Source organism: Elgaria multicarinata, chromosome 2 (assembly GCF_023053635.1).
Source record: "Elgaria multicarinata webbii isolate HBS135686 ecotype San Diego chromosome 2, rElgMul1.1.pri, whole genome shotgun sequence".
In the NCBI taxonomy this organism is placed as follows: domain Eukaryota; kingdom Metazoa; phylum Chordata; class Lepidosauria; order Squamata; family Anguidae; genus Elgaria; species Elgaria multicarinata.
In genome coordinates this window covers 93,103,221-93,247,399 of record NC_086172.1, presented here as the reverse complement: position 1 = coordinate 93,247,399, position 144,179 = coordinate 93,103,221, and the positions used below count along the sequence as shown (strand labels likewise).

General features: G+C 40.5%; 3 protein-coding genes across 4 annotated transcripts; 1 reads left to right on the top strand and 2 right to left on the bottom strand.

Moving 5' to 3' along the window:
* The first annotated feature begins 8,047 nt into the window (after window positions 1-8,047).
* On the top strand, window positions 8,048-31,809 carry NCR3LG1 (natural killer cell cytotoxicity receptor 3 ligand 1). Of its 2 annotated transcripts, XM_063117212.1 has the most exons (12): window positions 8,048-8,161; window positions 8,693-9,037; window positions 11,811-12,137; window positions 14,588-14,689; window positions 19,200-19,586; window positions 22,681-22,992; window positions 23,190-23,504; window positions 25,936-26,247; window positions 27,735-28,042; window positions 30,354-30,382; window positions 30,782-30,832; window positions 31,529-31,809. In XM_063117212.1, the coding sequence occupies exons 1-12, from the start codon at window positions 8,071-8,073 to the stop codon at window positions 31,533-31,535; spliced, it is 2,586 nt and encodes an 861-aa protein (XP_062973282.1). In that variant the 5' UTR covers window positions 8,048-8,070; the 3' UTR covers window positions 31,536-31,809. The 2 variants fall into 2 exon arrangements, with proteins under 2 accessions (XP_062973282.1, XP_062973283.1); XM_063117213.1 differs by lacking the exon at window positions 30,354-30,382.
* A 9,486-nt stretch (window positions 31,810-41,295) lies between these two features.
* Window positions 41,296-42,736, bottom strand: KCNJ11 (potassium inwardly rectifying channel subfamily J member 11). The gene has a single exon (XM_063117209.1). It carries the CDS (start codon window positions 42,624-42,626, stop codon window positions 41,427-41,429), a length of 1,200 nt encoding a protein of 399 aa, XP_062973279.1. The 5' UTR covers window positions 42,627-42,736; the 3' UTR covers window positions 41,296-41,426.
* A 6,587-nt stretch (window positions 42,737-49,323) lies between these two features.
* On the bottom strand, window positions 49,324-143,946 carry ABCC8 (ATP binding cassette subfamily C member 8). The gene is made up of 39 exons (XM_063117211.1): window positions 143,759-143,946; window positions 138,894-139,035; window positions 135,177-135,298; window positions 125,277-125,443; window positions 123,447-123,689; window positions 120,065-120,253; window positions 116,476-116,640; window positions 113,271-113,426; window positions 112,167-112,301; window positions 110,706-110,868; window positions 103,731-103,771; window positions 101,212-101,357; window positions 98,225-98,330; window positions 97,191-97,301; window positions 94,477-94,552; window positions 93,865-93,970; window positions 91,108-91,143; window positions 89,431-89,466; window positions 87,767-87,865; window positions 84,170-84,254; window positions 82,490-82,570; window positions 79,875-80,012; window positions 78,409-78,534; window positions 77,597-77,696; window positions 74,605-74,843; window positions 72,545-72,711; window positions 69,707-69,776; window positions 67,500-67,657; window positions 67,107-67,199; window positions 58,635-58,737; window positions 57,500-57,613; window positions 56,799-56,919; window positions 56,537-56,667; window positions 55,269-55,347; window positions 53,745-53,853; window positions 52,681-52,784; window positions 51,265-51,398; window positions 51,060-51,122; window positions 49,324-49,558 (listed from the first exon to the last, which is right to left on the bottom strand). The coding sequence occupies exons 1-39, from the start codon at window positions 143,904-143,906 to the stop codon at window positions 49,421-49,423; spliced, it is 4,740 nt and encodes a 1,579-aa protein (XP_062973281.1). The 5' UTR covers window positions 143,907-143,946; the 3' UTR covers window positions 49,324-49,420.
* Between the last annotated feature and the right edge of the window lie 233 nt (window positions 143,947-144,179).

Genomic DNA, 144,179 nt, shown 5'->3' with positions numbered 1-144,179 from the left:
TGCTGGACACCACACTTTAGCAGCCAGTCTTCCCTTCAAGGGGAGAGAAGTGCTTATTGCAGGACACCACACTTTACTAGCCAGACTTCCCTTCAAGGGAAGAGAACTGCTTATTGCAGGACACCACACTTTACTAGCCAGACTTCCCTTCAAGGGAAGAGAAATGCTTATTGCAGGACACCACACTTTACTAGCCACTCTTCCCTTCAAGGGGAGAGAAGTGCTTATTGCAAGACACCACACTTTACTAGCCAGTCTTCCCTTCAAGGGGAGAAAAATGCTTATTGCAGGACTCCACACTTTATCAGCCAGTCTTCCCTACAAGGGGAGAGAAATGCTTACTGCAAGACACCACACTTTACTAGCCAGTCTTCCCTTCAAGGGGAGAGAAGTGCTTATTGCAGGACACCACACTTTACTAGCCAGTCTTCCCTTCAAGGGAAGAGAAATGCTTATTCGAGGACACCACACTTTACTAGCCAGTCTTCCCTTCAAGGGGAGAGAAATGCTTGTTGCAGGACACCACACTTTACTAGCCAGTCTTCCCTTCAAGGGGAGAGAAATGATTATTGCAGGACACCACACTTTACTAGCCAGTCTTCCCTTCAAGGGGAGAGAAATGCTTATTGCAGGACACCACAGTTTACTAGCCAGTCTTCCCTTCAAGGGGAGAGAAATGCTTATTGCAGGACACCACACTTTACTAGCCAGTCTTCCCTTCAAGGGGAGAGAAATGCTTATTGCAGGACACCACACTTTACTAGCCAGTCTTCCCTTCAAGGGGAGAGAAATGCTTATTGCAGGACACCACACTTTACTAGCCAGTCTTCCCTTTATGGGAAGAGAAATGCTTATTGCAGGACACCACACTTTTCTGGACAGACTTACCTTCAAGGGGAGAGAAGTGCTTATTGCAGGACTCTACAGTTTACTGGACAGTCTTCCCTTCAAGGGAAGAGAAGTGCTTATTGCAGGACACCACACTTTACTAGCCAGACTTCCCTTCAAGGGAAGAGAAGTACTTATTGCAGGACACCACACTTTTCTGGACAGACTTACCTTCAAGGGGAGAGAAGTGCTTATTGCAGGACTCTACAGTTTACTGGACAGTCTTCCCTTCAAGGGAAGAGAAGTGCTTATTGCAGGACACCACACTTTACTAGCCACTCTTCCCTTCAAGGGGAGAGAAGTGCTTATTGCAAGACACCACACTTTACTAGCCAGTCTTCCCTTCAAGGGGAGAAAAATGCTTATTGCAGGACTCCACACTTTATCAGCCAGTCTTCCCTACAAGGGGAGAGAAATGCTTACTGCAAGACACCACACTTTACTAGCCAGTCTTCCCTTCAAGGGGAGAGAAGTGCTTATTGCAGGACACCACACTTTACTAGCCAGTCTTCCCTTCAAGGGAAGAGAAATGCTTATTCGAGGACACCACACTTTACTAGCCAGTCTTCCCTTCAAGGGGAGAGAAATGCTTGTTGCAGGACACCACACTTTACTAGCCAGTCTTCCCTTCAAGGGGAGAGAAATGATTATTGCAGGACACCACACTTTACTAGCCAGTCTTCCCTTCAAGGGGAGAGAAATGCTTATTGCAGGACACCACACTTTACTAGCCAGTCTTCCCTTCAAGGGGAGAGAAATGCTTATTGCAGGACACCACACTTTACTAGCCAGTCTTCCCTTCAAGGGGAGAGAAATGCTTATTGCAGGACACCACACTTTACTAGCCAGTCTTCCCTTCAAGGGGAGAGAAATGCTTATTGCAGGACACCACACTTTACTAGCCAGTCTTCCCTTTATGGGAAGAGAAATGCTTATTGCAGGACACCACACTTTTCTGGACAGACTTACCTTCAAGGGGAGAGAAGTGCTTATTGCAGGACTCTACAGTTTACTGGACAGTCTTCCCTTCAAGGGAAGAGAAGTGCTTATTGCAGGACACCACACTTTACTAGCCAGACTTCCCTTCAAGGGAAGAGAAGTACTTATTGCAGGACTCCACACTTTTCTGGACAGACTTCCCTTCAAGGGAAGAGAAGTACTTATTGCAGGACACCACACTTTACTAGCCAGACTTCCCTTCAAGGGAAGAGAAGTACTTATTGCAGGACTCCACACTTTTCTGAACAGACTTCCCTTCAAGGGAAGAGAAGTACTTATTGCAGGACACCACACTTTACTGGCCAGACTTCCCTTCAAGGGGAGAGAAGTGCTTATTGCAGGACACCACACTTTACTAGCCAGTCTTCCCTTCAAGGGAAGAGAAGTGCTTATTGCAGGACACCACACTTTAGTAGCCAGACTTCCCTTCAAGGGGAGAGAAATGCTTATTGCAGGACACCACACTTTACTAGCCAGTCTTCCCTTCAAGGGGAGAGAAGTGCTTATTGCAGGACACCACACTTTTCTGGACAGACTTCCCTTCAAGGGGAGAGAGGTGCTTATTGCAGGACACCACACTTTACTAGCCAGTCTTCCCTTCAAGGGAAGAGAAGTACTTATTGCAGGACTCCACACTTTTCTGGACAGACTTCCCTTCAAGGGAAGAGAAGTGCTTATTGCAGGACACCACACTTTTCTGGCCTGTCTTCACTTCATGGGAAGAGAAGTGCTTAATTCAGGCTACCACACTTTACTAGCCAGACTTCCCTTCAAGGGGAGAGAAGTGCTTATTGCAGGACACCACACTTTACTAGCCTGTCTTATCTTCAAGGGGAGAGAAATGCTTATTGCAGGACACCACACTTTACTAGCCAGTCTTCCCTTCAAGGGGAGAGAAGTGCTTATTGCAGGACACCACACTTTACTAGCCAGTCTTCCCTTCAAGGGGAGAGAAGTGCTTATTGTAGGACAACGCCCTTTACCAGCCAGTCTTCCCTTCAAGGGGAGAGAAGTGCTTATTGTAGGACAACGCACTTTACCAGCCAGTCTTCTATTCAAGGGGAGAAAAGTGCTTATTTCAGGCCACCACTCTTTACTGGCCAGTGTCCCCCCCTAACTCCCCTTCATGGGGTGGGCTTTGCTTTTTAACTCTTCCAAGGAATGCGAGGCATCTTACATCGTCGTCTTCGTATCCATCTTATCCTCAAAAAAAATCCTTCGAGGTAAGTCAGTCCAACTCTCTAAGCAATATATTACACTGGCTTTGATTGCACTTGTTTTTGTACTTTTCCCCCTTTCATTTGTGGATTTACAATTTTTACTGGCCAGTCTTCCCTTCAAGGGGAGAGAATTGCTTAGATCAGGCCACCAAACTTTACCAGCCAGTCTTCCCTTCAAGGGGAGAGAATTCAGGCCACCAAACTTTACTGTCTAGTCTTCCCTTCAAGGGAAGAGAAGTACTTATTGCAGGACTCCACACTTTACTGGCCAGTCTTCCCTTCATGGGAAGAGAAGTGGTTATTGCAGGACTCCACACTTTACTAGTAAGTCTTCCATTCATAGGAGGAGAAGTGCTTATTGCAGGACACCACACTTTAATAGCCAGTCTTCCCTTCAACGGGGGAAAAGTGCTTATTGCAGGACACCACACTTTACCAGCCAGTCTTCCCTTCAAGGGGAGAGAAGTGCTTATTGCAGGACACCACACTTTACTGGCCAGTCTTCCCTTCAAGGGGAGAGAAGTGCTTATTGCAGGACACCACACTTTACTGGCCAGTCTTCCCTTCAAGGGGAGAGAAGTGCTTATTGCAGGACACCACACTTTACTGGCCAGTCTTCCCTTCAAGGGGAGAGAAGTGCTTATTGCAGGACACCACACTTTACTGGCCAGTCTTCCCTTCAAGGGGAGAGAAGTGCTTATTGCAGGACACCACACTTTACTAGCCAATTCTCCCTTCATGGGAAGAGAAGTGCTTATTTCAGGACCCCACACTTTAAGAGCCAGTCTTCCCTTCAAGGGGAGAGAGGTGATTTATTTCAGAACACAACACTTTACTAGCCAGTCTTCCCTTCAAGGGGAGAGAAGTGCTTCTTGCAGGACTCCACATTTTACTAGCCAGTCTTCCCTTCAAGGGGAGAGAAATGCTTACTGCAGGACTCCACATTTTACTAGCCAGTCTTCCCTTCAATGGTTAGGGTTAGGGTTCCCAGAGAGGTCCGCCTGGCTCCTACACTGTACTCCTTTCGTCGCCAGCTGAAGACCTTTTTATTCCCTCAGTATTTTAACACTTAAGTTTAACTTAAATTTAAATTATACTGTTTTAACTTTGTATTTTAACCTTATATCAATTTTTCTGCGTGGTTTTATCCTGGTTGTGCTTTTTATATTGTATTTTGTATTTGTGTTTTTAACTTGTTGGTTGTTTTATGATGGTTTTAATTTTTGTGAACCGCCCAGAGAGCTTTGGCTATTGGGTGGTATAAAAATGTAATAAATAAATAAATAAATAAATAAAGGGAGAGAGGTGATTTATTTCAGGACTCCACACTTTACTAGCTAGTCTTCCCTTCACTGGGAGAGAAGTGCTTATTGCAGGACTCCACACTTTACTAGCCAGTCTTCGCTTCACGGGGAGAGAAGTGCTTATTGCAGGACACCACACTTTACCAGCCAGTCTTCCCTTCAAGGGGAGAGAAGTGCTTTTTGCAGGACTCCACACTTTACTGCCCAGTCTTCCCTTCATGGGGAGATAAGTGTTTATTGCAGGACTCCACACTTTACTGGCCAGTCTTCCCTTCAAGGGAAGAGAAATGCTTATTGCAGGACACCACACTTTACTGGCCAGTCTTCCCTTCAAGGGGAGAGTAATGCTTATTGCAGGACACCACACTTTAGTAGCCAGTCTTCCCTTCAAGGGGAGAGAAATGCTTACTGCAGGACACCACACTTTACTAGCCAGTCTTCCCTTCAAGGGGAGAGAAATGCTTATTGCAGGACACCACACTTTACTAGCCAGTCTTCCCTTCAAGGGGAGAGAAGTGCTTATTGCAGGACACCACACTTTACTAGCCGTTTTTGCCTTCAAGGGGAGAGAAGTGCTTATTGACAGCCTTCACACTTTACTGGCCAGATTCCTCTTTATATAGAGATCACTGTTTTATTGCCCATCTGCACACTTCAGTGGCCAGAGACCCCTTCAAAGGGAGAGCACTGTTTCTTGCCGGCCTTCACTCTTTAGGGGCCATTCTCCCCTCCTCTGTCTCCCCTTCATGTTGTGGGCTTTGATTTTTAACACTTCCACGGAATCTGAGGCATCTTATATCGTCATCTTCCTCTCCATCTCATCCTCGAAACAACCCTACAAGGTAGGTCAGTCCAACCCTCTAAACATATTACACTGGCTTTGATTGCACTTGTTTTTGTGTTTTCTTTCCTTCTCGTTTGTTGATTGTAAATTTTCACTCCTCTATGCCAGGTTGATTGTCTGCTACACTTTTGAAATCAAGGCCCTAACTTCAACTTCCCAAAGAGGTGAGTCAACCAAACTCACCAGACACACATTACTAGGTGAGCCTGATGTAATAACCTCTAAAAATTGGCCCCAAACCACATTTAGATACCCATTTGGGCAAAAACGCGTATTGCTCAAAATGGGCCGTAATGGCAGCTTCCCAATGACATAAGTGAACCAAACTCACCAGACGCACATGACAAGGTGGGACAAATATAGAAAGCTCCAAAAGTTGCCCCAAAACCACGTTTAGAAACCCGTTCCGGGCAAAAGTCTGTGTTGCGCAAAATGGGCTGTAAAAGCAGCTTCCCAATGAGGAAAGTCAACCAAACTCACCAGATGCACATAACTAGGTGGGACAAATATAGAAAGCTCCAAAAGTTGCCCTGAAACCACGTTCAGGTACCCGTTTCGGGCAAAAACACATATTGCACATCAGGCTCACCTAGTAATGTGTGTCTGGTGAGTTTGGTTGACTCACCTCATTGGGAAGTTGCCGTTACGGCCCTTTCGCGCAATACGTGTTTTTTCCCGGTACGGGTAGCTGAACGTGGTTTTGGGGCAACTTTTGGAGCTTTCTATATTTGTCCCACCGTGACATGTGCATCTGGTGAGTTTGGTTGACTTTCCTCATTGGGAAGCTGCCGTTACGGCCGGTTTTGCGCAATAAGCGTTTTGCCCGGAACAGGTACCTGAACGTGGTTTCGGGGCAACTTTTGGAGCTTTCTATATTTGTCCCACCTAGTTATGTGCATCTGATGAGTTTGGTTGACTTTCCTCATTGGGAAGCTGCCGTTATGGCCCATTTTGTGCAATACGCGTTTTTGCCCGGAACGGGTATCTGAACGTGGTTTGGGGCCAATTTTTGGAGCTTATTACATCAGGCTCACCAAGTAATGTTTGTCTGGTGAGTTTGGTTGACTCACCTCTTTGGGAAGTTGCCGTTACGGCCCTTTTGCGCAATATGTGTTTTTGCCCAGAACGGGTACCTGAACGTGGTTTCGGGGCAACTTTTGGAGCTTTCTATATTTGTCCCACCTTGTCATGTGCATCTGGTGAGTTTGGTTGACTTTCCTCATTGGGAAGCTGCCGTTACGGCCCATTTTGGGCAATACACGTTTTTGCCCGGAACGGGTATCTGAACATGGTTTGGGGGCAATTTTTGGAGCTTATTACATCAGGCTCACCTAGTAATGTGTGTCTGGTGAGTTTGATTAACATACTTCACTTGGAAGCTGCTGTCCCTGTCCGTTCTGCGCAATATGCGCTTTGCACGGAACGGTTATCGCAACGCAGTTTCTTTGCACCTTTTGTGGCTTATTGCATCCCTGCCATGGAGTTATGCATGACTGGTGAGTTTGGTTGATATCGCTTGTTCAGTAGTGGCCGTTCTGGCCATCCCATTCTGTTCCGGACGTTGTTTTGGGAGTTCTGGGGTTAATAGTGATATAATATTGGCATAGTTTTAGTCCTAAAATATTGTTCCCAAGTGTTGCTAACACATGCCACTGTTTTTAGTATGGTTTTTTAATATAATGGGGTCGTTCCGGCCTGTTCCGTTCCGTTCCGGCTTTTACACCGTCCCGTTTTAAAATAGTGTGTGCAACATATTCAGCAATCCGTTCTCTAAATCTCTATAATTCTATTTTGTGTAAGATGTAAATGAGGTTGCCCCCTCGTTGAACAAAAACCCTGAGGCTTGTGAGTATCCAATGCCCTGCCAAACTGTTACTGGCAGGGTGGGGTGAGTGGCAGAGGTGATTTTCACCTCTCTAGTTGTTTCTTTTTCCTCTAGACAGGCCTCTGAGCCTACTAGAGGAAGTACGCTGGCAGGCCAGCTGAGGCCCTATGATTCTTCTAATCTGGCCTCGCCCTTCCCCTCCGTCCAGAAAATACCCTTTCAGACTTCTCTGAGTCTGGTTTTGCAACCTCAGAAAAGGCTGGTTTTGCAACCTCAGAAAGCAGACACCACAGTTCTTCCCATGGCTGCTGCGAACAGGAGTCAGGGATCAGATTTCGGAGTCCCCCTCCTAAAGTCAGCAGTGTCCACAGCTTTGGGAGGGGTCTCTGAAAAACTCTATGGTCCTGAGGATGCTCTCCAGGGCATAGGATTGCTCTCTTCCTGGATTAAATTAAAACACTAGTCTGTGAATTACATTAAAAACCAGGCCTATTCTGGAGCTGTTTGGCCAATTTTGACCATATTTTTTCCCCAGATTTCAAAAAACCTTGGAAAGGCTGTTAAAAGATTTCAAGGAGCACCCAACCCTTTTTTGTAGAAAGCGGAATTTAGTGTAGATTTTTGTTCCAATTAAATTAAAAGCACGATCTTTCCCCAACATTAGTCATTGCTTTTGTTAGCACTTAACTTCGTGCGGGAGAAATATAAGGATTTCTCTGTCAAGGTTTTTCAAAAGCCCGATGTCGTTGCGCCAGTATGTTCAAGGGCCAAAGCAGACATCACTTTAAACTGACGTCGGGCAGCTCCGTCCCCCCCTCCCCGCCTCCTGGCTTCATTTTCACTGTACAACATGCCCAAGGAAGCCGACCCAGGTCGCTGAGGCGAAATAAGCCAGAAGCGAAAGCGAAAGCCTTCGTCGACGCGGAACCTCAGCAGTCTCTCCCGCCCCTTCTCTGGGCGAGCGGAGCCCGCGCCCCACGATCAGCAAGCATGAAGCGGAGAGGGGTCTGGGGAGGCTGCCGCTGCCTCCTGCTTGGCCTCCTCGCGGTGTGTCTCGGCGGCAGCGTCTTCCAGCCGGCAGGTAACGCAGCCAAGGCAGCGGGAGAAGGAGCAGCGCCAGCTCCACAGCCTCGGCGCCGGGGCGACAGCGCCGCTTCCCCTCGCATTCGACAAGGGAGCAAAGAGCGAAGCGAGCGGCGAGCTCCGTCGCAAGTCCGCTGCTCTCTTCTGCTGGCGACAAGGGAGAGGAAGGCGAAGGCGAAGGCGCGTCGCGGGGGGAACGAAGCAAGACTTCTCGAACCGTGGGAAGTTTTGCGGGTGGGCTGCGTGGGGCGCCAGAGTCCCTCTTTCCGCTCTCAGAGGTGCAGCTCTTTTCTGCCTAGGGCAACTTCACAATGTTGACGCAAACGCGGAAATTGACATTCTAAGTCAGTGCTGAGCCTTATTACCCTCCACCCGACCCTGTTGGCCCACTGCTGTTTCTCAGCATAGTTCCTGAACAATTGTGGGAAGTTCCATTCAGGAGTGGGAGATACAAATATTAATAGTCTTCTACAGTTTAGAGTTTTTCAAACCTGCTTACCAATAATAACATATATATTTTTAAATGAAGGGACCCTGGAAGTGAAGACGGAAAGTCAGAAGAGAGCACATTTGCATACAGATGTGAATCTTGCATGTCATATCCCTGGGATCCCTGCTCCTGACCTGAATACCAATAAAACAGCAGTCACCTGGTATCTGGAGACTTCTGGAGTGAAAACAGTAGTATACTCGGTTATTTCCGGCATTCATACTTCACATAGAAATGGATCAAGATTGGATGAAAGCAAACTAAAAGAAGGCAATGCTGAACTCTTCCTTCCACAAATACAGGTTAATGAAGGGGGAGCATATACATGCTCTGTGACAGTTACTCCAGATAAAGATAAAGGAACCACCTTTTTAGAGCTAGTTGGTAAGTGGTTTTGCTGTACAGCACTGTAGAGAAAAAGCTTGCTATTTCAGAATTCTCGAATTGTCTAAAGGCCTAACTAAATACATATGTATGTCATGAGATCACAGGAAAATCCCCAAGGAAACCATCCAGATCCATCAGTCGCTGGGGGCTAACAATTAAAATTGGTCTACCACCCTACAAAAACTAAGAGTGGCCAGTGGGTCAGACATAGGCAGATAATAATCTATCCATCACAATGGAGCCATTTCAAATTACCTCATATATCATGTTGCCCAACAACCAGTACAGAAAACCAACTCCAATGTATGTCCTGCCACATGCACTGGGTTAAATTGTCATAGCCACCATGAAATCCTAAGCAGCCTCAGACAAATTGGCCTTGGTGTGTATGTTGAGGTCTCCCAAGACCACAAGATATGGAGTCCACAACACCATCTCTGAGACCACTATATGTATTTACTAGAAACCTGAAGCTGGAGAATAGTCTGACTAGTTCAAATCAATATTTGACATTTAGGTCCATATCCACTTTTTTTTTTTTTTTTTAATGTTCATTGATCTCTCGGGTTTGACAGATCAGAATGCTGCAACTGTCACAATCCTCTCAGATTCTATACTTTATGTATGTATATATACAATTTGTTTCTGGAGTTTCAGTAGAAAAATACTCTGAAGTTGGCATTACAACTTTAAAACAAATCAGCAATATGACAAAATTAAAAAGCAGAGGCAGAATAAAACACAGCAACATCCATGGTAGTTTAAGATAATCCCTCTGGTATTTAAAAAGGCCTGAGAACATAACAGTATTCTCTCTGGCTCCTACTTTTGCCTTTCCACTTCCTGCAAGTTGTGTAAAGACACTCCTGTCTCTGAACATACGAAGAGCCATGCTGGATCAGACCAAGGATCCATCTACTCCAGCACTGTGTTCACACAGTGGCCAGCCAGCAGTTGACCAGGATCCACAAGCAGGACACAGGTGTAACAGCACCCTCCTGCCCATGTTCCCAAGCAACAGAGGTACATAGCCATCAGCCATCTGGGCCTGGTGTGTAGTTTACCCATACTCTGTTCTCCTCAGCACCTCCTCCTTAACTGTGGCCATTTTTACACCAGCCCGATAGTCCGGGCTGGTCATGGCTGAGTTCCTGCGGGGGATGGGCGCAGGTTTTCCCAGGGATAAATAAACCCTGAGAAAACCCGATTCTTTCTGTGGTCTTGGGATCATCCCAAGACTGTGAGAGATGTGGGCACCTGATCCTCCTGGTGCCGCGCTTACTTGCATGTAAGCGCAGCACCAGAAATTGGCACAGAGCCACGCAGCGTGGCTCCATGCCTATCGGGAGGGGGGTGGCAGCAATTTCACCACTCCTGGGATGGCAGGGAGGGGATTGTGGGCATTTTCTCTCTCTTAAACTTACAGTTTCAGTGGAGCAGGGCCTCGCTTTTCCGCAACTGGCCCCGCTGCTTAAAAAAAAGAGGCACTCGCTACATCCCTGCTTCCTCCCAGGACGTCACATACCTCGTGTGCACTCTGGGGGAGGCTCTTGTGATCAGGATATCGTGAGAGCCTCCCCCTCCCTTCCAGTATGCTGGGAGGTGTAGAAAGACACTGTGTCACCAACAGCATCCCCCCCCCGTCAAGTACCTGCTTCTCAGCTTACTTTGTCCATTTCTCTTGGTCTTTGTGTGTTTTGACCACACTTCCCAGCAGTCCTCTCCTTTGTCCACCCATATTGACCCATATTGATTTTATTTTTGGTTTATTAAATTTATATTCAGCCTTTTCACCAAAAACTGTGCTGAAGGCAATCTGATTGCGATATCTGTCACCCCATTAATCGCCAGAGTTGATTCAGCTGATCTGGCTGGCTAGGCAGGTGCCCTTTCCTCCCTCACCGCAGTTAACAATAAAAGGCAGATAGCATGGAATTATAATTAAAACATAAAACACATCAGTTAAAACATTGATTAAAAAGTGCGCAGCCATAGTAGGCAGTGTTGGATCCTGGAATGGATCAGTTTTTCTTTATTCCTCAGCTTTAGTATGCCCTCTGACTGAAGACATAATGGAAAATGTCAAGGTCACCATCTGGACACTGTAATAATTAGTTACTAGTGGAGTGGGTCGAATTGGCTGGGTCGAACTGCCAACTATTGGCTGGACTGATTGTACAGTTTTGTCATGTATATATAGCTCATAATTATGTGTGTCTATTATTCATCATCATCCTATCTCTCTCCTGTGACCAATGTGAGTATGTGTATGTGCTGTATAATATCTGATGCTACGTGTGTGCTGTAAATATATATTTAATTAAACCAACCTATATTTCAGTAAAGCTCTGTTTGAAACTTAAACAGTTTGTGAGCTTTCTTGGTCTCTACTGTTTCTACTAGGAAGCTTCTAAAAACTCTGCCTGCTCTTGAGGAGTACTTCCAACAGTCAGCCCCTCCTGACCTAAAATGGTGCCAGGTTTCTTCATAGCTCCCTCTTACCTCAGTGTTCCCCCTTCTCTGCCCCCTTACTTCAAGCCTCCTCTTTCAACAACCCTTCTCCAAAGTTCTTCTTCTTCTTTTAGACTATGGCTCTCTGTGTACCTGTAGTGTTATCTTCATTTTCTGTTTTGACCGGTATTTGCATTCAATTCTAAGTGCCACTGTTGCTTTTAAGGGCAGATTTTAAATGAAAAGCAGGGTAAAAATATAACAAATAAAGAGAGAAAATCCAATTGCTAATAGAATTTTGTTTCTAATCTCTTTACAGCTCAGCCTGTTGTCAACCTGTTTCCCAAGGAGGTTACAATAGAAAGGGACAAGGAGAAGACAGTGACATGTGCAGTGGAGAAATTCTACCCTAGTTTGATTGTAATTCACTGGCAAAAAAATTCCAAGAACGCTTCAGATAAAACTGTATCTGCAGACTATATTTGCACAGGGGCCTCTGTGAAAAACGGAGATGGCTCTTTCAATGTCACCAGTAAGCTGAGGCTGCAACCAACTTCACAAGATGATGGAAACATCTATAGTTGTATTGTGGAACACAAATCCTTTGCCACACATCCAACTTTAAATGTCACCTTGAAAGTGACAGGTAATCATTCTGTATGTTTCTCTCTCTCTCCTTCTCTACATATCATTATGTTCTGAATTATTGTCACTAGTTCTTCTTCCAAGATTTTATATCATGGTTACAGATAAAATAGTTTGAGGGTACACCTACTTGTAAGTTAGATAGAGGTTCTTTGCTGCTGAGTAAGGGAGACACTCCACACTCCTTGTGCCATGAGCTTACTCCAGAATGAATCCTAGAATGGGAATCTTGATATTTTTAATTAGGAGATATTGACCCCAGAATGAGTTGCAATGAAAGATAGTTGCTCTGCAATGAAAGATAAGTACTCCAGGGGTATTGCCAATCTGTTTAACATTCAAGTGCCTGATTATTATGAAGATCTGGGAAAATTATTCCTGCTGCTAAACATCATCGTCATCATCACCATCATACCAGCACCACTTGGTTCATCTCAGTCAGCGATTAGCAGCTTGTGGCTCTCCGGATGTTTTAGTCTACAACTCCCATCATCCATCATCTTTGGCTACGCTGGCTAGGTACAAAACTGAGGGAAAAGAGCACCACTGAACCAAAGGGGAAAAAAGAGAGCCAAGCTCTGGTGCTAGGGCCACAAGTTGCCCACCCCTCATCCAGGTGATAATTTAGTTGGTTAGTTAGTTATTACATTTCTATACCATCCAGTAGCTGAAGCTCTCTGGGCGCTTCACAACAATTAAAACCACAAAATACATCAATAAAATACAATTTAAATGAAACAGTGTAAAACTACAGTATGAAAGTAAAACCAAAATTAACGTAGCAGCAATGCAGAGATTTAAAATACAACAGTAGATTTAAAGCAACAGAACTAAAAGGCTAAAATGCCTGGGAAAATAAAAAGGCGCAGGAAAGCGCACAATGTAGGTGTTCCTCTCTGGGAAGCTCATTGCACAGCAGACAGGGGGCCCTTCTTGTTAGCCACCCAGCTTGCTTCCATTGGCAGGGGCTCCTGGAGAAGGACAGCTGAAGATGAACTTAGGGTCTGGGCAGTGACATACTGTATGGGAGGAGGCGTTCCTTCAGGTAATCTGGCCCAAGCCGTTTAGGGCTTTGAATCGGGCCCAGCCAGTGCAGATGAAAAAGTACTGGCATAATAGGATCCTATTGGCCAGTCCCCGTTAACAGTTCCACTGCCCTGTTTTGGACCAGATTAAATTTCTGGACTGTTTTCAAAGGCAGCCCCATGTATAACACATTCGAGTATGCCTGGAGTTGTCCAGTAGCCACAGGAACAAGCACCCCACCCAGGAAGGGAATATTGGCTACAAGCCTGTAGTTGTTAACATAATCCAGATTTCAGGAGTAGCCCAATTACCACCTCTTTTAAAGAAACTGACATCGCTCTGTCACTTGAGGAATTTACTACCTCCTTGACCTAGCTGGATATGGTGTGGAGTGGTGGTCAGTGTCAGACTGGCAGTTGGGAGACCCAGAGTCTAGTCCCCACTCGGCCATGGAAACCCACTGAATGACTTTGGGCCAATCACAGACTCTCAGCCCACACTACCTCACAGGATTGTTGTTGTGAGGATAAAGTGGAGAGGAGGAGGATTATGTACGCCGCCTTGGGTTCCGTGGAGGAAAAAAGGTGGGATATAAATGCAACAATAAATAAATAAATAAATATCCCTTCCTTATTAGATGCAATAAGCTTTACATTTTCTTGACATGCTATTAAAGCACAGTACCTTAGGACACATGAGCGTTGGGGGAGAGGGAAAAGAGTCTAGTCGGTGGCCACCAACTCCGATCCCATCAGTACACATATTGGAAGTTCGGATGTTGTGCCCCAATATGCATCACTCCACACTAACTTACACTGAACTGCATTTCCCATTTTGTTGCCCATTCACGGAGTTGGGAAAGACCATTTTGTAGCTCTTTGCAGACCATTTTTGTTTTTACCACCCTAAATAATTTGGTGGCACTTGCAAGCTTGGCCATGTAAAATCACCAGATTGGAGATAACAGCAGGGATTCAGGTGGTGGACTAGGCTGGTGCTGGGAGGAGTGGCTGCTCTTCTCAGCACCAGCTGAGTCCCTTTTTCCATGCTCAGAGAGGCATGATGGGATTGGAGTTGGTGGTCTCTGGCTAGACTCTGTTCCCTTTCCCCCAACTCTCATCTTTGTGATGTGCCTTAAGGTATTGCTCTTTAACAGCATGTCAGCACAACATAAAACTGAAATACTGTATGCCCTGTGCTCGCCTATGATGCGATGTTTCCTTCCCATGACATAATGTTCATCCTCCTATAATACGTTATAGAATTACCCGTGTTCATGCTACTTCCTTATGGTTTGTTGGGTAGTCACATATGAAATGTAGCTTGTTACCAAAAGATTGCAACAAAAGGCTGATAATGGTTTGCAGTTTTTTACTGTGTGAATATTTTGTAATGTGTGAGACCAGAATTTTTCTGTTTTTACAGATCCTGAAACAGATTCAACCTTGATAATTGCTTTGTGCCTTGGCTTAATTGTAGTCACTGTGGTAGTTTCTGGAATAGTGTTCAATGAATATTTTAGGACACGTAAGTAGTTTTAAATATTTATTTATTTATCAAACTTATGTCTCACCTTGCTACTCCAATCAGTGCTTGAAGTGTCTAACAACTATAAAATACAAGATAAATACAAAATTATAATTAACAATAAAAGCAAATGAATTAAAATCCATTAAAATATCCATAAAAAAGAAATAAACCCACCAGTTAAAATTACATTAGCAAACACTCTCCTTAAAAAGGAAAAGAACCTCTGAATACAAACATATTTGGCTGCCAGAGGAAGAATGACAATGATGGAGCTAGCCTTGCCTCCATTGGCAGAGAATTTCAGAACCAGGGTGCAGCCACTGAAAAGGCCCTGTCTCATGGTTCCTGCCAAATGTATATCTCATGGTGGTTGGTCAGAGAGAAAGGCCTCTCCTGAGGATCTTCAAGATCCTCTCCTGAGGATCTTCATTCAGGAGAGTGTGGTCTTATAGCCTGGTCCAAAGTTGCATAGTGCTTTATAAATCGTATTCAGCACTCTGAATTGTGCCTAGAAACAGACCGGTAGCCAATGAAGCTGTTGCAACAAGGGAGCTCCCTACAATCGGCCCCAGTCAGTCATCTGACTGCAGCATTCTGGATCACCTAAGTTTCTGAACAAAGGCAACCCCATGTCAAGCATGTAACAGGAGTCCAAATGGGATGTAACTTACTCTTAACCGATGCTGAAATCCTGGCATTCAGGTTCAGGACTGTATCCATAAGTAGACCCAAACTGCAAACCTCAGTCTTCAAAGGGGAATTTAACCTATTCAAAACAGTTTGAATCCTTATTCTCTAATCTGCTAACCAAGGAGCACCTCTGGATTAAGCTTTAATTTCTTTTCCCTTATCCAGCCCATTATTGACATCAGACCATGATTTAGAACTTGAACAGCTTCCTTGGATTTAGGTGGAAAGGAAAGATAAGAGTTGGGTGTCCGGAGAGCCAAAACTCTGGACAATCTCTCCCAGCTGTTTCATGTATATGTTAAATGCCAACGGGGATAAAATGGAATTCTGAGGTACACCACAGGTCCATGGCCACAGTGTCAAACAGAAGTCCCCCATAACCACCTTTGAAATTGCCTCTCAGAGAAGCATAAAACAGTGCTTCCAAGGCCCATCCCAGCTAAGCGGTCCAGAACAATACCATGGTGATGATATGGATTTATATACCACTCCATAGCTGAAGCTCTCTGGGCGGTTTACAGAAGTTAAAAACAGTAAACAGTAAAAAAGTATACAAAATTTAAAACCATCAAAAACATAAAAACAACAGTATAAAAACAACTATGGGCAATTTCAAATGGGAGGAGGTGGTCTTTCAAATATCCTGACCCCATTTTTTCCCCTCACAACCAGACTTTATTTTCACCTTCACTTAACAAAAAGAAAAAGAAAAAGTTTATTTTCTTGCCTGTCATTTTTCATGACCTCTCCGGCAAAGAAAACAATTTCAAAGCCTGAAAAGAAAAAGAAAACAATGACTCTGGCTGCCTGCTGAGTCTTCCTGCCATGGAGGATCAAAAACATCACCCATCACTTAGCTACAGCCCCTTGCTGAGTCTTTTAAAGGTTCATCAGACTAATATTTAACTGCAGACTTGCCATTGCCTACTTATGGATGTGCACGCATCCGTTAGATGATGTCGTCTGCCTCTCGTGTGCCTCCCGCTCCTTTTACTTGTTTTTCCATAGCAAAGTAGACCCCTTTTAATACGACTTTTTTTAAAAACGGAACTTGCTGCTATCTCCTGCTGTGTGCAGGAGAAGCAGTGCAATCGAAACAGTCCACTGAATGGACCTCGTCGTGCATGTTGTTTACTTCCTCTTTCCAAAGAAAAATGAGGGACAGAAGCGCAGGTGGAGAAGCGATGGTAAGGAAATGTGAATATACTCTTAGACACCAGGAATAGTGTGATCCCTGCCTCAAAAGAAATGGCCACCTTCTTCATTCAGAACAGAAGGAGGAAGCAATGGAGCAGATAAATGCTCCAACAACCTCAAGGGTGAGATCAAATCCTTTTTTTCTCCCCCACGTGGAGGCTTCCCACCAAACAAAGTGGGCGGCCATTTTAAGTTGCAGTTTCGATTCAAACTTGCGAAGGGAAGCCTGTCCTCCCTCCACCTCCTCCATCGCTCAAACAGAGAACAATGAGATAGCCCCACCACCTATCTCAAGTACAGCTTCTCACAGATCGTTAAGGCTGTACTGGACAATCTGGCTGACCATTTAATTAGAGAAAGAAACCTTGAGATCAAGTCATTCTGCAAAATGCACCAGAAGCTTGCACACTTCTGAGACTTCCACCTCCACATTTAGAAAACAAAACTAAAACTAAAATAAAAATAAGGCTTCCAAATCAAAACAGCACAGTTTTTCCCATAGTCTTCACTCATCAGTGGCCTATGGTGATGACTCTCCAGACCCGCACTCCAAAGCCACAGGTTGTGCTAACAAACCCAAGACCACCTTGGCTGAGCCCCACCCTGACAGTGCTTCCTCCAGAATTTCACTGCAGGAGCTCTTTTCAGAAGGGGAAGAGGGTGGCTGGACTTTTTACCTTTATTGTCCAAAGCAATTGCCTCCCTAGCTAGCGAGCCAGTACAACTGAGAAATAGCAATCATTACCTTGGGGGGTGGGGGCAGCCATGTTTCCAGAGCCCAAGCCAGCCACCAGAGAGGTATCTTTTCCTAATTCCTTTAATAAATTAATGAAGGATGAGTGGAAACTCCCTTCCAGGGGAAAAAGGAGTTAGTAAAACATGTGATGTGATGGAAGAACTAAAAATTCCCTTAATAGATGCCCCTGTGGCAGCTTTGCTGTCAGGCACTGTAATGCCAAAAGATGGTGACATTTCCCTAAAAGACCACACAGTAAAAAGATTGGATACAACTTTTAAAAGGGTACATAAATCTTCAGATTCTCTTTAACAGCCTCAGCAGTATCATGTTATTTTGCTAGAGCTTTCATCTAATGGATGGGCTATAATAAACAATAAGGAATTAGATCAGACCACTTTTTATAGAGGACTGATCAAACTCTCTAAATCTTTTGCCTTCTTGGCAGATGCTACACAAGATGTGCTCCATAAGATGTGCTCCATAGCAGCTACTAATCTGGCCAGATGTTCCATTTGGCTCAAGCACTGGAATGTTGATCTTCCCTCAAGGGGAACTCTTGTGACTGTACCCTTGGCCCAGTCTGCACTCTCACCCTCTTCAGTAGTTCCTATTACCCTTCCAAGCTCAAATAGCAAAGAGGAATCACCTCCCTACATGTCTTCCTCAAAACATCAGAGACTCCCTCAGGTAGTGGCAAGACCTCCAAAATCTTTAGGTGGGCAGCACCTTCCAGGAGCCAGAGAGGATCACATTGACAACAGATGTCAGCCTTGAAGGGTAGGGAGACCACTGCAGCTCTTGGCCCAAGGAAAATGGAACCCAGAGGGAAAACGCCACAGTATCAGCTGGCTGGAGCTCAGGGCAGTCCACCTGGCTCTGAAAGCATTCTCACTGCAGCTGTATTTTTTTGGCCTATGAGGCTAGAAGTCACGACTCACTTCACTAGAGCAACAGCCACATCGGCCTCCTTAAGTACTAATGCCCCTCTGGCAGAAATTGGCAAGGCAGCCACCTGGACACATCCTAATTCCTTCATAAGACATTACAAAATAGACACATGTGCCTCAGAAGATGCCTCCTTTGGCAGGAGAGTCCTCCAGCAAGTAGTAACAGTGCAACAGTCTCGGCCTCAGATTTTCCCCACCCAAATAAAGGTGTTTAGCTTTAGCATGTCTGATAGTAGGATGCCTTCCTCACACCAACCTGTAGAACGGAACATTGGTACTTACTGAGAAGGTTCTTTCTGAGTTGGTGTGCGGAAGGCATCCCAACCACACCCTACAACACCACCGAGTCTATTTGTATAGGTAATCAGGCCACTTGTCTCTGCCCTTGGCTGACCAGACCTTCTAACGATCCTCAAAGCTTGTATTCTCAGATTGATTTCTAAGTACTTACTAACAAAATATCTGTTCCTCTGTGGTTCTTCCTTCCCTATGACGCAAAGAGATGTTCCTCAATTTCTGCGCTTTAGCCACTGGCTAGGAGGAGCTTCAGACCAACAGAGGGCTTAAAACTCAGTCACATAGGTCCTGCTTTTCCTGGGATATAGGGGGAGCTAACCCATTGTTGGATTTTATTTATTTATTTATTACATTTATATACTGCCCCATAGCCAAAGCTTTCTGGGCGGTTTCACACACCAACTCAGAAAAGAACCTTCTCGATAAGTACCAATATTCCAATTTGGTACAGCAGTTTGGACATTGCACCATTAGGTCGCAGTCACGATAGCATTTGTAATGACAGTTTACAAAAATGAGAAATAATGCATAGTTGTAATATGTGGAAATAATGTTTGTGTTACAGAAGAGTTGCTGTAACATTGCTGTAGAATTCTTTGTAGACAAGAAGAATGCAGTTTTCCACTGTTCCTTACAGGTCCACCAACAATCACCCCAATCGTTGGCAATTCGGACTTGACGCATTCGGAAGAAACTGAGTTGCTGTGCTTGTTTTCTGGTTTCCGTCCAAAGCCTTTAGGCATCACTTTTTTCTTAAAAACTGGATCTGAAAAAAAGAAAATATTCTCTTGGCATACTACTACAGCAGGCGATTCCGAGCAAGGCATTCCTCTTATTGAGCACTCAGATATCTTTAGGTTTTCTCCAAAACTAGAAACAAAAAAGAAACGCACTTTTGACATTTCCTGCACAATCTACATAACTTCAGATGTAAAGATGGAGAAATTTGAGCTTTTGCTTGAAGTTACACATGACGCTCTACCACATGGTTTGCATTCAGAAACAAAATTCTTTAAAGTCAGAGGTAAGTAGGAAAGGTATTCTTTAAAGATTTTTGATTACGTATAACCCTCATCTTAATTTCATTGGCAGGATTTTATTAAGCTACTGGTGAAAGAGGTGATAATGAGACTTTCAAATGGTGGTGGTGGGAAATGCCTTGCTTGCAGCTCCCTTGCAATGGAGTAAATGCTTTATCTCTGGTTTCTGTGTAAACATGCATAGAACTGAGCTGCTGAGTTCTCTGAATGTTAAATTGGTTGGGAGAATGAGATTAAAATCTGTAAACAGTTTGGTAGAATGATTTGTTTTGAATTCTTCAGTGGGCTCTTCCCCCTTTGGCTGCAACCCCTTTGGCTGTAGCCACACCCCCTTCACCTCAGGCCGTGCCCACCTGTGGAATATGGCCCCCGAGACCCTTCTGTGATTGGAACTTGTCTCTTGGGCCCAAAGTCTTCTGCGGCTCTGGTTTAATGTATCAGGGACAAAAAGGGATGCAAAATCCGATGCTCAAAAGAAGACAATTTATTGTGCCTTTTCCATCTTCTTCTCATAATATATTGGAGTTCAGACCCCACCTCTGTCTTGTACGCATCCTTTAGATATGTTACTAGTCCTTTGTGACTAGCCATGCCTCTCATGGTAGTCATTTTTTTTGGCGGGGGGTCAGAACAATTTCTCAAATTGTCAAATGTGCCCATGAGCTTAAAAAGGTTGCCTACCTTTGCTGGGAAAGCATGAGTTCACTGGAGCTCACTCCCAGGAAAGTATGCACAGGATTGCAGTCCTACCTAAGGATATTGGAGAAATCCTCAACAGATTCAAATGAGATTGGATTTCCATGTATCTGACCTGCAGATCCTGCAGTGGACTGGCTGTTTCCAAGTTGCACAGACTTGCAGGCCATTTTGTTTTAACTTTTTGGGGGAGATTCATGCAAATGTGCATTTGCAACAAAATTTATAACTTTTTTTTGTATAAAAAAATCCAATTCCATCTTTGATCAGATAACAGCATAAAAGACATCTGACAAACTGCCAAACACTGGATTTAACAAAATCCATACATCCCTAGTCATACTACGTAAGAGTTTAGTCTTTAAGAACTCCTGCTTGAAAATGTAGCCACTTTTTGACTTGTATAGTAAAATTTATTAGAAAAATTAACAAGGTCCACATTTTCATGCATGGAAACAAAATGCAAATGTTATTTTATATTTGATCTCATATTAAACATACATATTGTGTGGGTGGGGAGAATAGTCCTAAAAAATTGAGAGGAAAATATGTCAAAAGCTGTGAGATGAAACTCATTTTAAAAGGAAAAAAAGAAATTTCTTGTAGTCATCAGCCTGTATCAACATATTTGTAAGCTTCCCATGGGGGCTTCTGTTGGCCACTGAGGGAACAGAATGGTGGACTAAATGGACCTTTGGTCTGATCCAACATAGCTCTTCCCATGTTATTATAGCCTATAAAAAGTCTTGTGCAATCCTACACTTACCTACTAAACAGAGAGCCCCGCTGATTTAAGTGGGATTTTCTTCCACCTACCTATGTGTTGGATTACAGCTTGAGTCATATGATTCCATCCATTTCATCAAGCAGTATCTGTGTGGATAAATGTATATAATGTTGCACTGTCATGATTTGAGTGGGGCTGGACTTCACAGCTGTCTAGCTGAAAATAGTGGTTGGCTACCAAGTCCAGCCATAATTTGTAAACCCTGCTCGTAGGCTATTATAAGAACCCTGCCAGCACATGGAGGATGGGCTCTGCATGAATGTAGGGGGCTACTTTCACCTTCCTTTTCCAGTAAGGTGAACAAGGATTGCAGCTTCAGACCTTTTCTACATGAGGCTGTTAATTCTCTATCTGCTTTTGGTTTTATTGCGGAATTGAGATCCAAGGACTATACAAGGAGTTCTTCTTGTTTTTTCCGCTGGGTGGTGCTCTGGTATAGCAGAATAATGCTATTACGCAAGTGAGGAAATGCATTTTATTTCATTTTTACAAATAATACTGCATTTCCCTTGTTCTGAAAACCCCCTGCAAAAATGCTCTTAAAATACAGAAAGGAAACTGAAAGGTCACAATGTTGTCTTCAGAAGCATGAACAACTGTGAATAAGCAATAATGAGCACACAATAAATGCCTTGTGTAGAAAATCTCACTGGCTTGGATCAGTCTATGAGAGTGAAAATAAGTTAGAAAAAGCAGCATATAAAGATGAAACGCAAAAAGTAACGTAGAAAAGCAGCATATGCCTTCTTAAATAATGATAGAATCCAGACAGCATGTCTGTCTGTCAATAGGGGAAAATCATATAAATACACCTCCCATCTGGCCTCCAATGGCTCTCAGCATCTCTAAAACACCAGGGAGTAGAGCTCTTTGGACTGAATATTAATGCAAATAACGGGGAAAAGGGTTATGGCAGGCTTTGCTAAGGCTGGCAGGATGCTGGAGTTGCCTATCCGAGATGGATTTACAGTTTCCCAATGGGTAAATTATAGAGCTTCAGGACCCTGCATTGATTCTGGATGCCCAAATAGCAGTAGTGGCCAAAGTTACCTGTCTCCAACATAGCCTAGTGATTTGGCCACAACTGTTTCTATCAGACATGGATTTGGTCTCAGACAATGAAGCTTTGGTAGACTATTGGCTCTGACAGCACAGCAGACGCAGAAGGGGATGGACAAGAGGTGCTGCCAGCATGATGTGTTAGTGGTTCAGACTAGGACCAGGGAGACCTGAGTTCGAATCCTCATTGAGCTCTGAAGTTCATTGGATGACCTTGGGACTCTGTCTCTCCCAGCCTAACTACCTCACAATATTGTTCCAAGGATGAAGTTGTGGGGGAGCGAGAGCTGGATAGAAATGTAACAAAATAAAAAGCAACAGACTATCAAAGGTGTGTTGGCTTCAGTGAATATTCAAGTTGTTCCCTAGCTACCCTGGATTTTAATCCAGGCCTTTTTACTCCAGGTCCAACACTTTGTCTGCTCCACCACCCCTATCAGGTGCTCAGTGTCTTGCAACACTTGGTTATATTTTTGTCCTCAAGGTAAAATACTGCTTCTCTTCCAGTATTAAAGCCTTCTTGTTTTCCTTCATAGCATTACCATTGCTGGATAACATTTGCTGCTCAACAGATGTGCCAAGACCAGATGAGCATCTCACTCTTAGCTGCAGAATTTATGCTTTTTTCCCTGAAACAATTAAAGTTCAGTGGTACAAAGGTGATGAGCCATTTCCAGACAGTTCTTCTGAAGGAAGACCCAAAAGAGGTCGTGACAGTCTTTTCTTCTGCTACAGCAGTATAACATTTCTTCCACAAGCAGCAGATAGTGGAAAGAGATTCATCTGTAAAGCTAACCTTCAAGGCTCACAGCAGTTCAAAGAATCTTCTTGGGAGATGAAAACTTTGGGTAAGCTGCACAAATAAAATGTAATTTGCATTCTAATATAGTGAATGATGTGTATTCTGAATTGTGATTTTGGCACTTCATTGCTATCTATAGCTATAAATTAATGTGTGAACAGACAGGAGTCTATGCTTTTTGCTTGACAGTTTCCATTCTGGATACTCACAATTTTACTTATGCTTCTTCTGTTTTAATTACAGTATTTAGTCCAACGGTCTCCGAAATAAAATGTGTCCCTACAGAGCCAGTGCATGGAGAACCCATTACATTGTCTTGTTTCGTGAAAGATTTTTACCCAGCCGAGTGTGACATTTATTGGAAAAAAGACTTTAAAGAACTCACTCATGCTACAGTGATGACCGAGGAGCCACAGCAGGACACAACATCAAAGTTGTACAACAGGAAAAGCCAAGTATCCTTTACACCTGAACCAGAAGACCATGCAGTAGACTTCATTGTTGAAATCTACCATTACAAGAAAACTATAAGAAGGAAATATCAACTCATGTTAAAAGGTGATTACTCAAAAAGCTCTTGTGCAATGCATAACCATTTGGGTTTCTTGTGAAAAGCGTTTATACAATCAAAGCTCCACCTGGGTTTGTCCCAGGATAGGGAACCCTCGAGATACTTTATTTATTAAAACATTTGTATCCTGCCCTATATCACTAGGATCTCAGGGTGGCGTACAGATAAAAGTATACAAACAGTATAAAACAATAAATATACACAGCTAAAACCAAATTAAACCATTAATCAAGCTAACTCCAGAAACCATTAAAACTAAGTGCAGCCTTGGTGAATTTAGCCATCAGAGACTTTGTTAAAAAGCCATGTTTTGCCTTGGTGCCGAAAAGAAGCCAGTGTCAGCATCAGATGGGCCCCCAGAGGGAGGGCATTCTACAGCTGAGGTGCCACAACAGAGAAGGCCCTCTCCCATGTCCCACCATAGTGTATGTCTTGTGTTGGTAGGATGCAGAGGAGGGCTCCTTCAATAGATCTCAAGCCTTGGGCACGCATATGTAGGGAGAGTCGCTCTCTCAAGTATCAACGTCCCAAGCTGTTTAGGGCTTTAAATGTCATTACCAACGCCTTGAATTCCGACCGGAAGCATATAGGCAACCAGTACAATTCCTTTGTGTGACGTGGTTTTTGTGGGATGTACTGGTCAGCAGTCTGGCTGCTGCATTTTGCACTAGCTGCAACTTCTGAGTTGTCTTCAAGGGCAGCCACACATAGAGTGCATTGCATTAGTCTAATTGGGAAGTTACTGGCCCATGCACTACTGTGGCTAGGTTGTCCCTGTCCAGGAGAGGCTGTAGCTGGCAGATAAGCTGAAGCTAGCTCCAAATAATCCGGGAGTACAACTAACCACTGGCCATGGTGGCTGGGGCTGATGAAAGTGTTATCCAAACACTTGGAGGGCAACCGTAAAATACCCACAACTGAGTTACTGATCATTTGTGCTGGGCACTGCTTAGCGGAAAATGCTTTGAATCCACAAGTTCCAATCATGTAGTTACCTTTGTAGTTCCTGGTTTATATAAAGTGAGTCTAGTCCAACTTGAGAGGTTTCTTGCTCCCCTCCCTGTTTCAAACAAGGGCCTCATCTTTACTTGTCACTAGGTGGTGTTATCATGGAGCCTGGAAGTAGTTTAAATTTGCTTCAGGTGTTCCCCAAGAAAACGGACTGTACTTCTGCCAAGGACCTACATGTTGAGGGATAACTTCTGCAGTGGGGACCTTTTCCTCTCTGTGTAGGTTCACCATGCAGGCTAGAACCCCATTTTTCCAGAGTTGTAAGCCATGGCAGAGACAAAAGGCTTCATCCCAAGTACCTGTTTCCCTAGAATTATCCCCTACAGCGTCTAGCTATTGTTGTTGTAGTTGTTGCTAGCTAAATCACACCCTGGGCAGCAGCGCTCCTAAGATCCTTTGCATACCAGGAAAAAGGTTTAAGGGGGGAAATGTAAAAAATCATAAAAAAACAATGGATGACCCAATCCAATTCAAATTTGGTATGCTTAAAGCTCTCCTTGATATCTATTACTGTACCAATTTTGATGTTTTTATCTTTAAAACTTACGCAGATGTAAGCATTTGTTTAATTTTTTCTTTAAACATATCAAATCCTACTCCTGTGCCCCAAGTGGCCACTTGGAAAACAACAAATGATTTGCTCTAAAAGTAGTACCAAAATAGGTCATGTCTTTTGGCTTTATAGCACAATTAAAGCAGGATGCATGGGAGTGCTTCACAGTCAAAGCAGATTATAAACTGGAAAACTTCGGAGTCCTTTGCACTCAATTCGCAGTGATTGCACTGTATAACCCTCGTGTGATGAAGCTATATATGGATAGAAAAGGCTGCAATGATGGAGGAGGCAGAGCTAGCGTTGTTGTCTCCAATCTTTTCCCCCTTGCATTCCAGAGCTCTCTTAAGAGAACTGTCATGAAACTACAATTTAGACATTTTCCTGGTTGAAACCTTTCCTATGCCAACCGAGTTGCATGCACCTGTATCTGGATCTAGCCCCCCTCCCCCAGTCTTCAGAACAGCAGTAACTGGTACATATTGCATTTTGTGGTGTTTTAGCCCAATGTTTCAATTTCTCTCTCTCTCAGTGTGTATGTGTGAATAAGCCATCTCAAATGACACTTTCTTGATAGAAAGGTGTGGTCCAAATCCAAATAAGTAGCATATAAACCAATGAATACACAAATAAACCAACTGAGGATACATTTCATGCAGCAAATAAATAAATCTGATGGGTTTTTTTTAACTCTAGACTTGTTCTTGTTTTTGCTACTATAAGATCAACGCTGCTGCCTATCTGGAATTTGTCACGTCTCATTTAGTGCTTTTACACTGACTGTACTGCCGCTCTTTCAATTTAACTATGGTTTTTAATCTCTTGTTTGTTTCTCTGTTTTTGCATTTTTTAAGGTTCCCCTAAAGTAACTGGTATTTTTCTTGAACCAAGTGATCCATGCTATGGATATACTTTGTCTTTAACCAGTGAAGTCCGGGATTTCTATCCTAAAAACATTACGATCGAATGGCTGGATGGAGATAGATGTCTAACTGATGGTCTGGTCACAGAGGGACCAGTGGAGGATTCCAATGGCTGTTTCAAGTTATCTTCTAAGTTGCAGCTGAAACCTACAGCTTTGGATTATGAGAAGTGCATTAGCTTCAGGGTCACCCACAGTTCACTCAAGGAGCCGATTACAAAAAGTACCTATCTAAAGCTCCCAGGTATGTATTGAAAATCATTTGGGTTGGTTCATCTTTTGGCAAAGTGTAGTAGGAATTGAGGAACAAAGTAGTGGGGTGGAAGATAATCCATTCCCTTTGCAACAAGTTTTTTTATTTTTTATTAGGTATTTCTGTATTGTCTTCAAGGCTAAAACAGGTTTGTGTTACTCTACTAGGCATAACTTTGTCTTTTCTAGCAAGAATGATTACTACTGTCTGATATTATTGAAGGGCAAGTACCCTCAATATTTTTATTTATTTATTTATTTACAATATATACCGCTCCCCATTCAAAATTTCAGAGCGGTGTACAAGATAAAATAAAATAAAAACAGAATAAACACTTTAAAATAGATTTTAAAATAAGCAAAATGTACAGTTTCCTGGAAAGTCACAGGCTTCTTCTGACATTCAGGAAATCCCTAGTCAGGTGAATATTCTTTTTTTAAAAAGTCCACACTTTGGCAGTTCAAACCCCACATTGTTAGAAAATCCAAAATTTTCTTTCAAGTCACTGAAGTTGCACATCCTTGCTGATCTGAAGTTAGATTTGAAACACACATTGATGTCCATCATAGTGAAATTCCAGATTTTCCAACTGAAGAACAGCTATTAACATGCCATCTTTAATCTTCCTGTCTAATATGGGAGACAGTTATAAAATCAGTTTATCTTATGTAAAAGTAGGATGTAATGCCAAGACTGCATTTCAACCAGGTGAATGGAAGCTTAGAAACAGGCATTGTCATGGTGGATATCACTCAAAGACACAGTAGACCACTTCACACAATGGCTTGCCATGTGGAGCTGCTGGGAGTTGCGTTGCAAACCGCTGCCCTTGTAGAAAGTTGCAGGTCTGAATCCCATCCGTTTGCGCTGGTGAAGAATGGTGCTCAGAAAGAAATACTAGTTGGAAACCATGCCGTTGGTCTCACACAGTGTGATCTCAGGCAACAACTTTCATACACACCATCATCTCTTAGTTGCCTTTTTCTTAAAAAAGAAAAAAAAAGACCCAAGGTGACTTACAACAGAATTATTAAAACATCCAAAATATAACATAGCTAAAAACAATTTCCATTAAAAAGACCAAACATAATAAAACAACTAAAACATCAGTACTGACCATAATCGAGAACATGTGATGCATGAAACCCCGTCATATGCCTCCGTGTGCCTGGGAGTAGGGCCATGTTTTGGCCAGGCAGTGAAAAGCTCATGATGGTGGCACCAGGCAGCCCTCAGTGGGGAGAGCGCTCCACAGTTGGGCAGGGGGCAGCACCAGAAAGCAGGAGGCTCTCTGAGGAGGCCCCCAGAGGTTGGTAGCACTATATGGTGAGCTTCATACCACTACTTCACAGTATCAAGCCCAACTTGTTCTGTCATATTAACAATGCTTCGATTCTTTCATTAATCGCACTGACAAAGGGGCTGGAGGCGTTTCTTTGCATGATCACCTTAAACTGAATGTTCTCCTTTCCACTTAGCAAAAGCCCCCATTACATCTGCCATAAAGGAAGTGCCAGGAAAAAATGGGAAAGGCATCTGTCTTGAAACTTTCATATCAGATTTTGCACCTCGTGAAATACGAGTGGTGTGGTATGAAGACTGGAAAAAAATACATGAAGACAACAATCCCAGGGACATTCAGACTGGAGAGAATCAGTTATGTTGTTTTACAAGCAGCACAGAGATTACTTCAAAAGCAAGCGACGTTGCAAAGATTATCAGTTGTGAAATTTTTCACCCAGCAACGAAATCATTTAAAGTACAAACTTTTTGTTGTTACACAAAGGTAAGAAGAATGCATTTGAGTGTGTAGGGTTTTTTCCAGATGATCAAATATTTAAGTTGTGGAATGCGCAATTGTTTCCTAATTTTTGTGGGGGATCCTCAAAGAACATTTCTGAGGCTGTTTGGGAAAATGTGACTTTTCCAATGCTGACCCTTCCGTTGCCCCAGTGAGTGAGTTCTGTGTGGGTTGTGGGTCATTGAGTTCGATGGTGGCCCTGGTACTATGAGTAACACACCTCCCCCCCTCCATACACACCATGCCAGTTTGGAGATTTTGGGCTTCTCTACACCAGGCTTTTATCCTGCATCTTTACCGGGGCTTCTGCTTCCGGATTCTTTGTGGGATTAAGATTGGCTTCATACATGTATTTCCTCTTTTTTTTTATTGAGCTTTCCTTTGTCTGCAAGTTCCATATGTTTCATTATAGAGCCAGTAGATGGCACTCTGATATAGCGGAATTTCAGAAATTCACCAGCCATTGGAGATTTAAATTTATTCCTGCAATTTTCTAAATTTTAAAAAAGCTGGGATAAAGGTTATAAAGCACAGGAGGGACCCTGGAGTTTGACGACATCATATGAAGGACCTGCAAATGAGTGTGAGTGACCAATCATGAGAGCATGATAAAAGCCTTGTGTAGAGTAGCCCTTAATTTTTAGCACCTGAGCTCTTCTCCTGGTGTCATGCAAAAGAACAAGAGTGGTGTATAGTTGTTTTTAACTGTTGCTGAGCCTCTCCCCGTTGCATTGTACCACCATACCTGGGGTCCTGTCCCACTCAAACCTTTGGTTTGAAAAAAATGGGTTTTTTTCTCCATTTCTCAAGCCTGTGCACTAACAGACACCCTTTAGGTTTAGGAAGGGGACCACTTGTATTTCCATAAGAAATGGGGTATTTCTTATACCCCATGGAAATGGGGTTATTTCCATAAGAAATAACAAAGGATACAAGCCACAGAATTTCTCCACTGAGCAAGAACAAACCTCCTCTTGTTTTTCCTGCTAGTACAGGCAGCTGAAGCATGAGAAATACAGACAAACCCAGGCCTATTTGGGCACTGAATACTGTGCAGCCCACAGTCTCTACAGCAGGGATACCGAGACTCAGACCCAGGGCCCTGGACCCACCTTTTTCCTTCCAACTACCAATCATTTGTTTTTTTTACCCTGGTGTTTCTGCAGGTTTCCCCCATTCTACGAATTTGAAATGCCTCTTCCAAGGATGAGTTACTGGCCGTGAGATAAAATATGCTGATATTTTGGCCCCACCCACTTTCCTTTGGCCCGTCCCCCTTTTGCCTTTGCCCCTGCCCATCACTGGAGTGCTGCCCCCGAGAGTTTCTCTGAAAAGGCCCGCCCATGCCCTTGTATACCTGCTCTACATCTACTGCTCCTTTATTCCTGGCCGAGCCCAGAGGGTGTGTGACTGGCCAGGTCAGCACTTGCTTTTGGTGCAAGGCCTGTGGGGTGCATGGCTTCCAGCTCCCATACATGCCTGGAAGTGGCAGTGGCTCAGCTGCGTGCACTTGCGTGCATTGGGGGCATGGAATGGAGCAGTCATGGGAATGCGCCTTAGTGGGCAAGTTTGGCCCTTACTATAGGAGCGGCTCAGCGAAGAATCCTCAGCTACACATCTTTGTTTCCAGTGCCAGAAGTGTTGTGGTGAACATCAACCATATTTTTTATTTATGGTAGGAACGTAGAAAAATGAACCATGAATTGCTTGTTTGTTTAGTTTCAGTAAGCGAGTAAATATTTTTGTTTCAAATTCCAGAGGAGTCGCCATGTATGTCTGTTGCAACTAGGGTGACCATATGAAAAGGAGGACAGGGCCTTTGTAGTGAAAGGGGAATTTTAGCAGGTGTCATTTGTATGCATGCAGCACCTGGTGAAATTCCCTCTTCATTACAACAGTTAAAGCTGCAGGAGCTAGACTAGAGTGACCAGCTACAAAAGAGGGCAGGGCTCCTACAGCTGTAACTGTTGTGATGAAGGAATTTCACCAGGTGCTGCATGCATACAAATAACATCTGCTGAAATTTCCCTTTCGATACAGCTGTTAGAGATACAGGAGTCCTGTCCTCCTTTTCATATGGTCACCCTGGTTGCAACAAGAACAACACAAGTCTTGGAGCACTTTAAAGACCATCAGGTTTACTGTGTATTAAACTTTAGTGGACTACTCTGGTGAAGTGGGCTTGAGTGCAAAAAAGCCTGTGCTACAATAAATCTGTTAGTTTTTAAGACTAACAAGACGCTTGGTTGTGAGCGTTGTTTCACTTAGACGTACTTTCCTGTTGTCTTTACTGTAGTTAGAACTCTTGCAAGTGAGTGCAAACAGGTATGCTATTCAGGAAGATCTATATGATCCTTCCATATTTCATATCTTGTGTGATTGATCATTCCTCAGTAAGCATATATCTCTGGTTATTATGAAATCACCATGGCACACTTAAACACACACTTTTTGTACTTTAATCTTGAATTTGTCAAAGGATGATTTTTCCATAAATATTGCTGCCATGAAACTCTTTGTTCCTTATCCCCACAGAAACCGGAAATGCTATCCTTGGAAGACAAATAAGAATGATTTATTGGCTAATTGCAGTTGAGGGCAACTTCATACAGATTCAGTGGTTTAGCACAAGTATTCATTGTAGGTTCTTCTGTTGGATGTCTGTTCTGCAGTTTAAAAATATGTTTGTCATTAATAATTGAAGTGTTATTTCTACTTTTTCAGAGCAAATGCCTGGATAACCTGTGAGCCACAATCACATATGACCAATAAAAAGTGAGTATTCTATCACTAGGAAAGCTCAATGTAACCTAACTTGGACAAGGAATCTGACTGGTGGTGGAGTGGGGTGGGTCAGTGTCTGCCCTGGCCGCCTGCTTCTGCCCTGGCCCCCTGCTTCATGGGAAGCAGCGTTACCCCTGCCACCCACACATCTGTTTGCTGCCTCCCTGTAGGAGCAGACATATTGTTTCAACAACAATACTCAGTGCAAAATCACAAATGAAAACACATACCTTTAAGGCCCTTGATGTTCTGAAGTCAGGTAGAATGGTCGGTCCTTAGGGGACATGCTGTGGAATGTGATGATGTAGGCCTTGGGTAGACAACCGGCACCCTCTAGATGTTTTGGAGCACAACTCCCAGCATGGCCAGTAATCAGGGATTATGGGGGTTGTAGTTCAAGCCATCTGTAGGGCACCAGGTTGCCTATCCATGCATTGGCTTTACTTTGTATCCTCTACATTGTCAAGCAGATTCAGCAATGGATCTGACTTTCAGAATATTTCCAAGAACTACAGCTTACTCAGGAAATACATTTCCTTTAATCCTTCTTTTCTGCTCCTTGTAGACCTTAGAAATTACACTTAATAACAGCCAAAAATGTTCCACAGGTAAAGTTAATGAGATACCCTTTCTTGTGAGAGGCATTGATTTCCATAGTGGTTTTATATCCAGTGTGTCTTTCTCTAGGTTCTGAGCCCACCGGAGAAAAAGTAACTAATCCATTAAAGACAGAATGAGTTGCCTGCAGCCCAATGGCCAATGAGAAGGCAAACCTTCACTATTGCATTTGGGATGGTGGAGGAAAACAGAACAGCTGAGCCTGAGAGTGCACTGGTGCACACAAGCTTATTGCCTCGAATACTGGAGATAGCACACAACCATAATTCCATAATTTAACTATGCACTGTGTGAAGAAGTACTTCCTTTTATTTGTCCTGGATCTCCCACCAATCAATTTCATGGGATGACCCCGGGTTCTAGTATTTTGAGAGTGATTTATTTGCTTTCAATTTAGACTGGTGATTACAAGGGAGCTTGTTGCTGCTGCTGCCGCCCTTCCGAAATCAGCTTCCATCATGGTGGGGTTTGTCAGGCTTCTTCTTTTCAGGAAAGAAGATCTGGGAGTATTCACCTGTTTTTGCTGACCTCACTGGGAGTTCTTGGCATGCTAGCTTTATTGGTAACATCTGTTTTATTTGTAACATTTTTATTCAATGGTTATAAACATTGTGTCCGTTTTGTCTGGTTTTTATCTTCTATGTTACCTTGAGTGGGGTTGTGATACTCACCCATGGATTCTTTATCAGTTGAGGCAGAGCCATTTTAATGAGTATTCTGGTTCAGCCAGCTGTGTGGATCCACTTAACAGTAATACAATCTAGCTCATATTTTACCACCTCACCTACAAAGGTATCATGGGGGACTTTGTCACATGTTTTGCCAAAATCAAGATATACTGACTGGGTTCACATGACATGCTAAACCCTCAAACAGTTCACCCTCAGAACCCACGGTCAGCAGTAGGGGTTGTTTTACCTACCGTGAGTTAGCGTGTTGTTTGTTGCACTAGTGTGGGTGATAGAGATTGCCCACAGGGACGTTCTGCAAGAGAGCCCCAAAATGCTGCTGCTGCTTCTCCTTTATTTTATTTTAAAGAAAGAACACTGACACACAACACATTTACAGCAGAATCCTATGCATGTTTACCCATTGTGTTCAATGATGTTTCAGGTGAGTGAGCACAGGATTGCAGCCTTAGCCAAGCTGCTTATCCTGAGTCCAAGCAAAACTCATTGGGGAGAAAGCTGCTCCTCTTTAAAGAGCTGACATCTGTGCGCCATTAATCACTTCAGAGTCTATACTTGGTGCAGAATGTGGAGCATGTTACATTAGTATCCTCTATCTACCTTCTCTGGGCCTTCAAAGCACTTTTTAGGTTGCTGGCCTATAAAGTCAACTACCATCTGGGAAGAAATCCAGGAGAGAGGGGGAGAAAAGCAGGTGAAGAAGCAATTGATGAATTGAAACAGTATTATTTAGTTGCTATTCTACAAATAATCTACAAGAAATCTAAAATCATACCCCTCAAATTATCTACAGCTAGAACAGCTACATATTGCAAAAGAAATTCTAATTTGAAAGAGTAATCTAAAATGTTCCTTTCTTGGGCAAGGTCCTTGAGTGGGTCATTGCAAACCAGCTTCGGACACTCTTGGATGAGACTGGTTAATTGGATCCATTTCAGTCAGGGTTCAGACCAGGTTTGGGCACGGAAACAACCTTGTACCTGTGTTAAGAGAAAGACAAGGGGAACGTGACCTTGTTTATTCTTCTTGATCTCTTGGCAGCTTTTGATACCATCAACCATGGTAATCATGAACCACCCAGATATCTATCTATCTATCTATCTATCTATCTATCTATCTATCTATCTATCTAATGGCAGATGCGCAGGGAGAATATATGGCAGGTTACCAATGTTGTTATGGACACACTAACCCATAGATGCCAGGGACTCCTGCCCAGATTACACATTGCAATTGCAAGAGAAATGAATGCTCTTGTTTGGCTAATTTGCTTGAGACATCTGAAAGTATGTTGCTCTCCATGCACATTGTCTTGAAGGCTTGCTGGTGAGACACATTGGTATGTCTTGTGTAGCTTGATTCAATGGGAGTGCTAGTGAATAGCTCTATGCCATGTCAGTGGGTCGATGGTGTCTTTGACGGTCACATTAGGGCTCACCCAAACATTATTGAAACAAAATTTGATGCTGTAAGCATTAAGGTTATGCATATTGATTCAAAATATTAGAATCAATTATTTGTGAGAATAATCAATTATTTGTGAGAATAATTATTTGTTTATGAATGGCATGATCCAGCCCCTCACCAGTGCTTCATGGTAGGATCAGCCTGGGTGAACTTTTCTATTCTTAACATAGTCACTATTAAATAGAATAATTATTTTAAAACAGCAAATAGAAAGCAGAGGCTGTTGGGAAATGTCTCCATCTGTCACCACATATGAAATCCACACTTGATCAGCGTCCTTAAAGGCTGATCTTGCCTCATTCTGACAATGCTGGTTTTTACTCATGTAAACGGAAGAATAAGAAAGCCCAGTTTTCCTAAATATGTGTCTGGTGTCTTCTCATCTTTTAATAGCCTAGGTCTTGGACAGGACATGTCATTTTGTATCACGTATTCCTTCTTGCTACTGAATCAAAAATAGTACATATGACCATTTGCTGCAGAGTCAGTGAAATGCTTCCCAAACATTTTGAATTTGGAAACTCTTCTTCAGAGTGCAAGGATGGCTTGAGAGCCGTGATTATAGTTTACTCTCTTGTCACCCAGAGTTATGGTTGCAGCAGCAAGGCACATTTCAGGGAGTCATATTCCATCTAGGACAAGATCTCTACCTTTAAGAGCAGCAAAGAAGGCAGATTTTTCACTGCCACAACTTGCATTTTATTGTAAACAACACATTCTGCAAAAGCAACCAGTGAGCATAATTCCTGGTAGCTTTTTGCAGTTAACTACTTGAAATTTTTTTATTTCAGATAAAAATCAACAACCCTACACTGGATGTTGACAGTCTGGGAATCCTGATCATATAAAATTTCTGAAACCTGTGATTTACTATGAGCAGATTTAAAAAATATATACTTAAAACACACTCCAATATACTATGTGAGCAATAGAGGTCCGTCTGGTGCCTACAGTGTACTCTTTTCGTCGCCATCTGAAGACCTTTTTATTCTCTCAGTATTTTAACACTTAATTTTAACTTAAATTTAAATTTTACTGTTCTAACTCTGTATTTTAATCTTACATCAATTTTGCTGTGTGGTTTTATCCTGGTTGTGCTTTTTATACTGTATTTTGTATTTGTGTTTTTAACCAGTTGGTTATTATGGTTTTAATTTTTGTGAACCGCCCAGAGAGCTTCGGCTATTGGGCGGTATGAAAATGTAATAAATAAATGAATAAATAAAAACAAAATGACACATGGTTTGTTTATTACATATTAATAGCATTACCCAATAGCTTATCAAGAGTCAGCTGCTGGAATTCCTCCTGACTTGGAATTTCTCTGACATGGGGAACTTCTTCAGGACATACCAACGTGTTTACTCACTAGCTTGAGCAACTGTGATCCTATTACACTGAACCTGGATTCTTTGCATTGGTAACCCATGAAGCGGCAAGTAATTGTGAATATGCAGTGCTGCCCTTCAAAGAAATGCTACCTTTACTGAAACAAATAGAGAAATTCCTATTAAGTTCAGTGGAGCCAAAATTCTTGTCTACTTTTATTTGTGTTAACACTGTAATCAGCTCATCCTCTGTTGGCAGACTTTCAGCACTTTCCAGCAGTGCCACTTCTTGATATGTTGTTGTGATGGTACGGCACAGCGAAGGACACAGACTTTTATTGGATCAGCTTGTTAATTTATCTCCCAAATGTTCTGCCTTTTAAAGGACATCCCAATCTGACTCTTATTATCAAAGCTGTCCTGCACTGCCCTGGCTGCTCCTTCTGCAGTACTAGATTTGCTTTTATTGGATTGGCTCCTGTTTCAAGTTAAGTTTTCAGAGATTAAATGCCCAGTAGAGTTCTGTGCCACTTAGTCGGGAAAGAAACTCGCAAGAAACTCAATAAGTTGTTTGCCAGCTCTGGTGAGAAGGCAGCGCTGGAGCTATTGTGCCCACCCTGGAAACCTATTCCAGTCTCTCTCCTGCCTGTCCTCGCATGGCTGTGTCATGCAAGGTCAGCCATGTAGATCTTTCAGAGGCAGGAAGCCCTCTGGGTCCCTGCATTGCACCCTATGGGATGCACAGACCAGAGCAGTAGGCTCCGCCTTGCTTTGCCAAGGATAGGATAAAGCAGGGGTGGGCAACTTGTGGCCCTCCAGTTGTTGTTGGCTGCAACCTTCATCAGCTCTAGCCAGCATAGCCAATGGTGAGAGGTGATGGTAGTTGTAGTCCAACAGTATCTGGAGAGATGCCCACCTCTGGGATAAGGCTACAACCTCAACTGAGCAGTTTTTGCCCTACTGTTGATCTGAATGATCAGATATAGGTATGTCTCTAGGTTAAAGAGCATAGCCTACTGTCTGTGAGGATGTTTGCCCCAGAAAAACGAAATAGCTGGTTACTGCTGCTGTCAGCAAGGAGGAAAGATAGGCCTGGATTTAGTTCCCCACACTCCAAATAGATCAGTGCTGACATAGCTGATCTTCTCTTTGGCACTGCCCATGACTACAGCTTTAAGTGCTGGATGTGGGTGTTTTCAGGTAGCCCACACAGTACTTTTTGCATTGTAAGGCACAATCTCTAAATGAGATCTGTATACAGAAGCCGGCTTCCTTGTGTTTCACCCTTCCTGGATCATGGCAATCATTCTTTTTGTTAGGATTCAAAAGCCCACATTTTTCTTTTCCAACAGAAGATGTGCCAAAAACATAATTTTGCCTATATTTGGTTTCCCTTTCTTTTCCCTTGGCATTCTTTTTAATCTCTTTCTTAGTGTCCTCAGTCCTTTCTTGGTTGGATTGTTCCTCCAGCACCACCTAGAAGTGCTCCTTTGCATTTATCAACTACATCATATGCAGAAATTCAACGAGTGCAGACATTTGAGACGCGTGAAGATGCAATGAGAAAGGTTTCACCTGCTGAATTTCAGCTTGCCAGAAAAAGGTGGCAACTCTAATTCTGTAAAATTAATTTTCAATAGATTGTAATATGTGCTTGTACTATTTCATATCACAACCATCTTTAAAAGACCACTGGTTAGGTTTTTAAAGACACATTTTCTGGCAGTGGTACTTTTATTGCTTTCCAAGCTTAAATATGATACATATCACTAAATATCATTCAAAGAATATTTACACCTTGAATATAAAGAACCATTATTTTAAAAAGGACAATACTTTATCCATGTGAAACAGTTCTTCTTTTAGCATCAAATCCAAAACTTTGATTCTGCTAGTTGTTCTGTTAATGATTGTGCAACCACTAGCAGAATGGCAACTTTTGTAATTTTTCTGCTAGTGTAACATTGGATAGAACCCAATGAATCTACGGTTTTCTTTCTCAACTAAAAACAAATCCACACAGATATTTAATGGGCCATTGAGAATTTCCTGCTCTGTTTTGTATCTGGTCAATAGGGCAGGGCTCCTGCAGTTTTAACTGTTGTGATGAAGAGGGAATTTCACCAGGTGCTGCAAGCATACAAATGACACCTGTTGAGATTCCCTTTTCTATACAACTGTTAGATACAGCAGCCCTGTCCTCCTTTTCATATGGTTGTTTATTATGTGCCTTATTTATGTAAGTCAGGAATGTTGCACTCAAATGGATATGAAGGCCAAACACTTCACTTCATCTAGCAGTTACCATGGCGCCACACCCAAACTTTTCACCGAGAAACCGCTGGGTCTGATGTGGGAGGGGCTCGGTGGTTGTTTCTTTAAAAAAAAAAAAAAAGGAAAGAAAGGGAGATAGAATGAATTCAGAGATTAAGCAAATGCTATTCTTGTCAGTTATTATATTTTTTAGGGATGTGCTAGAACCGGAGAAGCAGGAGCGGAGCAGGGGGCTTCGCCTACCCTTAAGGCAGAGGCGAAGAGGATTGGGGAGACTTCGCCTCGATCCGGAGCTCCGCCAAAAAGGTAAGTGGGGTTTACTTGGCCCTGCCACGACAGCGGCAGGGCCAGGTAAACCCCCCTCCCTCCTCTCCCTTACCTGCGGCCGTCCGCGGTCCCGCAGCTGCTTCAACTGAGCCCGAGGACTCAACCAGGAAGACTAGGCCGCAACTGTGGCCTAGTTTTCCTGGTTGAGTCTTCGGGCTCAGTTGAAGCAGCCGCGGGACCGTGGACGGCCGCAGGTAAGGGAGAGGAGGGAGGGGGGGTTTACCTGGCCCTGCTGCCACCACCGCCCATACGGCGACGGCAACTGCGGCCCAGTCTTCCTGGTTAAGGCCTCGGGCTCAGTTGAAGCAGCCGCGGGACCGCAGACAGCAGCAGTTAAGGGAGAGGAGGGAGGGGGGTTTACCTGGCCCTGCCGCCAACACCGCCCGTGCGGCGACGGCGGCAGAGCCAGGTAAGGGACCAAGGGGGAGGGGGGTCTTACCTGCGTCCATCGCGGCCCATCCCAGCTTCATTAGAGCCCGCGGCTCAACCAGGAAGTGTAAGCCGCAATCGGGGCCTACAATTCCTGGTTGAGCCGCGGGCTCTAGTGAAGCTGGGATGGGCCGCGACGGACACAGGTAAGGGGGAGGAGGGAGGGGGGCCTTACCTGACGCCACTCCCCGCCACTGAGGAGTTCCGATTTGGAGCTGGAGCTCCGCAGCGCAGCGGAGTGGCCCCCAGGCGGATCGAGGCGGGGCGGAGCAGGCCTGATCCGCAATTTGCGGATCGGCCGCGAAGAGGATCAGGGGGTCCGTGCACACCCCTAATATTTTTGACTATCATTTTCATTGGCATCTTTCGTTCTGTAGATATGCAATACCAGGTTTCTTACAATGACGCTATCAGTTGCACTGGGTCCTTATGTCAATAAAAATCCTACCTCCATTTCCCCCACAGAACAAAGGAAATCTATGAAAATATAGATTTCCTCACAGAATTGAAAGCATAAATATGTACTTGACATAGGTTTTCCTATGTCACGCATAAGCCTTCCATATAGAGTGTTTTTTGAATGCACACTCCTCATTGAGGCCCATGATGTTATTGTACTAGAAATTTGCTTAAATTGCTTTTTAGAGCCCCTGTATTTCAATAAAGAACATAGCAACCTCTTACATTTAAAGGCCCGTTTCCCTGATCAAACAGGCCAACTCAACAACAGCTCATGGATTATTTGAAGTTAGTTAGGGTGACCATATTAAAAGGAGGACAGGGTTCCTGTATCTTTAACAGTTGCATAGAAAAGGGAATTTCAGGAGGTGTTGTTTGTATATCTGAAGAACCTGGTGAAATTCCCTCTTCATCACAACAGTTAAAGCTGCAGGAGGCCTGCCCTCTTTTGTATCGGGTCATGCTAGTATAGCTCCTGCAGCTTTAACTGTTGTGATGAAGAGGGAATTTCACCAGATGCTGCAGGCATACAAATGACGCCTGCTGAAATTCCCTTTTCTATGCAACTGTTAAAGGTACAGGAGCCCTGTCCTCCTTTCCATATGGTCACCCTAAGTTAGTTTCCCCCTCAGCTAAGTCACACCACCCATGTTCAGATGGCAAGACAAGCTGTGCCTGGGTGGTTATTAGGTTAATGGCACCTGGAATGCACTGACATGTGCTGCCAATTTAAACCACGCTGGCTTGTTTTGATCGTGCAAATCGGGTCAGAGAATACTATTGAAGGCAACCTCTGGCTGCTCTCATAACATACAGATCAATCCATACACAAACTAAGCAGGAGCAATTAGTTTTAAGCCTGTTGACCCCAATCAACAAACAGTTTTAAAATAAATTTAAACTCACATGCTCTGGTTTGATTGGTTTGTAAAGGCTAAAAGCTAAAGCCACATTTCAGTACACCATTCAGATGTTATTTTGATGCTGAATAACACACCTGACTGGGAGAGTGAAAACAATTCATTTTCATTTGAAATTAACAAATCAAAGTGACATTTTAGCAATTAAACAATGATAAATTGAGGCAGGCTGTAAAGTTTGACAGGGTCGTATAGGAGATAAAGAGCATTTACATCCCTGAAAGAAAATTGCACGGATACAGAAAATCATAAGGGTGAGAAATCAAAATCATCCTTAATCATACTAAAACATGGTATTAATAGCATACATTTTTGCATTCTTGATTTTTAATAAATGCAGTATTTTATTTCTGTTACTATATATAAAATTATTAATTTTATTATGCCACTTTATTCCTCGCCATAGACAGTTTCTGTTTCATGTATGATATTGTGCAGAGGGGGGAGAAAATATTGCCTTACTAGTACAGTGATGCCATTCTTGTCTATGTAACAATTTAAAAAGCATGCAAGAGTATCAAAACATGTACATGCTAATTTAACATGCATTAAGACTTTATCTTTGGAATCAGAAATCATATTTTTTATTATTGCTTGGTTTGGTAACATTCCATTTTTGACTAATACATGCCTGACCCACAATTCTATAGTGGTGATAAATTATGAAATTAAGTTGATCTAATTCTTTCCATCTACTGGATTAAATTAGTTTAAATCTAAATATGGTTCTGTGAATCCGTTCAATTATAATTTATGGTGTGGTAAGTTCCACGATGAGGTTCAGTAAGATTTCTCTGTTATTAATTATCACTGAATTGCAAGTAATTATCACAAAGTGTGCAATCAAGTCTGAATAAAATCATGGGAGTATGTATTTATTATTTATGGTATTTAGATTTCCTCCAAGAAACTCAAGACAGCATGAATGTCTCTTCCCATCCTTTTATCCTTTCAACAGCCCTGTAAGGTAGGTAAGGCTGAGAGGGTATGACTGGCCAAGGGTCACCCAGTGAGCTTCATAGCTGAGTGGGATTTGAACTTGAGTTTCCCCAGTCCTAGTCCAGTTCTGATGTCGATACTCATTGGCAAACAGCATTTGAGTTAAAGGCTATGGAAAGTGTAAATATGCTGGTTACACGCCGTTATGTCTTTATCTGATATGTTTGGAATAGGTTTTGGAAAATCTTTCTGTACAAAATGTTTATAATTTTCAAGCAGCATTTCCATTTTTCAAAAGGTGCTATAAAAATATTTTAATTAATTAATTAATTAATTAAATAAATAAAACAAATTTTATCCATGAAACTTGAATCAAGATGAAGGCTCCAAACTAAACTATCTACAAATTTATTAGCAAGTGGCACTAAAAAAAAAATACTATAAAGTTTATGTGTGTGTGTGTGTGTGTGTGTGTGTGTATGTAGCGCAGTATAAATCCATTTAAGGAGTTCCATTTAAGGATACTGCAACTGCTGTATTTTGTAATTCTTTAATATTACCCACCATTAGCTATAACAAACAAATTGGGGCAACAAATGCACTTAATTTAATTACAAATTCTTGAGTGCCATTACACTATACATCTCTTAATTCACTTGCAATGAAAGAAACCATGCAATATTATTTATGGATTTAATAATCTGTACATTTTAAGACATAAAGCACTGCAGTGTAAACAGGCACCCTTGTGTCTATTAGTCTCTCTTTTATCATAAATATTAACTGTGTATTATTATTACTGAACCCTTTATGACTGGAACTGAGATGTTTGTATACAACTGTTAAAAACATCAGATCAGGTCTTTGTAATGTCTGGGGATAAATAATACAACCCAATACATAGAAAACAAATTCTCAAAAGAAGGCATCTTTCAGTGTGGGTTGTTTATCCACCACAAAGTGATTGTGCAAATAAATAAGAAAGTCAAAGAGAGATGATGCACGCTCACATGTCCTACATTTGCCTTGCACCAGATAATAACTTACCTACCTTGCAGAAACAACCTGAATAACAGAAATAGAGGACATCTCAGGTTTGTGGTGTCAGATATAAGAGCTTGATCTACAGGGTGTGTCAGGAAGGCTCATCTGCTATACTAAACTTGGGCTTTAACCTAACAGATCTTTTCCTAAAGGTGCCCCTAGGTGATAAGGAGATGGTGTCCATGATACTCCGGTCTTCCTCCAGCTGCCTGGCAGTGCAGTTAGGAGTAGGCACCTTCACTGTGTTGCCAAACTTGGAGTAATCTACTGAGTACTGCCCATCCTCTTCTGTCACAATCGGTACAAACCTTTGGCCCCAGAGGATCTCATCCGCCAGGTAGGACGTCCTGGCTTGGGTGGTGATGCCAGTGGTTTCCACCACCCCTTCAAGGATGACTATAATTTCCAAGTCCTCGTGGTGGTGAAGTTGGGCTGGAGCCACGTCGTACAGGGGGCTATTCTTGTCTATGACGTGGTAGATGATGAGCGGGGAGACCAGGAAGATGCTGTTGCCCCCCACCGGGTTCTCCATTTGGATCTCAATTTGATTGAGGGGCACCACCTCTCCCTCCAAGCTGGTGGTCTTCTTCACCACTTGCATGCGGATGGTGGCGCTGATGATCATGCTCTTGCGCAGGTCACCCACGCGCAGCATGAAGCACAGCTTGCTCCCGCGCAGGGCGATCACAGCATGCTTGCTGAAGATGAGTGTCTCGGCACGCCGGTGTGCCTGGGCCGTCTTCATGAAGATGCAGCCCAACATGATGGCATTGATCACCAACCCCACAATATTCTGCACGATGAGGATGAGGATGGCGGCTGGGCATTCCTCTGTCATCATGCGCCCCCCAAAGCCAATGGTCACCTGCACCTCGATAGAGAAGAGGAAGGCTGAGGTGAAGGAGTGGACCTCGGTCACACAGGGTACAAAGCCCACTGCTGCATCGGCTGGCAGGTGCAGCCGCTGCGTGTTGTGGTCCAAATCGCCATGGGCGAAGGCGATGAGCCACCAGATCATGGCAAAGAGCAGCCAGCTGCACAGGAAGGACATGGTGAAGATGAGCAGCGTGTCACGCCACTTGAGGTCCACCAGCGTGGTGAAGACGTCCTGCAGGAAGCGGCCCTGCTCGCGGATGTTCTTGTGCGCCACATTGCACGCGCCGTTCTTGCCCACGAAGCGGGCCCTCCTCTCTCGGGCGCGGAAGCGGGTTTGCTCCGGCACATCCTCGGCCAGCCGGGTCAGCACATATTCCTCCGGAATGATCCCCTTCCTGGACAGCATGGCTGGCATGGCCCGCAGCCGCCCTCCTCTGACCTTACTGCTGCTGCTGCTTCGCCCCCATGCCCGCCGTCGCCACCGCCGCGGGGACGAGATAGGACGGAGCCATCACGCCGCCAGCTCCTCCGCCTTCTTCACCGGCGCTCAGGCCGAGTCCCCTTGCCCGCCCCCGACACCCCCCTCCCGCCAGCGTCTGCAAGCCCGATCTGCTTCCCCCCTCCCCTCCCCAGCTGCGCACGTCAATCACAGCCGTCTCCGACTTTTGCAAGGAGGAGGCGGGGGCTTTTCGTGACACCCTCTTGCAGCCAACCAGCCCGCGACAGGCGATTATCCAATTGGGCACCGTCCCCCAAACCCAGGATCGCCCGTGCCGCCGGCTCTGGAAAAGCCGCAGGCGGAGTCGCGTGCAGATGCCTGTGCCAGCCAGAGCACCGCGAGGGGAGGAGCAGCAGGGGGCGCTGTCGCGTAAGGGAATCCCAGCACAGGTGACACCCGCGGCTTGGGGGAGGCGCGCGGTCACAAGGCCCCGCAGGCGAGGAGAGCACGGGAGCCCCCTGCCGCTGGCCAAGCCTCTGCCGAAGGAGCGCGCCGCAAGAAGGCGCCCACCGCCCAGAGGCCGGCATGCGGAGTTATAGGCTCCACCTCACTGCGCCTGCTCACATAGCCCGCCTATGTTTGTTTATGGCACAACTAACCGCTCGCTCCTATGCAAAATTAGGCGCGCCGAACTCGGCACTGGGGCAGAGGTTAGGGGCAGGGGCGGCACCGTAGGGCAGCACCTTAGGAGGGCTCGTCTGTGCTGACTCTAGACCAGCTGCCCCTGAGGAACACCAGCCACAACTGACGGCAGGAGGGGCCCTGGGCGTTTTGATTCCCACTCGGAAGGGTCCCCCCCCACTTGCGTCTTCGTATGACACATGGGCTCTGTGCCATTTCTTGCCAGAGCGGGCCATGGCACTGCTGGCTCACCTACCAGTGCGGGCGAGCGAATGGCAGTTGTGAGGAGCAGCCACCTGTGATGGTTCACCTGCCCCCTTCCTCTCTGGCCTGCAGTGGAAAAGGGCCGCTTATTTGTGTGTGTGTGTGTGTGTGTGTGTGTGTGCGTGTTTAAATCTATACCACCTAATGGCTTCCATCATGGCTTTTACAAAATCAATATAAATCACATAATAAAAACGAATAGTTCATTAAAATACATTTAAACACTTGGGAAATGAAAATAGGGACTGGCTATAATACAAGGATCCATTAAATCAACAAGGGATCCTCATGATTTTATATGATTTTTAAAGGGGACCCCCCACCAGTCACTGAGCACATCTGCCTCTATGGACTGAAGCAGAAAAATCACAGATCCAGCACTGGGCAACAGTACACCACCACTGTGAATTCACCGTCTCTGGTCAACACCCAACTTACCTCAGATTGCCAGGTGAAGTGGTGGTGGTTACCTAGTGGAGAGCCTCTGAAGATTACTTCCATACACAAGCAGGTTTGTATGGGGAGCAAACTGAAGCTGGTTGTTGCATTAGGTAGAGTGAGGTGTCGAATGCTGGGGTGGGGTGGGGAGCAGTGGCGGTCCCCCAAGCCATTCCTCCTGAACCCCCTAGGACTTCCCCTTCTCTTGGGACATTAGAGCTGCCCTGCCTAAATTAGCCTGCTGCTCTCAGGTGTGGTGGATGATGCAATACCATTGCCAGTGTTACAGTAAAATTCATCTGCCAGCTTATGTGTGTGAAATGGAGGTAGGCACCATCTTGTTCTTTGCCTCAGGTGGCAAAATACTTTGGGCTGGCCCCAGAGCAGGTATTCAGGTGCCTGGGATCAAAGCTGTATCGGAATTTAAAGGTAAGTATGAGCACTTTGCGGTTGCATCAATACCAAGAGAGTAGAAACACAGACCAAAGGTCAAGGGAAGATAGTGGCACCATGGCTCACTCACTGCTAGCACTCTCTTGACTTGGCTCAGAGATGACTGATCGTTACTCCCCTCACTTTTGAGAGCTCTCTTTGGACAGCACTTTGTTGCACACAGAGAAAAATTGGGCCTGTTTGCACGTAATGAGAATGCATGGGTAAAAAACCCAGTGGGCTGTTGGGAACAAGCAGGAGAGAGCAGGCACATTGCCAGTAGTGTGCCAGCCACTTCTACTTTTAGCCAACAACCTACAATCAGCTCCTTCATAGGATGCTGAAGATGACATCCATCTGAAATAGTTAACAACAAACCATGGGTTAAACACTGAATTGTTTAGACTGTAAACAATACCATCAGTCTGGGTATAGACATCACATTCAACAACTTGTGATTGAGCCAATCCTAGGTTGAGTAAAAGCAGAAGTGCTGGGCAGGCAGGAGAAAGTGCTCTCTCTCTCTCTCTCTCTCTCTCTCTCTCTCTCTCTCTCTCTCTCTCTCTCTCTCTCTCTCATGAACAACAATTCATGGGTTGTTTAAGCCATGGATTGTTGTTAGATGCAAACTAGCCTGTCAGTGAGCAACGGAGCAGCTGGTCTAGCCCACTTCTCAACTGATTGTAAACAGTGTAACCAGTGAAGTACAAGTAGTCTCTCAAGTGAAGCTGAAATGTATACAAGGTAACCAAAGTAACCATTCATAACTGGTGATTATACAGTCTTCCTAGTGTTGCTGTGTTAGGTGATGGGAGAGAACTTTGCCTGCTCAAATACTACTTTTCTAGTTTAGCAAATGTTACAATTCTAGTCTCGTAATTTAATATGCTATCCATGCCTTTCTGCATGCAAGACCTAGGTCAAGAGCTGTTTTGCATGTCATTATTTGTATTAATCTTTGGTGTACTTGAGCTGCTGACAGTACAGGCCTACATAGGTCTACTCAGAAGTAGGTCCTATTAAATTAAGTGGGACATACTCACAGGTAAATAGACATAGGACTGTAGGCCAAGACTTATGGATTGAGGCTCTTAAACAATCTTGCCCCCACTTACCAAAGTAAGAAAGTAGAAATCAGTTGTCATTGTTAATATGGACATAGCTTTATGCATAAACCTTCTGTTTTATTTTTGTGCAGTGCTTAGTTAACCTGAAGTGATTTATGGTCATCAAATTATGATTACTACTATATATAAGTAAGAAGGTAACTCAACCTATCCTACTTTACAACATAATATGTATACATATTTTTGAAAGCACTCACTTTCAACAAGTTATATTCCAAAGGGGACATTAGATTATTTATTTTAAATGCTCTAAAATAGTAAACTTAATGATTCAGGAGTAAAGCCATTCCTGGAACAATTCATTGCCATCTCCTGGAAGGATTTGTATTATTTCAAGTTGTTTTGCCCTGTAGAAATTGTAGAGCTTGTTGGTTTTTGTGCACTAGTCACATCAATATTCTACTGTATAATGGTAGCAGAGTTTGCTGAAGCTCTGAACCAAGCAATCATTACTGCCCCATCAACTTACATCAGTTTATTCATTTATACGTACTTAAATCTTGACAGAAGTAATTGCTAGTATGGTTTTCCTGGACTGCATATTTAATAATATTAAATACATTGTTCAGCATGAGCTAATCAGATGGTGAGGTGAAGAGGAATGTAACTTTTTATATCTGCTTCTTTCAAGAACCTGTAATGTTTTGTAGTATTTCATTGTTTTGCTTTCAAACAGGTTTTTTTTTTAACTCTGATCAGCACAAAGACTTACATCTTAGCTCTGCAGATGTTCAGCATGGTTGCTTCAGATATTATACAAGGAGTGGGGTGTCATTGTGTTTTGTTTATTGCTTCTCTGCGCATCTGGTTTTAAATGTGTTCACTGAATATCAATTTGTTTGTATTGACATATTTTATTAATGTTTTATTTCCATTGCTACAGTTCTTATTGCTGTTGATGCTAGTTGCAAACTCAACTTGTATAACATTTTAAAGGAAAGCCTTATTATGAAAAACTTACAAACTATCATAAGCATACCAAACTGAAAATTGTACTTTTCCACCTAAAAACACACTTTAATTCTTGGTTTATTTTGAGAGTAGATTGGAAATAGGTGGTGAATGCAAAATATTCAATGTTGTTTCTTGTGGCTGGCTACAGAACAGCAAAAATGTTTGAAAATGGCAGTCTGTGGCAATGCTGCAATTGGATTATCCAACCTTGCTTTCATATCTTGCTATGAACATCTCATTAAGGGAAGAAAAACGTGGGTGAGGTTTGTCATGCAAGAAAGAAAATCTCAGAGTAAAACATACTTGGGACATAATTCTATGGGTCTGTAAATAAGTTATAATAACGCTGGAGTGCAAAATACACAGTAACCTGTGGCAATATGTTAGTGTTGCAAGCAGTTCTGGGATATTATGTTGGTGCAGCAGTGGTACTATTTCAATGGTGGTGGTGGTGGTGAGAAACTCAATGTAATGTTATGTCATGGAGCAAAAGTGTTATACAGTCTGAAAATGAGGGAACATGGGATGTGATTGAGGACGCAACTGAGACAGCATGCCTAGAGTACACAATCCCAGAGGTCTTTTACCCATCACAAAGGCTGCTATCTTAGGGCAAGCTAATCTGTCCAGTTCTTGCTTCTGATTGGGTAGATTCTAGACCACAAAAGCTTATGCCGTAATCGTCTTTAAGGTATCACAATACCCTTTGTTGCTTTTTCTGCAAAAGGGTAAGATAGCTACCAACCTGGAAATTGTCTAATATTTGGTTCTAATCTGGTATTGTAATGGTCAGAAATCATAAGGAGATATGAGATAGGATACCACTTGTGCTATGTTGGCACAACATTTTGTCTACAACTCTGCCAACCATTAAGTCTGGCTTTCCAGATTGTAAACTATTTACCATGTAAACCATAGTAGACAGAATTAACTGCAGAAAGTTTGCTGGGAATATACAGATATACTTTAAATTGCTCTGGTTTAAGAGGATTATGCATCGGGCCATTGTAATTCTCCATTTGCTCATTTTAGAATAGCTTGATATAGTTTATTTGAGTTTGCCAGAAAAGTGAAAAAGAAAGCAACAGAGAACTATTTGTAATGTGAATTAAAATTCTGGCCAATATAGGTTTTACATTTGTGTTACAAACTGGATTGAAGCAAGAACTGCTTTAAGCCTCAACTATAAAAGACATCCATGATCTTCCAATGGCAGGAAACAAAGAAAGAGAGAACAAATGTATCCAATCATGTTAGGATTGCTTAGTTGAATGTAGAATACTGTATAACACTTCTTTAGTTCACAAATTTCCTGGAGTAGTTAACCCCAATATTTTTAGGTATACTGTACACAGCTAAATACAGCATAGGATCGACTCAGTTACAGAATTATAGATCAGATAACATTACATCATCAGTCTGCAGCTGTATTTAATAAGTAAAAAATGAAGGGAGAAATATTAGGTTACACCAGCAGATTCAAAATATTCTTCCACAGTCTGAACAGTTTCAAGTGCTGCACTTTGTCTCTTTTATTGATCTTAGACTTAGCACTTATAAACTAGTCAGTGTACAATATATTAAAACAAATAAGAAAACAAATCACAATATTTTTTTCTGCTATGTATCTACTTATTGATACTATTCAGATTTGAAAAGGAAACTTTTTTAATTATTTATTTAAAATGCTGTTTAGGCTGCCTTTAAGGGTAAAACCTTCTCAAGTGTATGTAATGCTGTGTATTACTGAAGTGGGGAAAAGAGGCAAAGCATTAGTAGTTTATCTGATTTAGGGTGGGGAGCAGATCTCTGACTTCCCTTTCCAAGGTCAGAGTACTGTCTCTGACCTCTTAGGGGGGAATCCAAACTATTCTATGGTCCCAGGGCTGCTCTCCCAGGGAGCATAGGATTGCTCTCATAAGTTGAAATCCTGTACCCACTTCCCAAGAGTAAGCTCTATTTAATTCATCTTATACTAAATAGACTAGGATTGTATAGGATTGTGCTGTTAGTTAAGCAACATGGCTCTGTTCCCTGACCCACTACACTCTACATTGCCCATTTAAGATTAACTAACTTAGTCCAGATCTAATCCAAAGAACCACAAAATAAGGGAGCAGTGACTCTGATGTCACCCATCTATTGTTTTTGTTCAAATTATAGTAATTATTTCAAAATTTGCATCTATTAATTATATGCAAATTTCATTGAAATTACTGTCCTTTTTTGTGGGGGCATGTAGTTCCTCTTTTTTGGCAATGCATAGGTGGCTACCTTAGTTGCGGAATTACTTGTAATAGATTGTCCAAAAACCTCATTAGGAATTGGATTGCATCCCCCATGCTTATAATCAGAGCCTGCATCATTAATGGTAAGGACTATAGTTAGTGGCTCATATTTGTTGTGTATCATGGCTGCCCCTCAATAGTTTGTTTCTTTTTATATTTCATAGTTCAAGGTATGATTATCCATTCAACTTATGCTACATATCTGTATTGACTGATGGCTAAGGTGGGTCTGGCTAACTGCAGTTTTAAGTCTGAAATCTGAGGGTGGCTTTATGTCTCATAATTTAAACTTTATCATTTTGCTATTTTAAGTTGTTTGATCAATATGAGACTATGGGATAAATCATGTAGGGATGCAGATTAAAATGAACAATAATTACTATCTAGGAAGTCTACTTCTTGAAAAATTAATAGACCAAAATGAGGTATTAGTACTTCAGAGATAAAACAATTCTTTTTTATTACTTGAGAATGGAGAGACTGAGCCCTTTATTATTAAATAATCACTATTTTTATTTACAGGTAATTTACAGAATTAGAAAATGGATAATAAAATTGCACTTTTAAAAGTTTAAATTATTTATAACTACTTGTCTGCTTGGACAAAAGAAGCAAACACACTGTCTTCTTGTTCCAGCAGAACTTCTGGTTTATCGTATTCCAGAATAACTCCTCTCTTCATTACAATAACCATATCTGCATTGAGAATAGTGTGCACCCGGTGCTGCAAAACAATTAGACATGATGAGAATTTCAAATTACGAAAGACATTCATCTAAGAAAGAAGAACTTTTAGATCATTCATGTTACTATCAAAATACAAATCTTAGAAAACTTATTTCATTCTCCTGAAGCTTCTTCACTCACTGATCATTACTTCATTCTGAGCCAACGAGCCACATCACAACCCCCTAGTGGAGCCTGATAACACAAGACAGGGTCTTTTCTACAATGACACCCAGGTTATAGAACTCCCTCCCTACAGAGGTTCAGTTAGCTCCTTTCCTTTTAAGATTTAGGCAAACTGTTTAGATCTTTTTTTTAAAATTTTTTTGATGAGTTCCTAGTTTGGTTTGATTGTTTTATACTGCTCCTGATTTTATTATATTTTAACTTCTGCTTTGAGCTACTTTGAGGAACGCTTTATGACTGAAATATGGATATAAATGATTTTTAGTTGGATCCAAAGAGGAAGGGACTTTTCATGAGAATTAAGGATCTGCTTGCAGAAAGTCTCTCTGCTGAAATGGAGACCGTGTAGCTCCATGCAGTCTTATAAATGCTCTGTAGCATTTTCAGGGGGCTGGAGGGGCTGCTGTGAGAAGGAAGGGGAGGGGAATTCCATTTCTGTCAGTGCATTTGATCCAGAATGGATCTGAATCCAACCCATTATAAATAAAATAAATTGAACTGTCTCCTACCCTGCCCTGCCCTCCCGAATACACTAAATACGTTTTAAAAGCTTCTGTTACTTTAAAAGCTTCTGTTAAGTACCTGAACTGCTTCCAAGCCCTGTTTGTGTTCAAAATTTTTGTCCCCTTTCTGTGTTGGTGGAAGTTGCTGGGCATTTCATAAGTACCAAGAATTCAACAGTAAGATTATGGTTGTGGCCAATCAGTTTCAGGATTTTTTTTTCCCCAGTGGAAAAGCAGATTTTATCCTGATCTACAAAAATATTGCTCTTCAAGCCTACAACTGATGAAATACTTCAGAGGTAATGGGATTCAGAATCAGCATAAAAATGGTTGAAGTAAACACTTGGGTTCTATGCAGTTTTCCAGTTGGAGATCCCAGTTCATGTTAGTTGAGAAACAAAAAAATAACCAGCAAGACATCTGGGAAATGCTGCCAGGAAAGGCTTCGTAGAAATTCCCAAGCGAGGATCTCTTCTGGGCACTGCTCAGGATCATTGCTGACTTGTTCTTTTTTGTTTGCAATATGCAACTTGCCTGAATTAAGTGAAACATCTTATGTCCAAACACATGAGTCTATTGAAATGTTTTTAAAAATCTGTTAGAGTTACAGTCTATTTTTCTACAGAAAGAATCCTCTCTTGTCACTCTATCGGAAATATTTTATATCTATTGAAAATGAAAGAAAACTTTTCACTTTAATTAGATTTTATTTTAGAAGCAAGGGTGAAAAGGCTATGTTAATGGAAAAGTTACAGTTAGGTTACAAATACATAGTATCTCAGTAGCAAAATACAATGAATTTATACTTACTGCAATTGTCACCACAGTACGATCAGCAAATGCAGTCATTACAACTTTCTGAAGAATGTTTTCCTACACAAGCAGGCAAAAAAAAAAATTCTGTTAATTAATTCAGTCACTCCAATAAATTTAAACACAAGTTATAATCTAGCTAATTTTGTTTTGTTTTTAGGAATTTTATATTTCTGAAGGATGCTTGACACACTAAACTCACAGTTGCCATGTCAATAGATGCTGTGGCTTCATCCATGATGAAAATACTTGTCTTTCGTACAAATGCCCTGGCTAAGCAGAACAGCTGTCTTTGCCCTTGGCTGAAATTTTCTCCACCTTCTGTGACTATAGCATCTGGTTAAAATAAAATTAATATTTAGAGATGTGGAGACCTGTGAAAATTCATGGACATATTCTTTGACATACCTATCCCACCTAACACCCCCCCCCCCTCTCTGTCATACACACACTCACAACTCGGACAGTACTTACAATAGGCAATCCTTCCATGCAATCCTTATGCAAACACACATGCACAAATCCCATTCACACAGCTACACATCACTTGGATCCCCATTCAAAACCCCAACCACCTCTACCAAGAGAGGCCACCAGTGAGGGAGGAAGCAGCAGCCAGGCACCTCTCCACCGTGCCTGGGTCTAGCTCCAGCTCAGAGCCCCCTCCCTCCTGCTACCAACTGTCTCTGGAGAGGCCACCAGTGAGGGAGGAAGCAGCAGCCAGGCACCTCTCCACCGTGCCTGGGTCCAGCTCCAGCTGAGAGCCCCCTCCCTCCTGCTACCGTCTCTGCAGAGGCCACCAGTGAGGGAGGAAGCAGCAGCCAGGCACCTCTCCACCGTGCCTGGGTCCAGCTCCAGCTGAGAGCCCCCTCCCTCCTGCTACCAACTGTAACTGCTGAACTTTGCATCTAAGATTGTAGTGCCTGAATTTCCTTTCCTTTCCCCCCTCCTCCTCCTCCCTCCCAATCCCCTTTCCTTTTGTGTCATGTCTTTTAGATTGTAAGCCTGTGGGCAGGGACTGTCAAGAAATACTTTTGTAAGCTGCCGTGAGAGCCTTTTTTGGCTGAATGGCGGCATAAAAATCCTTATAAATAAATAAATAAATAAAATACCAAGTTCAGACACTCCAGGGACTGGGATTATGGGTTTCTGCTGTCCCTGGGGTGTTTTCCCAGAATATAATCCCTTCTCTTCTTTCAGTATAATGTAATTATCTTAATTATTCTTAGTGCTTGCTTCCTAAAATTTGTTCCCTCCCATTTTTTTTAAAGAGAGGAAGCATAATTTGGGCAAAATCCAACAAAAGTCATGACTTGTCTCATTGAAATGACTATGGGCCAAGCCTGACTCTAGTGTAAGTACAGGGGGCCTAATCTGGATTGGGTTCTTGAATGTATGCAATAGGCTTTAATCCTTCCCCCCTTCTCACTTCAGTCCCAATCTTGATTAGGGGGCATATATGTAATTTATAGTACCAGATAGTGGTCCATTAAAGCAAATGGAGATAATAGCAGGGATTCCTCTCCCCACAAGGGCTTGGAAAGCAGGAAGCTTCCACTGGATCCCAGTTCCCTCCATGATACCCCCCCCACACATATACACATAAAAGAGTTATTACCTAACCCCCCAGGTAAAGCTTTCACCACGTGCTTCAGTTGTGCTATTTCCAAAGCTTCCCACAGCATGCTGTCTGTGCATTTCTTTTCTGGATCCAAATTAAATCTGGAAAAGAGAAACAACCAAATAGTATCTAATCTTTTAGCATTTTGTTACATGTAGTGAGCAGCGTCATTTAATAATTATCTGTGTATTTTATTTTGCAGTTTAAAATACAGGATCCCAAAGACTGCCAGTCCAACAAGAGACCGTGGTTTGTTTGTTTGTTTGTTTATTTTTTAATGTGACTACATGTCTAGCACTGATCTAAATATAAAATTGCTTGGAAGAAATAAATATAGACAGCCATTTCATTTATTATAAATAACTCATGCCATGTTCAGGTAAACACTGAAAATAATCAGCCACATATCGTAAAATCCAAATGCATATCATAAAAGAAAATCCCATTAGGATGGAATGGAGGAGCATATCCAGAAACCCTGAAATTTCTGCTGTGTATCTTCTTTTCAGACAATTATGTCTTTGGGACCCAGGGAGGCTTGTAGAACAAGCCCAAAGCAACGCATCAAAGCATTAGTATGTTCTTTTATTGACGGCAGTTCTCTTTGCCCATTGAGAGATAGTGGAATAGCAAGTTCCGGCAGCAGCTAGGGATGATTTTATAACAACCATCTGTATCCAAATTGCAACACCTGAACATATAGTGCAGACCATAATCATGGTGGTTTCCGATTACTTAGATCAGGGGTGCAAAATTGCAGGCTTGGTAGCCAAATCCAGCTCTCCAGGAGTTGCCAAAAGACCATGCCCCTTTCCCTCAACCACTTGTCACTTTTCCTGACTCTAAAAGGTTGAAATGCCTCTCTTGATGCTTATTTACTGGCAGTAAGAGCTTTAAGCTATAATATGCTGGTATTTTTAGTCTGCTGGGCCTGCCCCCTTTGGCTCTGGCACCCCCACCACTGGAATGCAGTTCCTAAGATCTTTTCCAAAATAGAATTTAGCCCCCAGGGTGAAAAAGGGCTCAACATCATTGACTTACATGATCATTTTAACACTTACCGGATTGTGCCACTGAACAAAATAGGATCTTGTAGAATGATGGACAGCCTGGATCTCAGTGTTTGCAAGGGAAGCTTGGCAATGTCTATGCCATCTATAATGATCCTTCCTGTTGTTGTTGTTGTTGTCGTTGTTGTTGTTTTCAAAACAGAAAATTAATGGTGTTTATACTGTTCATCATGTGGCCTACTTTTTAAATCACATTACATTACACTGAAGTTAAAGGACATTTCATGGGCAAACGGCCAGACAGCAGTATCTCACATGGGATGCCACTGTATTTACAGCAACTCAGACTACTCTTTACTGCATAGGTATATAGGATGCAGAAGTTAGGATACACTTTTGTGCCCAGTTAAAAATACCTAACTCTTATTGAAATAAATGGTACTAAGACAAATGCAACTGAATGCAAGATGCAACTGTAATTAGAAGAGCTGTAGGTAGCTCAGAATAAGCCAGTCCATGAATCAGCCAAAGTTAAAACACTTTTAAGTCCCATTGAGTTAAATGAGAGAAATAAACACATGCTTAACCATTTCCCATTGAAATCATTGCAGCTTAAAAGTAGCTACTTTTGCCTATATTGTCCTCCAAGGTCTCATACACAAGCCTAAATGTAATAAATAAATAAATTGCTTGCAGATTCACAACCAAAAGAGGTAGAAACTATCTTTTAAAAAAATGAAAGCTGCGATCCTGATATGGAACTTTGCATCAACTGAGTTGGATCAAAATATGCTTTTCTGTGAACAGAAGGAGATCCGTGGATGGATTTGTCTTCAAATCAGTGGAAGTTTCTGCAAATGGAAAGGGTGTGTGATTTACCTCAATTGCCCCCTTTCTACAGTGTTCCAGGGGGTTCCCCAACCATCCAGGGCAGATTTTCGGGGGTACAGGGGGAAGGGCAAACCAAGCCCATTCCATGAGTGAAACCCCAGTCACAGTACTCAACATCCAACTATGCTTGTGCATGAATCTATAACATCTTGCCTCTTACATTTCTTAAACCACTGGGCCACAAAAAAAAGTCTGTGAGTAGTGAGTTCAGGCTATGTTGGAGTGGGATACTGATACTTCTAAGGTATTCAGAAAGCATCTGCAGCTGCTTTGCCACCGAAGCTGCTAAATCATGAAAGTAGGCTCTCATTATGAATTTGCCATAAGAACACAAAGATACTCAGTTAATTCTGTCTCTGCTGAAGTAAATGAACAATTTATTACTGACTTTGGTGAGAATAGCCACATCTAGTAGCACATACATGGCAAAATGTTAATCATCATGCAGGAAGCAAAATCTAAAGTCTGGCTTAAAAAGAAAAGCACGTGTTCTTTGCTGTATTATTTGGGAGTGGAGAGCAAATAGCCAAAGTCAAATAATATTTTATGTCAGCTTGGGAGATAATGTGGCAGAAATGAGCAAAGTACAGATGTTCTCATTTGGAATAAAGCCAGCAACAATGTTGACATAAGAAAATCAAAATGCTAACAGGTACCCAGGTATCTGCACAGGTACAGCCTTACCTTCAAAAGTGTCAACCATTCTGAAAAAGGCAAGAGAAAAAGATGATTTTCCACTGCCTGTTCGCCCACATATTCCAATCTGCAAATCAGAAATAAAACAAGTTTATAACAGAAATGGCAGAGAAAATATTAACTTAAAAGTGAGTAATGCAAATATAGATTTAATATAGAGTTAATATTTCCACTGGCAGACTAGATTCATTTGAGGCGGCACATAAATCATCTAAAAGCAGCTTGGGGTTTAGGAGTATTACTTGCAATGCTTATTCTTCTAGAGGGTGTGTCTAGGCAGGAGGGATGTATCCAACTGTGTCTGACTGCAGTCAGAATGGACAATGGCAATGAAATGGATCCCCCTCCCCTCGCAGTCTTGCTACATATTCCCAAATCTGCTCCACAGGGTTGGGAACCCTCCAGAAGAGATTCTGAAGAGCATGGGGAGGAGAAGAAGGGGAACTCCCATTTCACAAGCAGAAGATGTTTGCATGATGTTGGATGCCACCCAGTGGTTGGGAATGTGACTAAAGACCACTGAAAATTCAGCAACCAAAGATAAATGAAACATTAAATTGTTGTTGTTGTTGTTGTTGTTGTAAACCTGACGTTTTTGACTCTGATAATGTCTGAGTTAATATAAGGAAGGGAAATGGAGCTCAGTGCCATTGAGTTCAGTGGAGCTTACTTCTTAGTAAACATGTTTAGGATCACATTGCAGAGGTGCCAGTATAACTGAAAACATTTTAATAAGTAAGCATCAAATAATAGCAAATATTAACACAGCAATCCTATGCATATCTACTGAGAAGTTAGTTTCATGAGTTCAGTTGTGCTTACTTCCAGCTATCTATGGGACATCATCAGACGTGGGGGAAGAAAGAGGAAGTAAACAGTGACCACATGGCCCATTCAGTGGGCGTTTTTATAGCGCTGCTTTTCCTCCGCACAGCAGGAAATGAAGGCACATTTTGCTTCCCCCCCCCCACAAAAATTGGATTTACTGGGGTCTATTTTGTTGCAGAAACAAGACCAGAAGGAGTGGGAGATGTGCAGAAGGTGGAAGGCGTCCTTAAAAGAACCTTCAAAAAACCCTGAGTGTACGATAAAATGAGTGTACGATAAAACACTCGTCTGATATCGCTCTATGTATAGGATTGCAGCCTAATATTGTTTTATCTTGTCTGAAATAGGAATAATTTTTCTGGAATAATTAAATGAAGTTTGATTTTGACAGCTAAAAGTATCTCCTTAAGTTATTATTTCTGTATTACCTTTTGTCCTGGAGAGATGTGGGCATTGACATGCTTTAGCACAGGCTTCAGAGTACTGTCATAGCGGACACTCAGGTTTAGTATTTGAATGTCACCCTGGTCTGGCCAGTTCTGAGGAATCTGTGCTGGAGCTATAGCAATGGGAAGCAATATACACAAATATATATAAAATATATATATGATTGTTTAAAAGTTCACTTTACTAGGAATTATTAAACATTTTAACAAGTCTTTTCTGCAGCTTATATAGTATCATACTCACAAAGGAGCCCTTCATAGTTTTCAGCCTCTGTTTTTATAAGGCCATTGAGTCTTTTCACAGCTCCAAGCTGGAGTTCCATGTCAGCCAGGTTGCGAACCATCCAGTTTAGGTAGTTAGATACCTAAAATAAACAGCGAAGCAAGATTTGTGTCTGTAACTCAAAAGCTAGACTTATCTAAAGTCAATGGGCAGTATTTAACAGTGTCATTCTGCAAACTCACATAGCTCTAACAGAGCTCCATTGAATTGATCTGTTGTGCTTGCGTATTTTGCTTGGGCAAGCAGTTGCACCACCACTTGCACAGCCACTTAGACAGCTACGCTTGCGCAAATGTAACTTAAGCTGGATACTCCTCTTTCACATAGTCCAGAACCTAGTTTCCACTAGCACAATGATATCTGCACTAAGAGAAATGGATCAGTTGGTTACTGCCCACTGTCTGGTCTCATAAGAAAAGGAAAGTTCTCATTATCCAGAAGTCTAAATATCTGAACACTATTCAGGCCACTGAAATGTCTGACAGTGAGGCTGTAGTCAGTCATTATCAGTAATGCACTTTTATTTCTCCCAGTTCATTTCAGCAGCCAATTAGACAACTGAAGTTTTAGGCCTATCACATGTTGCATACTGTGGGAAACAAATGTGGGTTGAATAGCAACTTTAACACCTTGATGAAGCCTCTCCTCTTCAATTTACTTACCATCAGAGCGTATGTGAGTCCCAAGCCTACTAGACCAGAAGAGAGTTTACTGTACAGGGAGTTCGTAATTGAAGCGACAGCTGCAATGAGCACCACACATGCCCCAATATATTCCTGAAGAAATAATAATAATAATAATAATAATAATAATAATAATAATAATGGCACAGAAGAAGTTCTTCTTCTTCTTTTACTCTACTGTATTTTTATCCCACCCTTCCTCCAAGAAATACACATGGTTTTCCCCCTACCAATTTTATCCTCACCACCTGGGTCTCTTCAGTCCTAGTCTGACTTTCTAACCACTACACCACACTACTCTTACCACACTATTGATAAGATATCAACAATTCAGCTATTTATGATGACTTCAAACAACAGATCCTTGGAATAGCTGAGACTGAAAGACTTTATAACTTTCTTGTTGTGTACTTTTACTAAAGACTCCCATGCCCTACATACTGTATAGTATAACACACATAATGTGTGTTAACAAACCCAGTTCCCCAACAAGCCAAAAAGCATGAGATAATATTCAAGCCGGTTTATTTTCTGGTCAATTTGAAGCAGTGAACAAAGGATCATTTGGCCAGGTCAAGTAAGCACAATTAAAGCAACAACTACGCCAGCATCTTGTGAGGATGATCCCTTGGACCCTGTAGAATTCTTTATGCATGATCCTCTGGGAAAGGCAGCTGATGCTTCCTGGAACGAGGCTTTATAGGGATGATGCGCAAACTGGTGCAGCTAGGTAATTTTAGATCCTGAACTAAATGATTTTATTGTTTCCCTGCTTTAGACAGCCATGTGTATTATTTAAATTGTGAAGTATACAACTAACATTTACCTTCTCACCCACACACACATGTACACCCCCCATTCCATGCTTTTACAACTGTTTTCATACTCATGATATGTTAGAGCAAAAAACCAAACAGAATATAGTTTTCCAACTCTGAGTTAAAAACCAATAGCCTGAGCATGTGCAGTTTCACGTTTTAACCAGAGACAGATCATGGCACCATCATGATTTCAAGAATGAAATGGTGTTTGCTTCTAATAAGAATAAACAGCTAATAAGAATAAATGACAGGTCATTTCCTGCCATCTATATAGAACAGAGCAAAGTACTTGCCATCCGAACTTCCAGCCAGCGATTGGCAGCTGTAAGGAAAAGGGAAGCGATGTTGTTAGAATCCGTATATTCAAGAAGCTTCTGTTTAAAGCGGGATTCATACCTTTAAAAAAGAAAATGAAAAATCACAGATGAAAACAATGGAAATATTTGATTTTCCTAAATATGTAAGACACATGACCAGAAAGCACTAATATAATCCATTAAATAAAGATATCCAGGTGTTGAGAGTGACTGCCCATTCAGTAAAAACAAATCAGATTTAATGGCTTGCTTCTGCTAAATAAGCATTTTAATAATAAGTGATGGCCGCTAAATGGATGGCTTTAAAAGGAGGATTAGATAAATTCTTGATGGAGAAAGCTATCCATGGCTACTAGTCCTGATAGCTCTATGTTACTTATCAGAGGCAAACTGGTGCAGCTAGGTAATTTTAGATCCTGAACTAAATGATTTTATTGGTCCCCGCTTTAGACAGCCATGCATTGGCGTGTGCACAGCAGGTTCAAGGGGTTCAAATGAACCCCCTAATCCGCTGCCGCCACCATGTTTGCCCCGCCTGCACAGTGAGCCACTTGAGGGAGAGAGGACAAGCGAGGCGCCGCTGCTCTGGCTCGAGCTCCTCTAAGCGCGGCCCAGCCCCGCAGCTGCTCTGCAGCCTTGCTTTCCGGCTGCCCAGCCAACTTTCACAGGAAGTAGGAAGGCTTGCAAGAGTTCCTGCGAGACTTCCCAGCCAGCAGCCGAGATCTCGCGCGATTCAAGAGCGCGCCGAAGACTCCGGCTGCTGGCTGAGCTGCACAGCAAGAAGCACGAGGCGCGGCGGCGCGAGGGCCAGAGCTGTGGGCAGCGCGAGGAGGGAGGATGAGAAGCAGCAGCAGCAGCACCTTACAAGGCGGAGGGAGTAGCAGCGGGAGGCCAGCAGCGCTGCCAGGGAAGGTACGTGGCCCCCGTGTCCATTCCCCATCCTCAGCTGCTTGGTTTTCGCCCGCCTCCCCCTCCGCAACCTCTAATAATGCCCAACCCAGATTGCTTCTCCTGCAAAAGCCCCCTAGAACAAACGAAGCTCTACTCCAAGGGAGGCTTTGTGTAGGAAACATGGGCTTTGGATTGTGTTTGTGCCGTATTGCTATCCTGGGGATAAGCACACGTCAGGAGGTTCCCACCATCTGTAGCTCTCTCTTTTTCTTTAACGTAAAATGTCTTGTCTTCTGTGAGCTCAGCTTAAATACTTTCCAGAGAATAAAATCTTTGCCTATTCTTCTGTTATATTTTTTTCCCCAAAAGGGTTTCTTTAATATGTTTTGGTAGTCTTCATATGTGGCAATTAGGTTCCCAATTCTGACAAATTTGGGAGAGATAAAAAGCTGTGTTTTATTTTTGTTTTTAATTTGACAAGTATTACTTGGAAGCAAATCCTCTCCAAGGTGGCGGGGAGTTACTTCTGAGTAAGCCTCTTGGTATTGTGGTGTTAAGCACATTTCAGCTGTTGCTGTATTGATATTTTTGAGAACTGGAGGGAGGAAGGGGAGGAATGCCTCCTTGAAAAGCTGAGGCTGTTGATCCGATGGTCTACCCAGTAAGATTGCCCGGAGCTGCAGATTGGGGCCCTCCCCCCTTCAGAGCTGCTGCCCTCCTCTCCCCATCAGCCCTGCAGGTACTGTAATGTTTGGGAGAAAGAGGGAGAAGCTGCATGTTTGCGTGCCTTCTCTCCTCATCGCTGCCCCACCGCCCACCCCAGTCTGGTCTTCAGCAAGAGAAAAGAAAGGGGGAAGAGGGGAGAACTGCAATGCCCCCCCCCAGGACCTCCTGGCTAAGGAGGGTTCATTCAGCAGCACCTTTTTCAGAATGCATGCAAAAACAATTCCTATCTGTCCTTGCTTATTTTAGGGTGTCCAACCCCCTTCTTTCAAGCCATTCTTTTGGTAAACATTGGATGTGTGCATCTTGTGTCACTTTAAAACAGAGCTGCAGCACAATCCTATGTATGTCTACTCAGAAGTAAGCCCCACTGAGATCAATCAAACTTACTCTGAGGTAAATGTTCACCGGATGCAGCCTGAAAATGAAGAGAGGATGAAGAAAGGACAGGAGAAAAAGAATTGTAGAAATAGAATTGCAAGGTAACTGTGGGATATTTAACCATATTAAGTACATCCCACACTGGGATATTTAACCATATTTAAAGACAATAAGTACAGCAAAATTAGTGCCCCTCTACTTCAGTCCCAATCAAATAATTACAACAGTGAACCAGCCAGGTCTTCCATAGGAAAACTCTGTACATATGTAATAGTCTTATAGACCCCTTTATGTCTTAAAATGCATTGCTTCAGTTCAAATGGCAGATATATCTTCCACACTGACAGCTGCTACATTCCTGATACTAGACCAATAGTATATATATGATTCAACACATGTGAGGAGTTTCACATTTTAAACTCATTTAAGGTGCAAGCCTGTGCATATTAGAATGTAAGCCTATGCGGCAGGGTCTTGCTATTTACTGTCTTACTCTGTACAGCGCCATGTGCATTGATGGTGCTATATAAGTAGATAATGATGATACCAGGTGATAGTTATTTTTAAATTTTAATTAAAAAATATTATCCTTTCCTATAACAAAATGGTACTTACTCCTAAGTAAGTGTGTCCCACTGAAGAAGGAAATCCTATTTGATTCCTGTATTCCTGTTAGTGTGACATGATAAGTTAAAGGCACAATTTTATGCATGTTTAGACAGAAAAAAGTCCTTCAACTCCTAGAATCCCCTAGCCGGCATGGCTGGCTGGGGTATGCTGAGAATTGTAGGACTTCTTTTCTTTCTAAATATGCACAGGCTTGCACCTTAAATGAGTTTAAAATGTGAAACTCCTCACATGTGTTGAATCATATATATACTATTGGTCTAGTATCAGGAATGTAGCAGCTGTCAGTGTGGAAGATATATCTGCCATTTGAACTGAAGCAACGCATTTTAAGACATAAAGGGGTCTATAAGACTATTACATATGGTTTCTAAAATTGCTTAACACCATTGTAAGCTACTACCTGATTATGCAGAGAGAGATGCCCAGGCAATTACTATACTTTGCCATTATAGGCAGCGTGACTCCTGGCAAGGGGAGGAGTGGGTAGACTGGCTGTTGACATGTTCAGTGGAGTGCCATAGGCCTTCTTTACTTGTTGCTTCTTCCAAGCTGCCCAGGCCCCTTATCTGGGTCAAGGGGGCAGAAGTGGCACTGCAGCAAAAAGGGATATGAGCACCAATGTTTGGACTGGGGCAAAATAATACAGTATGTGGGTATGTGGTGTGGTTTGGCTTGAATTGCTTGTGTCTGGATTTCCTTTCTGGACTGTACTTGCTGGTTACATGACCCACAAGGCCAGGTTGTGGTATAGTCCTCTTCTTCTTTTGTGTTCAAAAGCCGTAAAGTATCCTGTGAGATCTGGAAGACTCACAACTTTATTATGGCATAATAAGCTATTGTCCACTGGCCTCAAGTGCCAAAATGACTTTACTGGCTTTGCACTGTGAGTTTGGGGGTGGGGTGGGGGGTCATGTCATTTGCTATTCCACTTTGGGCAGCAAAATGTCTTGGGCCAGCCCTGGCAAGAGCTGGCTATAATTTAGATACTGAACAACATACATTGGGTTTCCTAGGTGTACAGGGCCCAGGTGTCTCAAGCAGGATCTACACTACTGTTTTCATAGAATCATAGAATAATAGAGTTGGAAGAGGTCTATAAGGCCATCAAGACCAACCCCCCACTCAATGCAGGAATCCAGCTTAAAGCATCTCTGACAGGTGGTTGTCTAGCTGCTTCTTGAATGCCTCTCGTGTGGGAGAGCCCACAACCTTCCTAGGTAACTGGTTCTATTGTCATACTCTAACAGTCAGGAAGTTTTTCCTGATGTCCAGCCGGAATCTGGCTTCCTTTAACTTGAGCCCATTATTCCGTGTCCTGCACTCTGGGATGATCGAGAAGAGATCCTGGCCCTCCTGTGTGTGTCAATCTTTCAAGTATTTGAGGAATGTTATCATGTCTCCCCTCAGGCTTCTCCTCAAGGCTAAACATTACCTCTGTTTCCTCTCCCCTCCGGGACACTCCTACCTCTCCTGTCTGCACCCTCTCTCCCTCTTCTACCCCCACACATAGGGGCATTTCTCTCTCTTCTTTCCCCAGGGCTCCCCCTACGCCAATCCTCTTCTTCTGCCCTTATTTTATTTAGAGTATTTTTATTTAGAGTATTTTTATCCCGCACCTCAGCCTAAAAGGCTCCCGGAGCGGCTTACAATTGATCAGTAAAGAAGACTGATGTGCCCTTGTGACGGTTTCCCATCCTCTCTTTTCTCCTTCATCTCCTGTCTTCTGCCAATAGCCCCTTCGCGGCCTTCCAGAGATGTCCCTACTTCCAGATCTCCTACACTCCCACAAGTTCTCCAAATCTTGCCAGCCAGCCCTCTCTTATGCTAGGCTCGCAGCCACCCCTCGTCCTCACTATATTCACCCCAGAAGTCTCTCTCCTGGACCTCATTCCAAATTCTTTGCTCAGCAGCACACAGGGCAATCTTTTAAAATCATTATTAGGGCATTTTATGTATGGTGTATTCTTTGTATGGTGCTGGAACTTAAGATGACACTCGTTGTTAATGTGATAGAATCTGTTTTAAATGTGAATCTGTTTTAGAAAGTTTGGATTAGGTCATTATCTGATTAAATTTAAAGATGGTGAAAATTGACTGTATCTTTATATATGCCTGGTTATCACTACAGCAAAAAAATGGTATTCAGAGTCTCCATTTTAAAATGTGTATTTTTAAAGTACAGATTACTTGTTAATTAAAAAAATACAGTTTACTTCAGTTTTCATTTATTTTGTTTGTTTGATGAATGAAAAAAAGTCCTTTATTACTGTATATTTAATCAATGTTTACCTTAAAAAAAATCCCTGGCTGAACCCCCTAATGAAATGTGCTGCGCACGCCTATGCAGCCATGTGTATTATTTCAATTGTGAAGTATACAACTAACATTTACCTTCTTTCCCACACACACATGTACACTGGTTCCCATGTACCAGTTGCTAGGGAACATGGTGGGAGGGTGCTGTTGCACTCACGTCCTGCTTGTGGGTTTCCCATTGACAGCTGGTTGAATACTGTGTGAATAGAATGCTGGACTAGATGGATGCTTGGTCTGTTACACCATGGCACTTATGTTCTCATTTTGGAAAGTAAATCTTGGACCAAAAATGGCTGAGAAAGGGAGCTGATATGAAGAAATATAGGTGGCAACAACCTTTCCATGTATAACCACGGTAACAATTGTTAGGAGGATGTGAGCAGGTTATCCTGAGAACTATACAGCTAAGACTGTTAAAAATATTAATGTCAGCCCTACCTTCAAAATATCATGTGAGGGCACAACCCATAGGATTGTGCCCTGAGAATAATTCCAGTTCTTTGCTACTGAACTTTTACTTAGGCATAAAGGTTTGCATTTTATGTATAGATTAGATAAAGCAGAATGCTGTTATGTGTTGGGCAAAATGAAAAACAAACAGACATGGTAACATATAAAAATATATAATATATGTATGAAAAACAATTTGTGCTATAGATCCAGATAGATTTCTTTTAATTGTCTATGTTGACCAGACCTGGGACGGCTAATAATATGAGGTCAAGAAATACAAGGATGTGCTAACTAGCTCTTTAACTTGGTTCTTTTACTGAGCTAATTTTAGAAACTCAAGATCTGAGTACTTTGCTTAGAGATTAGAATCCAAACTTCAAATGTCACCTACAGTAAGGCAGCTGAAAAGAAGCATCTAAATATAGCTAAATTGCATTGCAGAAGCTTTGCAGTAAATAAAGTAGAGGAACTGGCAAATGTCTGCTTTTGTTTGGGTCAGAGGTTTATTAATTAGTTAGAATTCAACTTGTTTGCCTTAATTTCAAAGTTTTCCTACCAGGCAGCAATTGATTCAAGATGTCAGATTGAAATCTAGAGAGGATGTTTTAATCCAATGAAAGTGTAAGTGAGACAGCATGAGATTTGCTCCAGCAAAGCTCCAGTCAGTGTTGCATTAATGGTTACAAGAGCATTTTTATGTTCTTCCCAAGGGAAGGCAGCTAGAAATTAAAAGAAAGTAAATAAGGGATTAAAAACATGATGGAACTGTAGGTTTAATTTTCCTGGTGGTGAATGAATGTGAAAAATGCCAATGAGCAGGAACAGATTCTAGAAGCCTGACAGATATGTGATAATCATAGTAATTAAAACATAAACACAGAACTAATTTTTCTGCTTAGGTTCTAACCAGGCAATACATAAACTGAAAACAGCTAGCAGGCTATAAGGACTCAGTGCAAGTCAACACAAATACTGCAAGATGCAGTTGTGCAAATAGGGACTTAATGAAAACACACCCACCCTGCTTTCTTTCTAATTTGACTGTTTCTCATTTTATGCCTACTAAGCTTAAAGGTGAGTTTTGGAAGAAGGGGAGTGTGATGCCTCCATCTCACACACAAGACTTTGACGCGCACACCTCCTGACAAGAAATCACATAGCTAAACACTTCTCCCCTCCAAACCCAATCACCAACTAAACACCTCAGACCACTCAGCTCCCCCATATATATACTACTCGCTCCTTTCCACAGCATCACCAGCCACACCCACTCAGTCCAACATTCTTTACTCTCTAGACATACTCACTGCAGACATACCTAAGGGAATAGAAATGTGGGTAATGCCACAGGGAGACAAACCCCACAACCTGTGTTTCTGCTCAGTCACTTTGTTCACTTCTCCCAAAACCCTACTTTCCAAAACAGCTGTGAAGAAGAGAGTTTGTTCCAGTCACTGGGATTCTAACAAAGTCAGAAATAGCAGGGAGAATTCTTAAAAGATTACTCATAATTAATTTCCCCCTAAAACCATCTCAACTTCTTCAAAGGCAATCTTCCCAGTTGCTATTACAGGGATTATAACTGGATTACAACAAATCAATTTGGTGGGAAAATTCTACCCATGAATGAATTCATCTGTTAGACAGTTGCTCTTTAGTGTTTTGCTGTGGGACTTATTGATTCAGTTTGCAATGGAATAATTTGTGCCATAATATATAGCTCCACATAGTGTATTTGGAGCCCTACATAAAAAGCTGCCTCAAATACTTGCCCAAACACCCCAAAACAAAGTTCCCATGAAAAAGCCCACCCTCAATTCTCCATGAGTTCTCCTTCTGATGAATTATGAGAACAACTTTCCTGACACAAGATATGGCAAACTTATCATCTGTTCCTGGTCACTGATGAACAGAATTGCAAGTGTTAACATTGGAAGACAGGATTCTGATAGCTCACACAGGTGAAAGAATATAATAACATACATATTAGAAAAGTATAGGAACAGACTATGAGGTTGTGTCCAGACAGCATTTTGATTACTACAGTTTCAGGTTCCAAAGCAGATTCTTTATAACACCCCCCCCCAGGTATTTCTGAAAGTGCAGCTCCAGCCATAATGACTTTTACATTATTGACACCTGTGGTACAGATAGGTGGGGCACAGGTCTGACCAGAGAAGCAGAACTAGTTTTGGGGTGGAAGCCATATTGCACCCCACCCCACAAGTTAGATGTAGCCCCACCTCCTGACATCACCCCCTTTTTTCTTTGTTGGTGGCAGAGGTTTGGGCTCCCCCATGCATGGGGACAAATGACCACTCTTCCCTCCCCCCGGTGTGGGTGAGTCCCAATCCCTGATGCCATCTTTGATCAGAGATTGGAGATGGATTGCACTGAGGATGTCCTCTGAGGGGATTTCCTCCAGGAAGCAAGGCTTGGAACCTAAGCCTCATCCCCTGGAGGAACTCCAAGAGGTGGTGCAGGTTTGGGTGCCCCATAGGCCAAATCAGGTGCATGGCCCAGAAGTTCTGTACCCCTGATGTAGCCCAGTATTGTTTATTCTGACGAGCAGCAGCTCTCCCTTCACTTGCTATATAATATTTTAAGCTAGAGATGCCTGATACCTTCTACATGTAAAGCCTGTATTCTGCCACTGAGCTATGGTCCTTGTATCAGGAGAACAGCCTGGGATGGTACCGTGGGCACATGAGGAGTGTGAGAATCAGATGCACTACAGATGAATATCTGCCCACTTTCAGGGAATGTGCCCTTAAAACCTATCATGTCCAATATGCTGGAGGAAGACTACTCATCAACACTGAAAGATTTTACTAATTTCTGCAATGTATCTTGCAATCAGTACTATGGTAGAAGAATACAGTTGCAATATTAACAGACTGTTTCATGCAGTATATTTGAACCAGTAGGGAAGTTAAACTGTGATTAGTTGTATTGTTCAAAGTCTTAGTACAGAAATTGAGACAAGCTGATTATGTAGCACAGAACTAGAAAACACCATGCAGTGTTGGAAATCCAGTGCAACAATAAAAATACCTGAATGCTCGTATAGTTGTTAGACCTTCCACAGTTTCTGAGAAGTGAGACAGTAATGGGAGCTGGGTACTGTCATCCAACTGCTGCAGATCCCTGAAAACAAACATTAGTTGTTTGTTTAAAACAATAGCAACAGCCAGATTTTTTTCTCCTGATATATTTGAAGTTTGAAATAGCTGTGAAAATCAATGGAGTGTTTAGCACAATAAAACAAATTACATATAAGCCTAAAATGGTGCCCTTTCTAAAGAGTAAAAATAAGACAAGTGTTTAGAGGAAAATCAAGAGAATATTCATTAGCTCAAAGATGGGTTCCTCACTGTGACATCTACATATCTATGCAAACAAGCAAATCAGTTTTTCATACATTGTAAGGACTTGTGAAATGCTTACCTTGAGGCTACTCTAAAGTATTTCTGGATGAAATAGCATATGACACCAAGAGGAATTAGAGTTATGAGAAACACTGGTGTAACATACGAAATCACAGCAAGAGCTGATAAACAGAGCAAGGTGGAACGGCTCAAGCACTCCAGGGTGGCAGGAATGTGCTAATCAAATAAACACACACAATAAAACAATGATAAATATCAAGTGTCATACAAGTTAATAAATTAAATTAAACTAACAATTCGTTTAGTGTTTTCCTTCATCCTGCACAATGAAGTAATATACTGTTTTTAATATCCAGTTCTAGATCTTTCAACAATTCAGTGGCGGATTCAGGTGAAATGTTATATGTATGGCTACTTGTTCAAGCAGAATCTAGTCTGTATATCTATGAAATGAGTGAAGTTATAAACAGGTAACAAATTCATCAAATGCACTTCAGTGCAGCTAATTCTGCATAAATAGGGATGGAAGAACTTTATAAATGGGTAGGGCAATCCTAATAATCATGGATGGCTACCCAAGAGGAGTTATGATGATATGCGAGTCCCCCTTCACTAGTGGAGAAAAGGTTACTGTGTTGGAGGACTCAGTTGTGCCTGTAGAAAAGCTCCATGTGTAAAAATTTACTGCTGGTGGTATCCCCACCAGTGGTAAGGAACTGTAGGTTCGAAAAGTGGGCATGTCTAGGGCAGGTCAAAGGTGGACTTCGTTTCACTGGATCCAAAACCTCTTCATTGGCCAGGGAGGTCCCAGGATCACCAACCCCCTGATACTAACTTGGAGCTGGCACAACTAATTCCACTCCACTGGAACCAGTGGTGAGGTGGAAAATAGAATAAAACAACTTTGTGTGGCAGAAAAAAGGTAGGTCCATCCCATCCCCACTGCTTGCCCGGGTGGTGCAAGCCAGCGGGGATTTGGAGGATCCCCAAACCCCACTTAGTATTGTTTTGCAAAGCAATTACAACCAAATCCTAAACATGTTTACTTAGAAGTAAGGCCCCTTGAGCTCAAGAATATATGAATAACCCATATATTATATCAATAGTTCTGGATGGCAAAAATGAAGGGATGCTATAAAAATCTTAAATTTTTGAATTTTCTTCCAAGAAAAATGTCGGGGAGCTCTTCCTATAATGTTTTTTGTTGTTGAGCAAATGATCACACCCTTAGGAACAGCACAACTACTATAGGGAGAGCCCAAGCTGGAGAAAGCTAAATATTTAACTAGATTTGTAGGTGGATAATGATACTTGGTGTGATAAAAGCATATGTGGGAACAGTTCCTGTAGGAAACTAAGGCCTTAGCTAGACCTAAGGTTTAACCCGGGATCATCGCTGCCTGCTCCCAGGATATCCTGTGTGTCATTTACATGAACAGGGATGACCCCGGGACGATCCCGGGATAAACCTTAGGTCTAGCTAAGGCCTAAGGCACAGTTCAATGTGAAGCAAATAAGCAACATCTTGGCTGGATACAGATTAACACAAAAACATGGTTTAGCTAAATCATGATTAGTCTTAACATCTGAACCCAAGTCTGCCTACTAAGTATGGTTGATTTAGAGACAACAAACAAAGATCAGGAACTACAGATTGAATTTGGTTTGAAAATCACAGTTTCTGTTAACTGCGGTTTGCTGTTATGTCTGAATTCACAGACTCTTGACAAACCACAATCAGGGCCATTATTGCACCTCAAGAGGCTGCATTAACTGGAGTAAAACTATGAAGATGAGTCCTGATCAGATGGGAAACAAAAGCAGACAAGCAGCTTAAAACCATGGTTTGCCTGTTGTATATCTGGAAGCTATGGTGTAGATTTTTCATTTGGTTAGCACAAACTATGGTTTTGCATTATATCTGAACCTTGAAATCTGAACCCAGGCATTGTCAAACATTGTCAGACATGTGCTGAAGCAGAAAGTCAGAACAGGATTAATCAACGGTGAACCCTTGAATGCAGCTGTTCAGGCCCCATTTTCTTTTCCATTCTAAAGGAAAAAAAAGGTAAAGATTTCTTTATGGGAATCTAACCATACGTATGTTCTCATAGTATTACTATGAAATGTATAAAATACTATCATACTATTTCATAGAAGCATTATTCATATTGTCCAATGAATATAGCTTGACTTAAGATTAATTCTATGAAAAATGACTGAGAAAATCAGACTTCACTTTTAGTGAAAATGTTTATAAAGTACCTGGTCAATAGTGTTACAATCAGCTGAAAATCTGTTCAAGATACTTCCCAGTGGTGTTGTTTCAAAAAACCTGTAATAAGCAATAAAAACCACCAAGCTTGATATTGAAAGAAGTTTTAAAACTAACATGCCTATTTTACTTATTTCTAAACTATGTTATATATTGAAATCTATAAAACAGTTATTTTGCAATGTAATAAGAGCCTTTGTATTTTAGAACTTTGAATTCTTCCTCCAGATTTCTCTTTAATTTTGTTGCTAAAATTGTGTGGTCTCTTTTCTTGTTGGGTTACTCATCCCATGCCTAAAAGTATACTACTTAAAGGTATTTAAAAGAGACCCATAGGGCTTTAAGGCTGTTTGGTGGAGGCAGTTGGGGAAAATAATTCCACCTGGTAACAGCAGAAATATCATTGGAAGGGAAGGGCAAATAGGAAAGGGCCTATTTGGGCTGGTCCACCCTCCATATATAGTTCAGGGTATAGCTGGCCCCATGGCACATTAAATGGCAATTAATTATGATTTCAATATTCAAGTTCAGATGAAAACACATAGTACTTCCCTCTAAGGACTGGGACACTTCAGATTGCAGGTGGATAATTCCACATTTAAATTCTCTAACATCAAACTTCATACATCGAAAAAGGTAATATGTCAAGGAGAAGAGATGCTAGTCTAAACTCTTCTCCTTGACATGCTAGCTTTCCATAGACAAGGATTTTCTGATGTGGGAAGGCATTCAAATATCTGATCTCCCACTTTAAGATGTATGATTCTTTTGAACATGGTTATCAAGTCTTTGAAACGTGTGTAAACTGTTTGACTTCTTTATGGCATTTTAATAGAACCATAGTAATAACATGGAAAAGGGAACATTGCATATGCTATATAGAAATCCTTTTTTATGTTATGGTCTGACAAGTCAGTTACTTCTTTATAAAGCATAATCAGGAATACATAATAGTAAATGTACTAAATAAGGACGAATTTGTGCCTTCATCATTATTTAAGTTAAGTTCCCTTGCATCTCTCTCTTGTATTTCAGTAGCAGAAATCAAATTTCTAATCAGGTCTCTAGCAACTTCTTTGCAACTCTCTGATGATACTATACTATTCCCTCTACAAGTCCTGTAAAAAGCCACTGTGTTTCACGAGGATTATAAAGATGAATTTGATGGGAAACTAGCAATTGCTTTGCCAACACGATGTAAATAAATGTACATTATTGTTTTCTTCTGTTATGATCAAACATGATATTAGTTTCCTCTTCATTATCAAAATTTAATAGGCTTAAAAGAAAGGAAATATTCTTCATTATCTAAAGAATGAATATATCTTGAAAATAATTGTATATACTAAGTGAAAATGTAATGCATTTCTGTTCAATAAAAGCTCTCTTTCATATGGGGTCTGTAATGTACAGAGTCTTATGAGTTTATGAATAACTGAGTTTGGTTACTATGAATAACCAAACAGCCATGGTGAGCATTTTACTGAACTGTCTGAGAGTCAACTAGGAAACAGAAACTTAACTTCAAAAGCAGAGTAAGCTCTAAAGGAACAGTATATCACACTGTACTTGAAGGATACCAAAGGGAAGGACTGGACTTAGATCTAGGACTAGGCTTGGGGAAGTAGAGATGAGCATAGTTCATTGGGTCAGCATCTCTTGTAATGTGCCTGCTGCTCTCTGCTTGTGACAAACTGTAATATGAATGCATGGGCTGATCTGGGTGAAAAGGAAGAAAGCTGGTGAATAAACAGTCCTTTTGGACAAGAGGCTGGACTAGATGGACTTTTGGTTCTTTCAAGCTCTGTCATTTTGTGATATGAGAATAATGAGTATGTATGGTGGGGTAAGGTGGAGTTCATTGAGGTTAGGAATGTTGGAGAAATTCACAATGGATTCAAATGATTTTGGATTTTTAAGAATCTGAACTGCAGATTCCCCAGCAGACTATTTTTCCTACGTCACGCAGTTTCTGCAGACTTGTGGATAAGTTTTTCACTTTTAGGGGAATTAGCACTAATTTGCATGGGTGCAAGAGTGCATTTGCACAAGTGCACATTCACACTAATGTGCACATGTGTAATTGCTAACGCAGTTGCACTAATTAGTGTGCACTAGCACTAATGTGAATTAGCACAACTAGAATGATATTCTGGTAAAAAACAAAACCAAACCAATTCGGTCAGTGAGCAGATGACAGAATGAAGGAGGCATGACAATCTACAAACCAGAGATGGATCAGATTTAACAAAATCCATACATCCCTAATTGAGATGGAGACAGAATTCTCTGGAGTGCGACTAGGAACTGGACTAGGCTGAGCAAAGGGCATCTTGGGCTGGGTAGAAACTACAGACTCTTAGGATTATGAACTAAGGTAATGGCAGGATCTAATCTACTGCTTTAAAATAGTTTATAACAGTAATGACAATTGTTGTGGCCTGGGACACACACCACATACAGTTTTTAAACTTTTTTCAAAGTGTCATATCCTGCTTGGTGTAGATCGGGCCGGGCTCATTGGATTAAGTGGTAAAGAAGGTAGTGAGTGGGAATGGTGATTAGAATAATAATAATAATTAGGCAATTCATCCTAATCTAATTTTCTACTCATGTTTTTGTTTGTTTTAGAATGTCAAGACAGAAAACTGTGTATACTTTCATAATCCAGTTGTATGCCTGAGGTCCTTTGGTCTGAATGCACTAAACAGTAAATAAAACAAGTAACTAAACAATAAGTAATTATTTGCATATGAAAGACTAACTGGCAATTACATGCAACTCTATTGTCATAGCATTCTCATTTCTTATTCCATATATTACAATACCTCATTGGAGCCAAAATAATTTTATTCAGCAGAAAACAATGTAGTTTCTTGGCAACTTTTAAACCAGTCCACTCTACTGCTATCGATGTTACAAGACATAATATAATCCCAAGGCAGCAGAGAATGCTGAATATCCTTGAATAGGGAGAATGGTTAAATTTGGATTCCTAAACAAGAGGAAAAAGATGACTGAAGCAAAAACACCCAAGTACTTTACAATGATTCAAAACTATAGGATTAATTGCCACAGAATATATTCTTTTCATTTACATAGTCACAGATACTTGTGGAGATAAAGCATTCAGCATTTACAGTTCAGATTTGATAAGACTCAGACATTTAATTTGACAATGCTTGGAATTAAACATTAAAAATAAGTTGTAACCATTGTTACAAAATAGACTACTGTTTTAATTATGTATCTTTAAATTGTTCTCTGTCCTGAGTCATTGTGGGGCAAGGCAGACAAAGCATTTAATTATTCTTATTTAAAAAAATAGATTGTTTATAAGCACAAATTTTCTGGAATTATTTAGTCTGAATTTTAATTAAATAATGCCAGCATTACATCTGACCCACAGGAATAAATAGTCCCTCCTTAAAACAGTAAGCTAATTATGCTGACCTTCTTTGAATCAATTATGTCTTTCCTTTTACCACATACAAAATTTCCATGACATTGCCATTTATATAAGATGTAATTTTAAAGATCAATAGTCACAGCTATGTATAGCTTAAATTGAAAATAATGGATGTGCAGAGAAATTACCCCTTTTAGAAAATATAACAGTAATGGTTGCTTTTCTGAAATGAAGATTAATGGCTATGATAAAAAAGTGTATTAATTATGTGTATCAGTGATGTGGAGCAGGGGAACTCACATCACGATGATGCTCATACCACGAGGGAGTTTCAATAGATGTTATGGGGAACAGGGAAAACAAACATGGAGACAGCACTTTTGGTGGTAACAATATGTCTTCCTTAATGACCTGGTTTGCACGGTGCATGCTGGACATGTGCAGGACCCAATCTCCATAATCACCACCCGGGTGTGCCTTGTTGAGTCATCTGAACCTGGGTGGGATGACTTGTTGGAGGGGTAAACAACCTTCCATCAATGCTACAACAGCCCATGGGTTATTGGGGAGTTATTTCCCTCTCTAACAAGCCATGTCACCTGAGTTCAGATGACACTAAAAGCCACCCTTGGGTGCCCCCTTGACACATGCCACAATTTAAATAAGGACTTATTTTGATCATGCAAACTAGCCCAATGTCTCATTCTGCCCTCAAGTGTATCAACACTATGTTCAAAACACTTCCCCACTCCTCTTCACATTAAGAAATATGTGCTTTTTACAATGGAGATTAATATTTGTGTTGAAAAAATAAAGCATGAAACAGCCTAAAAGCTTCCATTGCCTTATAGAGGGAGCTAGGCTGGAGATTTAACTAGGTATATTGTCCATATTATGTTATTTAACATAATAGGACCATGAAATGGAGATATTAGAGACAGCACCTGCTACCATTTATAGATTTATAATGAAATCCTACATACGTTTACTCAGAGGTAAGTTCCATTCCATTCAATAGGATTACTCCCTAGTAAGAGTATTTAAGATTGCAGCAATACAGTGGGTTGGCATCTTCTATTCTTGTGAGAGCCCTCTTACAATCCTTGAGGATTGTATTTAGAGTCCTCCTATGTTTCCTCCACATAATTCAATTTTTTCTGTGAAGCTTTAGTAGATAAGCAAAAAGCTGTCTAAAGAAGTATCTATTCAGTTTGTTATGAAGCATAAATTTAAGCCATTTCTAGTTTGATTATTACTGATCAGAAATATAAAAACCAGCAGTAATCTCCATTGAGATTATTTTTCACACCCTATTTCTGAAGCCTTTAATGATTAAAAAAGTAAAAAAAAATCTGCACAGAAAATATGTGAATTTTGTAAAGCTACTAGTAAATGAGAAATATATTACTTTGCAACTAGACGTCAATGTTAGGAGAAACGTCTTTCCCCCCTCCCTCCGGTAGGTTAGAAACACCATACCTCGCTAAGAGAGCAGTTCTTTCCCACCTTGGATGAAATGGCATCAGATGTCCAGTGGGCAAGCCAATAGTCAATGGACACCATAACTGTATGTTTTAGGAGTTGTGAAAGAACCAGCAAAGGCAAGAGGAGGAATCCTGCAGAGCTAAGATACTTCCCACATGCTCGCCAAGGCATCTTCGCTCTTTGATGAAGGACAGAAGACAGGTCGTCACCATCATCACTTTCTGGTATTTCATCTACATATCAACAAGAAAATAGTTATTTGACTGTAATATCATTCCTCCAGTTATGAAAAGTCTCACTTATCTCCTGCTTGGTATATTTATGTAGTGTTAGCTGTGCTTTAAGTATTATCTAGAACAAGCATCCCTTTGCCATAGGATGACAGAACTCATTGAGTTCAACAAAACTTACTAGCAATTAAATGAGCCATTTGTTTGTATACACATAATTAGGATTACAGTTCTAGTTATATAGAAAAAAAAACAGGGATGGAAGGTGGGAGGAAAGGAAGAGGATTTACTGGCAGAAGAAGGTGTAGAAAACATGAGATTCAGGAGAAATTATGCTGAAGGAATCAATATTGGTTTAGAAAAGAACATTGCCTGGCAAAAGAGGAGGAGGCTGATTTGGGCAAAGGACATAGAAGCACCCACCTAACCCCTTTTTCAAGGAGGGACTGGATCATGGGGTCAGAGAGAATTCACCTTCAAATAAACACAGTGTCTTCCAGTATGGCCATTTGGTTTATCCATTATGTTCTATGCATAGGAGGATGGGGAGAGGCACATGAACTTAAACCCTTTCCCAGTCTCACAATACATAGAGGTTGTCAAGCCTGTGTATGCACGTGCGTGTGTATGTATGAATGTAAGTATTGACTGAGTGTCAATACTTATCCTCTCACATGCCAGAGAGAGGGCATTTTAACATATATCTATAGTTTTCAATGGATCAACCCACTATTACAGGATTTGTTGGCTGAAAAGCTCTATGTAGATCTGTAGTGATCTATTTCCTAAATAAAATGGTAGAAGGCCTTTGCATTAGCTACTCATTATTAATTTACAGTCTTTTACTTTTAAACGGTGTTTAAATTATTTAACAGTTGCTCAGAACTTTCTCAGGAAGCCATGATTTATAGATGCATGGAGTAATCCAATCTTAGCAGTCCAAAAGAAAAATGACCTATGTATGACTTCTGAAGTCTTTTTTTACTTCTAACTTGCAGCTAAAATTAGTTCTGCTGAAATAAGAATTTCCTGTTAAACTTGTCCTAGCAAGCAAAGAAGACCTAAAACACCAGCTACTTTATTCAGGTGGCATTTGCAAACCATTGTTTTTCCAAGGAACTCTGAGAGTTAGCTCATTTTACCTTCTGAATACCTCTATGAGGGATTGTCTAGATTAGATATATATAGTCAAGATTAGACTGAGAGCTAGTTCATTATAACACACACACATGCTTACCCCAAAGAGCAACAGCACATGGTTTAATACCCATTCCTTAGTATCAGCATAACTGCAATCCTTCCATAATTACTTGGGAGTAAGCTCTATTGAACACAGTGGTGTTTAATTTTGACTATACAGGTTCAACTAATAAAGCACACTGATCTTTAACAAAATCTCTACAATCAGCTGAAATGCAACCTTCAACTTTTAATTAGAATCTTGCAACTATTTAAACTGCTAGTATGAAGTAGGACTCCATCAAAGAAAAGGAAAGAAGTATCTCATTCTCCAATTTCCTCTATGCTAAGCTAGTTCAAACAAAGTAAAACTTGGATGCCTCACTATCACCTCATTTGCTTGCTAGAGCAAGAACAATTTGTCAATTCCCCTGGTAGATGATTTATCACACCTGCTCTGAGAAATTACCAGGAGATACACTCCCCAACATTTTCCCTCCACTATACCACTGCTTAAGACATTTGTTTGTTTTTTGACATCAGCTTGCTTAATGTGTCAGTTTCTCCATTTGAGAAATATCCCAATTTTTATCATCCCTCTGGGTTTTAATGGGAATTCTAGTGACTGCCACTATCCATCCTTGTTAACCACATTTGGAGATGAGACACATTTTGTTGGCAATTTTGTTAGCAGTAGCCATGACAATTTTGCTAGATATGACTGAACCTTCATCAGTAAGGTATTTGAATACATAAGCCACAGTATGATAAGATGGAAGAGGGAAGTAAAGGGAAACATGGAAGATTTTATATTAGCAAAGCTAGAGATGAATTTTAGATGGTTCACTAGATACAGAATCAATAGTAGTCAAAAGGAGTGATATCTCATAATGGTTGGAGGTCTTGTAATGTAACCCCCTCAATAAAGTTAAGTTTGAACTTCAGATGGTAGATAACTTTCCACTAGCACTTGTAGCATATGAATAAAAAGTTTAATTGAGGAAGAGTGGTCATTTTGACAGCAATTTAGTTTACACTAGTTATCCAACTCTTTTTACATTTGTTCTGTGAGAACAAAAATACAGATTTTGAACAAAATTGTCTGGTTCTGTCAGGGTTTATGCCAACTAATTTGACTATGAATTGTTTGTATGTGTGTGCAAATTCAGAAAGTTCCCTGAGAAATGAAATAATTTAGCCCAAACAGGTTAAATATAGTTAGGGAAACTCAGTGGAACCTTTCTATTTCAGTAGACATGCCTAACCAATGTGATGTAGTTCCATCTCTAAAGCTGGCAGATAAGTGCCTGACTAGTACGTGGAGGCAAAATCACTGGCTCAAAATGCCAGATACTCCATTCTGAGCTCTTGCATGACACATTTGAAATAAAAATAATAACATCTGTAACAAAGGCCAACCAGAACTATTATTTAAACCCCAACCAGCATATGAATGACTTTGTCATCATGCTCCATGACTATGATGATATACTTTTTCTCTTTAGAACTCTGAAACTTTATAAAGATAAGCATGGGCAAAATTAATCAGAACAAGCCGTTTTGGATTACTACTTCACCTTCATCTTCTTCATCATCTTGGAGGAGAGCTTCTCGAGAATACATTGTCCTTTGCAGATTCTTCCTATCAAATACAGTTTTTCGTTCATTTAAGGTCTCCTAAAGCAGGAGAAATAAGTGAGTCTGGGTTTTACAGGTATGTGTGTGTGTGTGTGGCAACAAATACTTATATTTTCAAATCAATTTGCTATTAGAAATGAAGTGAGCCAAATGCATTTAACTGTTATGAATTATTAATCCTTTATATATAGATACATGATCAAAGAGACTCTCAGGACACACATTCCATTTATCACTGGAAGCCTATGCATACATAATGCTGGCTCAGCCATTAAACAGAAGTAAGAGAGCAGGATAACTATATGGGTTTCAAAACCAGGGTTTGGAGCATCCCAGTGTGGAGGTAATTCACACACGAGAACATACTGGGGAGGAGTGAGTGTAGGATTCTATGTCCACTCCCATTGCTGAGCCCTAGCTAATAGCCAGGCTAGAATTACTCTCTGCTCTGTCACAAAACTATGAGATGTGAAAGCTCTTATGTTTATATACTGCACAATTGATATGTGGCTGACTGACAGAGCAATTGTAAGTCAGGTTGGGAAGGAGAAGCATGTGAAGTATTCACCGCCATATACCAAACCTTGCTGACTCACACTCGTGAGAAATGGTGCAGGGTGTTTCCTTCGGCACTATGAATTGAATGATTTCTAACTTCATTTATCATCTAGTATTTTTAAACTACAAGTGCTTTGCTTATCTCATAAGGAACAATAATTTTAAGATGCTAGGAAGGAAAAACAAAACAGGCCTTTTCCAGCTCCTGGTCCTGTCGATTCATGAGTGTTTTCCAATGTTCAAAGAGCTCAGATTCTGATTTCTGAATATCCTTAAGTGTGCCTTCTCTTTGAATGGTACCATCTTTCATTGCAATAATCTGGAAGATTTTAAGTAATAACTTGTCAAAAAGTGAGTTTACTTTTTAAACCATACACTAACAATTGTTTTTTATACATAGATATAATCAAATTTTAATTCTTCCCGATGAGACAGGAAGATGAAACTTGGTACATTTATAGCTTGACTATAGATTGTAATGGGAGAAAACTCCCAAAGCTGACGAGATTGTTTCATTCTGAGACAGGGTCAGCCCTTCCATGCAGCAAGGTGTGAAGGAAACTGTTTCAGGTGGCATTATTAAAGGTGGGTGATATACTCTGAGACTTGCTGCAACATTATCTATGATGGGGTTGCCAAGAGCTATGGGAGTACATTACAAAACATAAATATTTTACCAGGATTGCAAAGACATGGACAGCACTAAAGGCAGATAGTGAGCTGTTTTTGCATGTTCATCACAGCCCACTGTGGCTTATTAGGCATGGTGCCTTGCAGCACCCATAGGCACTAGGTTGGTAATCAAGTGCCCACTGCAGCAGCTTATCATGATGTGTTAACCTGGCTAGAATGGGCTGTTAGGGTGGTTGACAAGCCACTCAGAACCATGGGCTGTATTAGGATTGCGGGTGGCTTGTCAACCATTCCAACAACCCACCCTCTCCAGGTTCACACTACTAGAAGCTACAGTGCCACTCGAATATTCAAAATCACCACCACTGCTGCAGCAAGAAGCCCTGCAAGGGAATTCACCAAGGGTGGATTCTCTTTATGTGCGAATGGGTCCAAAGAATTAAATATCCAATATTAAACACATTTAGAGCTTCTCTTCAGTCTACATGAGCGATATTGCATGGTTATGATTGGCTACTCATGGAAGTTTGTGAATCATTTACATGATGTCATCAACCTCCAGGATGTCTTACACACCTTCCCCCTCTAATCTTGCTAAAAAACAAACAAAAAATAACAACGGTGATAATGGAGTATTTAAAATAATCATGAGATTAATTCCACCACTAGGTGGTGCTCTTTCACTGAACTTTATGGGACATTAGCCAGAGGGGAAGTTTTCAATTATGAATCATGTGGTCATCATTAGTCGCTGTCTAAAGAAGCCCCTACTGAATATGAAAGGACCTGAGGGGAAAAAAACTTGGTAAGGATGCAGTTTTTTTCCTTAATGTTCTTATGTTCCATTGATTAAAGTGAGAAAATTAAGCATATGCTTACATATCTCCCATTGCAATCAATGGCATATAAAGCACTTAGCTTTGGCTGAATCATGCATACATACTGGTACAAACATTTATAAACATGGTGCAAATATTGACAAGTCAGTTTTCTGTTTCTTCACTAAAATAAAAACAGGTTCATTACCCAGTCAGCATGGGGAAGATATTGGAGTTTGTGGGTAACCAGAACAACAGTCCTCTTGTCATCTCTTAGCATATTCAAGATTCCTTCTTGCATGAGATGGTCACTCAAATGGATATCCAGTGCAGAAAATGGATCATCCTACCAAGGGAAAAGATCTTATAAGATATTCCTTCTGAAACAGTGCATAATTGCTTTTGCAGTGGATGCCATTTTATTATTTATAAATAGCTTATTTCTATATGGTTTAAAGAAAGAAAACAGAAACTCATTATTTTCCTGCAGTGGTATATTAAATACTTCAGGAGTAGTACTTTATTACATACTTCAAGAGTAGTACTTTATTACACCTGTACTGTTTTAATTTTTACCCTTTCACTTTTCTTCTATTTGATTGTGACCTAATTTTTAGATTTAACATGTTGCAATTAATTGAGTTATAGGTCTGAGAGGCTATAGCCTCAGAGGTATAGCCCCAGAGCCTTTTAAGCCCCAGAGCCTTTTAAGAGTGTCTCAGAGTCCAGTGTTGGTGCAGGCAGAGGCAGCTGGCAGTTTTTTTAAAAACAGGAGCCACTGGATGTGACCAAGCTATAAGCTGGCATTCTACCCCTGGCCACAGGATACAAGTGCACGGTCTGGCTGGACTGTTGGGAGACTTTGGCAGAGGAGGGATTGTTTGAGACTGGAGACTGGCTGGTGTAAGGCAGAAAGAGGCTGAAAGCAACCCAGATGCACTTGTAACTTGGCCCTGATAGGCTGGTTTGCCACCCAGAGTGTTTTAAGAGTGCATCAGAGTCAAGCGGTTGTGCAGGAGAAGAGGAGGTGGAGGCCGCTGGTGGCGGAGGTTTTTAAAGTAAGAGTCACTAGACATGACCATGCAATAAGCTGCAATAAGCAATACCCCTGGCCACAAGTGCACAGCCAGCTGGACCATTGGGAAATTTTGGCAGAGAGAGAGAGGGAGATTGTTTGAGGCTGGAGGCTTTGGTTTGGCTGCAATGACTTAGAGAAAATATATTTGAGGGAAGGGGAGAATGTATCACATAGAGCATAGCAAAAGCTTCACAGTACAGCAAAAGGTATAGAAGTAGGAGTAAGTGAGGTTAATTCTAGATACACTGAATGTCTCCCTTGTTGTTTATTTCAGTGATTTTAACATTAAGATGTTATGTAGAACAAATTTGTCTTAATTGTGTGCTGTAGAATCACATATGTGACCAAGGGTATGTTCGGGTGGGCACACCCCATTGGCGCTGGACAGGTTGGTCTTTCCCCCCCCCCATTCTTACTCTAGAGTAGGTGCAGAGCCCCTGACAGATCAGTCCCATAGTGGGGAAGGAGGTTAAAGCTCTCCATAACCCCAACCCTAGGGGCCTGATCCAGACTGAGGCCTGATCCAGGTTAAAAATGAATAAAAGATGTAGATAAGGATTTAAAGTAATGTCCGTTTTAGCCCTTAGAGAAAAGAGAGAGAGATCTGAAAGCAGCCGTCACTATGGCAGGGAGGATGACAGAGGTCCTCCTAAGAGATAACTACGTGAAGTTATTTCATTGTATTTATCTACTGAAGTTAAAATAGTTTATATTAACTGCTATATTGTTTTATATTACCTTCACATTTCATTGTATTTGTAAAAATAGTTGTAACCGTAGGGCAAAATATTTTAACTACCCTGCATTTTTAGGGTTGAGACTGTTTTTGGATATTTAGGAAAAAATAAATTTATTTTGCATTATAATTTTTAGAGTTTCTGAAAAATTGTTTGAAGCTGACAAATGTGAAAGTTGAAATTTTATAATAAGAATCCAATATTCATCAATGCATTAAGTATGAAAATGCAATATCGATCCATGTCCCATAATTAACATAGAAGTGTCAGATAAATCCTTTGTTCTACAGGGTTTTAACAGAGCCATTATTCTGTCTGAATTATAATTGTGTATTTTTTTTATAGATGCAAATTCAATACATGCAAAGATTTACATATTTATCTATAAATGTCTACAATTAGAGCAAATAATCAATTTCATTAACTAACTCAGGAATGCACAACCTTTGTGGTCTCAAGGAACACATCAGGTGACTGGGGACCAGAAGATAAAACTGTGTGCATACACATACACATCCCCCCTTATTTATATTTGTAACATCTATTTTGAATGTTACTCTCCCTCTACCATTACTAAATAAACAGAAGCACCACTGTTTTATTTCAATAGAAACTTGGGATTCTTATCATTTTAAATATTAATAATTTTTTTTAACATTTAAACATTTTCAGCCCAGTCTGTTACAGGCATAAGAGCTCCAACAAGTACAAGAGCTCCCCCATCATGAATAACTTCCTCAATCATTTTAACACATGCATTTCTAAACATGGTTCATGATTAGAAACATGTGCAAAACATTTCACATTAAATTCGGAAAAGTGTATTTATATTCAAAATTGATAATAGTTTCTGTGCAGAGATGTTACTACTTCTCTCTCTTCATTTCCTTTTTGTGTAGTTATAATGACTTTAATTCCTTGCCCTCATAGCAATGTATCTTAAGCATTAATACATGTAAAATTAGCATTGCGTAAGCCTCAGTGTAGAATTAGTTATGGTCAATTTACCAGGAACACAACATTTGTCTGTTGGTAAAGAGCTCTTGCCACACTGATCCGTTGGCGCTGACCTCCAGACAGATTAATGCCCTGGGGTAAAAGATAACATTATTTAGTTCGATAACACACACACACACACACTCAATTCGGAGGCAACATTGCTCAAATTTTGCTTTACTAAACCTTCACCTGGAGTTTACCAGGTGTACTTTAAAACAATGTGTCTTCTGAACAAGACACCAAGATACCAAAAGCTATTTAAAAAGAGAGCATCTTCATTTTCAAGAAGCTTTACCCGATTACTTTCACTAATGATTTATATACCGCTTTTAAAGTACAGAGTTTTATTATTTATCATTGACCCTCATAATAACCCCTGAAGTCAAAGTTCTTTCCCATTTTGGAGCTAAAGAACTGAATCTATGAGATCATCACAAGGCAGTTAAGAAAGTTCTTGGCTAAAAAGGGACATTTGGTGTAAAAGTGCTATAATCCAACACATCGTTTCTGTATTTCATAAAACATACATTGGCCCCTCTCTTATTTGACACTTTGAGAGTGTGGGAAGATCACCCCACGTCATCCTCACTCAAAGCTGTAGAACTCTGAGTAGATGAGGTAGGAGGATCTCCAAAGGCATATCATATCCTGACACAGGAAGCATAAAACTCACAATGAGCAGGACATACCAATCACCAGAAGGTGCCAGGGTGGTCACTGTCCCTATTCTGCTATATCAAATTCCCACACATCCCGCCAATGGAGGGCACCACATAGCCTATGTGTGCCTGTATGTGAAGCCTTTATTCCCCTCCTCCCCACCGCAACTGCCAATTCCCCGGTTCAAGCTATACTAGGCTTTCCAGAAGCTGAGACGTTATTTGCAATGAAACCTCTTTTGTGCAGTGTATTGCACACCACCCAGTGAACTTTGGTTATTGGGTGGCTTAAAAGTACAGCATTACTGTATCACTTCCTAGCATTGCTAGACTTTTCTCTGCATCCTATCTGTTGCATCTTAGTTTTTCTCTTCACCTTTTCTTCTTCTGATCTGTATCAGCTTGGCTTACACTATTGCATCCTTCAAGCAGATGCCTGAATCCATCATTTGGGGAGGTCTTCTAAAGCAATAATATCTGCCCTGTTGCCTGATTGCCAGAAACCCTGATCCTGGGTGAAGATGCTGGGCCCCTCCACAGTGTGATAATTGTTACTGGCATCTGGAGCATAGGCTAAGATTTTCACCCACTTCAGCTTAGTCCCCAACAGAAGCCCCATCCGTTTTTCATATAAAATCAATGGATACCATTGATTTCTATGAGAATAAGTAAACATATCCTGTCATATTAAGGAAAGGCACACCTCACTAGGTTGTACTTAAAAAGGAGTGTTCAAATATATCATTCTCTTATGCATTCTAGATAACTGAAAATTGTTTTTGTATTCAGTAAGTATACATCTCAAATACAGTATTTTGGTGATATCAGGAATATTGACTGCAGCTTGAAAGAGATGCTTTGCTAGCTAAAGCAACGATAATGTTTACAAAGCGTAAAGCTTTTCAACTAATGATCTGAAAGTGTATTTGTTTTACAAATTGGTTTTCTCAAATAATAGTTAGAATTTTAAGAACACATGACAAGTTTGGGTAATTAACCTTTTTAAAAAATCTTGTATATAGTCACTAACCCTCTCTCCAATCTGGGTTTGGTCTCCATGAGGAAGTATGTCAATATCAGGTTGAAGAGAGCATGCATCAATTACTGCTTCGTACCTGTGGAAACAGAACTGGTAATTGTCAATTCACATGGAGACTGCCTCACAAGCACATTTTACTTGCTTTAACAGGCAAGATTAATCAGCTGGTAAAGTCACACACTGGAAAAGGCATGTTTGCTAAGCACTAATTGTTCTAATGGGAACACTGTCTATTCCAGGCGAATAAGTGCCGTTTTAGCTAATAAAGCACTATAGGGGATTCAAATGTTAAAAATAGATGAAGCATTCTCTGATTCCCAATTATCCTGAGGAGACTGGGAGTGAAGTCTAAAACATCTGGAGGGCACTAGGAGTGGGCATTCGATTGTTTCTGGTTCTGGTAAGCAGATTATATTGTACTAAACAAATGAAAAAGAGATATTGACTGTTTTTAAAAGGAGATGAACACTAAACTACCCTTCTTATGTAATCATAAGAATTTAATGACATTTTTCAATTAGTCTTCTCATGGGTCCTGAACTGATAATATAACAGATAATATAATTGATAACATAAGACTGAATATGTCTCTACATTAAGGAACCCCCTCCTCCTTACTGGGTTTTCTTCTTCCGGAGTTTTTCAGTGTTTGCAACTGGTTCCTTTAGACAGTGACCACATGATTTTGAATTGAAAACTTCCTTTCTCAGCAATGCTATTCTGTTACATGACACAGCGCAATCTAGTGGCAGAATTATAGCACTACGCCATCTTTACATGCTGGGGAAATCCCACGATAATTTAAATAGTGCATTATTTCCATTTTTTAAAAAGCAAGATTATTAGAGGAAAGTACGGGACACATCCTGGAGATTGACAGCATCATGTAAAGGACCCGCAAACTTCCATGAGTGGCCAATCATGAGTGTGCAATAAATCACTCATTTAGAGAAGTTGTGAGAGCTCTCTTCAGGAGTTAGAGAGGGAATGCTCCCCATTTAAGAGAAATGCAAGAAGACAAGAGCGTAAGAACTGCCTTGCTAGATCAGACCAAAGGACTATGTAATCCAGTGGATTGTTGTCTTTTAGATCTCAGCCAGAAGCCTCTGGAAGTTCACAAGCTGAGCATGAAGGTAGTGTCCATTCCATGTTGTTTCCTCCCAGAATCTTTTACTCAAAGTACATTGCCTTTGAACATCTAACACAGGCACAGAACAAATGTCACCCCAAAGAACAAGATGGTAAACCAAAGCAGCAGTTCAATGTTGTGCCCCACAAAAAGAGCAATTAGTATTGAAATATTTGGGCTCTCCACCAAACACAAATTCATTGGTTACTTAATTATTTTATATGTTCCTGCCACTTTCCACTTTGAAAATGCATTATTCGAAGATCATCCTTCTAATACTGAATTTGACAGCTCATGCTCTGGAGACGTTGCTTGACAGGATAAATAAAAATGATATAATAAACACTGAAATATTGTGCAATTCAGAGATGTCATTGCACAGTAAATGGGAGGCACTTGAAGTTGTGGGTTTCTAATTGACTTAAAAGAATTTCATTTAAATGGACTGAAGATTACAATGCCATATTTTCGTGATCTATAAAGGAATTTTTTATTTTTAAAATTTAAAAATATATTTAGGCTGCCTTCAAGGATGATGATGATTTGACACTAGATAATAAATGCTTCAGTATCAGCTGTTTTACAGAAGTTTTACTGAAATAATACTATATTATTGTTATTATTAATATTTTCTCTGTCCATTTTCAGTTTAACTTTCTGAACTAATATCAGATGAAGTGAAATTTGAGGAATTCTTGCAGGACACATCAGATTTCATGAAGTTTAATTTGTAATAGACCTTTATATAATAATATCATTTGGCGATTATCACATGCCAAATGTAGCAAATGCAAGCTTTACTCTATGTTGGTCAGGGCAGCTTGCACATAATTGAAAGCTCTAGCCTGTTAGCATATACCAACTATGCCCTTATCTGGACAGAGAGAGCCTAGCTAGTTATCCGTGCTCTGATAGCCTCTCATTTGGATTACTGCAATGCGTTATACATGGGGCTGCCTTTGAAAACGGTCCAGAAACTTCAGCTGGTACAAAACAGGGCAGTATGGTTAACAGGGACTGGCCAATGAGACCACATTATGCCAGTACTTCTCCAGTTTCACTGACTGCCAGTCCAGGTTCGGGCCTGATTCAAAGTGCTGGTATTAACATTCAAAGCTCTAAACAGCTTGGGGCCAGGTTATCTGAAGGGATGCCTTCCTCCATATGTACCTGCCCAGACCCTAAGATCACCTTCAGGGGTCCTTCTCTGTGAACTCCTGCCAAAGGAAGTGAAGCAGGTGGCTGCCAGGATGAGGGCTTTCTCTGCTTTGGCACTCCAGCTGTGGAATGAGCTGCCAAGAGAGGTTCACATGGCACCTATGTTATACTCTTTCAAACACTTTTTATTTTCCCAGTATTTTAAGAGTTATGAAATTTCCTGCTTTGCCATGAAATTTGCATAGATTTACTGATCCACCTCACTTGTCTCCCTTGAAAATTGTGTATCTTTACCAATCCCTCTCACTCGCTGCTCTGCCTTGAAATTTGCATAATTTCACTGCTCTGTAACCCATATATGACAGTTTAAAACACAGACCAGTGGCAGGAAGTGATAAGCACAAAGTGGGAGGGGGAGCTGAAAGCGGCTGGCAGCTGCAGAAGAAGCAGCTTTTCGGGCAGGTGTAATTTCTTCGGTACTACACGAAGCAGCTTTTTTTTTTTTTAAAAAAAAAGGTGTTCACTGGAAAGGCAAGACCGAAAGTGGAGGATGAACTTGACAAAGACAAGAGAGGGGATATCAGTATGCTGGGCTAAATAGTAGACAGGTGCTCTTGCATTCTTGCACACTTGTGCAAGGCTTCAAATATTTTAAATTTTTTTGTGTGTGAAGGGCTCAGAAAATTATATGCATTTTGTGATCTGATGTGTGGTGGGGAAGTTTCCCTTGTGAGACAGCAACTCCAGCGGACCAACTGCAGAAAGGATGCTGATGTAGGGAATGAGGACATGAAGATTCCTGCTGCAAAGATGCCTGAGCGACATCCTGGGAGTGCGTGGGAAGACTGAGGGGAAACAAGCCATGGCAAACCTCAATGTGCCTAATAGTCTGTCAGGTGTAATGTGGGTTATCAAGCGAATAACCAATCCATGGTGGCTTATCTTCAGGGTGGCTGAGCATGGTGCGAACTCGCCCATTTGCTTCCATATGAGTGTTGTAATGTTTAAATTGGTACTTAGTCAAGCTGGTGAATTACACCTGCTGTCAAAATAATAATAATAATAATAATAATAATAATAATAATAATAATAATAATAATAATAATAATAATATGGGACTCCTAAGAAAGAGGGATCCTCAATCAAGATGTTTCAAATCATTACTTATCAAAGATATAACAATTCAACAATTGCACATTTACCCAGGAAAGAAGCATTGTCAGCAACTATAATGAAGGTTCACTCTAAGGGTGGTAAAGGAGACTTATTATTTGCTTTTACACAGCACTTAAATACATTACCTTTGTTTATTGAAGGGGCTTTCAAAAGTGATATTCTCTTCCATAGTAGCATTTAGCAACCATGGTTTCTGGGAAGCATATGCCACTGATCCTCTTTTCCTGGAGAAAAAATATACAGGATCCACTTTATCCTTTTTATTTATTTAAACAGACCCTGAAATGATTCTTCACTAATGTATTATTTCAATGTCTTCTTTTAAATATAATTTTATACTTCATATCTCTCATGCAATCTTTGTGTATCCTTCCTATATAAGGTTACATCCAGGTTACTCTATAGTAGCTTTTATTTCTGATTTTTGTATTACAGCATTATTTCAGCTATGCTTTTCTTTGAACAATATTTTTAGGGTGGCAAAAGCTGTGATAAGTGGATCTAGATTAGTATAATATTGCCATATTAATTAAATATGAAGGATGGCATGGTTGAAAAGGTTTGATTTAACTGCATGGGCTCTATTGGGCCTCAATGATTCAGCAATACTGGGTGTTATGGAAAGAGCTCTGAATTGTTTTCAGAGATGAACTCCTGTTTATGTTGAATCATGATAAGTTTATAAATTTTGGCTTACAAACATTCATCTCTATGACTAGATTTCATAGAGATAGGAAGAGAGCGAGATATTTTACCAAACAGAAAGCAACATATATGAGGCTACACCCCGTTCTGGCATGTGTTTCATACAGCTGTAACACTAATTCAATAATGGCCTTAGCCATGATCAGTTTGAAACCATATTTCCATTGCTCAATCCACTGAAAATGTCACTCCGATAATAAAGCCCTTGAGCATGCCCCCACCCTTACAGGTTCCTTGTCTGTCTGTTTCCATTTGTTCGAACCCTACAAAGCTTAGGTTGGAAGCGTCTTTCACTAAGCAAAGAGATGCCAGCCTACTCCCAAATGATTTCCAGCAAAAAAGTAGTATCAGCAATGGGCACTACGTGTGATTAATCTCAATAGCAATGCAGGAAAAGGAGTTTTAGGCCTTAAAAACATTGGATATTGCTGTTCTATATATGGGTTGCCCTCATTCCAAAATATTGGACAATTGTAATGATATAGATTATGACTTCTAATATTTTCCATAAGGCACAATTGCTCAGCCAGCATAGTGGTCAAGAGTTTCCCTGATATCTGAATGAACTTAGAAATCTGCTTTATACTGTCTCAGAACATTTGTCCATCTACCCCGTATGATCACTACTGACTAGCACGATAAGATGAGCAAGCATAAATCTTCTTCTGTGTTTGAAAAAAGTTAGTGTGTATAACCACCATTTAAGATCCATTTGTGCCTTTTGTAAACACTAGGATCCTGGATTTATTATCATTTAATGTCAAGCTGTTCTTATTACAAAAAAAGATAAATGGTTTAGGCCTATTCTGGACAACGAAAGCAGCAGCAAATCATCAGCACAGTTTGGGGTTGCTGGACTCAACAACATGAAGGTCAGAAGCCAGGTCATTACAAAATAAATTAAAATATAAGGGGGTTAAAATGCAGCCCTGTCTGACAGTCCTGGTGGCAAAATAATGGTTGTGAGACATGTCCCTGCTGTCCACATCTGACTTGTCTAGAAGTTCATTTATTTGTCTCTAAGGTTGTTTAGTTTTGCAGAAACCTCTGAAAGTTTTTCCAGTTCATTTTCAAAATGTAGTACCTGTTATCCATGTCTACAGCTGTTTCCCTCTCTGGACTGAAGAAAAGGTATATAGTAAAATATTAATTTTAATTCATTTTAGCAAATACGTAAAGAACACATGTATTCCAATACTGAGAAGTGTAAATAAATGTCATTTTATGATTAACTATGCATTGATATGAAGTGAAATTCATATACCATTGAAGCCAATGACAACTCTAAGATAAATTATTATCATCAGGTAGCTTTAAAAAGAGAGCACTACAGTTTTAAAGCCTCTGATCAGGAAGAAACTTATAGCTTTTTATACAGAATTCCCAGTTAATGAATTTTCTACCAGCTTTAGCTTGGCTATTAAATTAATATAGACCAGTGTTTTGTGAGCTGCAGTTATCTGTGTTCACCAATTTCATATCTGCAGCAATACCTTTTTCTTCTTTTTGGAATGCATCTCTCTACTTCTCCCATGTTGCAGTGTGCACTGCACCCCAGAGCTAGATCTACACTACTGCTTTATAGCAGTATTGGTGCACTGATAACTGTTGGGGCACAACCCATGTTCCATACATATTCCACTCTCATAGTGTTATTCCCTGGTCTTTATTCCACATTTGTAATGATTTGACACAAGGTGTAGATCTGGCACAATTAAGTAAAAAATTAAGTTGAAATGCTTAATAAAAATAAATGTTTAAAGTAGCACTGGTATTGGGGTAAAATGTGAAAATAGAGTTTAGGTCAATTTTTCTAAACAATTTTATTGATGTATAAGCAAAAGGACACAGACATTCAAATCACAGCAGGCTAGGTTTCTCACTGATATTTTAACTTTATAAATAAGTTAGGATAGCTGCATCATGGTTGCCACAATTTCTTGACAAGTAGGAGTCGGTCCTGTCTGCTATTTTGCCTATTAGTTTTAATCCAATCATAAAGGGTTAGTACTATGCCGTACACAATGATGTTCATCTGACATGGTTGGTTTTCTGATGGACAAACATCTTTAGGAGACTGCATTGATGAGTTGCTCCCATGGCTATCTCATATGGCAGTCTTCTCTAACTTGGTGCCATCTAGAAGGATTGATCCACAACTCTCTGCATTCTCAGCCAGAATGGTCAAAGGCTCTCCTATGCAATCTTCCCAACTCCATATAGTTAAGCTAGATTACAGTGATAGTCATTTTATGACATAAGCCCATTCCAATGTAAATGTCCTACAGATTTTTGGGTTTTCTTCCTTTTCAGAGACTTAGGCCATAGCTAGACCTAAGGTTTATCCCTGGATTGTCCAGGGGTCAAACCTGTTCATCTAAGTGACACACAGGGGATTCAGTGCTCAGGCAGGGGCAAACCCTGGATGATCCCAGGATAAACCTTAGGTCTAGCTGTGGCCTTAGTAAAGCAGAATTCTCTTTTGTTTCTTTGGGCAGTATCCAACACTGCCATTCCACTTACACCATTTATGTAGTCCTATCATAAATGACCTCTAGCACAACACCACTAGCACATGCTTGCATGATGGGATCCCCAGAAAACCTGCCACACTAGCATACGTTATTGGTGTTTCACTAGAAGTCATTTACGCTAGTGCTATGTCAATGGCGTATATGGAGCGGCACCACTGGTTACTGCTCATTGTGCTATAATAGATTTAGGGAGTCATGATTACCAAAAGTTACTTAAATTACCATACCTGACATCTTCTCCTGTCTCGCTGTCTGGAATACTGCTGTATCATCAGTAAGAAGAAGAAAGAAATTGTTTATATAAGTAAATATGAGCAATTTGCCCAAAGGAAAACTAATAATTATATTTCACTTTGTATGCATATTGCAAAATATTTTTCATAGAGCTGTTTCAGTTTGAGAACAATAGCTATCTGAGGGACTGCCTATCTTGATATGAACCTGCTTGGTTATTAAGATCAGCAGGAAAATCCCTTTTTAAAGGTACCCTCGCTTGAAAAGGCCATGTATTAGGCATGCAGGAAAAGGCTTTCTCCTGTGTTGTTCCCTCTGGAATACACTACCTGTAGAGTTGCAACTGTTCTCCACTCTCTCTCTATGTTCAGAAAAGGGGTTACAATACATCTTTTTAACTTGGCTTTTTAAATCATTGTTACATTTTTATGTTTTATAGGTGGTTTTTAATGTTTTTCCATATGATTATGGTTTTTATTTTCTGAACTTTTGTAACGTGCCAATTTTTGTAATCTTCAGAAAGGGGAATAGAAATGCAATAAATAAACAACCTTCATAATGTTTTATCAGCCATGATTACTGCAATGCTATGTGATCATCCTTTCCCCAATATCCACACTCCTTCAAAAGCAGTAAGCAGTGAGAAACTCCAGTTTCAACGCTTAATTTGGCAGCATTGTTTTTGAATCCTGGCTTTAAAAGGGGGTTGGATAAATTCCTGGAGGAAAAGGCTATCAATGGGTACTAGCCCTGATGGTTATGTGTTACTTTCAGTGTCCAAGGCAGTAAGCCTGTGTACACCAGTTGCTGGGGAACATGGGTGGGAGATTGCTGTTGCACCATGTCCTGCTGTTTTGGTCCCTGGTTGACAGCTGGTTGGCCCCTGTGTGAACGGAGTGCTAGGGTCCGATCCAGAATGGCACTTCTTAAGTTCGTATGTGCCTGAGGAAAGCTGCTATTTGGCACCATAAAAATCAGTTTACCTATTTATTTATTTATTTATTTATTTTATTGTTGTCCAGGTGAGCTGAGGTGGGAATAAACTTCCATTAAAGACTTAAATTAGGACATAATGGTGAGTGTGTAAAAAAAAAAGTTACCTTTGGGAGGTTTCAGATAGGTGGGAATCAACTTAAAATATCCATTTATTCAATTTGAGCTAAGTAATGCAATTTTGTCACACATAAAAAAATTTAAAAGGAAAAAAAACCCCTGGAACTTTATTGAAACTCTTTAGAACAACTCTTTAGGCCAATCAAGGGCTGTTAAGTTGGATCTAGTTAATAATAGTGCAACTGATGTCAAACGGAGTGAGGAAGACAACTTTACACAAACATTCCTATAGAGGTAGCACATACCTGTCAAACCCCAAGGCAAAGTTATCAATAGTTGCATGGGGAGAATTTAGATAGGGCAAACAGCATGGGGAGAAAGGTTAATTATTCCTTCTCCTAGTGCCACTGGTCTGATCAAATCTGGAGCCCTTGCAGATGCTTTAAAGTAAAAATAGAAATGTCAGGTGCTCCAGTTAGCACATCACTAAACCAACAGATGATTCAGCAGAGGTGACAGTGCTGATAATCTGCTAGGCAGTGTGTGTAAATTATACTGTGTGCGCACTTTGATTGATGACTGTGTATTATGGAGGTTCTATTCCCCTTTGCACTGATGGTTGTTGGTGGTCGGAAGATCTGTTAGCATAAACCTGCTTCTGAGCACTAATTGCGCATACTGATTTTGGATGAACATATAGAGATCTCAGTCAAGACCTTACCATAACAGACCTTGGTAATAGGAAGAACTACACATTGGAAAGGAGCTAATTTATACTACTAACAGCAGTATGTTCCATTACTGTACTTTTTGGGGTGTATTTTAGAGACACTGGGTTCTTCCTTGGAGAGGACTCCTAGCACTACCAATGAGAAAGCATCGTGTAACTCTTCCAAATTTTCTTAACAGTTTTCTGCAGTAAGAGAAAAGATGGAAGTAGTGGTGGGAAAATATTGGAGATTTACAAGTTGAAGATGATGTTATATTCATTCTGTGAATGATGCCATAACAACTTCGTCTGAGAGCTCCCCCTGTCAAAAGCCACAAAATAAAACTGAATATTCATTGCAAACTGTTTTCAAATAGAAGATCATAACTGCATATAATTTGATCAAAGGGCACTCAATATTATTAAGAAAATAAACATTTGTAGGAGTTTTGCAATGTGAACAGTTGTAGGAGGTTTGCAATGTGAACAGCTGGATTCAGCACTGGGCTTTTGTTCTTTTTAATGACCTGACGTGATTTTTAATGACCTGACATGATTCAACAAAGCCACTGCCTATCAGCATAGTAAATATTATTTTGTGAGATAGGGCCATTATCCATGAACCTATGGTGGTTGCTTGATGCAAGATAGCACTGACTCTGCATGAGATCATTTTGGCACAAGTTCGGTAAACAGAATTTCCACCCAACAATTCTGCTTTCTTTACATGCAGTTTTTGGATGATGAATCAGACTCTTAAAGCAGCATCCTTATATCTTGTCTAAAATCAGCAGGGATTACTTACAAGTATGCATATTTATTACTAGGTGCTAGTTGTAGCGGTGTATGGAAGAGTTAAGCAAGGAAAGCAGGCCATCTTAACTTTTACAGTATAAATGCAATTTGGTCTTCACCCCAGCAGTAATTTAATTGCTGCTAAGAACATGTCTGTGAGGGGAAATAAAAGATAAAGTATAAATAAAATTACCTGTTCCAGATTACATTCCCAGATACCTTCTGCATCTCCCCAAGTATCCCTAGCAAGAGAGATGATTTACCACAGCCCACCTGTCCCACGATCATTGTTAACTGACCTGTAATAATAGAAAGAATTTTAGTTGAAGTTTTGATTCACTGTTGGCCCACAATCTAGACAGCTTTAGGTAACAGATAGGCCCATTTTTCTTTCCATCCACATTGCAAAGATGGCTGGGAAGTTATATCTGCATCCACACTGTGCAGTACTGGTACAGATATAGGTATGGATGCAGTGGAGGCTGGTGGCTCTGATATTGGTGGGGTTGCAAATCCACTCTGAGTTTGTCAGAACCTTCCAGAACTCTATAAGAACTATCTAAGGCACTGAACCTATTTTGGAGATAGGATTCAGCACATTGGATAGCTCCTTTAATGTTTTGGATACTACTGACTGAAACCTAGAATGGATTCACATCTCCACTGAAATTAGAGCCACCAGCCTCCACAGTATGGATACTCATCTGTATCTGATTCGTGCACAGAAGCTTATTTCTTCACAGAAATCTCCTTGCTGGACTAGGGGTATTTGCAAAAAGTGTTTATTGTAATGTGGGGTTTATACCTTGAGGGATTCGAATATCAATGCTGGACAATGTTGGAGCTCCTTCAGGCGTCCAAGTGAAAAATCCATTTGTGACCTATAGTGGCAGCAACAACAGTGACGGTAAATAATCCATGTTATTGAAAAACCTCACTAACAATTCCACTTTAAAAATGTATTTGTAATTTTCTGACTAGACATTTTAGCTCCACTTGGATTTATCTGACGTTGTTTACTCTCCTGCTGCCCCCCTATCTAACATGGCACAATACTTCTGTGCATTAATATGAGTGCTCTTTTCAGAGATCCTGTGGGAGGTGGGATATTTTAAAATAGCCTTCCTTGTTTTATATTCACAAAATCTATCTGGCTACTCTGAGAAGGTTTTATTACATTTTTATAACTGTGATATTTTAAACTATTGTCTAATATGCAATGCACACACCTGCTATACTGATGCGACCTTGTCCCCCAGTGCCCAAATGCCAAGGGAAACATAGCAGCCCTGTGCCACCACGGGCAGCCAACCTTCACCAAGCCCCAGGCAAACACAGGAGTCAGAAGAACATTGAGGTTACTTCAGTTGAGCAATAGATCCTGGTCACTGGCAACTCAGACATTTGGCAACGTATGAGTCTTTCTGATCAGATTGTACACTGTCTCTGGCCGATTTTTTTAAATTGTTTTAAATATACATTGTTGTGTGTGCTTTCTGTTTATGTCCTTACGTGAATGGTTTTTATACTTTATAATTATTTCAATGGTTTTTAATTTTTGTGAATCACTCAGAGAGCTTCAGCTATGGGATGGGTCAGAAATATAATAACTGAAATAAAATGAAACTGTTGCATAGGATACAACCATGGAACCGCTGTGCATGGCAGGTGGGGTATGCTTCTGTGTTGTTACCACTAGGGATTTCCTTAAATTTGTTCCATCTGTGTTTCGCAGATTGTCAGGCATCTTTCATTCTGCTCATTGATGGAATCAGCTTCTTTTTTTGAGGGATATATGAACATTTTGTTCATTTGCAAATGCGCATTTGCACAAATCCTCCCCAAATTGGTCCACAACTCTGTGCAACTTGGAAAAAGCCAGTCTGCTAAAAATCTGCAGGTCAGAGTCATAGAAATCTAAACTAATTTGAATCCATTGTAGATTTCTTTAATATCTTTATTTACCACAATGTGCTTTGTACATTAAATCCATTTGTTTTCTTTTTTAAAGTAAGCCGTAATTTACCTTTCATGGCCTACTTAAAACAAATAAACAAAAATCTTCCTATACTAGATTACAGTGCAATGTAAGTGTGTTTACTCAGACATAAGTCTTGCTGAATTCAATGGGGCTTACTCCTTAGTATACAGTATGTGTTCCTGATCACATGGCATGGCTGCATGAAAATTCTATATGCATTTGGCGATACATTCTACTGATCTAAGGGCTTATGTAGGGTGGCCATATGAAAAGGAGGACAAGGCCCCTGCTGAAATTCCCTTTTCAATACAACTATTAAAGATACAGGAGCCCTGTCCTCCTTTTCATATGGTCACCCTAGCTTACATCTGAGTAAATATTCATAGGATTAGGCTGCATATGTTGTTTAAAAATGCTTAATGCCCAAGAACATGTAGAATCATTAAATGTAAGGTGCACAACTAACATAGACCCACACTTATACCCAGCAACAAAATTTGTATTTGAGGACAGCTTTCTGGAGACACTTGCCCTCACAAATTCTGGGGAAAGGAATTCTAAAGTTTCAGAACAGCTACTTGTACCCTTGTTGTTTGTATATAATGCTTAGCACAGTGGTTCTCAACCTGTGGGTCGGGACCCCTTTGGGGGTCGAATGACCCTTTCACAGGGGTCGCCTAAGACCATCGGAAAACACATATTTCCGATGGTTTAGGAAACTGTATTGACTGAACTATGTCACGTATCATCTTTTGTATTATTAAAGCTATTGTTATGTATTATTTTCATTAGCAAACCATCCCATGACAATGGATCGTGTAGAGAAGAACGAAAATAATTTTATGGTTGGGGGTCGCCACAACATGAGGAACTGTATTAAAGGGTCGCGGCATTAGGAAGGTTGAGAACCACAGCAGGCATCATCAAGAGAGGGCAATAAAACACAGGGATGGAGGTTAGTAAGTGAGGAGCTATACAGCTGGAGGAAGAAATGGCAGTTCTGTAACCTGTTTTGTAGTTCAAAGAACCCATCATTTAATTTCTAGGGGGGAAAGGAGTTATGTATTTCTGGAAATACAACCTTCTGTTCTAGAAATCTTTCACTAACCTCTGATATGTGAAAACTCTATGTAATTATTCAGTGTAGAAAAGGCATTTTCACTTACCGTCCAGAAAAAGATGAAAACAGATGTCAGGGTTGAGCCCTAGCACAAAGCAAGTCCTGAAACATCTAGAAATATAGGATGAATAGGAGTGTCTGGAAAGAGTGAGTCTGTGTCTATCCTAGCAACTTCCATGCCTCTTCAAGGAGATGCACCTTGCAATCTGATAATCCTGCTACCAAACTGATTCTTTCCATCTTCAAGACTTTTTCCCCACCAAAATCTTTCAATGAAATTTTTTTCTTTGGCAGCCAGATTTTGCAGTGCAAATGAGGAGGTAATAAATATCAATCACCTTTTAAACTTGAAGCTACAGCTGTACAATGCTATGCTTATCAGTAACAACATTATTAGAAAGAGTGACCTTTTTATCACCTTTACACAATAATCATCTGCTTCTGTGATGCTAACAGGTCTTCTTATTGGAGAGCTGCAACTGTTCCAGTCCTCTCTGGCAGGCCTCTTACGGTTAACAACTTTGAGGGGCTGTGCAGGACCAGGAAGACAGAAGTACATGGTGAGTGGGGACAGGGATGTGAAAGAGTATTAAGTGGCTGTAGACAATGAGTTGGTTTTCTGGTGGGAACTACTTAGAGCATTCCTACACAAGGCTTTTATTGCACATTTGTGATTGGTTACTTATGGATGTTTGTGGGTCCTTTACATGACATTGACAACCTACAGGATATGTCCCATGCTTTTTGAGCTTTATCCCGCTTTTAGAAAGATCAGAGATGAGCCGATAACAAACATTAATGCGAGTTATTGGCAGTGTGGAATGATGGTGTTGTGCTATAATTAAACTGAATAGAACATTGCTGAGAAAGGAAGTTTTCAATTCAAATCATGTGTCCAGGAGTCAATTGTAATCCTGCAAAGAAAACGGAAACAGAAAGATGCAAGATTTCAGCCTGGTGTGGTGAAGCCCTTACTGACACTGCAGATCATTCAATATTGGAAGGAACAGCCCATCCCTACAAGAAATGGTTGAGAAGCACCAGTGGTGGCAGAAAGCATCTCAGTCAGCACTGTGTGGTTGTTGATTGTCTGTGACAATCTCCTGACATCAGAGGTTGATAGCCAGTCAGATCTGCAGACTTGCACAGTACGGAGACATCCCTCTGTCTCCGTTACAACTTCCCAGCCATTTATGGGAAAAAGATGGGCTTTCTCCTTCCCTCCTGATTGCTCCACAATGTCAGCTGATGGTTCCTGCCAGCAAACTGCCTCATTATGGCCTTAAACAAAAACAGTCATGGTATAGTCCTTAATAAATGGGCATTAGCATTAGCCACTGTAACTATTAATGACAAAGGAGCTGACAAAGTTATTGGAGTGATTCACATGGATTAAAGAAGAGGAGGTAGACAAGTTACCTATTCGGCATGCATTCCAATCTTTACACTTACAACAGCCTGGTATTTGCTGTGGTTTTCTTTGCATCTTGGCTCTGAACATTTGTCATGCTCTTCTCCAATTTCTTCACTTGAGAGAAATTCGCTTAACTTCTGAACACTGTGAAAAGAGAGAAATGGTAGCAAATGAAACAAATTACACACAATGTCAGTCTCAAGAGCAGTGCTCATTGTATAAATCTCACAGGAGAGCTTCACTCCTCATGTGGGTTGTGGATTTAATCTTGATTTGGTATGAAGCCCATAAGATTAAATTATGCACATTTCTGCAGTTAAATGGATAATAATTCATACTGCCCTTTTAGGAATTTGAACACTGAATATTAAACCAAGTTAATTGCTACTGTAACATTACATTTAACCAGTGCCCTTCATCAAAATATATCTGGGTAGTGAACAATAAATATAACAAAAATGGTCATACAACCACAAATACAATAACAACAATAAAGTACAATAATAAAACAGCATTAAAAGTCATATTGATATATTAATAAAGGTCATATTAATTAATTATCCTAGTCGTTCACTCGGTCATGAATGAAAGCAAGGGCCATCCTGTCTGTTGGACAGAGGGGAGGAGGGAAGGAATTGCCTGTACCTCTGCCTTCTTGTTGTATTTAGACCTACAATTATTGCCTACTGGCAGGAGAGTTTTGCTTTGAAAAGGTACAGAAAAGTGGAGGGATACAGGGAGCAGCCATTGGAACAGTAGAGGTCAGAGGGAGATATGGTGGCAGGAAGCAGCTCGGTCATTATAGGGTAAGGGTACACAACAGGGTGTTGGTTGCTCCCAAACTGTATCCCATATTAGTTCTCTAATATGTAGAGAGTAGGCCTTGGTGATAGTTCCCTGTGTTGAAGGTACTGCTGCAAAATGGCAGATAGGTGAATGGTAAAACAACAGCCCATCCAGGACTTGAACCTTGATGAGATTGTCAACCCGGCCTGTATCACAGAGATCCGGTTATGTGAGACTGGGGGTGTAAATCTACCACAGCTTTGCCCACCTGGATTCTCCAAGTTGTCTCAGGCCAAATCTGGGAGGAGAGGGAGGCAGAGTTGCAATGGTCTATCATGAGTCTATCTGCTGCTCCAGATCCTGTCCTTCAGTCTTCCAGTTTGGAGTGTGTGTTTTGGGATGGAAAAGTGGTTCTATTGGTGTTCTGCCTACCCTAAACCATTCCTTAGCTAACCAGGGTGGTCTCAGGGTTTGTTTGCAGTCTCCTTGTCTTGTTGTGCTGGTGGACTTCAACATACATACTATGTCCACCTTGTTGGGAGTGACTCAGGACTTCACAGTTTCCATGGCAACCATGGGTGTTCCAATTAGTATCTGGCCCACTAACATGCTCTACATCAGGCTGCTTTGAAAACTGTTCAGAAACTTTAGCTGGTCCAGTATGTTATTGCCAGACTGTTGATCAGGACTGGTTACAGTGTGCACATGACTTGCTTGTTACAAAAGCTTCACTGGCCTACTGTGTAAGCAAATTTAAGAAACAATTATATTAATACTGTCAGGGCTCTTGCCTATGTAAGATCACAAATACACTCTTCTATATAACCCTCTAGTCAATTTAAAATTGGAACTGTGACAAAATAAACAAAAATGGTTCTCCACTCTTGATTTCAGGTTCTATCCACTACTGGCAGAGTGAATTTCCCCTGCTTCCTGAAGCCCCACCCCCAAATCTGTTCCATAGATTTGGGGAAACCTCCAGAGCTGATTTGGGCGACATGCATATTTTTGGGGTTGCAGGGGAGAGGTGGGAAAGGGAGATTCTAATTGCACAAGCAGAAACCCACTTGTGTAACTTTGGATTTAGCCCTTAGACACTTTCCTATTTTACAGCTTACTTGCACCTTCATATTATTGTGCCAACTGCACTATAGTTAATATTTTCCATACTTTTTACCATGGGATGGTTGTACATGCTGATGAATGCAGAACCTTGAAATTAGCTTTTTCTTCAGTTACACTGAATTTGAATATAATTGACATTTAAATATCAGTTTAATTGGTGATTATTTGGTAATGTTGATGGGACCAGCTGCATGAATGAAAGTGCTGATGGAGACCATAAATGACAGCCTGGTTATTCACAGCAATGCCACTGACTATAATAGGATGAGGAAATGTAATACCAATGAGAAACCTTCATATTGAAAATGTATATGTTACTCTACAATTATCAGTTTCTTATTTGATATTTGTATAAGATTGTGCAATGGTACATCATAAGCAAAACCAAGCTGTGCTTTCATAGTATGACAGCATAACACTATATCGGTTCTGTGCAGAAAGATATACCCAGAATTTGACATAATGCCTCTGTTCACTGAGAGCTCTGTAAGTGTAATAGTTCTTGGGCAGCCCAATCCTATGCATGTTTACTCAGAAGTAAATCCCATTGTGTTAAATGGGGCTCATTCCCAGGTAAGTATGCACAGAATTGCAGACTGAGTAAGAGAACGCACAAAGTAGAACATAGTGCATCATTACATACATGCAGGACCTGTAGTGCATATTTGTGTACATTTAAGTCTGTTGGAGTAGGTTATTGTGAGCTGTCATCACATATAAACCCCATTTTAAAGCCTATGATATCATCAAATGCTGTTATAGTACTTTAGCTGTGCCCAATTAAATATTAGCGTCTCTGTAATAAACACATTTACTTGGAAGCTAGTTTCATTAATTTCATTAAAACCTTCTTCTAAGGGTATTTTTTTACACCTGAGGCTTAAAAGTTTGCTTCAATCAGTTTGTAGAAGGAGTGTAAAACATACACTGTCTAGAATGTCTTCGTTTCTTCTATATTAACTAGATTTTAACATGAAGAAAGATTCAAAGGCAATTTAACTCTTGCATGTGAAATCTTAGTGTTCGGTGTGTGAACCCTTAACCACTGCACCAAGGAACTGCATATTTAAAACAGTCTCTCCAATTCTGTGTGATTTTACACCCAAAAAATTACCTTACAAGAGCCTTGACGGTGGATCTGACCACACTGGACAGCAGGAACAGGGGGGTGACAAGGATGTGGAATAGGGAGAGTGATGCAAAGGCCACCGAAGGTGAAAAATCAGCATTTTCAAACAGGTGCGCATGGACAACAAATGTCTTATTTAAAAAAGAAAAGAAATTATTTCAGCCAGCTGTCATAGGATACATACAAATGCAGTAAAATATTTTACTGTACTTCAAAAGTACTAATGATTAGCAGGAGACATTATGTAACTAAGCACTGCAAACCTCCTTCAGGCATACGTATATAATCTAAATACCGCAATTATATAAAAACTGATAAAGAAAATACACATTGAAGAGACCTCACTGATACCTTTCTAAAATCCCAGAGCAGTATAAAGTCAAAAAGACTCTCTGGATGGATCATTTGCTCCAGTCCAGTTAAAGCAATGTATGCATGAAACAAAATTTTCCATTAAGAGCCCTTCATTGGATTAGATCCTCTCACACCAAAAAGAGGCCACTCAAAGGAATGTGCAAACAGGAGTGGGCTGAATCCAGTTCCTAGGTTCTCTAGTGGTCTGTGTGTTATAGAATAGAAATAATCACAAACCAGAATACTTCTTGTATAAAGATTACTTTCTAGAGCTTTTGAAATAACAACTGGCCTGTTTTTACTCAGTCATCACTCTGTCAACTTACATAACACGCGCATAGGACATGGACCTAAATATACACGCAGATCAAACAAAGGATGTGTTCTGGCCCACTTGCCTTGCATAGGATGTGGCTGAGACCACAGTGACAAATGCTAGAAATTGAATCATTGCAGCTATGTTCATATTTAAGATCAGAGTACATGGAATGATGCTGGAAACATTAGATCAAAACCCTACTGGTTTAGATAATAATGTAAGAAAATAATACACACATAAAAATTAAGTTCAAAAATAACACATTGCTGTCAATTACAACTTTCCATACTATCCATACATTTATTTAAACATTATTAAAATCACATTGTGTCATATCTATTTCAGTTTTCAAATACCTATATTTAAAAACAGGGTAACATTACAAAATGTTAATATTTAATCATTGTTTTGGGTTAGATCCAGACTAAGGGAGGAACCAGGAGCAGGTGGAGGTTTCCTACGGGAGGAGATGGACAGGGTGTTGATCTTTACCATAAGAACGTAAGAAGATTCATGCTAGATCAGGCCAAGGGTCCATCTAGTTCAGTGGTCTGTGCACACAGTGGCCAACACTTTGCCCACAGGAAACCCACAAGTAGGACATGAGTGCAATAGCGCCATGCCAACCATGTTCCTCAGCAATTGGTGTACCTGTGCATATTGCCCTTGATACCAGAAGTAGCAACTAGCCATCAGTTTACTCTTTCCTTTGCAGCCCTCAGGACCATGTTCCACACCTTTCTTGGTCCCATTTCTCTCATCCCACCTAGCACAGCTTTTCTAGGGGAAAAGAACAATTACAAAATGACTGCCTTGCCCCTTTCCTCCAGTGTGAGCAAAACTCCACTCAGTGCAAGTCTGGAACCAATCCAATGTAATTAATTGGGGGTGCTCTTGGATCCAGAACTGTCACTTGAGGCACAGGTGAACTCAGTGGCAAAGAGCACCTTTCATCAGCTCAGGCTGATTTACCAACCACGCCCTTATCTGGACAGAGATAGCCTAGCTACAGTTATCCATGCTCTGATAACCTCTCGTTTGGATTACTGCACTGCGTTAAACGTGGGGCTGCCTTTGAAAATCGTCCAGAAACTTCAGCTGGTACAAAACAGGGCAGCCCGCCTACTAACAGGGACTGGCCGACAAGATCATATTACGCCAGTCCTTCTACAACTTCATTGGCTGCTAGTCCAGGTCCGGGCCCAATTCAAAGTGCTGATATTAACATTCAAAGCCCTAAATGGCTTGGGGCCAGGTTATTTGAAGGAATGCTTCCTCCCATATGTGCCTGCCCGGACCTTAAGATCATCCACAGGGGTCCTTCTCCGTGAGCCCCTGCCAAAGGAAGTGAGGCAGGTGGCTACTATGAGGAGGGCTTTCTCTGCTGTGGCACCCCGGCTGTGGAACGAGCTCCCCAGAGAGGTTCGCTTGGCGTCTACATTGTTTTCCTTTCATCACCAGCTGAAGACCTTTTTATTTTCTCAGTATTTTAACATCTAATTTAATATAAATTTAATCTCTGCTGTTTTAATTTCATATTTTAACCTATATCAATTTTTGATGTGTGGTTTTATCCTGGTCATGCTTTTTATATTGTATTTTGTATTTGTGTTTTTAAATGGTTGGTTGTTTTATTATGCTCTTCATGGTTTTAATTTCTGTGAACCGCCCAGAGAGCTTCGGCTATTGGGCGGTATAGAAATGAAATAAATAAATAAATAATAAATAAATAAATAAAATAAAAGCAGGACAAAGGGCTTCAAGGCACTTGGCTTTGAATCTGCACCCTTTTCTCTAAATGTTAAATTAATATATCTACATTCATACTTACTATAAGAACAGCTGCAATAGGTATTGCTGCATTCATGAAAACTGTAAAAAGAAAAAAAGATGCAATTTTTCTGACTATTCCAACATACTTTAGCCCTAAATTTCTATCCCCCTCTATCCCCTTGGACTACTACTACTACTACTACTACTTCCTCTTCCTCCTGATCAGTCAGGTAATTGCTCTTTATAACGTAATCTCAAAAGGATAATTTTGCAGTGTCATAATACCAATAAATAATAGTAATTATAAAAAATAACTAGCAGTTTCCTGGAAACACTAAATTTCTGTGTACCTTGGATAGATTGGTTTTCTCATTGTGTCTAGAATTTAGAGGTTATTATCCACAGATGGCTAGGGATTGGAAGGAATGCTCTTTTTTTTGCCTTTGGTTCACTTTCAAATTGTTCATTAATATAAATTATCCACTCTAACAGGACTAATTATCTCTTCATAAGCATTGCCAAAACATCTTACTAATTTTAACAAGCAGTAGCCATGTCAAGCTGCTCAATTTATCTCAATTGTTGGATACACTCCTTTCATTTGTTTAACTTCTCAGTTCACCCTGTAATCTTGTTTCAGTAGCTAAATATAACAGGAAATATTTTTAAATCTAGTAAAATTAGCTGGAGATAAGTTCCTTGTGCTTCACTGAATATAAAGTTGGTTTGGGAGAAACAACGGTAGCTCATTGGTAAAAAATTAGACATGTTAGATGGTTAGTCATGTTTTAAAATGTTTCAGTTAAAGCAAATTCATGGTGATTAAATGAAAAAAAAAACACCTCCTTTCCCCCCAGTCATCATGCACCCACTAGTAGAAAGACTTGAGAGTTTATGTAGTTATGACATGTTGGCAGTATTTAATTACATAGATTTTGTGAATTTGGCTGATTGTTGTCATTGCTTAATGAAGTACAATCTCAAGAAGCATCTTTCATGATGAACATTTAGCATGAGAAATGAGATCTCATAGGAACTAAGGAAAACATATGCAGCTTTCTAGTGCTAAAGACTGAAGACAATGTCCCAAGTACAGCTAAATGTTGAAACATTCCCAGGGCCTTTCCCCTTATGTCTGTTTAGTATCCTCAGATGACACATTAACTATCCTTGTTTGGTTAATTAGTAAAAAAACAAAACCTCATACATGCTATCAGATGTTTGATTTATATTTATTTCATTTATAATTAATTATTCATTTTATTTGTTCCCTGCCTTTCTACCCAAAAAAATGACACTCAAGGCGGCTTAGAGAAGCAATTTAAACAACAAAACATAAACATTTCATTAAAAAAATACTATTTAAAACAACACCCAACCAACAGACTCGCTTACAGGCTAAAGGTCTTCTTAAATAAAATGGTCTTTGCCTGCTAGTGGAAGGATGAAAACCTAAACTCCCCTGGGAGGAAGTTCCACAGCCTGGGAGCGGCTACCAGAAAGGCCATTTCTTGGATCACCACCAAACATGCTTCTGAAGGCAGTGGTCTCAAAAGAGAGGATCACCACCAAACATACTTCTGAAGGCAGTGGTCTCAAAAGAGAGGATCACCACCAAACATACTTCTGAAGGCAGTGGTCTCAAAAGAGAGGCCTCTCTTTACTTTCCTCTAAGAAAGGAAGGCTATGCTTGCGAAATGTAATAAATACATTTGAATGAATCCTGATAAACAAGGAAAAAATCCTTGTTTAAGTAGAAATGAATAATAAAAAAGATACAGCTATACTATTTAATGGAATCCTAGTTCTATAATATATTGTTGTAATATTCACTATTATAATCCATCATAATTATTTGCCGAGACAGCACAGATATCACAATCCTATAATTAACTTTTTAATGACCTTCCTATGGATGATTTAAAATGCTGAGGTGGAATCAGTTTCTCAGGATGATAACGAAACTGGGGTTACTACTAAATAGATTAGAAAGTACTGTAAACATATGGTGTATATTCTACATATATTTGCAAAAATGCAAAATATAGCCTATTCCAAATACATACATAATATTTAGGGAACAATCCTACATACAATTACTTAGGAGTAGGTTCTGTTGAGCATAGCTTACTTCTTAGGCATAGTATTGCACTATTCATCTTATATTGAGTAGTACAACCAGTAACATCATTGCACATTTTGGTAAGGAACAAACCAAGTACCCAGTCATCTCTTTCATACATTTAAGGTTAAATTGCTTTTTTAAATAAAGCAGTGCATTTTAAAAGCATTTTTTGAGATTAGTTTATTTTTTAAATCTCCATAATAACTATAGCAATGTTGTAAACATAAGAATATAATCACCACCTTCTTTTTTAAGTGAAGGGAATTTCTTTCTTGCAGACACCTAATTCAACTGTTTCTACTAATAGCCATATAGTATATACGGTAGTACTAGTGATTTGGTCAGGTGATATATGTACTCCTGCAACAGCATCACATGCTGTCTGAAACATGGGGCAGAAACAGCCCTCTTCACTCTCTGTAAATGACAGCTCTAGCTGTGATCCTTAGTACAACTGTTTTGTTTTTGCATACACTTTGATGGTTCTCTGTACCATCAAAGGGCAACATTATAAAGAGACTGCAGTATGAAAATAAAGGTTGTAGCAGTGTGTTCTCTCCATTAGCTGATCCCCAATGTAAGCAATACTGGCTAAAGTGTCAGGACTTCACTTATCTAAGGCCTCATCTTCACCAAGCAGGATATTGCACTATGAAAGCAGTATGAAAGCAGTATATAAAAGGCAGGAACAAACCACACCAAGCAGGATGTAGTGGTATGAAAGCGGTATATGGTATGTGTCCATGGGCCCCAACAGAGCTTTATTGCAGCTCTTCAGTACTGCAATAAAGCAGTAGTGTGGCTCCTGCCTTTTATATACCGCTTTCATACTGCAACATCCTGCTTTGTGTAGATGAGGCCTAAGTTATTTGGGTCAAGTTCTCCTATCTCATGGAGGCCTCTGCTACAAATCACATCATGACAATCACAAATGTATTGCCACACAAATACTCATAAGGTTGCAACTGCCAAATATTTAAGGGCTAATAAAACTAAAATGTTAAGGTAGCATTTAAAACAAAAACAAAAAAACAAAACAAAAGCACATATAAAAGAAAAACCTTTCTACCATTGACTCCTGTCTTTCTTTCCAATGTGTCACACTTCTTAGTTTGCTATCTACCAAGCTAGCAGGATTTTGGATGCCATATGTTTTTGGTAGTAATTCTCCAAGCCCTTTGAAAGGCATCCAAGTGAAATCAACACCCCTACCAGAGGAAGCAGTATTTTGCCAGAGGGAGAAGAAACAAACTACTACGTTTTAGGTAGAAATACAATCCTCCAGTCTTAAACAATGGTATCATAAACATGGTTTGGGATGTCCTTGATTCTCTATTAAGTGATCGCCATTGACTGCTATGTATAGATATGCAGGCAATGCCCTATGCATGATACAGCACTCCAAAGCAAAACAAATAACCACTAGTAGCACATTTAGTTTATAAATTTATAGATTTATATATAAACAAGTTTTAAAATGTGAAATGTTTTGGTATAAAACTCCAATGGCATGCCCAGGTTGAACTCATCCCTTGAAGATCTCTGTACGTGCCTACTGCGTAACAAATTGATAGTGTGTGTGTGTGTGTGTGTGTGTGTGTGTGTGTGAGAGAGAGAGAGAGAGAGAGAGAGAGAGAGAGAGAGAGAGAGATTAAACATGGACCAAAATTTGCAGAACTTTAAAATTATTGCCATCCTATATCCACATGATGTGGTCCAATGGCAGCTTCCACAGCCACTGGAATCAGGTAAGCTGCTTGTTGGGCAGGGGAGTGAGTGAGTGACTGGCAGTGGCAGCTGTGTTGGCCAGGAGGCAATAGGAGCAGCAGTGTGGTAGTGCTTTAAATTTGAGTGTGTGGAAAATCCCAGACCCTAGCAAGTCAGACACATTTGTTGGTTGCTACATGCAATGTTGGGGATTTGCACATCAATTTAGAACTTGGAGATAAGCCCCACTGAACACAATGGGGAAGACATGCTTAGGCTTGGGCTGCACATAAATCAGCACATGGAGACAACCTCTCTGTCCATATTGCCATAACTCAGAGCTGCCATGCACTAAAACTGAGAATAGCTACATGTCCATGTGAATTGTAGGGAGGAGGGTTATGAATTATTCCTTCATTTGTACTCTCAGGATCAAATTAAACATTATTGTGTATGGTTTTGGAAAATCCATACAGTAGGAGTAATCCCTACAAGCCTTTGTTGCATGAATTGGTCCAAACACATTGGTAGTGGTGGTGGAGGACAGGGAGGAATACATATAAACACAACATAATCCTGAAGGAAGTTCTTGTTAGCATGCATATATTGGTCTGGCATATGTGGAGAAGCAATAAATATTGCATCAGCTAAGAGATTCTAAGCCAGCAGCCACAGGCACATAAATTGGCCCTCAGAGGTTTGCCAGGAAATGGAAGTCAATGACTTTTTAATATTATTAAATGCTTGGCTCCTAGTGTTCACATTATTTCTTTACAAACCTGAGTTTCTTTCAGACTTGGTTTCACTGACGGATGTGAAACAGAAATGCAAAACCTTTATAAATCGTGCATCATAAATGAAATACTATTTAGATCTATTATTCTATTTATACCTTTAAAAGGAAAAAAAACCCTGAGTTGTGTCTTTTTGTATTGTATCAAATTCTGAACTGGTGTAAACCTAGTGACAATGACAACCTCAATTTAGATAAAGTGACATTAACTAAATTAGATGCTATTGGCTTAAGGCTAGAATATACACGCGTTTATTATTCCAAAAATAAGGTCAGTGATTTCATGCTGATATATGCAATTAAAAACTTGGCACCATATATGAACACATTTTATATATTGCTTAAGAGTGTGATCTTATGCATTAGTGGTAGTTTAGGCACTTTTCTGACCTTAAAAGAAATCTACATAGATTGGGGAAATGGCCCACTGCTGTGATCCTTCTCCCCACCAAGCACATTCAGTAATACTGAATGGATTGTTTCAAATGAGCCAACTGAGAGCAGCTCCGTTCTTTCTGTGGCAATAATTTTTGACATTTGTATTTTACCTCATTTTCAAGACATAGTATGTACTAGTAATTTCCAAAGAATGAAATAAAAATCAAAAAGTTGAAAAATCTTTGCCCTTTCACACCATTCTTTCCCACTCTACTCATTATAAAATGTTGATACCACTCTTCAATATTTATTACTGAGTATTTTTATACTGCCTTTCTGTAAAAACCACCAGGGTAGTTTACAACATAACAAAGCAATAAGAACAATGACAGATCCATCAAAACAGCAATAAAGCCCAGATTAAAACATTGAAAACAATAATAAAAATAACTAAAAGGTTTAGTTTAAAAGATGTGTCCTGACACGTTTTCTAAAAGGAATGAGAGTGAGGAGTGATCATAATTCTGTGGGGAATGCATTCCACAATTTGGGAGGAACAAAGAAGAAAGCCCTCTCACATGAGACCATGAAGCAGGGCTTCTGTGAGCAATGGGGTCCTCATAAGGGCTTGTCCTGCAGCTCTTAATAACAGCTAGACAGGCAATGCTTTAGATAGCCAGGGGTATCTAAATGTTAAATGTTAAAACCATACCCAAAGTCAACACCTTGAATCAAACCTGAAAAACAATTAGATTGTAAGCCTATGCGGCAGGGTCTTGCTATTTACTGTTTGACTTTGTACAGCACCATGTACATTGATGGTGCTATATAAATAAATAAATAAATAAATAATAATAATAATAATAATAATAATAATAATAATAATAATTGGTAACCAATAGAAATTCTCAGCGTTGTCTATCTGGGAGGTATCTTATGTGCCAGCAGGACCTACTACTAGCACAATGGGGAGAAAGTGGTTTCTGAATCAATTGGAAGCAAGTGGAAATGCTGATTTCTGGAACTGGGCAGGTCAGGGCAGATCTCAGGAGGGAATTCCGCTGACCTGTCTTGATCCAGAAATGAATGTTGCCATGGTTCCTTTATGAAGTACTAACTCCCCATTGTGCTAGCAGTAGGTCCTGCTAGTACTACAGGATGAGTGAGAGCATAACAGCAGTACAGGATACTGTCCATAATATATAGACAATATAATTTCCACGATAGTTTTGAAGCAAAATCTAGCAACTGAAAACCACCCTAAAATCATGAGACTGGTAAATGGTCTATCAGTTCTAGATCTCCAACTTTGAGGCTGCAATTCTTTTCTCACCTGGAAGAAAGTGTAATTGAATTCAGTGGGTCTTACTTCTGAGTACATATGTACAGGACTGCACTGTTACCGTTATGCTCTTTAAAAAGCAGACACATGTAAGGGGAATATTTTCTAGGAACTTTTATCAACTTTCCTTTTCTGATAGGAATCAATTGCCTTGGTTCTTTTTCTCTGTCAGCTTCAACTGCCCAGCAAGTATTAATTATATTCCAAAGGCATAAAAGAGGCAGAATCAAGTATTTATTTTAAAGCATACATAATTATTGGATAAATGAATAGTTAACAGCATATCCAGGATCAAACCTTAATCCACTTAACCGTCGCATTACTTTTTCACTCTCTTCCTGCAACTCCTTTGGTCTGCTTCTTTCTCCATTCAACTCCCTCAGAATCTTTGACCTCCACCTTTGTGAAGGCGGTGTCAGGTCAAATTCTAGCTTTCATGTTGGGTTACAAGGAAACTTGTTACTTTAAAAGGTGACACAATTTTGAAATTATGTATTTTTCTCACCTTTTTCAAACACTGTATAATTAATGTATTGCTGCAAATGGAAGTTCAGCTGTTATATTCATAATGGGATTGGATCCCTAAATCTGCAGTGCTTGTATCAATTGAAAGCTGGCAAGTTCAATAATGGCTGTATTACTGAACTTGCAAACTGATCAATCAGACAAAGGCAAGCCAATTACTTACTTGATATGGAGGTATAGAGAGCAAAAGCCTTGAGGCTCTTCATTTCCTTTTGCCGGGTTTCCTCCACGCTGCTGTGAAAGATGTGTTCCCAGGCATAGAGCTTGAGAAGTTTTATGCCTCGAAGCATTTCATTGGTTTTCTTCAGTCTCTCATTGGAATATTCCTGAACCATTGACACAAAAATTAATTTTAGGTTATTGCGAGACTGCAGCAGCAGCAGCCAAGGAAATATTTTAATAGAAATTGGCTTCAGATGTTCTAGCATGCTGTACATCACATTGAACATGTAGTGCATTCCGCTCTGCAATACAAATTATTGCCTGCTCTTTCATCCCACCTTGATCTCTCTTCATTGGTTTTTATTCTTACGAAAGAATGTAATTGTTTAATTTATCTAAAATATTTTTATCCCAGCTTTCAGTATGAACTTTCAGTATGATGGCTAGAGGAATATTGAATATTATTTTAAGGCAGGATTTTCTGTATTGGCATTGCACAATATATAATTCCTATTGAATTCAAATCTAATACTCCCAACATTTGCATGTTACATGGGAAATAACTGAGCAATCCTAAATAGGGCTGGGGGGGGGAAGGGAAGTGGCAGATTAATTGCCACTACCAAAGCCCTAGTGGCTTGTACTGGTGGTGGAGGAGAGCAGGGCCCTGTCTAGACGTCGTACTGAAGGCGCATGCATGCGCCCCAAGTACGACCCCAAAACGATAGTGTAGACTACAGCCAGAAGAGATGGAGGAGGCGATGGCTGGGGAATCCGGGCGCGTCCTTGCTGCCGCCACCGCCTCCCCGCTGGCCTCCTGCTGCCTGGGTAAGAGCGACCCGGGTCGGAGAGCTCGGCGGAAGCGGAAGCCAAGCTCTCCGACCTGGGTCACTCTTACCCAGGCAGCAGGAGGCCAGCGGGGAGGCGGCGGCAAGGACCTGCCTGGATTCCCCAGCCTCCTCCTCCTCCGTCTCTTCTGGCTGTAGTCTACACTATCATTTGGGGGTCATACTTGGGGCGCATGCATGCGCCTTCAGTACGATGTCTAGACAGGGCCTAAGAGGAAAACCTTACCTTTTGACTTAACTTGTTTCCCCTGTATTTTTCTCCCATTGGTTTCAATGGGAGAGAAAATATCTATGGCTTGATGTTGGCATAGATTGTTTTTTTTTTCCTTTTACAACACTGCTGTATTTTTCATATCAAATTTAGAGAATAAAAAGCATTTGTTCCTTATGGTTTTTGTACTGAACGGACAGAAGTTACTGAAGATACTTAAGGCCACTTTCCTATACCTTTACTTGGGAGTAAGCCTCATTGCACTCAACAGACTTACTTTTGAGTGGATATGTATAAGAATGGACTGTAAATTAAATTAAATCAGCTCTAAGCAAACAGCATTATAAAAAAATGTGGTTATAAATTTGGGGTCTGTAGTTGTGAAACTGGATACAAATCTTACCAATGTGCTTCTTTGAGCTTGTGAAAGTTTTGTGGCTACAAAGTACTGAACAGGTGCAAGCACTATGATCACTGCAGCTCCAATTAAGGCACTGATTCCAAGCAGGTAGTAGAGTAGAAGGACTCCTACAACAATCTGAGAAATTAGAAAAAAAAGAAACGTTACCTTCCTAACCATGGCAGAGTAAAGGATGATTTGAAATAAAAAACCATTGGGTTGTCTGCATTAAGTGTAAACATTTAGCAATCAATTAATCCCAAATCTGAATTAAAATCTCATAAGCAATCCTCAAACTCTTCTTTGTAACATAATGGCATCTTAACTTACTGCAAATAGCACTTTGGGGTGGGGTTGGACAAGTTGTTGTTAAGAATCAGAATAAATCAATACAACAAACAAGGTTTTGGAGGATGTGGATAAATCAGAAAAATTGCTTGAAATGATTCTGAAGCACAGCTTTGCAACAGTACCTGCATTTTAAGATTTTTAATTGCTCTAGAAATTGAACATTTCCTTATTTAGTTCACCCAAACACCATTTAGGATAGGAATAACAACCAACACCTGCTGTCATTTGAATGGAACTTTTGAGAGCCAAACCATATATTGGGTTAATCATATTGTGCAGCAGTAGGCAACCTTTTGGTTACATTTTAAAAAGTGTCCTGGGCACCACTACAAATTGCTGTGGGGGAGGGGCTTGGTAAAATGTTTGGAGCATCCATCTGCCTTGTTTCTCACTTTTCTTGCACCACTTTTCTGGATTCTCGCTTCACTTGCCCCCGTTTGGATTTTCATTTTTCTTGCCCACCATCAAGCCATTTTATGGCAGGGGACTTTTGCCCCCACCTCTTTTAAAGTTAATGGAGTAATATCACTCCATTGACTTTAATAGAGGGGGGAGAAAGAGGGCCCTGTTGAAAAATGCCCTGCCAAAAACATCCACTGCCAAGGACTCATGCTCCATTGTTGTGGAGTCTGTTGTGCCACATGCTGATCCCCTTCAAGGCTCCCAGGATAGTATGAAGAGACCACACATTTATCTCTGTTTCCATGGGCTAAAGTTAATTTATAACTTTAATAATAATACCTTTAATTTCCTTACCTGTACTGGCATAGCCCAAAGATTAGGGCAAAGGAAGAAGAACCACATTAACTGGTTTGTGTCTATAGCAACCAGGTTACAGATCTGACCTGCAGTCATTTCCCCCATGGACATATTGGAAGTTGACAGCCGCATGATCTTATTGTAAATTTTGGTCTAAGAAGAAAACATACATTTTATATGAGAGAGGTGTGGGGGAACAACACCTAGTGGCTGTCTATATGCGGGGAAAGCCCCATGGTGGCTATGGATCTGCACCGCATCAATTAGACAACATGAGTGCAGGTTTGCAGCCACCATGGGGCTTCCCTGCAATGCTGTGATTTGAAAAAGTCAGGGATTTACCCTGACTTTTTCAAAGGGAGCAAAGTCAACACAGCACTTCTGCCATGTAACGTTGCTCCATGACCAATCTGGGGTCAGATTTTATTTATTATTGCATTTATATCCCACCTTTTTTCCTTCAAAGAACCCATGGCAGCATACATAATCCTCCTCTTCTCCATGTACACTGCCTTGGGTTCCTTGGAGGAAAAATAGTGGGATATAAATGCAATAATAAATAAATAAGCTCAATGCACTAGTTCATTGTGATAGAACAGTTGGTTTTTAAAGTTACTAATTAATTAAATGATTGCTATTTGTAATATAAAGGATTCATTTTTAATTATTATTATTTTTGCAACATAGGAACCCAAGCAATGTTTATTAAACATTGGGTATGTTTGCAGTGAAGTCAGATGAAAGCTATCAATCAAAAGAGACCCATACATAAGCTGCAGGCTTATGTAAGAGAAAGCAAGGACATGAAAGAATGCCACATTATCAGGACACTGTAGAACAAAGTGAACCAGATAAAAAAAATAATCCTGGCATGTCTGGAGAATGCACAAAGAGAGCAAGAGGTTGCATATAAACATGACCCCAGAGTCTTCTTGATAACATAGCTCTCCCTCTCTCTACGTTTACACACACAGAGAACACATGAAAGTTGTTCACATTATTTGTATGAATCTGCTGTTTCCTTTAAACATTTCAGGAATTTTCAAGAATTTTCCACTGGCTACATTTTTAAAAAATAAGTAGTTAAAACTTTTCACTGGCTTGTTAATTATTATTACTAACAATAAAGAACGCAAGTAGCTGCTCTGTAGATATGCTTTAAGTAAAGCATCAGGATGATAAAAATAGACTTATGAGAGAGAGCATCTGCAATTTCCCTACACATCTTTGGAAACCCTCTCCATCTCTGATAGAATTTATATATGCAGCAGCTATTCTGAGTTTAGAGCCTCATGATAAAGGCTAACTGATTTATTGTGTCAAAAACGTTTGTAGATTTGTTGTGCACTTCACTAGATGAAAGACAAATCTGATGAAATAATCTACAAAAGCTTATACTAGAATAAACCTATTAAGACTTACAATGCCACTAGACTCCTTTGGTGCTCCCAGATTATTTTTTATTATGTTTTTATTCTGCCTTGTACACAGAATTTTATGGGAGACCCAAATAACACCTTTCATTTGTAATCTTCCTGTGTTTCCCCACCACTTCTTCAATCTTTTTTCTTTCCACAAAAATAGTAAAATAAAATAAAAATTCCATCAAGAAGAGAAAGATAGAATAGTTGCACAATGCCTTTTGATTGGTATCACCAGGGGCCCTCTATCTAGAAACACCTTTTGTTGTTTTTGCTGCAACAGACTAACATCGCTACCTCTGTGAATAACAATCAAGACTGACTCATTAGTCCAAAAATTCAAAGCAGTTTCTTGCCCCAAGGTTGCTAATTAATCAGTATCTTACTATTCCAACAAATAAAATAAGTCAGGGGACCAGTGGATTCTGTCAGGTCCCACCACTTCTGATAAAGTTATGACCTGGCTCTGCCAGTCTAACTCATCACATTCCACTCTGTTGCTGAGCTGAGCTTTACTTACACTGAATGCTCCATTGGATACTTGTAGAGCAGGATATAACAACAACAACAACAACAACATATTAAAATATGTATAGAGTGCCTTTGGGCCATCAGGCTATCGAGGCAGTATAGAAAATAAAGATATTAAAACAATTTAAACAAGTATAAAAAACCCTCTGAAAGAATAAAACCAGCTATCAACCCTTTATTAAAACAATCAAATGTTTACCGGAACAAAAATATCTTCCATAAGTAGGAGATGCCATAGAAAAGGCCCTGTCCTGAATTCTCACCTACCTAAACTTTTTCAACGGTCGGACATGCTAGTTAACATGATTTGTAATTATTCTCTATGTTTTCCTCTGACCAGTTTCAGTACTGGGTTTGCCTGTCCTTGCTCCACTCACTAGTCTCTCCTAGAGGGGCAGTAATTTTGAAATAAAAAGTTAGCAATCTTCTCTGCGCAATTGCTCTTCAGAAGATTGTGTTGTGCAAAGTGGTGAGGTGCAGTTTGTTCCTGCTGGTCATAGATTTTTACCACAGGCATGATCTGTGAGTTCATGCTTCACACTACTTCATTTCTCAAAAATGTGTAAATTGATTGACAGTGTAAGCAAAGATAATTGTCACCAGGGTGACCTCATTTGTGACACAGAATTGGTTTTAGCCAAGTATGGCAACATAACCTAGAACCTGCCAAGTATTGACTATATTCATTGTAGAGGCCTTTTATAAGCTGTAAATGTCTGTGGCCACAATTACTAAGTTGTCGTTTTGAGAACTGACATTTGGAAAAAAGCCTTATTTCAGTAGATAAATAGCTGTTCACATATTTATTTCTCCCTGCTGCAGTCCTCCTAATGAAATGTGTGATTTCCATGTACATAGATTTCCATGTAAAGCACTGTAAAGCAAGCTGTGTTGCAGTTACGACATGCCAAACCTCCAAGACATTCAAGGTAGAGAATACATCACCATCTTTATTAGATTATTTAAAATGAATATTAATTCCACCATTTAACACAGTAAAATCCAGTTACAACATATTAATATGTTATTAACATCTGCTGGTTGCCAAAAATAGAACTTCTAAAAAAGAAAAATGAAATGTGCTGCAAAATCCTTTAAAAATACTTTCTAGTCCTCCATTAATTATCAATACACTATTGACTTTTAATTATGTAGTTGGAAGAAAATAAGGTTCAACATCTAGTAAGAGTTGATAATCATATTGAAAACAACAGCACTGGACTTTTCCATCACAAATTCAGATCAAATACCTGTATTGCTCCTCTTAGGTTAATTCCTGTTTCAATGGCAACATAGTATGATGCTTGGAGAAAGGTTCTTTGCAACAGAAGAGCAAAGAAAAGGAGGACTGCCAAGACATAGGCATTGGCCAGGAATTCTTGAGATGAAATGAAGAAAACACCGAGTATTTTAGTCTGCAGAGCAAAATAAAACAAAAGGCATTCAGGATTTATTTTGCTTTTGAACAATTCCTATAAATACAATTTTAGGACATTGAAATTTTTGACAGTGACTGAATGTTATCTTTTAATGAGCCAGAAAATCATACACTCTGCAAATTGGGGAGGGAGCAAATATAATCTGTGTTGTGAGCTACATCAAAGCTGAGTTCCAGACCAACCCCCCCAAATAAAAACATAATCATTTGTTTACTGTTAAAATCAAATCCACTGATACTCATTTCCTTATAAATACCATCCATAATTCTCCAAAACAACAGATATGGTAATACACTTGCTTCTGGAAGGTACCACCACTTCATACCAGAGTTGTAGGCTCACAGGATTGAATGTTCCACTATGCAAAATTTAAAATAAAGTAAATTCATGCATATAGGAAACAGGCATGTCAGGAAGAGGTCTCTGCTTCAAACTTGCTTCCTGATATTTAATTGTTTATGTTCAAGGAATTTTTAGTATGGAAGAGCATTTATATTAGCCAGCCATCTCCTAACTGAGACTGTCTTGACACAAATTTACCACTTCATCTGCTGTTTGTGAGAATTAGTCACAAAAGTAATGGGAGAAGAGGCCAAAGACAAGCCACTCTATTACAGTTTAGCTAGGCTAATCAATATTTATCATCCCCTAGGAGAAATATACTTATTGATTTCTAGAATTGTCAGGGCTGAGCCATAGGCAGTGGGTTGAGTTGAGCAAGGAACCAGAAGCTAGAAGTTTTGCCAGGGAATCAGAGTTGTGCAACAAAGCCAGTAATCAAAGGTCAAACCCAGAGACATGATGGAAGTGCAAGCTAAAAATCAGGACTGGAGACAAATCAAAAGACACAGGAACACACCAAAGTTAAGGAAGACTATGCAAGGTTGAACAGGAACTATTTTTATACTTCTTCCTATGCAGGAGGTCCCAGTGTCCAGGCTGGGTGAGTGGAGTTAGTGCAGGGACTAAGTAGATGATGCAACCTTCTGTTTTCTGGCACACAACAAGGGGCAGCTACACACAGATTCCAAGTTAATCCATTCAAGCCCCGTCATCTCCTGACAAGAATACATCTGGATTCATGAGTTTCCAGACAAGGACTGTCCTAAACTGGCTGGCCACCTTGATATTTGAACAATAGATTAAAATGTGTGCCTGAGAAAGTAACAATCTAATCATAACAATGAGATTTTCTTGACATTCCTGAACTTTGAAACATCTGTTTTCAAACCAGTACATAGAATAAAATCTAAAGTCCATTCCCCCATATGTATCAGGTAAGGAATTGTTAAGGAAATAATCATAACTATAATCATAATTTCATTATTTTATTTTTGCTTCTAATTTTGGATGAAAGATAACATTCAAAGTATAAAACAAAGCTGTCACAATCCTGATCCCTCACTGTTAGTAAAAGCTAAAAGTATAGAAAGTGAACCATACTCGCTGAAACCAAAATTTTAAAAGTATAGCAATTGTGTTACATTTATTTACATAAGGGTGGTAAATGTTATCTTGTGAAGGAAAAAATTGGGAGAGTCTAAGTCCAAAGATAAGTTTTAAAAATCTAAACTTAACTCTCTCCACCCTCAAATAATCTAGATGAGTGTCCTTATAGTGTCATTCTTACTGCTCTTACCTATTTCAAACTAAAGCTTTCATGAGATTCAGCAAAATCAATACAGAAGTGGACAAAAAACTTACTCCAAATATTTTGCTGCACTGTCAATAAAAACGACATCAATTTTTCCCTCCTTTTGTATGCTACATTTAATTCATGCTACGCTGGATCTGTTGTTTATTAAAGTTTCCAAAAAGGGATTAAAACAGCAGCATATTATTGATTGATTTAAAAGTCTAAAATGAGTTCTAAAATTGGATTTCCTTTTCCATTCCATTATGATAGCAGATGCCAATCCATTAACCACAGTCAAAGTCCTTCAATCACACTGGCTTGTTTATGAGTCTTTTAAAGGACCATGTGCTGCATTAACTACTAGCAATAAAGAAACTATGCTGTTCTTACCCATTCATAACCTTATACCTGCTTTGAATTTGCATTTTTCAGAAAAAAATTTTTTTTCCTGGGGGTACAACAGACAAACATACTCTAATTCTAAAATATTAGCTCTATCCCCGGGCACATCAGCAGCCCTGTTGAGACCAGAGACTGGTCTGCCCTCTATAACATCTAGAGTTAATAAAAGTATGATCTGATACTGGTGCAGACTGACGCCTTAGCTAGATCTAAGGTTTATCCCGAGATCGTCCCAGGGTTGTCCCAGCCTGCTCCCGGGATATCCTGTGTGTCATTTACATGAACAGGGATGACCCCGGGACGATCCTGGGATAAACCTTAGGTCTAGCTAAGGCCTGAATGAAATGGTCGATTCTAGACTCTCAGAGAAATGCTGGTATGAATAACTGAGACGGGGGGATGGGAAACACCTGCCAGCAAAGAATAAATCTATGTCTAATCTCCATAGAGAGTTCAGCCATGCTTGGCTTTTAGCATAGCTTTAACTAACAAACTGAAACATTCCACCTATCCCTGAATAGGGGGATTATTGACAACAATCGCTCTTCATGATGGTTTCATTCCTGTTATTAAAAAAGACCAAGAGTTTTCAAGGTATCTAACATCCACTACTTACTCACTCTTGAGGAAGGCCTTCACAAAATACCTCCTTGGGTGGGAGGTATTTTCACATTCCTGAAAACCACATATTCTGCATCTGTGGAAATAATTGTGTGGAGGATCTGGTGCACTATTTATTGTGCTGTCCACTGTATGCCCGTCCCAGAGAGCATACAGTGTTGCAATGAAGTGGATAGCCAGTTCAGAATATAATAATCCATCTGCTATTCAATGAGCAGGAGTATGTTTCTTTCCAAATAACTTTGTATGCAATTGCAGCAAAGAAAATACAAGCAAGAACATTTAATTCCATCAAGAAGAGAAAGATGGAATAGTTGCACAATGCCTTTTGATCTGTCAGGGATGCTTTAGGGTGGATTCCTGCATTGAGCAGGGGGTTGGACTAGATGGCCTTGCAGGCCCCTTCCAACTCTGCTATTTTATGATTCTATGATCACCAGGGCCCCTCTATCTAGAAACACCTTTTGTTGTTTTCCTTCTCTACTTCTCTATGTCTCCCTCTCCCTCACACACATGCGCGCACACACACACACACACACACACACACACAATGTGGAAGAGGAGGCAATTCCCAGAGGGCTTGTCCAGGGAGTAAGACTGGGCCTGCAGCAACCAGATGGTCACATGAAATTAGCCACATGTGACCTGCAGATCCAGCTTCGCCACTCACAGTCTAGAGAAAGTGAGTTTGACAAGCCTATGTTAGAAGAAAGCTAGCAAACATTTTTTTAAAAATGGTACCTGGGGATGGAAAGTGTTGTTCCCTTTCCCAACATGGTGAACAATCCCAGAGATACAAAGTGGACCAGCAAATCCAAGCAAATCTGCCAGAATACGGAAAGTGCTGCTTAGAACCAAAGGCCTTCCAAAGGCATGGCATAGGGCACACCAGATAGACTTGGATCCTTGTGGAGATGGAGTGCCTTTATTCTGAAAAAGAATTTTAAAAAATGTTAATAAATGTTACATTCCTTAGTGATCAAATAATATTTAAAATCCATTTTTATAAAGCACTGGTTTGAGTCAACCTTACGGTAAAGAAGATAAGGATTTTTTTCTCTTGAAAACCCAAGGATGTTTATGCTGAATAATAATAATAATAATAGCACCTAAAGTTTACTAAGTACTGTACAGAAATTAAAGTCAAGATAGCACCTACTTATAGGTATACCTAAAGGGCACAATAAGATAGGAAAAAGTGATGGGGAGGAAAGAAGAAAATGAGTAAATTTAAGCATCAGTTCTTAAAATTAAATAGTTTATAAATTGACCTATTTGAATGGAAATAGTTAAGGGAGAGGAGGAGCCAAGTGGAGCTGGTTTCTCAGCCTAGCTGATGGAGTGGTCCCTCCTAGAATCATAGAATAGTAGAGTTGGAAGGGGCCTAAAAGGCCATCGAGTCAAACCCCCTGCCCAATGCAGGAATCCACCCTACAGCATACTTGCCAGATGGTTGTCCAGCTGCCTCTTGAATGTCTCCAGTGTGGGAGAGCCCACAACCTCCCTAGGTAACTGGTTCCATTGTTGTACTGCTCTAACAGTCAGGAAGTTTTTCCTGATGTCCAGCCAGAATCTGACTTCCTGTAACTTGAGCCCGTTATTCCGTGTCCTGCACTCTGGGAGGATCAAGAAGAGATCCTGGCCCTCCTCTGTGTGACAACTTTTTAAGTATTTGAAGAGTGCTATCATGTCTCCCCTCAATCTTCTCTTCTCCAGGCTAAACATGCCCAGTTCTTTCAGTTCACAGGGCTTTGTTTCCAGACCCCTGATCATCCTGGTTGCCCTCCTCTGAACATGCTCCAGCTTGTCTGCATCCTTCTTGAAGTGTGGTGCCCAGAACTGGACGCAATACTCTAGATGAAGCCTAACCAGGGTTGAATAGAGAGGAACCAGTACCACACACAATTTGGAAGCTATACTTCTATTAATGCAGCCCAAAATAGCATTTGCTTTTTTTGCAGCCATGTCGCACTGTTGGCTCATATTCAAATTGTGATCTACAACAATTCGAAGATCCTTCTCGATTGCAGTATCCTTCTCCTGTCCCATCTCTCCCTCTGCTGTAGTGAAGGATAATGGCAGCTATTCTTTTTTTGTCCTTTTACAACTTCATTGGCTGCCAGTCCAGGTCCGGGCCCGATTCAAAGTGCTGGTATTGACATTTAAAGCCCTAAACGGTTTGGGGCCAGGTTATTTGAAGGAACGCCTCCTCCCATATGTACCTACCCGGACCTTAAGATCATCTACAGGGGCCCTTCTCCGTGAGCCCCTGCCAAAGGAAGTGAGGCAGGTGGCTACTAGGAGGAGGGCTTTCTCCGCTGTGGCACCCCGGTTGTGGAATGAGCTCCCCAGAGAGGTCCGCCTGGCGCCTACACTGTACTCCTTTCGTCGCCAGCTGAAGACCTTTTTATTCACTCAGTATTTTAACACTTAATTTTAACTTAAATTTAAATTATACTGTTTTAACTCTGTATTTTAACCTTATATCAATTTTGCTGCGTGGTTTTATCCTGGTTGTGCTTTTTATATTGTATTTTGTATTTGTATTTTTAACTTGTTGGTTGTTTTATGATGATTTTAATTTTTGTGAACCGCCCAGAGAGCTTCGGCTATTGGGCGGTATAAAAATGTAATAAATAAATAAATAAATAAATAAATTCTAAACATAGAGCAGTTCTGAAAATTAATCTAATATGCCACTTTTATTTTATTTTTTTAATTCCTTGATTGTATGATTCCTTTCTCTTTCACCCACTCCCTCTCAGTATTCCTAATGCCTTTGTGGTGCTGTAGTACTGGCATGTAGAGTAGTTGGTTGTTGTTTTTACTGTTCTTGCCTACCGCCTCTGTAGCCTTGTGAAACAACCCATTAATAACCCATAGTTCTTAGTTCACACATAACAACAACCAATAGTTAAAACAACCCACAGTGTACAACCTAGCAACAAACCATTTATTTATTTATTCATTTATTTATTTATTACATTTTTATACTGCCCAATAGCTGATGCTCTCTGGGCGGTTCACAAAAATTAATTAAAACCATGAAAGGCATAAAAAAAACCCAATCAGTCTAAAAACACAAATACAAAATACAATATAAAAAGCACAACCAGGATAAAACCATGTGTTTTCTTCCTGAGTTTTTTGTGATTACCAACCCATAATTAACCCATAGTTCTGGGCTCACATGACAACCCAGGATTCAGCAACCCATATTCAAAACATACTCTGGATTGTCATTACATGGTTTATGAATTATGGCCCTTGATGAACGTCTTTTTCTAAAAAAGGTCTTAAACAGTGATGACAGTGAATTTCAGAATAAGGACGCCTCCAGTTCAAAAATTCCTGACTCATTATGAGTGAAGCCCAACACCTTCCCCAGATAAATGAAAAAAAAGTTTCCTAAAGTTCTCATTGTCAATGAAGACTTCAAAGCATTCTCAGAAATCTTCATTGCAAAGTCAAGAACTTAGGAAGAGCCCTCTACTTTAGACCTCCCTTCTGACAGCCATTTCCTCTCCTCCCCACCCTTCACAACTTGGTAAGTTTGGGTAAGTATGAAAGGGAAGAAGATGGAAACTGACAATCTAGATGTCTGGCAATGGAGAGGCCCCCTGGGCTGGGTCTTGAGGAGCATTCAGAAAAAGGCCACATTCCCCCACCCCAAAGAGTTCTCTGGAATGGCTCAGCAAGACCATTACATTCAAATTGAGTTAGGTAGATTTCACCTGTCACTAATCTTAAAGGGTTGGAATCAGACTTTCCTCTGCAAACAGAAGGCTTATGTTTGCAAAGGGACATACTTCCTGGATACTTCCTGCTGGAGGTGGGATGGTGATTTTCACTAATTTCCACCATTCCTCCTGCAATCCCCAGTGCTACTTCCCACACTGTTGTGGAGGTGGGAGGTTCTGGACACACAGTTCTGGAACAGTATAGGAGGTGGCTCTGAAACCTGCAGGGATCCAAATTTCTCTAGAAACACAATTAAGGGCACAATGCTATGCATGGTTAGACAGATAATTTATATTATTTTATATTACTATGATTTTAAATAAATGAGAATTCTTAAAGCCAGAAAGACATTCATATGTAATCCATTTTTTTGTAGTCATACCTTTTGTGCTTCAAAAGCCTCATTAAGGTGCATGTAATTTGTCAAAGCTCTCATGGCAATAGGCAGCTTGCCTATGGCTTTCAAGTCTATTGGCTTCTTGTGGGCTGTTTTAATGAATGTATTCATCCACCAGTATGTTCCTTTTGACAGCAGATTTACAAACGGTTGAAGGAATCTGACTCCAAGATCTTGAAGGTCCTCAGGAGGCTTAACTTCTTTGGACTTTTTGAAGAAAACATATCTCTAAAGTCCCAAAGTAAATAAATAAAAAAATAAAAAAAATAAGCAAGTTAATGGAAAGAGAGGAAAAATAACATTATTCTGTAATGTGTTATTTTCCAGCCCAAGATGACCAGGCAACCTTAAATTTTAAGAATTGTATTTTCAAAGAATTCCTATGTTTCCAGTGTATTGTCAGAAAAGTTGTTCAAGGAACAAGAACTGTGATGCAGCCTACATAGTTAAAAATTAAAACAAAATTACCAAGACTTGTCTATATGTGATATCATCAAATAGTCATTGCTTGCCAAGTCTCTGGTTAGAATATATTCCAAAAGTTTATCCTGGAAAGATGACTGGGGTGGGATCAAGGAGCCTTATCTTAGACAAAGTTGAATTATAATTAACACATTGACTTCTAGAGCTGTATTAGGTTGAGTTTTATTTTTACAAGGTGGCATGAAAATGAATGTGACCTATAGTGAACTGACTGGATATCACTGTCATGTCCCCACCCCTCCCCCCAAAAGAAAACATATGTGAAAACCTATTCAGAAGATATTCCTGGGACTTCAGAAATATGAGCTTGTTTTCGAAACAACCATTGATAGTTAGCATTGTTAACTTTGTTTTTACAAGCCGTCTTTATTTAGTCGGGCTTCAGATTGTCCTTTGATGAATGATTTTTCTATAAGCATTGTTTTTATATAAACAGGTTGGGGGCATAAGTCTCTTCTCCAAGTGGTTTCGGAGTGCTGGGCAGCAGACCAAAGAAGGAAGTCTTCTGATCTGTACCCAGCTCCTATTTTCCGAGGTGCCACAATCATGCCAATGAACTCTTCTGGAATGATATGTTTCATGGGAGAGACATTTTGGCTCATACAGCAGAGTGACCTGTTTCCATAAGGTTTCCTGTTTATTCACAAATTAGCTTTTAGTGGAAAGTGGAGGAACCAACTGTTACTAAATAACAACAGCAGCAGCAGCTGATCAGCAGGAATATTTCAGCATGCATCACTTGTTTCCATTTAACATTATTATTTTTCTGTAAATGTTACCATTAGTTTAAATTGCTTTAGTCTCTATATTCCATTGCCTTGTTCATATGACATACGTGAATTACTATGAAATTCTCCACAGAAAAGGTTGCAGAGAAGCAACCATATGCATGTAGACTCTGTCCAGAGCTTCAGATCAAGGCTGTTCCTTGCAAAAGTAATGTTATTTTATAGACATATCAATTGAAAACTTGAACCTTTTTATGTTATGAAATAATAGAATAATTGACAACTGCCTAACTAATTAATAACTGAGGCTGCAACTTTATACTCCTTAACCTGGGATTAAGATCTACTGAATTCAATGAGGCTTACTTCTGAGGAGACATGTATAGGATTGCACTCAGTTCTTTATAATTTAGGCTGCAACCCTATATGCACTTACTTGGGAGTGTCCCATTGAACATAGTGGGACTTACTTCTGAGTAATTATGTATAGGTTGATGTTTTGTACTTTTAGGTGTCTCAATTTGCATCTCAATTTTTAATATGTCTATCCTCAAAGATTATTTGGCAAGTTTACAAAAAAAGAGTTTTAGGTAATATAACTTACCCTCATCCTGATGACATTAATTTCTACAAGTAGCAGCATTCCATAAAGAACTACTAAGAGCCCTGTGAGGCAGAATCGAAGCTGGAGAGGTCCAATACCATTATCACAAAACTTTACAAATTTGATGGTTTTGGTTACAAAAGCTAACGTCCAGTAGAACAGCAAGGCTGTTGAAAGAAAAATAAAGTAGTAGTCAATGGTAACAGGAGTTGTGGAAGACGAAATGAGAAGATTTTTCAAAGGATCTGTCTTGAAGATGTTCCCTCCTCCCTGTAGCCCCCTAGGATGCTCTCTGCCAGCATATATTCTTTTTCTAGCTGGTTGGGCCTGCTTCAAATCAAGACACTGAGCTGCAGCTATGCACCATTTTTATTTTCTATGAAGTCGTCTGTGGCCTATGTGAGGATCAGAAGCATTCTTAGAAATAAAGATGGCACTGGAAGCTGGCATTTCATTTTGCAGCATGTCAGCTTCTCCATTTTTTAAAAAAGACTTATTTAAATATTTTAAAATTTAAAGAAATAAGGAGGGGCAGAGAGCCTGGCGGGCATCCAAGATGGTTACTGTGGGTACATTGATACCATGGGCACCATGTTGGAGACCTCAGCAGCAGTAGATAAAGGAGTGGGGCAGAATCTTCTCTGGAAATATTTGACCTAGCGGCATCTTCCAGCAGTGCTTTTGTTCTTCACTGTTTAATGTTTCTCTTTCTCTATCCATGCAGATATTTGCCAATTGAAAAGAACTTGCTTCTGACCAAGTGGGCTCCAGTCCAGGAAAATTCATACCACATTAAATTTGTTATCCTTTCCTTAAGGTGACACAAGACTCTGTTTTTGCTGCAACAAACTAATACAGCTATTCCTATGGAATTTGTTCTTTGTGGATCATTGTGATAAAAAAATGCCTAGGTTGATTTGCAAGGGACTAGTAAGTGAATGCTCTCGCCTTTGATCAGGGGATCTGATATGATATGAAATTTCCTTCCATCCATATGATGCTATGATTTCAGCTGTCTCACAGTGCAGTGAATTATGTGTACTATTTATTTGGGTTGGTAACCAGGAATCTTAGTCAATGCTGTGCCTGTTTGTTTTCATGGTGGATAGTTTGGCAGGTGACTTGACAGGGAGGAAAGCTGGATGGCTCTACTGCGTTCTAAGCACTGAAAGGTTGTCATTCTAAATATGGCAGTGGATTTTTGTAGGATTGGGATGAGTGCAGTGAGGATATACTGGGATTAGGATTTGAGTCATATAAAATATCAAAAGGAAGCTGAGAAAAATAAATACATCTGCGGTTTTTTTTTACTCTGGTAAAATGTAGTCCCTCTGTCTTCTGTCTCCATGCAGAAAGCTAGTCATGTGCAGTAGTTTGCCACAAGGAGCAGGGGAAACGCTCCATAGCATCCTAACATGAAAAGAAAAGGTTTGGTGTACACATGAATGGCTTTCCACATGGCGAAAATGACCTTGGGGAGAAATTACAGGGAGTTTCATGTTGCAGTTTGTGTGGACTGGTCTTTAGTATCTTAACTGCAAAATAATTGAAGCTCCAGTCTCATTTAATGAGTTTGTGACTGCTACAACACCCTAGAATAATTGCAGGGTCAAGTGTTTAAGTCAATAGTATTAAATTGTTCTTTATTTAGAAAGACATGTACCTATATGTTTTTGGCATTGTATGAAATATAGTAAGGATGCATTTTTAAAAGTAATCTAATTCTGAAACAAACAAATTGTAAGACTGAAAGCAAAGTAGTTTGTTTTATGAACAGATAGCTAGGAAATATATGACAGAAGTCCTCATTGTAAACACCACTTCGTCAGAAGCTTGAAGATAACCCTTTTGCTTTACGTACAGCTACATTTACAAATATTGCTGATCAAAATGCTACTTCTCCTTCATACTCTTACCACTTTCCATCAGCTTTATAGTTTTTAGTAAAACAAAATTGAGATAAAGGAGGGGCAGATTCTTCTAGTTGCATCTTCCAGCAGTGCCTCTGCTCAGAGACAGGTCTCCAAAGCAAGGGAACTTAGCTGTTGGATAGCTCCAGTGTCATTTTATGTCTATATATTTACCAAATGCCCAGAATTTTTGAAATGAAGCATACCTCTCAGTTAAGGTCTTGGTACACTTGGCACAAAGATGATTAGTAAATATTTATGTATACTGCTCTATTAAAATCTCTGTGCATCAGGTTTTATGAAATTACAATGTTTCCAAAAGCATTAAAATCATTGCCACCCATCCTAATAATACTAGTTATCACATGGAGTTTGCAATTAAAGTTGATGTGTGGTGACAATTCCTTTTGAATTAATGGTTAATTTATTCAGAGAAGTATATGAAAGGAGGGTACTCAATAATTCATATCGCCATTCTCAGACTAGAATATAAAAAGAAATGATCTACCGAATAGCTAAATTGCAAAACAACCAATACATGGCCTCAAAATACTGGTTCAGAACAAGTACTGCTGCTTCTGGATCTCATATAAGCAAAAATTAGGGCTGGGTATAAACAGATGAGCATGGCTAGAACAACCTTTATATAAATATTAAATTACGTTGTTGACAGAATGAATCCTTGTAGTACAATCCTTACAGGACAATTCCCAGGGGAAGGACAGTGGTATAGAGAGGGCTAGAACTATTTTAGAGCAATGTTCTGAACAAAATCTTTTAGATAGCTCAGTAAGTTCTGATGATAAATCGCATACAAAAGCTGCAAAAAGGTCCAGCAACATGAGCAAGGTCATACTTCCTCTCTCAATCTCTAGATTAGTTCATCAATCAGGGCTACCAGTACTAAAGCATTTTCCATCTTGACCCTTGGCTTGAAGCCTGCCTGAAGTAGTTCACAGTATGAACTGAGATGGTTTGCAATTGTTTGCTTCAATTGATACATATGGGGTAGGGGGAAACCACAGAAACAGGCTTATTCTCAGGGTGATCTATATCTCTTCCCCACACATTTTGAATGGAGGAAAATAGTTTCCGTGATTGAAATTAAGAGTAATGCAAAATAAATAACAATAATGTTGCAAACCAATTTTTCCAACGTTGGAATTAAGTTGTTTGGTCATTATAATGTTAATGAATAAATACAGTGCGGCATTACTCTTGGCTGCTTGCAGCAACTTTCTTTGTCACCTTCTGTTGTGAGTTTGTGCACATGTACAGGCGTAAGAGTGAATAATTTGAATATTGTTATGCTATTGGAAGAGGATCCATTGAGAGATACAACTTCTTCATTTGTTACTGGAATGTGGGAGTGAATGATCAGGGACTACAAAATAATATGGATCATAGAGCGAACTGAGGAATCATGGAACATCTTATAGAAATGTATAGAAATTTATAACACTTTATCTTTTTTTCCCCTAATGAAAATCCCTAAATACGTCAACCTTTTACTCATAGGGAAAATGTTCCATACCTTGATAATTCTGGTTGCTCTCTTCACATTAACTAGCTCTATATTATTCTTTTTGATATGTGGCAAGCAATATTGTGTACAATATTTCAAATATGGACATGACATGGATTGATATAAAGGATTATTGTGGTATTATCCGTTTTATTTTAATACCTGTCTTAATAATTTGAAGCATGGAATTTGTGATTTTCATCACTAACAGACATGTGATCCAGCTGTCTTCTCAGACAGCTGGATAAATGATCTTCTCTTTGTTATTTTTATTACAAAAAAAATGAAGCGCATGCTCTTCATTCAAATCCAGATACACTTTTAAAGTCACATATCTTGTTTGAAGTGAATCAAAAATCTTCTATTAAGATGTACAGCTAGATGGAATGTATTGTTGTTATTGCAGAAAGATCTTATCACTCATAATGTCTGAAGCATTTCTCTAGTATAAAAATCTAATTTTGGGAAGATTAAACTGTCAAGATAAAGGAAGGATATAGTACTAGTGTGTACAAAAAAATCCCGAAGTAACCAGAGCACTGTGCTCCATGGACTTTTCATCTATGTCAGACTCATTCTGTAATATTTTTTAGCAGATTTTTAGGACATGTCCAGTTATTTAAACCTCCCCCACATCCACCCCTATAGTTCAAGGCAGCTAAGCTCACATTTAATATATTTATGGACAAATATTATAAAACATATGGCGACTGTCTCTGGAGAGGCCACCAGTGAGGGAGGAAGCAGCAGCCAGGCACCTCTCCACCGTGCCTGGGTCCAGCTCCAGCTGAGAGCCCCCTCCCTCCTGCTGTCAACTGTAACTGCTGTTTACAACTAAGATTGTAGTGCCTGAATTTGCTTTCCTTTCCCCCCTCCTCCTCCTCCCTCCCAATCCCCTTTCCTTTTGTGTCATGTCTTTTAGATTGTAAGCCTGTGGGCAGGGACTGTCAAGAAATACTTTTGTAAGCCGCCGTGAGAGCCTTTTTTGGCTGAATGGTGGCATAAAAATCCTTAAATAAATAATAAATAAACTATAACTAACCATGTATTCTCACTCTTTAAAAAGATGTTTTACATAATAGAGAAAATATTTTAAAATGTAGGCATTTAGCAGTTTTATTCCAAAGTCGTGGGATCTTAAATTAATACCCAAGTTATTAATGCTTCTGCATGAAAACTGTATTATGCAAAACAATGGGAGAAGACTGTAATGTACAGAACCCTCACTTGGAGATGGTGTGCTGGATCAGCAGACTCCTACATATATGCTTTCATCTAAGTAATCAGCAAGTTATTTTAAGCCCTTTGCAATTTAAGCTTAATGTATGACACATCCACATCTTCTCCAAGAAGGCTCTGTATATTTTTCTGAAATGTAGAAAGTCATGTTTTCCAAAGGTAATTTACTTCACAGTAGCTCCTGGAGCTACTTACCATTTGGGTTGAAGGCTTATATCCAGGCTTAGAAGTATGGGAAAATACATCATATATGGCAACTGTACTTAGGTTGCTAGCAAAGGGAGGCTTTACAAATACAGAAATATAGAGGAAGAGGGAAAAGTGGCCCAAACATTAGTTATCTAGACATTTTAACTCCACATTTCTAGATAAGCTGCTCAATGTAGCTTTATGCTTATTCAGTACATTATTGCTTAAAGAGTACATAAATAGAATGTGAAAATTTTATGACATTTAGGATACAATCCTATGCATGTTTAGATGGTAAAAAGTCCTACAACGCCTAGCATGCCCCAGCCAGCATGGCTGACATGGGAGTTGCACAACTTTTTTCCCTTTCTAAACATAGATAGGATGGATACTGCCACAGGGCAGTATCCAAGTGGCCCATTCCACAAGCAGGGCCCACTGCAAATTTCATTCTGCAAGCAGCATTCACACTGCTTGTACAATAGGGATTTAGTACTGCCTTTAGGAAGTCCCAAAATAAGTGGAAACACTCATTTCTGGATCTGGACAGTTTGGCGGAGCCCCCTTATGCAAGTTCTGCTGACCTACTCCGTTCCAGAAATGAGTGCTTCAGCTTGTTTCTGATTCCTAGAGGAAGTATTAAATCCCAATGGCACGAGTGGTGGGTGCCGCTTGTGGAGCAGAATCAGCAGTGCTTCCACCTTGTGCAATGGCCCACTTGGGTACTGCCCATAATCTCTTCAGACTAGACTGGAAAAAAGTCACTTTCCATTCTCCCAGAGAAATGAAAGCATATGGACAAAAAAGACTACATTTCATCACATGTTCACATATGACACAATCTTCCTTTTAAAGGATAACATGACTCTCATAGGACCTCCCAAGCAAACTGTGTAATGGGACTATTTTGTGGAGCATTTTTTTTTAAAAAAAATCTCATTATAATTGTCAAGTAATTTATAGAAAAAATATGTCAAATAAATAACTGTATGGCAACAACCATGTGGCCTCTGTTTACAAAATGAAGTTATGATGTAATATAAGGTAAGATTTAATAATAATAATAATAATAATAATAATAATAATAATAATAGAAACATCTTTGAAATTATGTTTGATAATGGGAAATAAAGGGAAACAGTTCTAGTAAGCCTTTGTAATAGTGGAGGCTGTTGGTTCCTATGTCAGTGGGGTTACTCTGGCTTTCCATCAGAACCAGTCAGAACTCTAAAGGAGCTATCTAAAGTGCTGAACAACATAACCAACTGGGTTCAGCACCTTGGACAGCTCCCTCCAAGTTCTGATTGATCACCCCCACTGACATATGAGCCACCAGCCTCTGCTGCTTTGTAGAATCATAGAATCATAGAATAGCAGAGTTGGAAGGGGCCTACAAGGCCATCGAGTCCAACCCCCTGCTCAATGCAGGAATCCACCCTAAAGCATCCCTGACAGATGCTTGTCCAGCTGCCTCTTGAAGGCCTCTAGTGTGGGAGAGCCCACAACCTCCCTAGGTAACTGACTCCATTGTCGCACTGCTCTAACAGTCAAGAAGTTTTTCCTGATGTCCAGCTGGAATCTGGCTTCCTTTAACTTGAGCCCGTTATTCCATGTCCTGCACTCTGGGAGGATCGAGAAGAGATCCTGGCCCTCCTCTGTGTGACAACCTTTTAAGTATTTGAAGAGTGCTATCATGTCTCCCCTCAATCTTCTCTTCTCCAGGCTAAACATGCCCAGTTCTTTCAGTCTCTCTTCATAGGGCTTTGTTTCCAGACCCCTGATCATCCTGATTGCCCTCCTCTGAACACGCTCCAGCTTGTCTGTGTCCTTCTTGAATTGTGGAGCCTAGAACTGGACGCAATACTCTAGATGAGGCCTAACCAGGGCTGAATAGAGAGGAACCAGTACCTCATGTGATTTGGAAGCTATACTTCAATTAATGCAGCCCAAAATAGCATTTGCCTTTCTTGCAGCCATATCGCACTGTTGGCTCATATTCAGCTTGCAATCTACAACAATTCCAAGATCCTTCTCGTTTGTAGTATTGCTGAGCCAAGTATCCCCATCTTGTAACTGTGCATTTGTTTTCTATTTCCTAAATGTAGAACTTGGCATTTATCCCTATTAAATTTCACCCTGTTGTTTTCAGCCCAGCACTCCAGCCTATCAAGATCACTTTGAAGTTTGTTTCTGTCTTCCAGGGTATTAGCTATCCCACCCAATTTTGTGTCATCTGCAAATTTGATAAGTGTTCCTTGCACCTCCTCATCCAAATCATTAATAAAAATGTTGAAGAGCACTGGGCCCAGGACTGAGCCCTGCGGTACCCCACTCGTTGCCTCTCCCCAGTTTGAGAAGATTCCATTGATAAGTACTCTTTGAGTCCGATTCTGTAGCCAACTGTGAATCCACCTAATAGTTGTTCCATCTAGCCCACTTTTAGCTAGTTTGTTAATCAGAATGTCATGTGGTACTTTGTCAAAAGCTTTGCTGAAGTCAAGATATATGACGTCCACAGCATTCCCACGGTCCACAAGGGAGGTTACCTTATCAAAAAATGAGATCAAATTTGTCTGACAGGACTTGTTCTTGACAAATCCATGTTGGCTTCTAGTGATCACCGCATTGATTTCAAGGTGTTTACAGATTGACTTCTTTATAATCTGCTCCAGAATTTTCTCAGGGATGGATGTCAGACTGACTGGTCTGTAGTTCCCAGGTTCTTCCTTTTTGTTTTTTTTGAAAGTAGGGACAACGTTAGCCCTCCTCTAGTCGTCTGGCACCTCACCCGTCTTCCATGATTTTGCAAAGATAATAGACAAAGGTTCTGAGAGTTCTTCCACTAGATCCTTCATTACTCTAGGATGCAGTTCATCGGGCCCTGGAGATTTGAACTCATTCAAGGAAATTTGACCATTTGTTTATCAATCTCAAACTGCAATCCTGCCCCCTCAACTTCTGCTTCACTTTTTCCAGGGGGGGGGGTCATAGACCCGCTTTTGGGAGAAGACTGAGGCAAAGTAGGAATTGAGCACTTCAGCCTTTTCTTTGTCATCTGTTATCAATTTGCCATCCTCATTAAGCAGTTGAACCACCATTTCTTTCCTCTGTCTTTTACTACTCACGTATCTGAAGAAAACCTTTTTATTGCTTTTAGCATCCCTTGCTAATCTCAGCTCATTCTGAGCTTTAGCCTTCCTGATGCCATTTCGGCACTTCTGCGTCACTTGTCTGTACTCTTCTTTTGTAGCCTCGCCTTCCTTCCACTTCCTTATAAGTATCCCTTTTTGTTTTCAGGTAATCTCTAAGCTTTTTGTGGAGCCACATTGGTTTCCTCTGTTGTCTTCTATCTTTTCTCCTTGTTGGAATTGTTTGTAACTGTGCCTTTAAAAATTCCTTTTTTAAATACTCCCACCCATCCTGCACTCCTTTTCTCATTAGGCTCATTTGCCATGGGACCTTACTTATCATAGTTCTGAGTTTATTAAAATCAGCTTTCCTAAAATCCAGAGTACGTGTACGCCTACACTCAACTTTTGTCTCCTTCATAATCAAGAATTCAAGTATGACTTGGTCACTTTCCCCCAGAGTCCCCATAACTGCCACTTTATCCACTAAGTCATCCCTGTTGGTCAATATCAAGTCAAGGATTGCCGATCCTCTAGTTCCTTCCTCCACTTTCTGTAGGAGAAAGTTATCACTCATACATGTCAGGAATTTCTTGGAAGGCCCGCTTTTGGCAGTAATGGTCTCCCAACAGATATCAGGGTAATTGAAGTCCCCCATCACTATTACATCACACTTCCTTGAAACACTGGCAATTTGTTTCTCAAAAGTTTCATCCTTGTCTTCTCCTTGATTGGGTGGTCGGTAGTAGACTCCGATTATCATGTTCTTTTTATTCCTTGCCCCATTTATTTTAATCCAGATGCTCTTGACGGGGCTCCCAGTCTGATCCGCCTATCCCTTTCTGTGCAGGGATAGGTATTTTTAACATATAGTGCAACCCCACCTCCCTTTCTATTTCTTCTGTTCTTTTTGAACAAGTTATATCCTTCAATTGCTATATTCCAGTCATGGGAGTCATCCCACCAAGTTTCAGTTATACCTATCAAGTCGTATTTGCCTTCATGTAATAAGGGTTCAAGTTCGTTCTGTTTGTTTCCCATGCTCTGGGCATTAGTATATAGACATCGAAGACCATGTGTTTTATAGTCTGGCTTTGTTCCTACATTGTTGCGGACACTATTTTGGGGCACTATTGGAGCTGTGCCTTGGCCTTCATCCATTGTTGCCTCGAGGTTTATGTCTCCTGCCCCTGTAAGATTCAGTTCAAAGCTTTCCTGGTCAAGTTCTTCATGCTGTGGCCGAACACATTCTTTCCAGCCCTTGTGAGATGCAACCCATCCCTTGTCAGCAGTCCATGTTCCAAGTAGCATAACCAGTGGTCCCAGAATCCAAAATTCTCACGTCGGCACCACCTTTGTAGCCAGTCGTTCATCCAGAGTATTTTTCTTTCCCTTTCTAATCCTCTTCCAAGAACCGGGAGGATGGATGAGAAAACTACCTGGGCCCCAAATTTCTTCAGTTTCCTTCCTAGAGCTTCAAAGTCTGAACTGATTTCTTCTTAGCTCTGCTTAGCGACATCATTAAAGTTTGATTATTGATAGTATTACCCTATACATTAACAGTGTTTAATTATTTTATTAGTTCCGGCCCTATGGGATTGTTTGCAGTTCTTTATATTTGAGCTATTGATTTAACAGCGTTGGTATCATATTTTATTTTCTGTGCTGATGTTGTACTTCAATGTGGATTTTTATTGTATTGTTTGTATTTTATGTTTTAAATTGTTGTTCATCATCATCATCATTGTCATCATCATCATCACTATCCAGATCATTAAACATGAAGCTCTAGCAATGAAATAAAATTCCAGATCAGGGACACTGCAGTAAGTACTGGCAAGACCAATCAGTTCATAACCTCAGAGCATCATATTTACACTTACATAGTTTTCTTTATTGTGGTACATACCTATTAATAACTTTGGAAAATTTGATGTTTCAATGTTGTGATAGTAAACAATTGATGTGATGGCTGCCAAGAATGCCATCCCAGGTGGCATATATAGGTGCAAATGACGAGATTCTGATACCCTAAATAAAACAAAACATATATTAATAACCTGTACCTTGTCTGAGAATAGTATGTTTGATTTTATGCTTACATGATGATCCAAATTCAATGGAATGGAGTGGCTGATTTATACACACAAAGTAATGCACATATGGTTAGCTCCCTCCAGGTGGAAAATCTTTGTGTGTGTGTTTACTTGTGCATACACACATCAGAGTTCTCACACCTAGGATAGCTCACTAGATAAGGACTAAAGACTGAAATTCACGTAGCTTTTTTGTGTGAATGTAAACGGCAGTTTCTGCATATGCTTTCTTTTTCAAACGACATAGAATTCAAAAAGTAGCTCATGGTTCATAATATGGGGGCAGGAAAAGAAAGGGATTTGCATATTCTTATTTTATTTATTTACAATATTTGCATACTGTTCCACATCTAGACAGATTCTAAAGCGGTGATCAATAAAAATACAAAATAGGATAAAAGAACAAAACATTGTGTTGAAATGATTACTACAGAAACAGAATTGTGATAAAACCATGGCCGGTCAATCGAGGAAGGCTTCCTGAAATAAAAATGTTTTCAAGAGGTACCAGAAACAACACAACGTTGCCGTCTGCCTGACCTCCAAAGGCAGGGAGTTCCATAGGAAAGGGGGTACCACACTGTATGGATATGCCCATATTTATTTATTTATTGCATTTCTATACTGCCCAATAGCCAAAGCTCTCTGGGTGGTTCACAAAAATTAAAACCTTTCAAAGTATAAAACAACAGTATAAAAACATGATATAAAATACAATATAAAAGCACAACCAGGATAAAATCCTTCTCAAAAAGTGCAATCCTATAAATGTGTACTCAGAAGTAAGCCCCATTGAGTTCAGAAGGACTTACTCCCAAGTAAACATGTATAGGATTGCAGCCTTAATTGGGTCAAATTATTTTTACAGATGTGCACAGACATGACTTTAATTTTCAGCTGGACTAAGCTGAATGACAGTGCAGTCTTATACAAATCTACGCAGAAGTAAGTTTTAGTGAGTTCAGTAGAGTTTACTCCCAAGAAAGTGGATATAGGATGGCAGCTTTAATGTACTAATTACTTATAAAAAGGAACTGGTGCACTTGAAAATTTCATTGTACTTAATAGTAGCTTTGCTTAAGTGAGAATGGGTTTTCTGGGGAAACACATCACACCACAAAGTGCTATTGGAGTTGCACTAGAGGTCATTTATACAAGTGCAGCATAGTTTACATTATTGGTAGTGTCACATTGGATACCGTGCATTGCCACTATTTAAATGAAAAGAAAAGAAAGCCCCTTATATTCAGTGGTGCAACTAGGGCTGACCTTGAGCCCAAAAGTTCACCACCACCCCAAATGACCACCCAGAGTGTGGCAGGTGCAGAAACAAACTCCATTTTATTCCTGTAGTCATAATGGTGCTGTGATTTAAGTATGATTAAAATGGAAAATTGCTTGGAGTATTTATTTTAAATTCAGAGCTGGCAAACAAAATTGTTGTTATTGTTCTAGCATATCAAGAACGTATAGAGAGTTTTAAAACATGGAATAGCAGTCAAAGGGGGGGGAAGAGAGAAATTAGTTGTGTGCTTCACAACTGAATTAATATAGAGGGTTATCTACCCCCCCCCATAAGATCATTACATCCAAGGTCTAAAACTACTTAGAAGCACCACTGCTTATATCAATAATAAATGCTTCCAGAAATTGATATTATCAAGCTTAAAGGAGCGCAGTGGAATGCTGAAAGTTAAACAGTCTGCTGGTGTATACTCTACCACTAAGTATACCATACAGTATTTTGGCAATCAGTTATGAGTGGCAGAAATCTTATTATATGATAATATGTCAGGAATCACTTTTGTGCAGCTCTGTTGCTGAGTGCCAAAGCCTATCATAACCCTCAGCAGCCAAATAGATTGTTAACAAGAAACCATGTTTGTGTTTTAAGAAGTTCTGTTTCTTTTAACTCTAGGACAACTAACATCTAGGATTAAAAAGAAACAATCACAATGTTATTTATACTGCTGATTGCTCTTGAGATGTGAGTATGTGCTAACATTCCTTAAGTACAGGTCAAGGACTTGGAATTACTGTGATTGGCTTGGATCCTACTGTTGCTTTTCTTCTGACAGTGGAATGAATTCACATTCATATAATGGGACTTTACTTCCTTCCCATTCTCTCCGCATCCTCCATATCCCCACCCCATCCCCAAATCTGTTCCTGAGAATGGGGTAGCATATGGTGCAGGGGGTTGCAGATGAAGAGAGAGTTGGCAGAAATCTCTCCCTTATTTGAAGGGCAACTTAATATCCAAGTAGTGTTTTAAATAACTATTATTCCAGATTCATTAAGGGTGTAATCCTGTCGAATGCACTCTCAGTGATTGGTAGCCCCCAAACTTGGAGGTGTCTATTCATCCAATGCAGGGTGGGAGGAACAGCAAAGGTTATCTTTGCCTCCGCATCCTCTTGCTTTGCAGATTTCCAGCCTGTCTAGCTGGAGCGCTTTGGAGCAGGAGGGAAGGAGGCTGGAAGAGGCTCAGGATAACTCATATCCTGGCCTCTCCATCTCCTCCCCTCTCCCACACCAGAATGCCCCCTTTCCCACCCTCTTCAAGGTTTTATTTTTGACCTCAGCCAGTGCAGTTCTCTTCATGCAGGCTGCAAGGAGGATGAGGGGTCTGACATCAGATCTTTGACACACACCCCTTCCAAAGTCAGAGCACTATCTCCAACCTTGAAGGGATTTTACAAGCCATCTTATTGTCCCTGGGATGCTCTCCCAGGGACCATAGGATTGCTCTTTCTGGTGCTAAAACACAACTACTTGTCAATTCTTGCCATTTTAGCATCATTCTGACCATTTAAAGTAACTCTTTATAGTGATATCAGCTGGAATGATCAGAATCTCCGATAGTCCTTATTTAAAAAGTCTGTCTCTTAAATTTTGAGGGGATTTTATGAAACTTTTGTGTATTTGCAGCTCCCTTTAAGCTGTAATGTGGTATAGTGGTTAGAGTGCTGTACTGGGAGTTAGGAGATCCAAGTTCTCATCCCCACTTGGCCATGGAAGCCTGCTGGGTGTCTTTGTTCCAGTCACAGACTCTCAGCTCACCCTACCTCGCAGGGTTGTTGCTGCGAGGATGAGGACTATGTATACCGCCTTGGGTTGTGTGAAGGAAAAATGGTGGGATATAAATGCAATAAATAAAATAAATAATATTTAGTTTGGGACAGTGTCATGTGGGATCTTTTCTTGTTTCTTTCTTTGGCTTCCTATGGGCCTTTACATGTGTAGGAGCTGCACTGGAACAAATTTTCGCAACAGACTTGGCAAAGAGGATAGAACCAATTGGCTAACTGAAAGTAAGTGAGGGTGTAAGTGTGGTTGTACATACACATTCTTGGCAAGGTCTTTGGAATATCTGACACAAAGTCTGTAGGTTAATCACCATGAATCGAGATTACATTTCTTGCAAGCAGAATGACCAGAGTGAAAATGTACTCAGCAAGATGCAGACAACTGCATTAAAACATCATGCCATGTTAGAGGAAAAAAAGTTTAGCCATTTATATACTTACCCATCTGACACTATGCCCTCAGCTATTTCACACACCAGCACAAACAAAAGGATGAAAGTCAAAATCCAGCGTAAATTATGACCAGGAAAATGAAGCCAAGTGCTGTGATGGATGTGAACTTTGGAGCTTTGACTTCCCCATCCTAAATTTAACAAAATAAATCAGCACTATTATCTAGTGAATTTTGTGCACATCATCATCATCATCATCATCATCATCATCATCATATCCTGTTCTTGATCTGAACTAGAACTAGAAATGTTTTAGTTTTAAATGTGAAATGGAAACAAAGAAAAATGGGGCAGAAGTAATCACAAATACACTGTTAAAGAGCAACTTTGGTACTGTGGATTTACTGTAAAACATTGCTATTGCATTAAGAACACAGGATGAGAAACAAATGGGATCAAAGATCCTGAATATTTAGGCTGTAATCTAATAAATACTAAATCAAAGGTAAACTTTTCACATGAATTGGCTGAATAGCTGGGGGGTTAATATACACGTTTGAGAAACTGACCATGTTGTTAAATAGAACAAATTTCTACAGAGAGTAGGAATAAAATGGTCAAGTAAATAGTGGGGTCCCACAGGGATTGGTATTGGGACCACTTCTTTTCAATTTATTCATAAATAATCTGGAATTAGGAGTGTGCAGTGAAGTGGCCAAGTTTGCTGATGACACCAAATTATTTAAGGTGTTTAAAACAAAAAGGGATTGTCAAGAGCTCCAAAGGAATCTCTCCAAGCTGGGAGAGTGGGCATCCAAATGGCAGATGCAGTTCAATGTAAGCAACATTGGGCAACAAGGGAGAGGGCCTTTTCAGTGGTGGCCCCCCAATTATGGAATGATCTACCGGATGAGGCTAACTTGGTGCCAACATTGTTATCTTTTCGGCGCCAGGTCAAGACTTTACTCTTCTCCCAGGCATTTAACAGCATTTAACAACATATACTAAGTTTGTTTGTTGTTTAATGGACCCCAGAACTGTTGTTTAAAATGGATACTGTTTTATACTGTTGTTTTTATATTTCTGATGGTTTTAAATTTTGTATACTTTTTAATGTTCACTGTTTTTAACTTTTTAAAACCGCCCAGAGAGCTTCGGCTATGGGGTGGGATATAAATTTAAATAAGTGTAAGGTGATGCACACTGGGGCAAAAAAAACCAACTTCAAGTATAACTCAATGGGATCTGAGCTGTCAGTGACAAAACAAGAAAGAGATCTTGGGATTGTGGTAGGCAGCTTGATGAAAATGTCCACCCAGTGTGCAGCTGCTGTTAAGAAGGCAAACTCCATGTTAGGCATTATAAGAAAAGGAATTGAGAATAAAATGGACAGTATCATACTGCCTTTATACAAATCTATGGCGGGACCACACTTAGAATACTGTGTACAGTTCTGGTCACCATACCTTTAAAAAGGATATTATACAGCTGGAAAAAGTGCAGAAAAGGGCAACTTAAATGATGAAGGGACTGGAGCATCTCCCCTATAAGCTAAAAATCAGCTGCGATTGTTTAGCTTGGAAAAAAGAAGGCTAAGGGGGGACATGATAGAGTTGTACATAATTATGCATGGTATGGAGAATGTGGATAGGGAGACATTTTTCTCCCTTTCTCAAAATACTAGAATCCAGAGTCATCCCATGAAACTGATTGGTGGGAGATCCAGGACAAATAAGAGGAAGTACTTCTTCACACAGTGCATAGTTAAATTATGGAACTCACTACCACAAGATATAGTGATGGCCACCAATTTGGATGGCTTTAAAAGGGGGTTGGATAAATTCCTGGAGGCAAAAGGCTATCAATGGCTACTAGCCCTGATGGTTGTGTGCTATCTCCAGTATTTGAGGCAATAAGCCTGTGTGCACCAGTTGCTGGGGAACATGGGTGGGAAGGTACTGTTGCACCATATCCTTCTTATGTTCTTAATTGGTGGAAGTGAATAAAGACGAGCTTTCCACAAAATCAAAGTGTATCCCAGATTCATTCTAGTCATGTATGCAAGTCTCATTGGCATTGTAGTGTAGTTGCTAGGGCGGTGGAATATACTGGGGAGAGCTACATTGAAATTGCCACTTTGATGTGAAGCTCATTGGGTAATAATGGGCCAGTTACTCTCTCTTAGTGTTGTTGTGAGGATAAAATGGAGGGAGCCATGTATGTGATCATGAGCTCCATGAAGAAAAGATGGAATATCACTAGAAATCCTACAACTCCCAGCATTTCCCAGCCAGCCATGCTAGCTGGGACATACTAGGAGTTTAAGGATTTTTTTCTGTTTAAAAATACATAGGATTTCACCCTAAATAACTAATCTCACTAGTGCTGCTGCTATCCCTTCTTAGTGCCCTCTGCCCCATGTTCCTAAAAATTGAGAAGAAAAGACAGTGGCGAATGTCCTGAGTGCATTTGCATTTTTTTTTCCAGTTCTGAATGTCCGCTGCTAGGAAATTTGCATAATCTTCCCCTTAGCTTTACTGTTCTGTCTTGAAATCTGTTTTACAACTTTGCCATAACATTTGTGTATGTTTAGTGATCCCGCTCAGCTAGCAATGGAGACCAGTGGAGGGATGCAACAAGCACGAAGTGCGGAGGGGGGAGCCAAAAGCAGCTGGTGGCTGGAGGAGAGAAGGCATTTTAGGGGTGGGTGTTCTTACTTCAGAAGAACTTGAAGTAAGGAAGACCTGACTTCCTAAATTCTACAGGTGCTGATCAAAACTCTAGTCCCTATGCACTTTAATCCAAACTGAAATATACAACATCTTACATTTAAAATTATAATCTTCAACATTTTGAATTTCGGAATTAGAAACAGATGGACATGGAGTGGAGTTCTTCATCAACTATAGGTGGATGTGAACTATTAAAGAGTTGTTCCAATAACTCTGTAATATTGGTGGGAAAGTTTGTAGAAGCTTTTCTTAGGATTATGTGCCTTATAAATGAAACATTTTCTGTCTGTAATACTTCAGCTACAAGGTTCACCTAATAAAATTGCCCTGGTTCCTTCACTGACTTTTCTTTCTTACACAATATTTATTATTAGGAATGAATGGCTGAATGCAAAGTTCTAATAAAAGGGAATAAAACATAGAGATCAACTATAGCTTAGCTTGAAATACGACAGAACTTTGCATGACTGATAGACATCTTGTAATATTAAAAAAATAAGATTAAAACTCAAATAAGTTGACATTTATTGGTTCCTTGATGACTCTTGCAACAAGCACGAAGAGCAGAGGGGGGAGCCAAAAGCAGCTGGCAGCTGGAGGAGAGAAGGCATTTTAGCGGTGGGTGTTCTTACTTCAGTAGAACCTGAAGCAGCCTTTTTACAAAAGTTGTTGGTTAGCAAGAGAAGTGTGAAAGTCAAGAATGGAATTGACAAGGACATATGCTTGGCTAAATAATGGACAGGCACTCTAGGGCTCTTGCAAGACTGCAAGCGCTCCCACCACCACCACCAAAAAGAATTTTGAGAATGTGTTATCACATTCACAGCGGCTCAGAAAATTAATTCTATTTAGTGATCTGATGTGTGCGAAGCTCGAGTTTCCCTCAGGAGCTGGCAACCCTAATGGATGAATTGCAGAAAGGGTTCTAGCAGAAGGGCAGAGCGAATGAGGAGCTGTGTCACAAAGGCACAAATGAGGGGAGCTGGTGGGAAGACTGACAGGGGAAACAAGCCATGGCAAGCCACAGAGTACCTGATCATCTGTAGGGTGAGCGAGTGAACAACCAAACCATGGTGGCTTATCCTTAGGATGGCTTAATGTGACATGCGAACCTGCCCATTGCCTCAAGTGCTTTGCATGGCCAGATAATATAATATATACCTTAAACTGAAGGACAACCTTGAAGGAAGATGCATGGACAAAAAATGAGAAACAAATGCCAACTTTTTGCATGATAAACTGATTATATGGAAAACCATGAGTGAACCCTTAATGGTTTTCCATATAATAGGCATTCACATCAAAGGAAGTTACCAATGGTGTTATACTTCCCATAGGTGACTCTTTCCGTGTTTCTCAATCTTGCAAAATTAGAACAGTACTGAATAGTTATGTATTTTTAAAACCGCATTTGTGGCATTATGCATTCTGAGGCCTAGAAATCTGATTCAAACTATTTAACTAAGAGTTCTAGTGATTCAATTTCATGCCTAAGCTAAAGTAAGACTCTGGCGGTGTAAACTATTGCCAAACAAGTACCAAGTGCATATAGTTTTGAAACTAATGAATAAATACACTAAAATACACGCAAAATCTGGTTAATTACAGTGATATTCCTATCCCACCCTCTCCTTTAAAAGTCACAATAACCTTACTAGACTCTATTCAGTCCTGTAAGAGGCAGGTATTCCAGTTGTTTATGACATCTAATAACAGCTGAGCTAGACCTGCAACCACACTGATTGGCTTGATTTCACCAAATCTACTGGAGATCCAACTCAGTGAAACCTATATTCCCAATTCAGGGCACTTGAAAAAGGGGGACAGGCAGAAATCTGTTTGGTGGGTGCAGTTCAGCTGCCAGTGTTTGCTTTCCCTGTGAGAATGTTTTCCAGCCTTTGCCTGTGAGCTGGGAGGCTGCTGCAAAAAGCAGGTCAGCCTCGTTCTTTGCTTACTTCTCCAGCCTGCGCCGATGGATCAGCCGCTCAGGGTAGGGCGCGCGACAGCCCCGGAGATATGGCAGATGCCTTCAGAGAGGTGGGGAAATATAGTCCAAGGGAGAGGAACAAGGAGAAAGAAACGGAAAGCTCCCGGGGTGTGTGTACGTGTGAAGCGGACTGCAGAGATAGACTCATGCTAAGACAAGACATGCCCAGCCCCATCCTCCCCGAGCTCCACTCACCTATGAAGAGGATGGGGAAGGTGATGAAGAGCAGGAAAACGTGAGGCACCACGTTGAGCGCGTCCACGAAGCAGCCGTTGTTGAGCACCCCATTGTTCACCTTGTAGGCAGAAGAGTTGTTCTCGCTGCCACAGAAAGCCAAGGACATGGTGGTGGAGGCGCCGGGCGCGTTGTCGGCGGGAGGCCGAACATGCACAACATACAGCTCTCACTGGCGCGCGCGCACACCCACACGCCCGCCGCCGGGCCAGGGGCTTTCCCGTCTCCAAGTCTCTCTCTCCACCTGAGGTGCGCCGTGGTCTGGAGCGAAGCGCGGGGGGAAGTCGCGAGAAAGCCGCCAGATGCGCCCCGCTTGAGCCGGAGCGCGCGCGCGCACGCGGGAGGGATGGAATGCGGGGCTTCCACGAGCGCGGGGGACTTT

Bases quoted from the DNA above. Each gene is read 5' to 3' on its own strand.
- KCNJ11 (XM_063117209.1), bottom strand. From the start codon at position 42,626: ATGCCAGCCATGCTGTCCAGGAAGGGGATCATTCCGGAGGAATATGTG.
- NCR3LG1 (XM_063117212.1), top strand. From the start codon at position 8,071: ATGAAGCGGAGAGGGGTCTGGGGAGGCTGCCGCTGCCTCCTGCTTGGC. The intron at 12,138-14,587 runs GTAATCATTCTG...CTGTTTTTACAG, and splicing joins TGTCACCTTGAAAGTGACAG to ATCCTGAAACAGATTCAACC. The intron at 28,043-30,353 runs GTAAGAAGAATG...TCTTTACTGTAG, and splicing joins CTTTTTGTTGTTACACAAAG to TTAGAACTCTTGCAAGTGAG.
- ABCC8 (XM_063117211.1), bottom strand. From the start codon at position 143,906: ATGTCCTTGGCTTTCTGTGGCAGCGAGAACAACTCTTCTGCCTACAAG. The intron at 116,641-120,064 runs GTACCATTTTTA...TTTGCTCTGCAG, and splicing joins ACAACACTTTCCATCCCCAG to ACTAAAATACTCGGTGTTTT. The intron at 53,854-55,268 runs GTAAGGCTGTAC...CAACAACAACAG, and splicing joins AATGGTTGACACTTTTGAAG to GAAGGATCATTATAGATGGC.